At 29.7% G+C, this 105,899-nt stretch overlaps 4 protein-coding genes across 8 annotated transcripts; 2 read left to right on the top strand and 2 right to left on the bottom strand.

Annotated features, from left to right (window-relative positions):
• Positions 1–1,723: 1,723 nt before the first annotated feature.
• LOC119608612 (thioredoxin domain-containing protein 9) lies at positions 1,724–4,520 on the bottom strand. The gene is made up of 3 exons (XM_037963089.1): positions 4,394–4,520; positions 3,719–4,000; positions 1,724–2,894 (listed from the first exon to the last, which is right to left on the bottom strand). Exons 2-3 carry the CDS (start codon positions 3,893–3,895, stop codon positions 2,421–2,423), a joined length of 651 nt encoding a protein of 216 aa, XP_037819017.1. The 5' UTR covers positions 3,896–4,000; positions 4,394–4,520; the 3' UTR covers positions 1,724–2,420.
• Positions 4,521–5,364: 844 nt separating this feature from the next.
• On the top strand, positions 5,365–13,558 carry LOC119608609 (cylicin-1). Of its 2 annotated transcripts, none has more exons than XM_037963086.1 (2): positions 5,365–5,544; positions 11,539–13,558. In XM_037963086.1, exon 2 carries the CDS (start codon positions 11,604–11,606, stop codon positions 13,491–13,493), a length of 1,890 nt encoding a protein of 629 aa, XP_037819014.1. In that variant the 5' UTR covers positions 5,365–5,544; positions 11,539–11,603; the 3' UTR covers positions 13,494–13,558. The 2 variants fall into 2 exon arrangements, with proteins under 2 accessions (XP_037819014.1, XP_037819015.1); XM_037963087.1 differs by having other exon boundaries at positions 5,404–5,668.
• Positions 13,559–15,323: 1,765 nt separating this feature from the next.
• On the top strand, positions 15,324–76,478 carry LOC119608615 (transcription factor IIIB 90 kDa subunit). Its single transcript, XM_037963096.1, has 8 exons — positions 15,324–15,546; positions 15,617–15,985; positions 16,058–16,162; positions 72,534–72,683; positions 74,665–74,891; positions 74,954–75,735; positions 75,803–75,918; positions 75,982–76,478. Exons 1-8 carry the CDS (start codon positions 15,474–15,476, stop codon positions 76,125–76,127), a joined length of 1,968 nt encoding a protein of 655 aa, XP_037819024.1. The 5' UTR covers positions 15,324–15,473; the 3' UTR covers positions 76,128–76,478.
• On the bottom strand, positions 19,711–48,014 carry LOC119608614 (BTB/POZ domain-containing protein 3). 4 transcript variants are annotated; one of them, XM_037963092.1, is made up of 6 exons: positions 47,238–48,014; positions 34,467–34,964; positions 23,348–23,887; positions 23,108–23,255; positions 22,367–23,041; positions 19,711–21,935 (listed from the first exon to the last, which is right to left on the bottom strand). In XM_037963092.1, exons 2-6 carry the CDS (start codon positions 34,864–34,866, stop codon positions 21,377–21,379), a joined length of 2,322 nt encoding a protein of 773 aa, XP_037819020.1. In that variant the 5' UTR covers positions 34,867–34,964; positions 47,238–48,014; the 3' UTR covers positions 19,711–21,376. The 4 variants fall into 4 exon arrangements, with proteins under 4 accessions (XP_037819020.1, XP_037819023.1, XP_037819021.1 ...); XM_037963095.1 differs by lacking the exons at positions 34,467–34,964; positions 47,238–48,014 and adding exons at positions 25,546–25,563; positions 25,645–25,855 and having other exon boundaries at positions 21,146–21,935; XM_037963093.1 differs by lacking the exons at positions 34,467–34,964; positions 47,238–48,014 and adding an exon at positions 28,012–28,303 and having other exon boundaries at positions 21,146–21,935.
• Positions 76,479–105,899: the final 29,421 nt, after the last annotated feature.

Genomic DNA, 105,899 nt, shown 5'->3' with positions numbered 1-105,899 from the left:
GATTTCGTAGTAAATTCTCATATGGTTTATAATAAGAATCTACTATAAACTTTTTTAAGAAATTGGGAAAGATTTCTTGGTGAGAGCTGGCTTTAGCAACCGCCGCAATACTCGTAGGATCTAGCTTACCCCCAATAATTCATTAAAAGCGTGCTATTTCAATTAAAAAGTTTGTTTCTATCAGCGCGATTTATTTTTATTCAATAAACAAATTTTTTAATAGTGAAACCTATATAAAAATTTGACTTTTTACCTTAATACTTACATGGTTTTGTAGATAGTGCCTTTATTTCTGTCTAAAGATGTCAAAAAAGACATTTTAGAACCAAAAAGCATAGTATGGAACAAAGCAGGATCTCCATAATAATAATATTATTTAAAAATATATTTCTTTCTAAAAAGTGTATTTTTGAGTATTAGATTTTGATCAGTACATCTTCGTTCTAGGGCCAATGAGAATGTAGATTCGACCAATCCGAAGTTTCTATCCAATCTCTACTTACATTTACACATAGATGATTTATTTTTGCTCAGATAATTATTCAAAGCCAATTGGTAAGGTAAGGTGTAGAACAAATATTTTCTTTGAATTACAAATAGGCAAAAGCGCGCTGCAGCGATTGTGAATAGGATCGAAGTAATACTAAGCTGAATCGGATACTATTTATATGTTCATCACCAATGTTTCTTATTGACATATTAATACACTCAAACCTCGTTTTATGCTTATTTAAATTAGTGCGGTTTCAAAATTCTAAAATTTTTCTTTGCAAAAATGATTTTGTGGAAAATTTTGGTCCACATACATCCAAAAAAAGTATTCAACAAAGTACAACTACTGATTTTTTATCAATTCCGGTTCGGATATGTAGAGTATTGTTCAAATCCTTTGTACACTGAAGAAATATTAAGTTTTATTTTTAAGAAATGTTGTATATTTTCTTCATTATTTGGAATTGGTATTGTTTTATTGTTTGCTTCCTTTATTTTATATGGTTTCAGTAAAGTATTAAATTTTTGTTGATTTTTTATATGCGATTTAGTTTGACTTTTAAGGGAATAATTTGAAAATGTGCGCTTTTTTATTTAAAACCCAATTAGTGAATTTTGTATGGAGCTAGTGTATCGTTTTGTGCGAATTTGAACTATGCACTTTTTTGCGAAACGAATTAATCGCATGAAACGAGGTTTGAGTGTATACAATTTGTTATAACTTGCGGACTACTTGGAGAAGAAACTGTCCCCCATATTTTAATAATAAAATGAGGACAGAACTTGTTGTACAACTTTACATTCTGAATTGAAAATTGTAAATTCTGCATATCTGTTAAACGAAATAAATTGTTCTTCTAAGTAGTTTAAAAACACAAAATATTTGTTTTAAACATAAAAAACTTATACATGCATTTTTTATTTTAATTTAAAAAAATATTACATTTTAAAATTATAAAAATAAATTAAGATTATTATTATTTTTTTTATTTTATTAATAAGAGAACGAGACAAAATATATAGAGATTTTGTTGGTTTGTTAAGTCAAATTTGATTTGTGAATGAATATCGTATGTTTTGCTTGATTTCTTTGACACTATAAAAATAGGAATTTTTGTATTTTATAATTATGTATGCACTATTGTTTAAATGAAAATATAACTACTATTTCATTAGGACATGCTATAATCGAACTCATACACTATGATGAGTCTATGAATACACACATACATTTTCAATTCCCATTTGCATGGTTATACGAAAATATGTCTTTATTATTAAAATCCTCTGAATAGTTGTATATATATTATTAGTTAGTCCATATATATATATGAACATTTATGTATGTTTACGTTTAACTATTTGATGTTGCTAATCTTGCTTATTATAATGTATATTACTTTTATTTTGCATTAAGAAAATATGTTTCATTCTAAATTCTACGAAAAGTTGTCTTTTTTAGTTTTAATCCTATTAAAAATGTTTTTATTATAATTTTGTGCTACTTTTTATAAAAGACATTTTGCAAAAAAGAAAAAATAAACAATACTTATTTTTGTAGTAATAAAACTAGGAATTTTTTAATTTAATTAAAAAGACAAGAAAAAATACTTCAAGTCTAAAATCAAGAGAATGTTAATAGTAAGAAATTATTATAAAAAGAGTATCATGTTGTTGTAGGTTTTTTTCTTGCAATTAAACAAACAAATTTTGTTGAATACATTTTGATTTCTAAGCATTAAGTTAATGAAATAAAGTTTGAATATTAAACTTTCAAACCAGAGCTTAAAAAAAGAAGACACTTGGGGAAAACAGCAAAAAGAAAAGGCAGGCAGGCAATACAACAGACTAATGTATGAAAACAAATAAAATGAGTAGTTTCTAACACTAGCTTCTTTTTAAACTATTTTAATAAGTGTGCAAACAGGTTAATCATCAAAATCAATATCGGAATCATCTGAATCATAACCACCACGTATAGTCTTTCTAGGACGATTTATATATGTTTTCTTTTTAACATCTGGCGGTGTCATCAGATCACCCTTGTAATCTATGGCACCAGATTGTGCTATTCTCCATTCGAGCATGTCAGTTGAGAAATCATCACAATTGCCCAAGTCGGTAAAGCCGACAATGAAATCCTTTGTTTTACTATCCTTAATCAAAGCTATGGTGGGAATTACTTTGATGCGTAGACGTTGTGTAAGAAATGGTGATTTTTCAGCATTTACTTTGCAAAATTTAGCTTCAATATGTTTGCCAGCCAAAATTTTCAAATGCATGTCGACAATACGACAACGTTCTGTACAATCCCGATAGAAATGACAAACAATATTGGGAGATTTTTTCGAGACTTCAAAGAATTCCTTTTCGTCGGCCAATTCTGTGTAATTGCCGTGACCCTGAAAAGAGAGAAGATACATTTATTATTATTTTTATTCATCTCTAGGTATACATATTGTTCATTGTTTATTGAGTTTATTGTTTTATGGGTTATTAAATTGCGTAGTCAAATATATACATTGAAAATAGTCCAAGCTTAACGAAAAAAAATGTTGTAACTATTTTTTTCGTAATATTTACGAAAAATTCGTGTATAATACGATATTTTTCCAAATATGTATAGTATTCTCTGAATGGAACAGATTGACGAAATTATTTTTTAAGTTCGTACTCCTATTTTTACAAAATCTATACCACTCTGAAGGCGTACAAATGTCACATACATACCATTCGTCCCATTATTACTAAAAATGTATTTTATTTTAGAATGGAATAGCAAACGGACGTTGTAAAGGACGGATTGTACATTGTTGTACCACCCACTTCTCAACCACTCGATTATGATAGCTCCCTATTTTTTACAGATTAAATAGGAAAACTACTTTTAATAGATTTAAAAATAGAAGCACAAAAATCAAAATATTCTTAGAATTAGAGTGTCGGGTCGAAAAGGTTAACAGAGGCAGACGGACATTATAGATAAAAATTTATGGGTGTTGCAAATACCAGCATAACTTTACCACTATATTAGCTTATATGTACATAAAATATTAATTTAATTATTATAAATTAATATAATAGTCTAATAGTTTTCCAATTTCTATATATTTTAATATACCCAAACCCTCATCAGTGTCTATGTATGAATCACAAATACATGCAGTTTTAATCGGAATTAATTACCATAATAATAAACCTTAATTCATTGTTTTATTAAACTTACGTTCTTTAACCATTCTTGCTTCTTTGTATTCAATTCCTTCATCTCTCTGATACGTTGTTCTCTTAAAGTTTTAAGATCATCCTTATCTAGATTATCGAAACGTTCCAATTGTTCATCCAATTGTTTTTCAATAACTTGCGTTAGACCAGCCAATTGATTTTCCAAAATGTTGGCCATTATATCGCTGTTGTTGATTGTTTTTGTATACTTTTGTAATTAATTTTTCTTTTTTGATTTTGAGACAGAAATTGACAAAAGTGCGTAGGTTGTTGATTAAAATGACTGTTAGATGGAACGGTAAACAAATTTAGAAATGAGACAGACGACATAAAAAACATGCAGCAGCAGCAACATAACGCCCAAACAAACACATAAGTAGTAGTCATAGAAAGATTTAACCCGGTTTTTAATAATTACCAACAACAACAATTACATGAGTGGTAGTTGTAGTAGTGGCAACAGCAGCAGACGTTTATGTATATTTACCACCCGGTAAATTTGTAAAAAAGTAGAGTCGTAAGACGTCATTTATGAAGAAGGCGAGGCAATTTTTTCCCAAAAATGCAGGTGCCAATGTTTTGAAGAGAAATTTAATGAAATTAAGGAAAATATGAATTAATTTAATTTGTTAATGCTAAAATAGTCAATCAACTATTGAAACAAATATAAATTTACCTTAATAACTATATTTTATTTTGATATTTGTTAAAAAATCTATTTTATTAAGAACTTATCCCACACGAATACTAGAAAATATAAAATTAGTTTAAACAACTCTGTTATATTCTTATTTGACATTTTGCATGATTCATAGCATAAGTTTGAAAACCATTGCTTTAAAAATGCAACCCTGTAAATAGTGTAAAAACGCTTTACCCCCAGAATTCACATAATACGGTCGACGTTGTTTAATACAAACGTTTTGTATCTAAACATATTACTGTTTGATATCATGAACATTTTTTATATATCGTTATAAAGATTTTTTCAAAAAAATTATTTAGAATAGATTGAATTTAATGATAAGGTTCAACCACTTTCTTTTATTTTTTTTAAAGAAGTTTTGCGGACTTACATTACGTTTTCGGCAAGTTACCATAATGGAACCCCTGCATGGCCTTTCATCGTCGTATTTCAAACTTAATTTCGTTTATAAGTAAATTTTCCTTTGAAATAGGAAAATCTGAATGAAAGTACATTTTTAAAATATCCAAAAACTTAAATCGTTTCGACGATATACTATTGAAAATCTGCACAATTCAATTGTCCAAACATGATGAGTTTTTGAATTACATTATTATGTTTGAATTAATTTTCATTTAAAACATTATGCATTAAAAGCGAACACATTAACACTTATTTTACATATATCCAGTTTATTCTTGAAGTTATTTAAAAAATAGTATTAAAGTATTAAACGAAGTAGCAAATGAGCGATAGTATAATATTAACTGACAATTTAAAATTTAATTTTGTATATTCATACAATTTTTTTCTTTGACTTTATATTTATATTAAACCAGAATTAAAAATTTTAATTAACCATAAAATATAAATACGGCGGCTAAATAATAGCTGAAAAGCTGTTATCATGGATGACGGCTGAAAATCTAAAATATAGCGACGGCGGCGCCTTGCCGCCTTTGAGGCACTCGAATTGGACCTCTGCATTCGTCTCTATTCGTTACTTTTTTGTTGTGCTCTATTCGTTTCGTGTGTGTTTGCAATTGTAATTGTGTCTGCAATAATAATAAATTTAATTAATTTGAATTAAACAAATATTGTTTTCCACAAAAAATTTAAAGAAACAAACTATAATTTAAAAGGTTGGTGCTAGTTATTAAAAGATAAAAACATTTTTAATTAAAGAAAATATTGTGTAAAATTTCTCATTTATGTTCGCGGCGTTTGGCGTCGGTTTTTCCAACTGCAATTGGTATTATTATTGGGGTAGGAATTGTTATACAGAAATTTTAAATAAGTTATTGGTGGTAGTGTTTTAGCGGTTTATTTTTAAATAAAATGCAATTATAAATTGCGCATATTACATAAAATATATTTTATTAAATGCTTATTTTTTCTTTTATGATTGACTCTTGCATACAAATACAAAAGCCAACGACCGCCATTTTTGAAAATAAATAATATCACACATACATTCATATAAACAATGTTATTCCTTCGTTTATCGCTTAGCATGGGTACAGTGTTTGGCATGGATAATGATTACATTGAAAAGTTGTTTATCTTTGAAAATTTTCTAAAAACGATCAAACGATTTAAATTTTTTTGTATGCTTATACAAATAAATGAACAGTCCGAAAAAAATAAAAGTAAGAATATTGTGTAAAAAATATAAAATCAAAAACAGGATTATTTTTTAATGAAAATTCCGTAAAAAGTAAACTTATTAGAAGATTATAACAAGATTTTATTTATCATGAATGTTAAAAAACTATTTTAAAACTCAGGCACACAATCCATTCTTTAAAATCTGTCAAAAAATATAAAATGGAATTTCTTTCTATCCAAAATGAGAAAGACTGAAGGTTTAAATTCGGGTTTGAATAACGTTGTATAATGATAAAAATCGGTGACCATTTACGATTTTCGCGAAAATTATATATAAAAGGAAATTTTGAACTTTAACGCGATTTGTGAACTTCTTCAACAGCGAAATAAAAAAATATTTTTTCTCCATAGTTATTAGTAGCCTATTCGGATATGGATATTTTGATATTTGCAAAAATATGAAAAAAAGTTATGACCTAATGTAATTCCTATTTTGAAAGTTTTGCCTCTACCACCCAATAGTTCAGATCCTGTCCAGTTCTTGTTATTCAATGACGTACGCTTCACTTCACAACAGAAGATACTATTCGTCCTTGTCCTAAAAAATAGTTCTGTACATTGAAAAAATTATTACCTATTGTACTAATGTTTCACATTGACCTTTTTTTCAAAAGGCCATATTTTTTAATTTTACACCCAATACCAACATTAGATTATGTATCACCAAATATTTTATTCATTTATTTTTTAATATTAAGCCTTTACGGCCAAAATATCAATATTACATAGTAATAATAAAAACCTGAGATCAATAAGTAGTAATATAAATAAATATAATTCAGTACTAATCAAATATTTCAAATCAAATATTTTATATCAAGATATAGAATATAACGCGTAATCGTCTAATTTGAACTTCGTAATACACATAAGATCAGTTCTATTATTTTTATTTAATTTATTACTTTGTAATAGACTTCTCCACATACCTATTTATTATCAAATTTTTATTTTATAAAATGTTTATAAAAATTAACATGTCCACACAAAATTTGTGGTATGTAAAAATATTTTTTAAATAATTTAATTTAAATAAAAATCTTTTGAACGTTAAAAAATTTTGTCATTACTACTAAAATGCTCATACACATTTCCTAATGTTCCTGGCCTTGACTGTATACGTTTTTTTGCAATTTTAAATTTGTATCTGTGCCTACTAATAAGTGTTTAAGTATATGTAAGACGAAGCAAAATAAGAAAACATTCTGAAAAATAATATAAAATAAAAACAAAGAATTTTTCATAATTACATAAAGGGATTGGCTTACTTGAGCATTTTGTGCATATTAAAAGAAAAAATAAACAAAATTTAAATGGGAAGCTAACGGCTAGACAGACAGTTGCATCGTTGGAAGACCGACTAACCGTCAGTAGTGTTATTGCTATGACAATTTAACAAATGTTTACTGGAGGCTTTCTGTAGATACATATAAATGAATAAATAAGTATGAATATTAGACTGACTCACACAAATAGTGATTGTGTTATATAATATCTTCCAATGTCATATAATGTTACCCGTTAGCTCGACCGTTTTATTAATATTTTAGGAATATCCTCAGAAATCAAATCAAGGAGATGAGTAACGAAATCACTATTTTACCTTCCATACAAAAGTGTCCGTCTAATGTACATTTATACATAGATAGTATGTACATTGTATTTAATTAAAAGCGAAATTTAGATTTTTATCAATTTATAATGAAAAAAAAAATGAAATTTAAAATGAATTACACATTTATTATTACACATTTACATTTACACTAATTTCGTGTAAACATTGTACATAATATAAACAAATAATACATAATATTGATGTTTGCTATGCATCAATGGTTCCCCTATAGTAAAAATGTATTTTGTTTGATAAAATAATACGATGTATTTAAAGTTTAAATTTTAAACATTTCCGTTTTTGAATTGTATAGTAAAATATAAAAAAAAAACTAAATGCATTTTGTAAAAATACGGGAGAGTTTTGTTCGTTTTTTTATAAACTAAATGCTTGTTGCCATTTAAATAAAGAGAAAGTATGAATTTTTAAGTTGAGGTGAAAGCTTTTAACTTTGCAACAATTTGTTGCAAATACACACACCTAAGATGCAAAATTATAAAACAAGTTTTTCATATACAGTGTTATACACTAAAGTAGAAAAATCTTATTTTTCAACCTACTTGGGGAATTTCATTACAACAGTTTTCGATACACATTAATAATTTTCGATTACTATTTCAACATATAAGTATTGTAAAGAATAAATAATCAAATACTGTGCTAATTAAGTGACCAAATATTTACACATATTTTGCAATATCATCAAATCAAAATGTTTGCATTTAAAACAAAAACATTGTACATATGTACATAAAACGAAATAGACCCATTGCATAAAAATAGATACAGAAATACAAACATTGGCACTGCAAGCAAGTGCATCCAACAACATTTTTCATTGTGTTCTATTTTGTTTTCATTTTGTTGGTAGCAATATGAACTTTATGTGCATTTCGTTAAACATGACTAGTTTTGGGTGGCATTTATTGTGTTTTCAGAACAATACGGCTTAAAATAGAATTTTTTGCTTATTTTTATATACAAATATCCTTTGATACATTTTATTCAATCTCGCGATCTATACCACTATTTTTCCTTTAAATAAAGAAAAATAAAAAAGAATTCAAAGAACAAATATAAAAAACTATAATTATATGTACCAAAAACCGAATGATCAGATTAATTTCATTATTTTACATTTATGAAATTAATCTCACTGATCATTATATTTTTTATTATACATGTATTCATATAAATACTGCAAATTGCACTCTATAAACTACATATGTACATACATGTATGTATGTATCTATTTACAAGTTCTGCATAAATTACAGCACCTTTATATTATGGAAGTCATAAACATTTTTAGCTTAAAAGCAATAAATGAGAATGACTTTAAATATAATACAAACGATTTATAAAAAAATTCTAGGTATTAGAAATTTAGTTAGTATTAAATAATACGAAGATTTAACTAAAATTCTAAGATTATGTCTTAACACCTCTTACTAGGAAAGCATAAGTGCAGGTAAAAGTTCTACCTGCATCAAAGATAGGCAAATTTCACTTATAAAGGAGCTAAGCATCAAAGGATACTGCAACAGTAGTACTTTAGTCCCGTTTAAAGTAACAACGAGTTTAAATCTATTTTTTGATTTATAAAATCGGAAGTGTTTAACACAAACGTTTTAAAAAAAACTGTTTAACAGTTGAAACATATTAACAATATTAAATGAAATATTAAAAAAGCTGTAAGTTTTTGGTAAAGTTAGAAGATATAATTGATTTACAAAATTATTTAAGTTGCATTTTTTATTTTGATTTGCCTCTTGAATAGATCTTAGATTACAAACATACAAATGTATTTGATATGTTGTGGTTATTTGTTCATTTTACGAAAATGTCAATTGCGTTCTACATACAATAAAAGTTTATTTTTACAACTACAAAATGCATTTTTGTATGTGTGTAACAATGATTTAACGTGATACATGATAAGTGTTAGACATGCATTATTTATTTTGTTATCTGCATGCTTTTTTATTTGAAAGTACATACAACTGTACATACATACAGTGTCTCACATAAATATTCGAATTTATTATTTTTTATGAATTACTGTGTTATTGTATGATGCTACTTTAAAAATAATAATAGTATTTAAATTTTTTTGATGAAATTTTATTAATTTATATTATTTCTACGAAATACAAGAAAAAAAGTAATAAAAACTCATTAATGGTTTCCAAGAAAATGGGAAAAAACCCAAAAAGGGTCATTTCAGGTACTGCGCAAAAATATTCGAATTTTTTCTAAGAACTTTTTTAGAATCCTTGAACACGTGTTTTATTGTCCATTAATTAACCCATTATGCAGGTAGTGGTTATATGGAATATTTAACATTATATTTTTTGGAAATTTGCATAATTATTTTTTAAATCCTTCCTGTGTAAGCGCTTAAAATGTTCAAAGAAAAAGAGTTGATCAATTCAAATTAAAAAATTAATTTATATCTGTATAATCAAGGCCGATCAATTAAATACATATAGGAATTGTTTGATAGATTCCCACCGACAATATATTTTGTCATTACACGCATGGAACAAAGAATTCCATCGAGTATTTACCATTATCAAGTCGTCCAAAACTGCTGTCAATACAGGACGACAGAGAAATACTGAGGAAATACCGAAGGAACCTTCATCTCTCAGCTCCAAAAATTAACAACGAACTCATGACAGACCTGTGAATAAAAATTAGTGTCGAAATTGTGCGCAAAGTACTAGGGAGCAATAATTTGCATGGTCAAGTACCAAGGTGGAAACCGCTCATATCGAAGTTAATCGATGTTAAGTGTCTTGACTCCGCAAATAGACTCATAAGTAAGAATATTGGATCCTGGAAGGAGGTTATCTTGGACGATTAGAACAAATATAATATTTTTGGCTCAGATGGTCGTCAAATGATATGGCGAAAGCTTGTAGATGCCTTGGAATTATCTAACTTAAAGCCAACTGTAAAGGACCCAAGTTGCTCTGCCATATTTTGGGGTTCTGTGTCCGTCTACGGTGTTCGACTGCTAAAATTTATTATTGTAATTATAGACTAGAAGGTTCACTTGTCAATTTTAGAGCAGAATTTGCATGCTAGTACCACCAAAATGGGGCTAAAACCCATTCAATTTATTTTTCAACAGAAAAACGATCCAAAATACACGACCTGGTACGTGAAAATGTTGATCATTAACGACACTAAGTATCTTCTTTCACCAAATTTTCAATGGAATTAATGTCTGGACTTAAACTCCATTGAAAATTTGTGGTTATATTTACAAGAACAACTTTTAAATCACTCATTATCCTCTAAAACCACTATAGGGTTGCTTTGCATGAAGAATGGGACATAATAACGCCAGAACTATTCCATAAATTGGTAGAAACGGTCCCACGACGCTTGGAAGTTGTTTTTAAAAACAAAGGCTATTATACAAAACATTAATTTCATTTTAATTATTTATTTTTACTTCATAATGCTAATCTAAATATGATTTATACAAAAAATTCGAATATTTTTGTGAAGCTATTTTTTGCACTTTTTTAAAAAAAAGTTAAATTAGTTTATGTAAATTATTTTTTTTTTTAATTTTTAAAATGTGGTATAAAATTTAAGGACTGTCTGGACAACATAATAAATTTATTTATTTATTTTTCCCACAAAATCTATTATAAAATGATGTCTGTTCTGTTTTCATAATACATTAAACTCGAATACTTATGAGAGACACTGTACATATTTACAAAATTGTTAGGAGTTATGTGATATTAAAAATGGAAAGTGAATTTTGATGTAATTTTCTACAGATTTGTAAAATTATAAAAATTTATGATTTTTACATTTTATATCTTTATAGCTTCGATCTTCCAGAGAAAACCTTCTTCAGAGAAAACCTACGTTAATAAGTTCTCCTTTTGAAAAATGTCAGCCAAGACTTCAACACAGCCGGGTCGTCGTACACCATTGTCATTGAGTGGGACCGTCACTAAACCCCATCAAAATAAAGGTGGCAGTAATGCTGCTGGCAACAATGCCAATTGTCACACTTCATCCAATACCAATAAGCAAGACAATAAATTGCAACATACGAAGTCTGAGCAACAACAGCAGACAGTTAATAATGCAGATACTAAAGAAAATCCAAATAAAAAACAACAACAGGCTGATAAAAAACAACAGCAACTAAATGAAAATAATAAAAAATCGAATGAAAAAAATCAGAATGGTGTAAACAGTAATAAACAGCAGGCTAATGAAAGCAAACAACAACAGAATAAGGATAAACAGCAAAATGGCAATGAAAACAAATTAAATGAAAAAGAGAAAAAAGAAAAGGCGGAAAAGCTGAATAAACCAGATAAATTGGAAAAACAACAGGATAAAGTGGAAAAAATCGAAAAAGTAGACACTAAAATAAAGGAGAATAAAGTAGAAGAGGATAAAAAACAGGAACAAGAAAAATCTGACAATAAAAGAGAAGAAAAACAGCCTAAGGAGGTGAAGGAAGACAAGGAGGATAAAAAGGAAGCGGTTGCTGAAATCAATGAGAAAGTCGAACCACAACAAATTAAATATGATGATAAAAAATCAAAAGATGAAAACCAAGTTAAAAATGCCGATCAAAAACCTAAGGAAATTGTTGAAAATATGGAGGTTGTAGATGAACAAACACCATCACAGCAAAAATCTCCACCGGTCACACCTAAAACCAACACTAAGGCCAACAAAACTTCGACTCCTGTCAATAAAACTCCAACAAAAGCCACCGAAAAGACTCCACAGAAGTCGACGCCATCTAAAAATTCAGTGAAAACTACTCCCATCACTAAACGGGAAGTAACCACAACTATAGATGATAATGATGACATTGAAATGGAACCTTTGGCTATAGAAAGTTCACCCGTAAAATCATTGGAAACACAAGATGTGGCCCATATCAATATTGCTCCTTCGGCTACATCAACTCCCGGCAAAGCGCTTTTGCCAAAGCGTAACACAGCTGCTCCAAAATCCGAAGTGCAACTTGCTATACAATCTGGTATTTCGCCTGAACGCCCTCGAGCATTTTCACAAATTTCGGGACGTAAGAGTATACGCCCTATTTCGGATTATACACCTTCTAAATTTCAATGCAATCCACAATTTCGTGAATCTTATAGACGTATCAATACCGAATTGGATGTCACAAATACCAGTATGAATGTTACAGTCGGTTCTGAAGTGCCCAATAATTTGTCATTCTCTTTCTTTGGCCGTGGACGCAAACGTGATCGTACACCACCACAACATTCTCAATCAGCCATTGGCGAATTGCAAACTGATATGGAGATTTCACCACCCAAGAGAGCACGCCTAGACATGCATGGCTTTTTCAGTGCTGTCTCTTCGCCTCTTTCACTGTTACGCAATCGTTTCTCCAAGGCCACATTACAAAGCAGTACTCCCGTTAAGTTACAAGAAAAACTTAACGCAGCAGAGGATGAAATCGAAGTTCAAAATGTATCTGGTGTATCTGTTCATGAAGAAATTGGCAAGTCAGATAAAGAAACTACAGAAACCAATACAACAGTTAATGATGATAATAACGCAACTTTGGGTGAGGAAGCCAAGGAGACAAAACTCAAGACAGGTACTGAAACACCGACATCTGCTCAAGGAGATTCTGAAGGCAAAGAATTTACAGATGTTTCGTTGAAAACCTGCGGTATGGAACAATCATGCGAACAGTCGGACATCAAAATCACAGAGACTCCTTTGCAGCCTGTTGTCGGAGATCCGATGGCCAAAAATAAAAGATGTATTGTTATGTAAACCATTTTAATTTGTATAACACTTAGAGTTAATTTTTAATGTATAATCATCAAAATCTTACATATCCCCCTATACCTTCCCTGTCCCTTCCCCCTTCAATTAAAATGTGTTATTTTATGTCGTCTGTAATTAAGAGAGCTCTAATCTAAACTTTGAACGGAAATTTTATGAAAAAATCAAAGTACATTGTATAAAAATGTATTTACAGCATTTTTTATAATTTAGTTAATAAGTAATTATTTAAAAAAATGTTTCAATTTCTTGACGTTAAAAGAAATTGCTAACAACCAGAGCTCATTGTCTACAACATTTTTTTTGCTATGAACTATTTCTTTTTACATGTCTTTTAAGGTAGACATGCAATTACAAATAGTTTCAAACTTTTGTAAGAGGAAAAAAGTTTTATTTTTAAAGAATTTCAAAATAATTCTTTAATTGTAAGCCTTTTTTAATATAAATATAAAACTCGAAAAATTGAGTTTTGTTTAAATTTAAAATTTATTAAAATAAATATGTGTCAATTTATAATTTTTTACGATAAACCTTTTTTACATAACCTCTTTTTTGCAAATCTGTATTTCATTTGTCTTGCACATCTTAATTAAAAGGAATCAATTGCTATAATATTAAAAACATTAATTTTAAAGAAATCGTAATAAATATAACATAAAATTTTTAAATAAAAGTGATTTTTATAACAAAAAAAGTCGAAATCATGTTTCAATTTCGAATTTTAATTGTTGAATAACACAGGCCGACAAAATTCGAAAAAAGTCGAAACCCTCACTTAACAGAGAACTATTTTTTTAAATTTACTTTAGGGTATAATTTTTGGGTACACAAGACCAATTTGAGCAAAAATTTATAATGATTTCTGAACAAATCAAAAGTCAGGCGTGGCCGACTGTATGGTGAAATGTATGTATTTTTATATGGGGCTTTGGCAAATATGGACCGATCCCGATAACATTTTCAGAATAGATTTATATAATATTTATTTGTTATATATTAGTATTTATATATGAATTTTGGACATTCAAGTCATTTTCTGAATGGGAATTTGTATGGGAGCTAGGGTCAAATAAGGCCCGATCTTTATGAAATTTGGTAAGGTCATCAATGCTTGTATAAAACTTATTTGTGCTGATTTTTATCGAGATACAGGTATATTTAACAAAATTTTGTGTTCAAATGCCCTTTTCGTGGGGTTCTGTTGTACGGGGGTTAGGTGAATAATGGGCCGATATTGAAAATAGGTAATATTTTCAATAGGACAAAAAGCGCGTGTACCAATTTCATGGAATTATATTGAAAATTACTTAATCAACTCAGCTTAGAAATGATATCAAGCCGATTTGTATACTTTAAGGTGGGTATAGGACGAATATTTTTGCGTGTTACAAAGATCAGCACAAACCCAATATACATCCCCACTAAAGTGTTGTAGGGTATAAAAACACAATGTATTACAGACGGCATGACAGAATCATATACCACCATTTTTTATTTTGGCTATAAAAATATTCAAACTGAGGGATTTAAATAAATGATTAATGAATTAATAATTGATAAAAATTACAAATAGCATTGATTCATTAATCTGTCATTAAACCATTTACATTAAGTTGGAAATTGTTCTCAATCGTATTAAAAAAAGAGAACAATTTCAAAATTAACGGTTATAAATTTTCACATCACAATGTGTGGTGAGTGGTGAATTAATATTTGGCAAATTAAAATACAACTCTGCTTGTTGGAAAAACAAAAACACAAAAAACAGCTGAAAATCGCCGGATTATTGTTTACATTGTGAATGACAGCCATATGTTTTTACATTCTCTTTTGTGGTGCAGTGTGTGGATTTTTTAACCGTGTGTAGTAAACGAAATTTTTAAGATATTCAATTCAAAAACTTTAAGTTTAAACAAATATTTATTAAAGTAATTTTAAAATATCTAATAGATATAAATCTACTTAAAAATGTCGTCCGGTATAAAATGCCGAAATTGTGGTTCTACGGACATTGAAGAAGATAATGCACGTGGTGATCGAGGTAATTTATGCAAAAAAGAAGTGTTTATTTTTTATCCTTGTCAATAAAAATCCATATACAAATACTATAGTTTGCACCAACTGTGGTTCGGTACTCGAGGATTCGTTAATTGTATCTGAAATACAATTTGAAGAAGTAGGCCATGGTGCAGCTGCTATCGGTCAATTTGTTTCCGCTGAATCATCAGGTGGTGCCACCAATTATGGCTATGGCAAATTTCAAGTTGGTTCTGGTACTGAATCGCGTGAGGTTACTCTGAAAAAGGCCAAAAAAGAAATAACACATTTGTGCCAGCAATTGCAGTTGACCCAGCATTATATCGATACTGCATTGAATTTCTTTAAAATGGCCCTAATGCGTCATTTGACCCGTGGTCGTAAAAGTACACATATTTATGCTGCATGCGTTTATATTACATGCCGTACAGAGGGGACATCGCGTAAGTTAATTATAAAAACTATTTATATTTTTAATGCAATATTTTAATTTACATTTTGTATTGTTTCTTTAGATTTATTGATTGATATTAGTGATGTACAGCAAATTTGTTCATATGAGCTTGGAAGAACTTATTTGAAATTATCAAATGCTTTATGTATAAACATACCATCAGTGGGTAAGTGCTAAGTATTAAGTTAAATTCGAATCAAAATAAAATTATTTTTTGAAATGGTTAGATTTAGAATTTATACAGTGAGTATTTAGATTCAGCTTGGCCGGTAAATACCGGCCACCAAGAGAAAATTATCCGTTGTAATCAATTTTAGGTTTTTTCAATAAAATATTATAGTTTTAATTTTAAAGCCGATTAAACTAGCCCAATAATTGATTATTTTTCGGTCGAAATGCCCAAAAAAACTTAAACCATTCTTTGCAAGGATATGAATGTACATATACAGCTGTGGTCAGCTAATTGGAAACGCTCTCTTTATATTACAGCTTGACATGATTTGTATAATATTATGAAAATATTATGTTAGATTTTCAGTTCGAAACTCATGTATTTTATAAATTGATGTTGTTATAATAAAATGAAATGCATTTTGTTGTGGAACATTTCTTAATTCCTTTTCAATTTTGAATTTGGTGAAAATCGCCCAAAGATACATCAAAGAAATTGCGACAACTAATTGGAAACGACCATTTTTTATTAAACTTTTTTTTAAGTTAAATCTAATTTTGATAAAAAATTTAATTGTACTTTGGTAAATATTATTATTAATTTAATTTATAAGAAATTTTACATCATTATTTTTAGGACTAATAATGAAAATTGAACAAAAAAATATTCCTTCCCTGGGTAGATCCATTTTTGAACTTCATAAAGCTTGTAAATCGTAAAAAGATATAGGAGAACAGCCCTTTTGTTCAAAAACATATATTTTTGATCGTTTATAGCATTTTAAGAAATATGACACTGATACTAACGCTCTACGTCAAAAATTTTCCAGAAAAACATCAGCCCACCCCCAAACCGGATGATAATACGAATCTCTAAAGCTGGCCCAAAGGAATCATCCACGGGCATCCAGCGGTAAATTTGAGAAAAATTAGATATAACGTTATCTTAGCCAACTATTTCACGATGTTTGGTGGAATCGGGGCATATTGAAAGAGAATCGCGAAGGAAACCTTTAGCAGCTAAAGTTTAAAGAATTTGCCATATCTCATTCGAAAATCTGCCACACCTTTTACCATTTATTGTACCTTGTATATTGAGGTATAATACGATTAATCTCTGTTTCAAAGCTCCGAAGTAAATAATTCCACTGATTAACCGTCTAATTTTGATAAGATCAGGTCAATTCAACACGATATTTCATATACAAGAGATATTGCAAATTCTTTGAATTTTAGTTGGAAAAGGTTTCTTCCGCCCTTTCTCAAGATGCCCCGATTCCGTCAAAAATCGCGAAATAGTTGGCTTAGATAACGTTATATCTAATTTTTCTCAAATTTACCGCTGGATGCCCGTGGATGATTCCTTTGGGCCAGCTTTAGAGATTTGTCTTATTATCCGGTTTGGGATGGGCTGATATTTTTTCGGAAAATTTTTCACGTGGAGCGTTAGTATTAGTGTCATATTTCTTAAAATGCTATAATCGATTAAAAATATATTTTTTTGAACAATAGGGCTCTTCTCCTATATCCTTTTAAGATTTACAAGCTTTATGATGTTCAAAAATAGATCTACCCAAGGAAAGAGAATTTCTTTGGCCTATTTTCATTCTTAGCCTAAAAATAATGATGTAAAATTTCTTATAAATTAGAAACAATATATACCCAAATGCAATTACATTTTTTATCAAAATTAGATTTAACTTTAAAAAAATTTTAATAAAATATGGCCGTTTCCAATTAGTTGTCGCAATTTCTTTGATTTAGCTTTGGGCGATTTTCACCAAAATTGAAAATTGAAAAGTAAATAAGAAATGTTCCACAACAAAATGCATTCCATTTTATTATAACAACATCAATTTATAAAATACATGTGTTTCGAACAAAAAATCTAACGTAATATTTTCATAATTTTATACAAATCACGTCAAGCAGTAATATAACGAGAGCGTTTAAAATTAGCTGACCACAGCTGTATATAATTTAAAACTTTACAGGGACACTTCACGATTCCTGAAACATATATATATTTGAAATTTGGTCCTATCAGGTACCGTTCCTAAGTTTATCGATTACGACCAAACATAACTCTTTTCTAGATATATAGATATATAAATAGGTAGGTAGATAGATAGATAGATAGATAGATAGATAGATAAATAGATAGATAGATAGATAGATAGATAGATAGATAGATAGATAGATAGATAGATAGATAGATAGATAGATAGATAGATAGATAGATAGATAGATAGATAGATAGATAGATAGATAGATAGATAGATAGATAGATAGATAGATTTTTCACACCAATTTGTATAACATCGGCTGCCACGTCATTCAAAGCCAGGCACCTTTGTACTTTCAATTTGTTCTTAAATAGCACCATAATTGAAAAAAGTAGCGAAAATCATTAACCATAAAATTTTCTAACCATTTTTATATGAGAAACCTAAAATTATTACACCGTGCAACAGGCATTTTCACACATGAAAAAATCTATATGTACAAGAAACTGTGGACCATTAGTATTAACTCTGTGTACCCAGTTTTTAATAATCAGCTCTTATGGCCCCGTAAAATGGCCTTAAAGTTTAAAGGACAAACGATTTCAAAAGATGTATTTCTAAATTTATATGAAAAATTCAAAATAATGTTATTTATTTAAATCCATCAGGTTAAGATATGGAAGCTTAAGAAAATTTGTTACAAAAAAGTATTTTTAAATTTATTTTTTTTTGGTCTAAATGAGTTCAATAAATAATATAGATAGTATCTAAAGATTCCCAGCTTTCATATGATACTAATATTAGTGTCATACATATAAATATTTAAAATATCCGTTTGAAATTGTCCTTTAAACTTTGAAGTCCTTTATAAGGACATAAGAGCTAATTATAAAAATCGGATTATGCAGAATTGCTCTAAATGGACTCACGTGCATATCAATTTTTCTATGTCTGAAAGCTTTTTTCCCAAATTGTAAAAGGCTGTTATTTATAATGTAAAATAATGTAAAATATAAAACTATCTGAATTAGGTTTAATTTTTCAAATCCCTTGATTTGTTTAAAAGTTAGGTAAAAAATAGTAAAAAATCCATAAAAATGTTTTTTATATGGAAAATGTAATATCCAACAGCTGTATAAATCTTCAAAATAATACACCAATTGAGATTATAGATTCTCGATCGGTTATAACTTTCTTCCAAAATTGATTTATAATGAGAAAATAAGAAATAGCTTTTATTTATAGAATAATTTTTATTAAAAAAAAAAATTTTCAAATATGTACTAATTTTTGGCAAATATTAAAATGGTGAAATTTTAATGTTATGATATGGGATGGGATGTAATGGGATGATTGATCTACATTTGGCATAGATATGTATAATTCTAATTCCGAAAAATTCCATATACAATAAATTCATAAACTATATCAACTTTGAAAAATATGACATTTTTGCAAAAATTTAAAAATGAAATCACCATAAACTCTTACCATTCCGACTTTACAAAACTTTTAAATAAAACACAAATTTTAAAAATTTCTAAAATTTTTTCTCAATTATTTATTATTGAATAAAATAGGTTATTGTAATTAAATTCAATTCATTATCCAACTATATAATTATACTTAAACAAAAAAATAGGAAAAAAATCTTAAAAAAAAATCAGTACCAGAGGCATTGATCGATCGTCTCTCAGTATTTGTAGCATAAGAAAAACATCCTTTGTGAAACAATATATAAAATTCAGGGTAAACAAAACACACATACTTAACTAAGAAACTAAAACTACAAATAAACGCCTTAATTCTTACTTTAAAATCTAATGGATAAAAAATTAAAAAAAAAAAAAATATTGAGACAAAACAAATTGGCTTGTACTGAAATCCTACAAAAGGGCTAATAATCTTACTTCTTTTAGCATTATTATTAGTAAATAATGAAATAAAAAAGAAATACATTTAACTTCAACAGAAGTGAAATAAATGCAAAATTATTGTATAATTATATTTATGTAACGTTGAATTTTGTTGCAATTACGTTTTTTCGTAATCGTTATAATGCAATATAATAATGCTGTTAATAAGTTTGTTAGTATATATTTGAAATTCTTTAATGGAATAATGTTAATATTTTAGTTTTCACTTAGGCTTCATTATATTAGAGATTTATTAGATAAATTAAATTAGAAACTCTAGTTTAGAAAAACAATTTCCAATTAAATTCAACTATTTTAAATAATTACGTTATATCTCCCTAATATAACTTAGTCCAAGTGTGTATAATATATTGTTTTTGAGTAAATATGTTTTGTTTTACTAAATTGTCCAAAAGGTATTTTAATTAATTTTGTTAACTGGTCAAAAATGTTTAAACTACTTTAACGTTTTTATAATGTATGTATATTGTTTGTAGGTTTATTTTGTTCATAATGAAAAAGGTTTTTCTTTGTCTTGTTTTTTATTCTTTATAATATATAGATATATTTGTATGTTTGTATATTATAAGTATATGAGTTGTTGCTATTTTTGAAGGTATATAATTTTGCTTTTTCGTTTAGATTTTTGTTTTGTAAGATCCCAGTTGTTTTTTCTTTTAGTTTTTAATATTTAAAAATATTTTGAATTATGTGTCTTTAATACGTTTTAAACTAGAATAATTGATTGCCTTTGTATGTATGTAAGTATTTAATTCATTTATTGCAATAATGTATTACTTAATGACTTGTTTGTTTGTTTTTTTATGTTGCTGTTAAGATGAAAAAATTCAAGCATATGTATGTTTCCAAATATTGCTTTCAAGTATCATTAGTATTATTTTTCTATTAGTAAATTCAATATATAGTTTTGGAATTAAACAGACTTAAATGTTCCCACAATATAAATAGGTCGTTTTGTATCTTTTCTAACAAAAGTATGTCTTTTTTCTATGCATTTTCTTCGCTTCATTGCTAGGTTTATTATAAACTTTATCATTTCATCTTCTATTATATGATATTCCAAAAATAATGTAAAAAATGTAATATATTTTTGTTTTTATATTAATGTTTGGTTTTCAGATTAATTATTTTCTATATATATATATGTATATGTGTAACTTATATAATGTATATTATACTAATGAGAGAAAAAAACCATTATGTTGCAAATTTGTTTCCATTGTTTTTGTAGTATGTGTGTATGTGTGCATATATTTAACTTATTATTTAATTACTTGAAGCACCAACTGCTCCAACTCCATCTGAACTAGAACTTGCTGCTAATAAATCATCACAATTTACTGTTAAATCACTAGAATTACGATTACTTTTCGCTTGTCCCGAGCCTGAACCACTAGTACCTTCTAATTCACCTACTGGACTGGCGCACATCGATTGTGTGGGAGAATTCATTGATGTCATTGTTGTTGGACCATAAAATATTAGTTCTGGTATTTGACCACCCTGTACTCCTGTGCCATTGGTACTTTCCGATGAACATTGAAATTGAAATGTTACATTACCCATGCATACCTCTGACATACCCTCTTGTCCGAAAAATGACAGTTCAATGCCATCTAGTATAACCGAAGCTGTATAATAGCATTCGGGTTCAATTTGTATGGGATTTTCAAAGAAAACATGAAATGTATTACTGGAACCATCAGAAAAGAATTTTGTATCATTTTCAGCTAAAGTACGTCCCAATCGTTTCAATTCGATCTTAACATTATAGGTGGCAGCACCAGTTGATGAACCATATAAACCAAAACCAACAATGAAAATTCTATAAAGGAAAATAGATTTTTTTATTAATATTTCGGCAAACACTTTTTATATGAAAACATTTATATTCATCTATAGATTTATTGAAAATATAGTCTACAACTTTTAGAAAATTGTTTCCAACAAAATTAACAAGAACAATTTTAATTCTGTCTTAAACAGAATATTTTGTGGGATTTCTTTTTGAAATAAAACTTGTAAAAAATCTAAAACAAACAATTTAATGAGACAGGTGTAAATTTAAATGAGACGGTGTTGCTGATTTTACAATCCTTGGTAGTTTTTCTTTGAACTCCGAATCGTTCCAGTGGAAGAAACGATTGTAATGGGAACTACAAATTCTCTTTGAAATTTCTTTATGGCTTTATTGAAAAATTACTACATTTCTCGGAAGTAAAATTGTTCAAAAAACCTAAATCATATTAAACTTACCTTCGGTCAACTGAAAATTGTATACTATCACAGCGTCCACGATAACGCCACTGATTCGAACGATACGCACACGACTGAAAACGATGACAGACTTGTGTTTTTAAACCAGCTCGTGCTTTGGTTGGGAAATTTAATGTTGGTTTTGATTTAGCAGTAAAATGCAAAAACATATCAATTGTCTCTTGTGACGTTAGGATACCAGTCTGAGCTACACCATTGGCGAACTCATCCAATGACATGGTGGGTATGCGTATTAAATGCAAAGCTTGTCCCAAAACTTTACGCATATTTTGGGGAGTATTATCGATAGGCATTTTCTGACAACAATTTTGAGCCCAATTTAAAGCCGCCTCAAAGAGATGAATCTCTTTGCAATTTAATGTTTCACGCCATAGAATCGATTCGAATGTTTTTAAATCGATATCAACGAAATCTTCGGATTTAATGGCCATTTCGGCTTGAGCATCGATTACTTCCCAGCAACGTTGCATCAGTTCGGGCTCTTCGAAAAGACGTGATTGACTGAGAAGTAGACAGGCGTTTTTTGCAGTCAATTTTACTTCTAAATAATTCACACAGGCTCTTGCCAAATGGGGTACAATATATTTTTTGGCTGCATATAAAGTGGCTAATATATTATCAGGTTCCAATTGTATTTCATCACAATATAAGTATCTGTAAAGGTTACAAATGTAAATATTAAATACCAAATGAATATTAAATGTTCAGAATAAAACAAACCTTAATAGTGTTAAAAAGGCTGAAGGTTCTACATCTGGCACTTTAATTTCCTGTTTGTTTTCAGCCAAACCACCATAAAACATGGCATAGAATACCGAGCTGCCAGTAGCTAATATATACTTATGAGCTGGTATGGTTTGAACAGTATCTATTATAGAAAATAAAGAAAAATTAAATATGTATAAACATATGAATACAGTTTGTGTATAGATATAACACTTTGTAAATTGCAAAACTCACCAAAATCATCACCCACTACAAATGTAACATCGGACATTAATTCATTATTAAACATGGCCGCATTACGTTCTAATACCGTTGCCTTTGTAGCCTGCCAATTAGGATCTGCTGTATCATTTGCATTCGATGCTCCTACACTTGCATATGACATGTTACCAGCATTAGCACCGTTTGGACACACATATGAACCGCTACCATTTGATGTTGCCACAGCAGCTGCCGTTGAACTAGATGGCAAGCAAAATGATGTTGGACTTATAGCTCCTGGTGAGGCTAACGGTGACGATGGCGCACTAATTGGCTGTGTTATTTGTAAATTATTTTCTCCTGCTGAAGCAGACGCAGCAGCTGCACTACTGCTACTAACACTTCTTTCATTTCCGCCAGCTGTAGCCACACTGGCCGTTGCTGCTGCTGTAGCTGTTGCCGAAGCTCCACCGCCACCACGTGTTGATTGTTGCTGCTGTTGTTGTTGTTGATGGCCTGAATTATTGTGTGGTGGGGAGAGTAGCATACCATTGCCATTATTCAAAGTTTCCACTATTTACAAATAACAAAAAAAAAAAAGCAAACGGGGAAAAGCAAGGGAAATGGCATTAGTTTAATAGCATATTATATTTCTTTTTTTATTATTTATAATATAAACATTGTTTATATTAAAGTTTATATTATAAAAATACACATTTACTATTTATATGCAAACTCACATACACATAAATATATACATATATGCATATAGGGAAGGAAGGCTTGGAACGGTCGTTTATGTACGTAGATATGTATGTTAGTTAACATGACCTTCAATTATAATTCATTTATTTACTATGTCGTCTGGTAGTAAGAGCACATACAGTATTCCTATGTAGTGAGTTATTGTTGTATTGTTTATAAACGTATAGTTTTTGATGAATGAATGTTATTATTATTAATTTAAAATAAGAGTAATAGGACAGCAGTCTCATTAAAATTATTCTAAATGCTAAAGGTTATAACCTTAGATTATATACACACATATTTATATGCATGTATGCCTTATTCTATATACATTTTGACATGTGAATAATTTACAAGTCGATTTCCTGGCAAAAACAAAAGTTCAGCGAATTAAAAAAAAGTTAATCAGTTAGTGCAGTCAGAAATTTCTGGCTCAATGGTTCCAGTGCGAAATGAGTGTAGATTCTGTCAATTCAATTGTAAATGGTTTTGAATTTTGTTTGCAAATACTTTTATAAATACTTAGAGATTATTTTAGCAGCCTTAAAAATTTTAGAACTTAACTTCGATTTTTTTAAATCTAGATATGGTTTTATTAAATTCAGCTTGTAAAAAAGTAAAAATTTAATAAATTATATAATTTTGTTTTCAAGAAAATACCAAAGTGCGAAAGTTTTATTTGAAATGGCCAATCATGTCGCATTTTACACCAACTATGAGCATATTAAAGCTATCATAAGAAGCCAACGGCTTATTATGAACTGATTCTCATGAAATTATATTTGGGAATTCAAAATTTTAGATCCTTTGGTCACAAACGACATGCTTATCAAATTTCAACACATAATTTTCAAATTTCATTCTGCAATTTTAAAGGACATGTGTTCATCAATTCAAAATGTAAATCCCAATCCCATTGTTAACATCAGATTAGGATAATATTTTCCTTTTTCACTTTTTAATTATATTTCAAACAACTTTTTCTTGCAACATAGCAACATAACATAGCTGATACATTAACAATTGTATTTCTAACAAGTAATTGTAGATGTCACATCAAATATAAATGAATCAATAAATTTAATAAATTTTTTAGTAGAAAAGCACTTAATTTCGCACGATTTTAAACATCGATGACAATTTCAACATTAATACACTTTACAGTAATTTCTGTAATTTCATTTATTTTTTTAATTTTCATATTTTTATTTTGACACGTTTTAAATAAGAACCCATTAAATATTTAAGATTAAATCAAAATATTTTCCTGGAATATCACCATAACTATAAATTTTGCTTTGATTGTAATTTTCTCTGTCAGCAAAGTTGATAATTCGTAACGATTTTTCATTTATTTCGAGCACAATTTTCATTTTTAACTAGAACATTTTTGGTGTTTTGGTTTTGCAATATTTAAGTTTTCTACACTAAATATTTACAGAGCAATCATATAATAATATTTATATTTTTATAATATATCATACCTATTGCATCAAAAATATCTATAAAACGATACAAAACCATGAAAATTATGTTAAATTATTAATATTAAATGAAAACAAAAAAAAAACTAATGCACGTACAAGTTCAGATTGATTTCGGTTGTTTTCAATTTAAAATTTATTTTTGGTTTGCTTTTCTAATGAATAATGACGATACTGAGGCTGCAACTGTTTATAACGCGTGCCATCACTTCAACCAACAACACCTCAATAATATTGAATTTATACAGAAAAGAACACAAACACAGCAACAACAACAAAAATAATAATGATAATCATATATGAACAAAAAAACTGCACGTCGTATTTTGTATGTTAAAGTTGAATCGTCTCCCCTCTTTTTTATATACATATTTTTTTTTATTTTTCTGTTGTTCGAATATGATGAAGAATTAGTAAAAGAACAGAAAATAATAAAAAACTGAAATTATTTCATTTCGTGAGTGTGTTACGAAAAAAACAACAACAACAAAAATAATGCAGTTTTAAAAATAAAAATTGTATCTTTTATAAATTCAAAATTTTGAACTGTAACCATGTCACAACAACTGTAAAATACCATTTAATATTTCCCTCTCCCCCTGTTCAGCAACCCCCTCACTCTATGCAATCGACCAAAATATAACAAATATAAAATAAAATAACACATTGCAAAGTTTAACAAAAATAACAAACATCGGTGTTGTTGTGTATTTTGTGCTTATTTACCACCACCTCCCTAAAAAAACTTTATTTTTTGTGCAGAACTTACAGGAGTGTTTTGTTAATAACAAGATATGTATATTTTACTCTATTTCAAATATATTCTTTTGTATCATTCTATAAATAGTAATTTATCGAACATTTTCTTTAATAAGAAAATTTATTAAATATACTTTATATAAAAAATTGTCGCAATTTTTTTGTCAATTAGACAAAATACCGTAAATTTTGTTTTTAAAAATTTTAATTTTGAACTTAGGAAAGAACTCGGCTTTAAATTTAGGGATTATTTTCGAAATTGTTAAGAATTTAATTAGCAGCTTTAAATAAATTTGTTATATTACTTCGAATTTTCGAACATAAATATGTTAATCAATGTTATGCAAAATAGTATATACCTACAATGACTCCCCAAATTTTAATTAATTTTTAAAAATAATAATTAACAAAATAAACGTATTTCAGTGTATTTTAGTTTAAAGTCGAACTTTATTAAGTTCCAATTAAATCAAAAAGCGGTCTTATCCCTGACTTAGGTATAATAATAAAAGTCTTTGCAAGATCTGGTTCATGTTCCATATAGAAAACACACAGCTAAAACAGAAACAAAAACAACAATAATAATATTAATATGTCTAGATTTGTGGCAATGCATTTGTCATCTCTTTCCCTGTCTTACTTAATTTTATATGAAAATACAGACAACACAAAAAAGTATTATTTTATTTCTTCTGCTTTTATTCACATGTTTGACTTTAAGTTGACTACCGTTGTCGTCGTCATCGTAGTCTGATTGTTTTTGTTCAGAAAATAAAAAGAAAAATATGAAAAGCATGTGACCAAAATAAACTTTAAATGTGGCATCTTCCCATTCATATCTTCCTTAGTTGTAAGAGTGTTGTCTTCCTATGTTCATCATCGCCGTTGTACAAGTACAAAGCATATGTGTATTTGTTTTGTCTTTTGGCTTTGTATGCCCGTCAGTCTGTCTATCTATATGCCTATCTCGTGTGTTTTTTAAGAATCTTTTTACGTACTACGTAAATATACATGTTGTTTTGTCAATTGAGGCAGTCTAGCAGGCAGTTGTTAGTCAACCAGCGCTCCACCAGACAATCAACCATTCAAACATAATCTTACCCCTAAAATAAAACAGAAACAAAAAAGTTTTTATCGTCTTAAAGCCATATACATACATACATATTACATATTAAAAACACAAAATTTGCACACACCAAATTGTTAAAAGTTAAGTAAGTAAAAAAGTAGCAAGCTGCAGCTGCCTTCCTGGCAGCCTTATTTGTTATTAGGAGTGCAGAAGCAAGTATAGGGGGGAAAATCAATAAAATTATAAATAAAGCAAACATAAACGTAGAAATAAACAGCACCACTTTTTGTAAGTGTTTCCGAAACAAAAACATTAAAGAAAGAAATGCAGTAGGTATCTTTGGGAAGGTTCGTTTACCCCTTTCCTAACTATGTTACAAATATGTATGCATGCATTTGTATGTAAGTAGGTATGCAATGTATGACGTAGCTTTGTTAATTTGTTGGATTTTGCAGCCAACCAGTCAGGCAGCCACTTTACTTATTACACTTTGTTAAGTGTTTTGTTTGACGTCGTCGTCTGCAAATTCTCAAGTGATAATTTTGTTTTTTCACTTCTAATTTTTTAACATTTTTAACGGTTTTTCCAATTCCCTGTTTCACACTCCAAATTTTATGAGTGCTGCCTCCAAAACTTACCATTTATCCAGGCATTCATTTGTGACATGGCCTCTTGATTTCTTTTTCCCATAATCATAGGCCATTGAGCCATTTTTTCACTTGTGTTTTTTTCTTTTATTTTAATGCTTTTCGTTTATATATTTTAATGTTTTTGTTAAATTATTATTTTCTTTATTATTTACAATATTTTCTAGGCATTTTTTGAAATAATAACTCAGTTTTTTTACTGGTCTTTCAACAATTTAAGAAAATTTTCTGTGTTTTGTGTTCTATTGACTAATTTTTTCATTTCATCTTCTTCTTCTTCTTCTTGGCGTTTCGTTTTCATGTTTTTTGTCTGTATTTGTTCGTTTTATTAATTTCTTTATTTCGTTTTGCTATTCTACGTTGCATTTTGAATTGAATGTTTTTCCGTAGTTTGTTTACATCATTTTCTTTAAATACAGACCTGCCAGATGTTTTAAGATGATATATGAAAAAAAATTAAATATTTTTTTATCAAAGTATTGTTAAAATAAACTTTTCAAATACCAGTTTTAAAATGTTTTCATAGTTTTTATTTATAAAAATTTTTAAAAATTGCTATGTTTATAAAAAAAAATTTTAAAATTACAACTTTTAATTTTCATAATTCTAATAATAATTCGGCAGCTCTATATATTTTCCTATGATATGGCATTACCCTTTGCTGCGAATAAATGTTTAAAACAAACGTCAAAATTATTATGGTTCAAGAATTGGATAAATATTTGTATAAAATAAATTTACCAACACCACCATTCAAAATATTTAGTTGCCCTAAACTATCGATAGATGGAGGCAGTTATGATAAAAAACGTTACAATTAAATGTGGTGTTTAAATTAAAAAACTAATTTAAAGATTATTGGTTATATTTAAAACTACCTTTTAAATAAAGTTAATTGTTAACGTATTCTGTGAATGTATTTTGTGTATGAAAATTAAATTCGTAAAACCCTACTCTGAAATGAAATAAAACGATATAGTCCAATTTGAAACATCCATAAAATAATAAAATACCATAAACATATTAATATAAAAATTTTCAAATTAACAATAAATATAATTAAATTTTTCCATTAAACCTTAAACTTATGCATTATTACTGGTCAACACCCATTTTTGACAACATTTCCTTCCCTAATAATAAAAATAGAATGCAATCAACAACCTTTTAATTTAAATTTTAAAACTATTTATTTTAAATTCATCAATATATGTGTTGTAGGAACAAAACTACACAATAGAATGTCTGATTCGCAAAAATCTATTCCATACAAGTCTCGTAATTGTCTGTCATCGGCGTTGCAATAATCTACCATGTTATTATGCAAATCTCAAAAACAATTTTTTTTTATATTTAAGTATTATTGTTAATGTACTTAAGTTTTGTGTTTTTATTTTATTTTCTTTTATACTATTTTTTAAATTTTATTTCGCCTGTTCGCCATAGTCATCTTAAATTTTTATTAACAATTCATCATAGTATTTTATAAAAGTTTTATAAACTTTTAAATAAAATTCCAACTTTCGTGCATACAAATTTGAAATGAATACGCGTTATGCATACATTATCTGCTATCTATCTATCGCTGCGTGTTAAATGGTACTCGAATATGAGTATTTTATCGTATTGTTTTTTTATTTTTATATTTTGCGTAATTTTCTTTAAATTAAACTGATTAATACCGATTTAGTTAAATGTTTTGTTGTATTCGTTTTTAAATTAATAATGAATTTTGTTTTAGGTATTGTGTACTTTTAAGAATATCATTTGTCAGTTGCCTATTCTGTGTCAACGACCATTTAGTCGAGTGTTTGTTGTATATAGACCATTTGAACTTGAAATCGGTTTAATTAAATTTTTGGCGAGTAATCAGGAAACATAATTTATTTATGGTTTATTTTTCTTATATAGGTCGATTATAGAAACCATTCACGTCTTGTGTGTAAATTGTTGAACTATTAATCTGTTTTTAAAATCATTTCTAAATGTATTATATTATATAGGAAGTATTTATTGTATATCAGATATAATAATGAATTTGGAATAATAAATTTTGAATAGTAGGTAGGTAGTTTTCCAACAAGGTTTTTATACTAAAAACAATTCATTAAAATATTGTTTCCATAATATTGTAGTTATCACATCTGTGTATCTATTAATTCTCGATTATAATTTTTATTTTTTCGAATATGAAGTTCCTTTCGCTCTTTATTACCATGGTTTAATAAACCTTTAATAGGGGCTAGGGCCTATGGACTGAGATTTGCAGAATTTTGAAAGAGTGATTAATTTCTTAGAACAAATTATGTTTGTAGAATTTTATCTTAATACAACATTTTTTAACCATTTGTTGACATTAAACAGATTTTCTATAATAGGGGTAGGGTCAATTATGGACTGAAATTTTGGTTCTTATACAACTTATAAATACCGCCTGTTTTTTTTAATCAATATAGATATCTTCTTAATGTAAGTTTTTATCACGTTAACAACATATTAAGTGCTTAACATTTGTAAAATCGTGAACTGATATGGCCCATTTTCGATACCAAGTAAACCTTATTAATAGAGAATAATTTGGATTTTCATATAAAAATGATTGAAAATTAGAAATTATATTCGAAATCTCCAAATTTTGTTAGTTTGTTAATATGGTTGAAAATTTGTAACTTAATTTTGAGCCAACTTTCTTCCGTAGTACAAAATGGGTGAATTTTGGCAAATAATTAGATATTTGATGACAATGCATTATTATATTCGAACATTTTTAAAACCTCTGAAATAACCTGTAGATCATGACGTAAATTCGATCTTATTTTCAAAAAAAAAAAAAAAAAATAACTTCAAGATTTAAGCTCTGTTATATTATATTCCTAGAGCTTGGAACTATCGATCTTCCCGTTGTTATAGCGTTTCAAATAAGGCCAAAAACGATCTTATTTCGAACTTCATGACACTATATCGTGTCCTAGAGACCATGGTCTCTATATTTTTAAAAATTTGTTGGCCTGTGTAATTTTTAAATTTACGTGAATTTTAAAATATTTTTAGTTTGGAAATTGTTTAAAACTTGATAAATAAATTTTAATAAACCTACTTTGAGTAAAAATATTGTTACAATAACAAAATACATATATGTAAAACTTTTACTCAATGTATTCGCACGTTATCTAGAAACAACACATTATTCCCTATAAACCGAAAGTAAACTCAGTATTGCAATCGCCATATAATTGGACTTATTTTTGACTCATTCCGAAACATACTGTTGTACATATGTAAATCATCTTAATTTCTAATTGGCTAAAGCTTAATATCAATTATCTGAGCAAATTCCGATTACTGGCTACAAATTTGTCATTTCAAATATATAATACATATTTTATAAGAATATTAAAATTGACATTAACAAAAACTGATGTATCATCAAAATGTGAAGTCATATATTTATGGCCATAAAAACTCACATTTTTATAAGTTTTATCAGAACAATAATGTTGACTTCATAGAACTGAAAACGAATACTCAACAAAAAAAAAAAACTAAACCAATTTCAAGTACCAATTTTTATTTTAACCTTCACCTAAATTTTTCTAGAAAAAAAAAAGAAAAACCTCTGTATTTAAATTAAAAATAATGCTAATTAAATCATTATTTATTTTGTACCTCAGCTAACTTTTAATTAATACGTCTGTATGTCGTTAACAAAAAAACAAGAATAAGATTTTTTCTCAGCATTATATCAAATCTTTATATTGTTTTTGCGTTGTAATTAATGGCCAAGTTTAAACCAATTTGTATTCAATTACCAAAATATTGTAGTTTTGTACTCTCAAAGATTTGCATTGACGTTCCATATCTTTAGCAGTTGATCTGCATATTTTACTTAATTATATCTCAAATGTTAAAGTAATTTTATTTAGCAGTTTTTATTAACGGAAAAATAACACCATTTACCATGAGTTTTTGAAAATATTTTTATTGTATTTAGATTTTATACCCCATATAGTGAAATCGGCCTATTAATTCACTTAGACTGTACCCCTAGAATAGGGCTGTTGAGCTCATAGCTATATTCTAGTATCTCTACAAAAACACAACTTAGTTTTGTATAAGTCTAAATGTGTCTATGTATTTTCTTAACGGCCGGACATCATTCTGCATAAATAATTTTAATATAAACGTAAATCTCCCTATAAAAATTTATAAGGTTAGACCCATATTTACCATTGCCCCCGTATAACGTGGAGTTGAATTGCAACCGGGTGCCGTGACCCATAGATCGGTAGGAGTTTAGATAGTCTGCGTCTCAAATCAAGGGGGAGGTCATGTCCAAATGCCTTGTACGGGTTGTGTAGGAGGGCACTGGTCGACGTATTGTATTCACCCGGTCTTAAGAGCTTAGACCATGAAAGTAGGCGCTCACGTTAATCACTGATAAATCTGCCCGCTCTCTTTCAGAAAATCACTTTTTATGTCAACGAATTGTCAAAATATTTCAGAATTTAGACAAAAAACTACTTAAATACTTTATTATTAAAAATTATCCATATTTTTAACATGTAGGATATCATAAGGTCGGCCATGTCCGACTATAAAATCTTACTTGTTTTCTTTTCTTGTACTTATGCGTTTCCCCGAATGTCGGGATTAATTTTGAAATTTGCCAATATTCTGGGAATTCCAAATTATGAGATATTGAACAAAAATTACTTCTTTGATAAATTTTCCCATATGGGCCCTATTATGCTTTTAACATACAGACAAATTAAACCTTATAAGTTATAATCTTCTTCGATGAATTATGAAATTCAAATAATTTCATTAAAAAATATGCTGTAAAACTACTAATTTCGTAACCACAACCAACATTGTTGATTCTGATAAAATTAAATTAAATAAAAACTAATTAATAATTTCAAGCTTCTATTTGCGATATTTTACTAAACTTTAGTTGCCACAAATAAAAAATTATTAGGCGCTATAAAATCATTTGATAGCTGCCACTAAAACTGTAACCCTTTCGATTATTAAACATCAGATTAAACAGCACTTTTTCAATTGCTAATGGAAATGGTTTCGCACATTATGATCGTTGATTTTATAGTATTTTGATGTTTTATCGAATAAATTTAACTTCTGTTTGTTGTCTTTAACTCTCTTTTTTCTGGTTATCAACATAAATTTTTTGCGTGTGTTTTCAGACTGTCTTCTCTTTGCTTCTACTTTTTTTCTTCGTTCAATTTTTATTAGTTCCTCATCTTTATTTGTAGTTTGAACTTGAATTTATATTTTTTTTTTATTTTTTACAAATATTTTGATTATTTTTGTTGTTTTCTGCTTATTTGAAGGTTTTATTTATTATCTTCGTGGTTTTGACCATTTGTTTAATGGTTGTTGATATTATTCGATGTTTTTATGTTGTTGTTGTTTTTGCTAAGAAACTAGTTACGGTTAATATGAGAGGTGCATTGATTTTTTTTTTTTGGTTAAGCCGATGGTTGTCTTGCCTACTCATGGTCGGTCTCCCCGTGTTCGATCTATTGTATTCATTAAATACATGTGTGTAGAGTAAAATCAGAGATGTGATTGGAAGGGGGAATCTAGGGGTATTAGCGGGGATTTTATTCATTCAATTCGTATAAATTTATAATTTTTAACTAATTTATCTATTCATAAAAAACATCAAAACGTGCAATGCTTTAGACATGTTGGTTTTTTATTATAGAATTTTTTTGACCAGTTTTATTTGATAAAAATCTTTTAATAATCTATTCTTAATACCAACACAAAGCCCATAGATTTTTTTAATGTTTTACTTAAATAGATAATTAATTTGTTAAATTTAATGGAGTTCAATGGAATATTGGGTTTCTCTTAAAAGCAAAATTCGGGTTTTAATCACATATTAAGTACATATTTATAAATGAAATAATAAATTTGGTTTATTCTTTAGTCAACTACATCTAGTAAGATTGTTTCTAATTCCAATTCAAAATGGTATAATATTTTGTGGACTTTTCGAAATTTTGTCTATCCATGAATCACTCCTTAAACATTCTATTTATTTTACTCAAGTCGCCATTAAAGCACCTCTTAGGAAAATCTTATTATAATCATAATATTATAGTTTTATGATAATCTTAAAATTATTAGCTACATATACATATGTATATAAGTTTCTTATTCCCCCTACTAAAACTACCTCAAACTTACGCTCCTGATAAATGAGTTGTTTGACCTTTACTAACAAAAGCAAACAAAAACAATAAAATAGCTATTGATTTCCTATAAACCACCAAATTTGTTTAATTTCTCGTTAATAGTTTTGTTTTTTTGTTCAAAATTTAGAGAGACAAAAGTCAACGCATGTTCATATTACTTATTTTAAAATACTTTAAAATTTAACAATATAATCAGTTAATTAATTATATTAAACAACTTACTATTTCCTCTTGCAATATTTTGCTGATGTATTATACCGCCATTATTGTTATTGTTGCCATTATAATATAAAACTTCTTGATTACCACCATCTACTCTCCCGCCAGTATTATATTGTTCTTCCCGCCTACCCAATATTTCCGGTTCATAATTGTGTATGTATGCAGAGCCCCAGTGATCATTGAAATCTTCCTCTTCCAATGTTAACAGATGATCGAGTATCTGTACGCCACGTTCCAGTGGTCCATGGAATTTATTGATTAAATTTGAGATGCGCAGTTTGAGGCCGTAATCCGTTTCCGTATCCAAAGAATTGTGATCAGTTGGAGCTGTTGTGGTGGCCCAGTAAAATAAATGTCTGCCTATATGACTGCCCAAGTGATTAGCAAATGCTTCGATCATCTTTCCAGAACACCTATCGCCTTCATTATAAGGCTGACCGTTTTAACCGTTTTTCTTTAGATATTGTGATTTTAGTTGTTGTTGTTGTTTTTGAAAGCCTGAGAAATGTAAAGTAATAAAAAAATATTTATTAGATACAAATGTTTTTGAAATTCACATTGAATCTAAACAAAAAGAAATGAAAGAGTTTTGTAATAATCACAACAATTGTTGTAGTCTTAAAACAAACCCACTATAAACTTCACCTTGATCATTGTCCCCCTTTACTATGTAATTCACATTTTTTGGTTTATACATAATTTATTTTAATGTACAAATTGTTTTGTCCGTCTGTCTGTCTATGTCTATCTAGTTGGCTACTTGTATTTTTGTAGCTTGAGAGTTTTATTTTTGGTTTGTTCACTTTCACTTTAAAATGTTTTCTGTTTCTTTAAATGTTGCAGGAAGTCTTCTCAGCCACTATTAATATCGCGTTTTTAATACACAATGATTGAAACTGTGGTTTAGTGTATGTATGTACATTTATCTAGTGTCAAGTTTATTTTTTTTTTATAATTTTTTAAAATTTTTTTTTTAACATTACACAATATCAAATTTAACAAGTAATACCACTAGAGGAGAGAGAGAACTGTCACAAAACTAGTGGCATAATTCGATCTTTTGATGTACATTCCCGTTTACCTGAGAGGACTTAAATATTGACCAGTTCAATTCCCTTTTTATACCCACCAACAAAAAAGATGAGGGAGATATATTGATTTTGTCATTCCGTTTGTAACACATGGAAATATTGGTCATAGACACAAAAGTATATATATTCTGGGTCCTTATTAAATTCTAAGACGATCTAGCCATGTCCGTCCGTCTGTCTGTTGAAAGCACGATAGAGTCCGAATGGAATGAGCTAGATAATTGAAATTTTCCACAAATTTTCTCTATAAGTAAGATTTGTTTAGTATTGCAAATGGGCGATATGGCTCAATTTTTTCGGAGAATCCCCATGCAAGTGGACCCCTGATTTAAAAATTCGAATATAGCGATGAAATTCAACACAAAAAAGTTTCATATGAGCAAAAATCCCCTTGCCAAATTTTATGAGTATCGGTCCATAATTGACCCTGCCCCTCATATAAGGTCCCCTTCAAGAAATTACTTTAACGTTCATTACTGACGTAAAAATACGAGTATAGCAAAGACATAATCAAGTTACTTACGAGCCAAAACCTCTCTACTAAATTTTATGTTGATGGGTCCATAATTGACCCTATCCCCCAGAAAATTATTTTAACATTACTAGCTTACAAATACGAACACAGCGATGAAATTCGAGACGCATAAGTTTCATATGAGCCAAAATCTCTCTACCAAATTTGATGTGGATCTGTCCATAATTGACCCTACCTCTCATAAAAGGTCCCTCAAGAAAATTACTTTAAATTACTTTGGCTCTTCGACGAGCCAAAACCTCTCTACCAAATTTTAAGTGGATCGGTCCATAATTGACCCTACCTCCCATATAAGGTCCCCTTCAGAAAATTGTTTTAACACTCATTACTAGTAAGTTTCTAACAAGCCAAAACCTCTCTACCAAATTTTATGTGTATCGGTTCATAATTGACCCTACCCATCATATAAGCTCCCCTTTAGAAAATTACTTTAGCACTCATTACTGGCTTAAAATTACGAGTATAGCGATGAAATTTGTCTCAAGTATGTTCCTTGCAAGCCAAAATCTCTTAACCAAATTTATGTAGATCGGTCCATAATTGACTTAAGATATTTTCCAAATATCAACCTAATGTTTATAGGGGAGCATTCCTTTTACGGCATACGGCTTGATGATGGGTATATGAGATTCGGCACAGCCGAATATAACACTCTCATTTGTTCACTATGATCTAGGTAAAAAATTGTATTTTCGCTCTTAGCGATCATCTGGAATGTTCTCACAAAGACTTTAAAGGCTTTACTGGAAAAAAACTATTTAAGTGCATTAGTCTCTGCAGTTCAAATATTACCGGTTTTTGTTATTTAAAATTTAAATAAAACAAATTAAAAAAAATCCTCACGTTTAACAGTTAAAACAGTAGAGAGTACATATGAGTTAAAAAAGTGGCCCTAAGTATTTGTAAATTATAAAGCTACTCAATTAAGGAGAGAATTTCATTGAGATTTTTTTCAAATCTCATTTCGTCAAATGTTTATACGGAACTTAAGGCGGGCGAAGGACCATTTTTAGGGTTACAAACATCTCTATAAATGCACCACTATAATTGTATTGAGTTTAAAAAGTTCCGAATGACGTAAAGGGTTTAAATTGAAAAGCAATTAATTAATTAATTTCAGAAAATAATCACATTAACGGAAATAATTGCAGAATCTAAAACAGAAGAAAAACTTTAATAAGTTACATCAAATCAAACAATTATTGACAGTCGTCGTCAACGTAATCATTTTTTTATCATTTTAATGTGTGTTTAAAATACACGATTAGGAGGTGAATTTGATTGAGATAGCGATGTGATTAGTATGTGAATTTATTTGTATTTTTATTGTCTACTTAACAATGTTTTTTTTTCCAACTATACAGTTCGTTTTGTAGTGTAAAAAAAATGTTCCTCATCTTCTTTCAACTCACGCTTTTATAACACTAACACACATCTTAATAATATAACCGAAATAACAAATAAATAATAAAACTAAAAAATAATAAAAAAAACTACGGTAATAATATTGCATAATATTTTGTTTATTTTCGTTTTTTGTTTTTGTAGTTTTTTTCTATTATTACATTTAAATTTCATATTAGCGACAAAGTCACCGGTGTCTCCAAATCTCACAAAAAAAGCACTCACAATATCAATTAGTAAAACAATAGTTGTATTATCTTTTCTCTAGTGCATACTACATATAGATTTAATTATTTATTATAATAATAAAAGGTGGGAAATTTGTTGAAGACAGAAAAAAAAAAACAAATATTTCAAATGTGTTTTTATAAGATGCGAATTTGAAACACACAAGTAAAAAAAAAACAAGTAAGAGTGTTATATTCGGCTATGCCGAATCTTATATACCCACCATCAAACCTCGTTTGACTAGAATGAAACTTACTTATGTCGAATTTCATCTATATACTCGTATTTTTTAGGCCAGTTATAAGCGTTAAAGTAATTTTCTGAAGGGGACCTTATATAGGGGGTAGGGTCAATTATGGGTCGATCCTAATATAATTTGGTAGACAGAATTTGGTTCGTATTAAATTTATTTGTGTCGAATTTCATCGCTATACTCGTATTTTTAAGCCATTAATGAGCGTTGCAGTCATTTTCTAAAAGGGACCTTATATGGGGGGTAGGGTCAATCATGGACCGATACTTATGTCGAATGTCATCTATATACTAGTATTTTTAAGCCAGTAATGAGCGTTAAAGTCATTTTCTGAAGGGGACCTTATATGGGGGGTAGGGTCAATTATGGACCGATCCTCATAAACTTTTGCATAATGATTTTGGATCATAAGAAACTTACTTATGTCAATTTTATCGCTATATTCGTATTTTTAAACAAGTTATGGCTGTTAAAGCTGCTTTTCGAGGGGCCACTTGTATGGGGGCTATCAGAAAATGTGGACCGATATTGCCCATTTCCAATACCAAACAAACCTTACCTGTAAGAAATATTTATGTGAAATTTCAACCCTCTAGCTCTTTCCATTGGGACTCTATCGTGCTTTCAACAGACAGACAGACGGATGGACAGACATGGCTAGATCGACTTAGAATTTAATGAGGACCCAGAATATATATACTTTTGTGGGTCTATGACCAATATTTCGATGTGTTACAAACGGAATGACAAAATCAATATACCCCTCATCTTTTTTGATGGTGGGTATAATAAAACTAATAATAAAATATTAATAATTTTGTTTGGCATGCTTGATGGCGTAAAGTAATTAATTTAATTTAATAAACATAAAGTGTAGCTTGTTAACTTAACAAATGATTTTAAAGTTTATGTTCAAGCTGTGAAGTGTAAAGGGAAGTATTTTTTTTTGATAGATATCTCACTCGCATCTTATTAAGAGACTATAAAGCCCTTAAAGGAAATTGTATAACCTTTCTTTTGATCAAAAAAAGGACCCATTTTGAAAAAAAAAATTATTTAAAAATATTTTGGAAACATTGAAGAAATACCTCTTTAAAGTCCTTAGGATAATTTTTGCTAGGACCAATAGGTGAAAAGTTACACCCATTTGAAAAAAAAACCCTGAATGCAAAAAATGTCCAACTTTGACTCCCTCTAACTCCAACAGTTTTTGACCGATGAGCTATGTCTGGCCTACTATCCAATAGTGCTAAACTTTGGTGCAAAATTTCATCCAAATTGATTTTTTAAGTAGGGTCACTTGACCCGCAATTGTCAATATATATAATTTTTGTATAATCCCCAATAGATTAAATCAAAATCAATTAAATTTTTTTATTATAACTAAATAACCAAGTATCTTGGAAGTGATGTTATTCCGGAAATAACATTCCTGACTAACACTGATTGGAAGATTCTTAGGAATTACGTTCAGGAAACTGAGTTTCTGATCACTGAAAAATAATTCTTTTTTTCATGATAATGCCCGATTCTTCGGATTTGATGTAGTATACATTAGGGTTCTATAGTTGAAACGAAAAGTCCACTTTTCGACATTTTGCATTTAGTTAAAAGTCGACTTTTCGACCTTTCGACTTTTTCCATTTTATGAAAAGTCGATTTTTCGACTTTTCGACCTTTATTTATTTATTTAAAAGTCGACTTTTAGACTTTTCGACTTTTAGTATTTTATAAATGGTCTTTTTCCGACTTTTCGACTTTTTCCGACTTTTTTCGACTTTTCGACTTTTTCCGACTTTTTTCGACTTTTCGACTTTTTTCGACTTTTCGACTTTTTTCGACTTTTCGACTTTTCGACTTTTCGACTTTTTTCGACTTTTTCCGACTTTTTTCAACTTTTCGACTTTTTCCGACTTTTCGACTTTTCGATTTTTTACGACTTTTTGACTATTTTCGACTTATTTCGACTTTTTTTCGACTTTTTTCGACTATTTTTTACTTTTTTCGAGTTTTTCCGACTATTTTAGAGTTTTTGACCCCTTTTCCACTTTTTTAAAATTTGCGACTATTTTCGACTTTTCGACTTTTTTCGACTTTTTCCGACTTTTCGACTTTTTCCGACTTTTCGACTTTTTTCGACTTATCGACTTTTTTCGACTTTCCGACTTTTCGATTTTTTTCGACTTTTATTTACAAAGTCGACTTTTCGACTTTTTTCATAGACGATAGTCGAGTTATCGACTTTTTTGGAACAAAATTGTCGACTTCGACTTTTCGACTTTTTTCGACAAAAAGTCGATTGTTCGATTATTCGAAAGTCGATTTATAGAACCCTAGTATACATCCTCCTATCGACCTACCTACCTAAATAACCGACAACTTTATTGCCATAAGCATTTCATTGAATTTATTCCCAAAATATTTTCTATAACTTCTCTCTGATTACAACAAACAAATGGTTATTTCAATATACAGTTATACTCCCCAAAACAGGTGGCATAATAACTTAACACATTTAACTTTTATTCCACTTATTCATCATTATATGCTGTTAGCCTTTCTTAACCTAGTGATCTACATAATCATAATGAATAGTACTTGCTAGTGTATTTATACTTGTGTTGTTATCTTAGTACAAGACCTATTCAGTAATTCTTTTGCAGACATCTTTGCATCTATGTTCCTTTCAAACTTTATATCTTTGAGTAATTATTACTTACTAAATGAACCGTGAACAAATCTATGAAACTAAATTATGATTTACATCTTAACACTTTATTATATTAATGGAAATAATGTATGGAAAAACTACTAACTGCACCTTTCTACACAATGTTTTTAGTTATACAATGGGTTCATTCATATGTGCTCATATATTTTTCTAGATACTTGTACAATATGTATGTATACCGGCAAACATTGTAAGAAAAAGTGCATGACAACAAAGTTACAACAACAAGTGCCCTTAAGATTTTCAAATTTTTCGTCATCATCAACATTATTGAAACAAAATTATATTTCTTAGTTGAGTTGCATACATACAGTTATTAGAAAATTTAAACGTGCTAAAATGCAAGCATAATTTATTAAAATATTTGAACAATATTTATAAACATATACATAGATAATTATTCGAAAATTTACCCATATTTACCTTCGATGCAGTAGAGAGTTGAATGAAATATTGTAAAAATATTGCATAGCGTACCATAATTATTAAAAATAAGCTAAATTCTAACAAATTAAGCTTAAATGTGGTAAAGTAAGTCTAAAATTAATGTATACAGTATAACGGTGTATACAAATGTTATTATAGCCCAATTCTGATTTAAATTATTCTTCAGTAACTCGAAAAAAAAACAATATTTTAAAAGTATAAAAAAATAATTAAAATATTGATATTTATAGAAGTCATTATTATGGAATAAATCGTGCTTTGTTTCGCCTAATGAATGTAATGAATTTTGATTAAATCTGATATGTTGGTTATCAATGGTATGAATTCATTTGCATAGATTTTGTTTGTTTTAAAGTTTTTCTAATAACTTTAAAACTGCTGAACAAAAGAAAACTTATTTCTCCATTATTCATTCTGTCTACTGGAATATCAGTTACTCCAATATTCATCATCCATTTCAATACCAAACAAAACATTTGCGAAAAAAAATATATATATCTACCTAGCTTCTCCAATTTAGGACATATCAAGATTTTAACAGTCAGATGAATGGATTAAGCCAGATCGGAAAGTCAGAGCTAAATATGCTATATCTTTTTTATGATTTATTTTATAAATACTATAATAACAACTAGATAGATAGAGTAGATAGATAGAGATAGAGATAGATAGATACTAGATAGATAGATAGATAGATAGAGATAGATATAGATAGATAGATAGATAGAGATAGATAGATAGATAGATAGATAGATAGATGATAGATAGGATCTAGTAGATAGATAGATAGATGTAGATAGATAGTAGATCGCTAGCTCGATAGTAGAGATAGATAGATAGATAGTAGCATCGATACTAGATCGATAGATAGTATATATCTAGATCGAATAGCTGCTAGATCGATCGAGCTCGCTAGTCTAGCTAGCTAGCTCGTCGATAGCTAGCTCGCTCGATCGTCGAGCTCGCGTCGTCGCTCGATAGCTCGTCGCTGCTGCTCCTCCGTCGATAGATCGCTCCTCGCTCGCTCTCTCGCTCGCTCGTCGCTAGCTAGATCTAGTCGTAGATCTCGCTCGCTCGCGTTTTTCTTCGTACTCCTTTTCAATACAACACCATGTGGATATTTGGGAAAATCTTCAGCTCCTCCTTCCCTATCTGATTAAAGTAATTCAAAGTGTCGTGAGAACTTGGCATTAATTAAATTTTGTAAAAATAGTAATTTAAAAACAATTTTACAAAATAATATTTTTTATACCCACCCATCAAAAATGATGGGGGTATATTGATTTTTAATTCCGTATGTAACACATAGAAATATTGATCGTAGACCCACAAAAGTATATATATTCTGGGTCATTATTAAATTCAAAGCTGATCTAGTCATGTCTGTCCGTCCGTTTGTCTGTCTGTTGAAAGTACGATAGAGTCCGAAAGGAAAGAGCTAGAGAGTTGAAATTTTCCACATGCTTCTTATAAGGTTTGTTTGGTATTGAAAATGGACAATATCGGTCCACGTTTTCGCATAGCCCCCATACGAATGGCCCCCCGAAAACAGCTTTAACAGTCATAACTGTTTTAAAAATGCGAGTATAGCGATGAATGATTCGACATAAATAAGTTTTATATGAGTTAAATTCTGTCTACCATATTTTATGAGGATCGGTCCATAATTGACATTGATGGTGGGTATATAAGATTCGGCATAGTCGAATATAACACTCTTACTTGTTGTTTTTAAATTTGTGAATTTTGAGGGAAACTTTTTGATAAAAATTTTCAATGATTTTTTATTTCCTTGAAAATTAATTATCTAATGTTATATATCTTGCAACAATTTTTGGGGCACAATTTAATTTATCATTCTAAGTTTTTTATTGTTTTTGTTACGACAAAACATCACCTATTAATTTAATTTTTTTTCTTAAATTTTCGCAATAATGTGCTTTTAGGAATTTAGTTATTTGTTTAATATGATTTTATTGCAAATCATTTTTTAATAATTATTTTTAAAGAAAAACACAAAAAGACTCTAATGACTTGTAGAAAAAAAGTAAAAACGTTTCAAATAATAATTCAAATGCAGTTTTTTTTTATATTTACGATTGCATTGTACTCTTAAGTTTTATTCTGCAATTCATGTTAGTACATTATGAATTTGTAATTTGGTTACTAATTGAAGGGTTTTTTTTATACATTTTTATATTTTTTTAAAATTGTATAATGGTGTTAGAGTGTAACACATATAAATTTGTAATATTTTTTTTCAAAACTGTTGACAAGTAATTAATGGGTTGTTTTGAGGTGTTTATTAGTTGCTGCAAAAAAGTTTGTGGAAATAAATATAAGAATTTAAAAATAATTTACTTTTTTTAATAAAAAAAATTCTAAACTTGAAGAAGTAAAAATATATTAATTTTAAAACTACATTTTGTCAATGTCAAAAAATCCTTTGTTAAGTAAAACAAATGAGGATGAGCAAATTCAAAACTTGAAAGCATTATATATTAAAGATGTTTAAAATGTTAATTATTTGAACAAATAAATCAAGAATATCCATAAAATTATTATATTTTTGAAATTATATAAATTAATTAAATAAATACATAATCATATTGATAATTAATCGCCTGAATTAATTGTTTGACAATATGAGTATTTAATAAAAATTAAAAAACAGTAAAAAATTAAACAACTGGAAATAAGTACTTAAATATTTACTTATTGTATTTTTTCATTTCGATATAATATATATATTTTTGGTTTTTTTTCTATTGTACAAAGTTCTTGTCAACAAATTAATGAAAAGAATAAATTATTCAGTGATTTGAAAACAGAAATTTTATTTAAAATAAAACAAAAAAAGAAATAATAGAACTAAATATATTTGTTTATGGCATAAATTGTAAATTTAATGTAAATATTTACACACTACATAATTGTAAAAGGGCGGGTATATAGGGCTTATATTAATAGTTGCAATGCTTAGATCATTGGTCCTATAACCAAGTATACCAAGTATATAATTAAGTTATTTAAGACATGTCCGTTCTTGTTATCAAACTAGCATACCCTGGGTGCTTCGCTACCCTAACCAAAATTAAATACATACAAAATTCGAAAGTACTATAAAATACCTCTTATAGATTCTTATTTAATCAACAATTTTATGTTTCTGTGTTCTATATTATATATAAATATTTATAATTTTACGAATGAAAAAGTACCAAAAGTCGCTTTCAGTAGATTCTGATTCACTAAGGCCCCCACGTTTTAAATTTTATATTTCTATGTTCAATATCGTAAAAATATCAAAAAATACCATCGGAAAAAGGAAAAAGTACAAAAATCTCTCTCAATAAATTCTCATTTAATAAAGACCGTATGTCATGTGTTCCGGTAACCATTATAGAAAATCCAGAAGAATGAAAAAGTTCCAGAGTTCCCACTTACAGAATATTATTCAGTCAAGACCATGTATGTTAAAATTTATGTTCCCAAGTTGAATATTTTACAAAATTCAAAAAGTACAATTTCTGAGATAAAAAGTACTAAAAAGTTCTCTCTTAATGAATCTTATTCAATGAGGACCGTGTGTGTTTAATAGTCATGTGTTTTGAATTAATTATGTAGAACATACAAAAAGAAAAAGTACCAAAAGTGGAATAAATTCTACCTTAGTGGAAAGTACTAATAAAAAGAGTACAATTTTTCCCCTTTTCGCTTAGAAATATACTATTTCGAGAATTAAGTTTACAAAATGTTCCGTGTTTAAATTTATATATCACAACAAACGATTCAAATCTGTATTCCTTCGTGCTTTCAAAAAGTACCAAACAATTTATTCGGATTTGGTCCTATATAGCCCTTAGTACTCGAATTCCAAAATAATATACCAATAGCTTAAATAAACTACTTTTTCAATGAGTTTGAATAAAGTAAATTTTCCCGTTTTTCTCCTTTTTGGTACCTTTTTTCCCCAGTGAAATAGCAAAAATTCAGTTTCAATAAATATTACAGAGTTACTCCGTAATTCACATTAGCTAAAAAAGTACGAAAAATACATTTTTTTCCCGTTACGCCCAAAAAAGACTGAATTTTAAAAAAGTACGAAACAGGTGTCTCATAACTTTGGGAGATATATTCAAAATATGTATTTACGAAAATGTTATTTCGTAAAGTACCAGACACCCTGATTTGATCATTTTAAGAGTAGATACAGGTGCATTTAAAATTTTTCTTGTATCACTAATATTGGGTAAGATAATTAAGAAAACCAGTTTTACCCTTTTTTCCCCTAAATGTACAAATTTCCAAAAAAAAAATTGGCGGGCTAACAATAGGGGCCAAGGCACTTCATATGAATTATATTCTAAAATTCGTTTATCTGGAAAACTTCTAAGGGGGGCTTGGCACCTACCATATGAATTAAATACATATATTCATTTATCTCAGAAACTATTAGAGATAAAATTTTACAATTTTGCACGAACATTGCGGGCTAGCAATAGGAGCCATTGCAACTCATAGGAATTATATTCTAAAATTCGTTTATCTGGGAAACTATTGGAGTTAGAATCTAAAAATTTTGTAAGAAGATCTTTAACATCCATGTGAATATTTGGGAGAGAAATGGGCGGACTTTCTAAGGGGGGCTTGGCACCTACCATATGAATTAAATACAAATATTTATTTATCTCAGAAACTATTAGAGATAAAATTTTAAAATTTTGCACGAACAACTTTGACATCCATGTCAACATTTGTTTAATAAATTAGCGGACTTGATTTTAGGGGCGGGTACCTCCCATATGAATTAAATTAAAAAATTCGTTTTTCTATGAAACTATTGTAGCTAGAATCTTCAAATATTGTACAAAGAACTTTAACATCCATGTGAACATTTGGGATAAAAATGGGCGGACTTTCATTAGGAAGGATTGGCACCTCCCATATGAATTAAGTACAAAAATTCGTATATCTGGGAAACTGTTAGAGCTAGAATCATAAAATTTTGCACGAAGAACTCCGAATATTTGGGTAATAAATTGATTAACTATCAATAGGGGGCTCCCACCATATGAATTACAAAAATTGGTATATCTGGGAAACTGCAATAATCTGTTTATACCCTACAGCACTTTAGTGGGGAGGGTATATTGGGTTTGTGCTGATGTTTGTAACGCACAATAATATTGGTCCTATACCCACCTTAAAGTAAACTAATCGGCTTAGAATAATTTTCTGAGTCGATTTAGCTATGTCCGTCCGTCTGTCCGTCCATGTAAACCTTGTAATCAAACTACAGGTCGCAATTTTGAAGATAATTCAATGAAATTTGGCACATGATCTTCTATGGTATCGGAGACAAAGCCTATTGAAAATGGTTAACATCGGTTCATTTTCTCACCTAGCCCCCATACAACTGAACCCCCGAATAGGGCTTGTAAACTTTGTGATCAAACTACAGGTCGCAATTTTGAAGATAATTCAATGAAATTTAGCAGATGATCTTCTATGGTAACGGAGACGAAGCCTATTGAACGAATAGGGATTTTAAGTTTATAATTATGTTTAATATACTTGTATCTCGACAAAAAGCTGCAAAACCAAGTTCTATACTAGCCTTGATGACTTTCATGAATTTTATAATTATAGGGTCTCATTTGACCATGGCTCCTATACACATCCCCCTTCAAAATTAACTTAAATGTCCACAATTTTGTTCAACAATAAATGGCTTAAGTATCAGATTCGGTTTCAGAAGCTAAAAATATATTAAAATCAGTTGAATTGGTTTCAGAAGTTTTCACAAACCTTCTTTTCGTTGGCCGGTGTTATTAGAACATTTTCTATAATTTTATTCAAAATTCTAATCGATAAATAAAATACATAGTAAATATTTTAGATCTTTTATCAATTTATAAAAAACGTTAAATAACTCTTATTTCATGTTTTCCCAAAACTTACACACATCGAATATTAAAAATAGATTTTGACAAAAAAAAAAACCTAACCGGTCTTAAACTAGTAGTTTAAATAACTAGTTTATTTAAATTCTAAGTTATTATTTTATCTATTAACTAACCTTGTTATTTGTTTGAAAAATTTTATAAATAATTCCTTTGATGCTTTAAATGGTGCAAGAAAATAATAGAAATTCTTTTATAAGTAAATATTTTTGTTTATTTAAATATTTTTTATAAACAGATATTGTAATATTTTTTACACACAATTATTTCAATTCTTTTATACATAAATATTTTGTTTTGTTTAAATATTTTTTATAAACAGCAATTGAAATATATTACACACATTTCAACGAATTCAAAAATTTTTTTGTTGTTGTTTTTAACCGGCTGGCAATTTTACAAATTTATTTGTGTAATTTTATATATGTATGTAATTTTTGCAATTTAATTGAACACACTTGAAATAAAAACACTTAAACTTTGTGTTATTTTGTTTGTTGTTAAAACAAAAAATTATCTTTAATTTTTACTTATTTGTTTCGTATATATATGTATATTTTATTTTCATTCAATTTGTTTTGTTAACATATGATTTTTTGTTTACTATTTTCAATATTATATTTGTATTGTTTGTTTCTATATTTAACTCCGCGCCGACGCGTCTGCTTTTGTCAAATAATTTCTTAGGGGAAATTTTTATTTGAAATTTTAAACACTTGTTTTGTTAACCCGTAAAATCTTTTGCTTTAAAAATCGTCTTTTAATTTAAGTTTTAGCGTAATTTTTGTGTTATTAAGTACCAGCAGTAGTTTACAACGCAACGTTCGATTTCGTTATGATCGCCAACATTAAAATGTTGCTGATATTAATTTTAACTTTAGGCTCAGCTGCAGCAGCACCTTATTTTACTCTCAGTTTTTATGTGAATTTTTGTTGCTGCTTCTCTTATTGTTGGCGTTGTTGTTATTAATTTGAGCTTAGTTTAGATTTTGTTGGTTAAAAGTTTATTTTTTGGTTTTAAAGCTGGCAACAATATTTTTATTTGATTTTGAGAGCGTTATCGAGCAGACGTCATTATTTGACTTTATTTTTGTTGTAATATTTTGGCATGAGTATTTGTATTGTTTTTTTTGTATGTTCATATATACATATTGAATGTTATTGTTTTCCCACCTATTTTAAATTTTTTGTTTTTTTATTTATTTGTATTTGTTTTGCTTTTGGGTTCTTGCGGTTTAGCCAAGAGTTTAAGGTGTCATCTGTTTGCATTGGAAATACCGGGTGTTAAGGGAACAACTTGTTTTGAGATTCGAAATTAAAGTTAATAGTTTTTGGAAATTTAGATATAATTGGTGATTATTCAATTGAAATTACAAATAATTGTTAATAATTTAATTAAAATTACAAATAACTATAATTGGTAATACATTACCAGTACTACAAGCACTGATTGACTCTATAATGCAATAATTACCCCCAAGCCTGCCTGGATAATAATATAGACAGTATTATAGTAAATCGACCTTAATCAAATCAATATGAAGATTTCATATGATTGTAACTTGGAATTTTTATGCATTACTTAAATAATCACTTATTTCAAATTAGTTCGTTTAATTTTCTTCTAATTACCAAATTATAAATGACCTAGTTAAGTTAAATAACATTACCAATCAAATCTATTAAAAAGCATTCCATAAAAAAGTTTTTTTTTTTTAAGTTCTTTTCAAAGTAAACTTTCTAATTTAGCATTTATAATTAACAATTATAAGAAATTCTTGAAACATTTAAGAAAACTTTTATTTGTGCTTTTTCATCAGAACATAAATTGTAATTAATAATACATGTTGAACTTTAGTACAAGAGTTTAACTGCAGCAAGTGGCATTCGTTGTAGAATGACATGGAAGCAGTTGGTAGAGTTGATTTAAGCGAATTGTTTGTAACTGAAATTTTAGAATTGAACGATATATGTATGAAGTTGAAGTTCAAGTTGTCAAAAGTCAAAATTGTGTTGAAAATGATGATAACCCCAAAAGACATTTAGGACATGAAAATATTGATCAGAGGATACCTCTTAAGTTCAGTTATAGCTTTTTAAACTTCAACCTGAAGAGAGAAGGGATTCTAAAATTCGTATAGTTTAAGTGTAATAATTTTATTTGTTTTTCTTGCTAATCTCGTCATTATCTTCAGTTAAATTGCTGTTTGTTGCTCCTACTTTTTGAACAAACTGCATAAGTACCATATATATGAATACATACAAACATACATACATACTATGAGTCAGTATTATCCTTAGAACTTAAGAAACGTAAACTATTAACTAAATGTTTGTTCTTTACGAGAAGAATTATACGAGGGCAGTTAAAGAGTAACATTTCGCTTTATACTGATATATTTCGTTTCAATAATGAACATTCATTGCTCAGCCAAACTAATTTAAATGATATTATGTCATTCAGTCAGCAGGAAGGTCTACATAGTAACGTGTTGAATCACCCAGGCACCAGAAGTACAAATCAATATTTCGAATATTTGTAGATTAGAAAACTACATTTTATTCCCTGAGTTTTGACTTGACAATAGACCAGATTGTAGTCTATAGACTATAATCTGGACTAGAGACTAGACATACGAGACTCTGGACTATACATAGACTAAATTAGAGTCTGGACTATATACTAGATTATAGATTAGACTATAGTCTGGAATATAGAGTAGACTATAGTCTGGACAATAGACTAGAATATAGACTGGACGATAGACTAGTCTGGATGATAGACTAGACTATAGTCTGGATGATAGTCTAGACTCTAGACTATAGACTGAACTATAGTCTGGAATATAGACGAGATTATAGTCTGGACGATGGACGATAGACTAGACTATAGTCTGTACTATAAACTAGACTATTGTCTCGACTATAGACTAGACTATAATCTGGACTATAGTCTGGACGATAGAATAGACTATAGTCTGGACGATAGAATAGACTATTGTCTGGACGATAGACTAAACTGAACGATAGACTAGACTATAGTCTGAACGATAGACTAGGCTACAGTCTGGACGATAGAATAGACTATTGTCAGGACGATAGACTCGACTATAGTCTGGACGATCTTAACGATAAACTAGACTATAGTCTGAACGATAGATAGACTATAGTCTGAACGATAGACTAGGCTATAGTCCGGACTATAAACTAGAATATATTCTGTACTATAAACGAGACTATTGTTTCGACGATAGACTAGACTATAGTCTGAACGATAGACAATAGTCTGGACGATAGACTAGACTGTAGTCTGGACGATAGACTAGGCTATAGTCTGGACAATAGACTAGGTAATATTCTGGACGATAGACTAGACTATAGTCTGGACGATAGACTAGACCATAGTCTGGACGATAGACTAGACTATAGTCTGGACGATAGACTAGACTATAGTCTGGACGATAGACTAGACTATAGTCTGGACGATAGACTAGACTACAGTCTGGACGATAGACTGGACTATAGACTAGACCATAGTCTGGACGATAGACTAGGCTATAGTCTGGACGATAGACTAAACTATAGTCTAGCCGATAGACTAGACTATAGTATGGACTAGAGATTAAACTCCTGGCTGGACTATAACCCACTTTATTTATAAGGAAAAACAAATTCATATTTAAAATGTTTCCTTTTGGATGTTCCAATTTGACTTAGGGCTCTATAAACAACTTTTCACAACTTATAGTTTTTCTCACAAACATCCCTCGTACATATTATATTTTGCAAGTACAGTACTTTTTTTTCTAGATTTAGTTTATGAAAAAGCTTTTAAAATTTAAAATTTATGCATTTATTTCCTTAGTTTATCAACAACAACATCTATGGATGGATGACTGACTGAATGCATATATCAAAGAATAGTTATATGTATAGAAAGACATATAAAAAATATTGCTACTGCACAAAATGTTGTTTGTTATCATTCTGCATGCATATTTCATATACAATTCTGGCAAAATTAAGAGTTTATAAAGATGAAAAAAAAAAAAAAAACATTGAGATAATTTTGTAGCATTAAATAACCATTAGTAAAAGTGTTTAAAATAACATTTCAAATGTCATCATTCATACGTATAAAAACAAGTAGATGTGTATATACTTTCTAGATAAATTCTTACATATTTACTTCTATTTCTATTTGCACAGAATTTGAAGATATTACAGTGGTTTTAAATGGGCGATGAAATTTCTCTATTGAACTATAATAGATCAATAGATAAGTGAACTATTTTAGATCAAATTCTGATTGGGATCTATCGAAGTCGCCACATTTAACAGAGCTCAGACGGTTGTCTTTGAAGGGCGCTTGATAGATCACCTAACCTATGTTAATTTCAAAAACTATTAAAACATTTCGAAATCCCCATGAAATTTTGCTTCCGCCTAAGCCACTGTACCAAAAACTTTATCTAACATCAACATTATCATCATTTTTCAAGTGCATTTGTTTCATAAACGTTTTTTTTGCATCTCATTTTTGTTGTATTTTTGTAACATAAAATACAACAATAATGGTAAAATGCAGAATTTAAAATACTGTGCAAGTACCTAAATGAAAAAACTACTGCAAAATTATATAGAAACACACATACTCTTTCATTGCTTAATAACTAAAACAAATTTTTTCTGTGAAACAAATTATTTGCTATTCATTTAAGTTTAATAAATACTGAGCTGTAAATAGAAAAAAAAACTGTTTTATACACACAAACACTACTTGCAACAAACAAGCAACACCCTCTGGAAAAAAAATCTTTGAAAATAATTTTTTATTTAATTTTATTTCACAACTAACTAATGCAACATTTACAATTTTAGTTTATTTTTACTTCATCATCATCATCGTATAGTGTGTGTGTGTGTTTTTGCCATATAAATTTTATGCAGGAAAAAAGGATGCATCTGCGTAAGAAGTTCCAGCATCATCTGAGTTGGACAGCTTTTAGTTGTATAAATGAAAAAACGTATATTCTAAAAGGTTCTTTTTTCTGACATTTTTTTTGATGCTCTATTTGAAAAACATTAAATTTACTGCTTAAAAGATTATCAAATTAATGTTAAGTGTTAGAATTTTCTTGCTCTATTCAATGTTGTTTTTTTTTCATAATGTTGATATTGCAAGTTGGTAAAATAAATAAAAAAAAAATATGTTCGCAAAACAAACAGCAAACTAAGTTGTATCTTGAAGGTGTTGCTAAATATGTAAAACAGAACTATAGAAAAGTTTTATTACAATTTTTTGCTGTTAGATTTTTTTTGTCATTTTGTGTTTGTATAAGAGGACCTTGAAAATATATGTATGTAAATAAACTAAGAAAGTTTGCGAAATAAATTTGGGATTTTTTTGTCTTCTTTTTTTTTTTTTGTTTTAGACCACAATTTGAACGGTGGAAGTATTGAAACTGCTATCTTTCTTTTCAATTAAATTCAAAATTGAATTTTAGTAAAAAGTTTAAATTTATTCATCATTTGGGATAGGTTCCACCATACCAACAAAAAAATTAAAATTTTGGTAATGAGTAGTAGTTATTTTAGACATTACTTGGTAATGAGTTGTCATTATCAATCACAATATATAGTATACAGAAAGTAGTTTGATATTGTCTGTAACTCTATTTAATATCAATTATCTTCTCTTGAAGATGAAGGATATAAAATATAATTTTCCTACCCCATAAAGTATACTATAGTATCCCAGCAAAAACTTACATTGAAAAGTTAGGAGTTAAAATGTCAATATCAGATTATTGTCTAGTCAATAGCATTTTAAGGCATTACTTTAACAAGGGGATGACATTGGAGGCAAGTACTTACCACGCTCGCTTATAAATAGGGATTTAGATAAGTACTTACTACGATCCTCTCTAAATTAGTTAGTAGTTTTGTTTCTAAGAAAAAAACAAAAAAATAGCATACGAGGATACGTACACTGCCTCTACTATTAGTTTTCACAAAAAAATATTTTTTTCGTTTATGCTAAAAAGTAAGTACATACTTACATAATGTATTATTTGTAAGTCATTACTAGACTTATTTTATGTAATGCAGATGGTATGTAGTAGTCATTTAAAAGTAAGTTGTTGAGCAAGTACAACTCCTTACCATGCTTTTGCTGGGATATTCTGGATCCTTGAATATAGCGGAGTAGATAAAGATATGCCCATCTATCTATCCGTCCGTCTGTTTGTTGAAATAAATTTTCTGAACATATCAGATATCTTCGGGATCCAAACCTTCAATAATTATATTATTAGATAAAGATATGTCCGTCTATCTATCCGTCCGTCTGTTTGTTGAAATAAATTTTCTGAACATCTCAGATATCTTCGGGATCCAAACCTTCAACAATTATAATAGACATGGTTTCGAGAATATCGCTAGTTATAACCGCAAAATTGGCCCATAAACAATGGAGATATGTGCAAAAATCCGAAACAATCTTGAAAAATTAAATATGCTAATGGGTGTTATTAGTAACCCTGGTACCAAGGATTACTTTTTTGGTACTTTATCGTTCTTAATTGGTACTTTTTGAGTTTTCTATAATATTGAAACTAGAAACAAAAATTAAGCATGGACAGAAAAAGCACGATTAAATATCATGTTAATGGTTCAAAAAGAAGAAACAGAGAAAACATTCGGGTTCAAATCCTATCTAAAGAATTTGGCTCATGTGGTACAAATCGTTCTAGAAAACTGTTTACCCGAGTTTTATACTTTTATTCATACATACTTGCGTAATAATATGTAAAAATATTGGAGGAAATAGGATGTTAGTTTATTCTTCGAACAAGAAAAAACAATAGAATTTAATAAAATTCGGCATTCCAAAATAAAATTATAAAACGTGATTTGTTAAAAAAAGATAAAGAAATATTTAGTTAAACAAGCTCTAATGTGCATGTCAATTTTAAACAAGTCTACAAAATATCAAGCATATGCGGATGTGTTATAATTAATTTCAAACCTAAGTTCAAAGTTAGTTGTTATACCAAATATGTTTGCATTAATATTTATTTTACCAAAAAAATACCAAATTAAGTGTCATATAATAAATAATAACTGCTTGGAATATTAATTATTGTAATAATAAATTAACCAAAATCAAAATCGAATTATCTATTAATACAGCCTTCAATATAGAAAAGGGCTTTAACCGATGTACATTACATTAAATTTAAATTTTGACAAACGTAAATATGTTAATTTTATACTATTCATGAAATTTGGTTCTTTCAGTGTCATTTGATTTTTGTGTAAGAAATATCAATCATATGCGGATGTGTTAGAATTAATTTCGAAACTTGATTTTAAGTCGAGAACCATAACAAATAAAAGTTAAATTTATTAAAAACACAACGACCATCCCACTATCAGATAATAATATTAGATAATAACTATTAATTTGAATTTTAATGATTGAATGGAATTTTACTGTCTTACTCATAGAAAAGATCTTCATCTTTTTTTGTAGACAAATTTGTTTTATTTTGTTTTAAATAAATGAAGTGTTTAGAATATAAATGATTGAGCAAAAAACACATTTTTTTGTTGGATTTCATATATACAAACATATGTATATTAGGGTGGGTCAAAAATATGGACCAAATTTAAACTGAACAGTTTTCTTTATATTGTAACATGTTCTTTGGTCGATGCACAGTGGTACAGAAATTTAAAAAGAGGCAAATAATTATGTAACTTCTAAAGGTATGTTGTTTTGAGATCGGAACTTAAACGAAGAAATAGAATCGTTTTAAAAATTTAACATACCAGAGGTATGCTACACAGAGGGAAAAAGAAATATACAAGTCTGGTACCAAATTGACCCCAAACTGTTTATAATTTTTCAATACCATCCGTTATCAAAGTATATACATACATACGTATGACAACACTATGTAATGTTGACAACATTGCAACAATTCGTTGTCGAAATCTAAATTTTATACACATCCGTTGTCTAAATGTTAACAAACGTGGTAAGCTCACTATTGACAAACAATCCGTCGTGAATCCCTAACCACGACCCTGGTGAAACCAAGAGGTCAAAATTCAAAACTTAAACTCGACAACACTTTACTCATGTAAAATTTTATTGGAATCGATGTAAATTTTATTTCTATGCTACTGTAGGATATAAAAATATTTTACATGTAGTCCTATTTAATGTCTTTAATGAATTAAATTTTGTTACACTCGATCTATAAGAACACGCCCCGTATGATGAACACATTTGAAAACAGTTTGCTAAGTCAATAAAGCTTAATAAAAGTGGCTGAATAAACAAATCAATAAATGAACTACTAAAGTAAAATACAAATTTTAATTAATTTTTACTCAATTCGAAACACCTCTTATTTAAATGCTAAATGTTCCTAAGAACAAAACAAATTTGAAAAACTTTATTAACACAACAAACAACTGTCTGAGAGATCAGTAAGAATGACCTTGAGGCATAACGTACAAACGCACTACAACTACTAGACGAATAAATCGCACGCTCGCACTACCAAATTTACAACTTTTAACAGAAATCAAAAAATAAAAAAACCTGCTAGAAAATCTTGAACCCGATCTTGGGCCATTCACAAAAATGCAATAAATACGAGAGAACATTTTCATACGCTACACTGCCAGCTACTCTCATCGATAATGATGCCGTTAACAAAATATTTACCAGCAGGCATGGAAAATTTTATGTTGGAATTGTTACCAAAAAGTACTTTTTTAGGAGGAAAAGTACTACATACTATATTATTTAAAACTCCTGTTAAAAACTCTTAATATAATACATATTCGATCTTTAAATGTTTATATAAATTTTTAACTATTTTAATAACAATTTCGATAGACTTTAAAGTACTTGGCTAGTCTTTGGGCTAGTATATTTTACAGACTAGTCTATGAACCAGTCTATGAACCAGTCTATGAACTAGTCTATGGACTGTTATATTAACTAACCAGTTAACTGGTATATTGATTCGTATATGACTAAACAAAAGTTTAGAATTTATAAAAAAGTACTTAATATGATTGACTGTTTTTTTTAATTGATTTGTTGACTAATCTAACTTATGTATTTACTAATATTAAGACTAGTTTATAGACTCGTAAGGTGTCTCGTGGATCACTTTTTTCTGGGAATACCTCTCAAATATGAGAAAAATAAAAAATATATTTTTGAAAAAGGCCTTCAGTTCCTTACCAGCTATTGAAAATCTTGATCTCAGTACAATACTAAATTCGGAGCGAATTTCATAACCGTATTTCATAACTCATATTTTTAAGCCAGTAATGATCGTTTAAGTAATTTTCTGAAGGGGACCGGGCTGTAAATTATGGATCGATCCTTCCTAAATTTGGTGGAGAGATTTTGGCACGCATTAAACTTATGTGCATCAATTTTCGTCACATTCATATTTTTAAGCCAGTAATGAGCATTGTAGATATTTGCAGAGGAGGACCTTATATGGGGGAAGGGTCATTTATGGGCCGATCCAAAAAAATTGGTACAGAAGTTTTGGCTCGTAAGAAACTTACGTGTGTAGCATTTCATCACTTTACTCGTATTTTTAAGACAGTAATGAACGTTTAAGCTATTTCCTGAAGTGGACCCAATAGGGGGAGTAGTTATTAAAAAGATTTTGCCTCGCGAGAAACTTAATTGTGTAAAATTTTATTGCTATATTCGTATTTTTTAGCCAGTAATGACCGTTAAAGTCATTTTCAGAGAGGGACCTTATATGGGGGATCTTAAAAAAAATTCGTAGAGCGATTTTGTTTCCTAAGAAACTTACTTATACCGAATTTCATCTCTATACTAGCATTTTTTGGACCAGTAATGAGTGTTAAAGTAATTTTCTAAAGAGGACCTTATATGGGGGGTAGGGTCAATTATGGACCGATCCTCAAAAAATTTGGTAGAAAGATTTTGGCTCACATAAAACTTATTTATGTCGAATTTCATCGCTATACTTGCATTTTGGGGCCAGTAATGAGTGTTAAAGTAATTTTCAGAAGGGGACCTTATATGGGGGGTAGGGTCATTTATGGGCCGATCCTTAAAGAATTTGGTAGAAAGATTTTGGCTCATATGAAACTTATTTATGTCGAATTTCATCGCTATACTTGTACTTCTAAAGCAGTTATGCCCGTTAAAGCTGTTTTTTGGAGGTCCACTTGTATGGGGGCTATTCGAAAAAGTGGATCGATATTGCCCATTTTCAATGCAAAACAAACCTTAACAATAGAGAATATTTATCCAAAATTTCAACTGTCTAGCTCCTCTCGTGTGGTCCCTATCGTGATTTCAACAGACAGACGGACGGACATGGCTAGATCGTCTTAGAATTTAATAAGGACCAGGAATATATATACTTTTATGGATCTATGACCAATATTTCGATGTGTTACAAACGGAATGACAAAATCAATATACCCCCCATCTTTTTTGATGGTGGGTATAAAAAAAATCTGCAATCTTTTCAAAATTGGTCTCAAAAATTTCGTAATCATCAGTACAGTACTCCTCGATTGATAGGTATTCCTACATGAAATTCTTAAAAAGCCTGTTTCTCGGTACCCTATAGTATATAGCCTACTGAAAAAATTACAAAAGTAGTGAATTTTCCATCCCCGTTTACTAGTATCGTCATGCGACTGTTGGGCCGTCTAACCGGCTAATTTTACATTAAAAACATGTTTATATGTTTTAAGAATTTTTTAAGATATAAAAATAAACATAAGACAGGTTTTTTCTCGCTGATCATTGTCTTGAGATGAGAGATAGAAAGAGAGATCATTTTCCCGTTCATTGCTCCTCGTCTGGTGTTTTCAAAAGATTTGTGCAAAAAGTTGGCAACAATTAATCAGAAAACCATTTTTTGTTTTTTTAAGGTATGAACTTTTTTTACGAAATTTATTTTCAATACAGGTTTAGTACATGTAGAATTTAATGAATGCACTCACTAGTTTTGAACTCTAGCAAAGTTCAAGAAATATTTAAGCGTACATTGAATTTATTGTTTGTTTTTGTTTTGATTATTTTTGTGTATTCTTCCCGACTTCATTGACTTTTGTCGTTTGAATATTTCTATACTAAAGAGTTTTCATTTTTTTGTTTGCATATAGTGCTGAAAGTGCATTGCAGAGTTACAGGCTGTCAAAGAATTAAACAGACTGAATAAATTTATAATAATTCATTTAATGGAGCTGAAGCTATCGAAAGGAATTTAGAAAATAATTTTAGTTCTCATATCCACAAGTTGTCCTTTCAATTAATCGTACAATTTTTAAAACAAATTTAAAAGTTTTCATACAGTTTTACTTATGTGTGTCATACATACATACATACGTTTGAACTCTATATAAACCTTGATTTAGTCTATACAATAGATTTGTTTAGTAAGTAGTAGTTTTTGTGATTTCATTTCAAATACTTTAAAACTAAAAATCACAGAAATTATTTGGTTAAATCATTGATTTATTATTTCAAGTATTTACAGCTGCTATTTCAACTACTACATGCTTAGATTGTTGTAACACAAAACGTTGCAAGCAGAAACATGCAACTAATGTAAAGAGTATTTCAACAAGATATAAAATATAAAGGATATTTTCTATTTCGTGTAACTTTCGTTGGATTAACAAAATAAATACAAAATTCAATCAAATAAAAGTGTCTATTTAAACGTATTTATCCGATGTTTGTAACGTTTAGAAATATTGGATCTACATACAGCTTAAAGTACACCAATCAGCTCAGGATCATTCTCTGAATCGATTTAGTGATGTTTGTTAGATGTGTCCGTCTATCTTTGATGCAAACCATGTATTCAAACTATAACTCGCAATCTTTTTTGGGCATACTTTAACTTTCTAACTTTAATTTCATACTTGTTTAATAAAATGTTATTTGAACACTGATCGATTTTATCTATTCGATGTATTGATCTTCGTGGACCATGGTTGCATCATTGGTTCATGATGAAGATATGGACTTAAATAATTTTGGGTCTCAATTCGGTGCCTCGGAGCTGCTACTTATACATTTTCTTGTTAAGTGACGTTTAGGACCAAAAACGATTCAAACATTTAATTCTAATATCGTCTGAGACATTAGTGCGATCAGTCGAGAAATTTTTTTTCGTTTCTGAAGTAGTCGTAATTAATGTACATTAGAGTGTCCCGAGGAACTGCCTTTTTAAGAATATCATGTAGGAATATCTCTCAATGGAAGCTTATTAATGTACTGATCTCGAGTAAAAGTGTTTGAAAATTTTGATCTCAGTCTTTTCAAAATTGGTCTCAAAAATTCCGTTATTTTCAGCTGATTTCAGAAAAAACAATTGTAAAATTGTTTTAGTGAATTTTTGGTCCAAAAATTTTGGAATTTGTATGACCCTTATAATGCACTTAAAGTCGTTTTGCGGGCCAGATACATTTTCATTATTTTTCTCGCGATAGCTCAAAATTACGGAATTTTCGAGACCCATTTCGAAAAAATTTCCGATTTTTTTTTTAACATATTGCACTGGTATCAAGATTTTCAAACGCTGGTCAACTGATGACCTTCTTAAAAAAAATATATTTTTTTTTCTCGTATTTAGTATGTACATTAATAGACCAACAGAGTAAAATAGAAGACCTGGTCAACAATAAGATAGTGGACCATGCAATAGCTTCAAAGGGCAAACAACCAATAGAGAGCGAGAGCTGCGAGTTCAGCATGGGCGTGATGTTGATGAGGTTGGCATCTCACCAATGTGTTAGCACCCTAAAGAACTTGGTGGAAAGTATCCCTCCTCCCTGGGACGGCGCTAGGCTGGGACTGGCAAAGAAGAGCGAGCTTCCGGTGCTCCTAAAGTCCACTGTCTACATAAAAGGATGGGGCAGTAAACTGGCTAATGAACGTATACTGGAAATTCTTGGAGGTCAAAATGCTGAGCTGGCCGTGGAAAAATGGGATGTCTTTTACAGGAAAGAAGAACCTGAGGGAACTTTATTTGTAATAGGTATCGACCAGAAATCCATGGCTAGTCTTGCCAAGAATAAAGGTAGGGCTTACTTCGCCTCTAAATCTGTCATATTCAAAATTGGGAAGGTGCCGATTGGAAGGGCTGTTACAACAAGCCTCGAAAAGGACACTAAAAAACCTAAGACCACAGTATCCACTACTGATAACGTTGAGGAGTCAAATCCTAAAATCGAGGAATTTACCATTAACTCGCCAGAAGAAAGTGTAGTTGCCCTTTCCAAAATTGGGAAGGCGCCGATTGAAAGGGCTGTCAAAACCGGCCCCGACAAGGACACTAAAACACCTAAGACAGTACCCAAAGCATCATTAGCAAGTACTAGCAATGTTGAGGAGTCAAATCCTAAAAGCGAGGAGGAAATCACTCACCCGCCAGAAGACAGAACAGCAATGCTCTCCAGAATTGGGAATGTGTCTATTAAAAATACTGCTATTCCTATGCCTGATAAGGACACCGCAGTGCCATCAACAGAACTCACTGCATTAATAGCCACTTCAGGCTATCCGGAGGAGTCAAATCCAAAGAGCGAGGAGGTGACCACCAACTCGCTGGAAGACAGTTTAATGGATGACCATGATTGAGGTTATCCAAATAAACCTCCATCGGAGCGAGACAGCTACCAACGCTCTGATGGCTAAAATCAACACAGGTAAAATACATATAGCTTTAATCCAGGAACCTTGGACGATTCGCAACAAGGTTTCTGGATTAAATCACGTAAATTTCCAACTTTTCTACGCTGTTACAGGATCTCGCCCGAGAACATGTATCTTATGTCACAAGAACTTATGTTTTCTCCTCTCAACAGGATTATCAACATCGGATGCAACGGTGCTGAAGCAAGGTCGAGGCAACATATACCTTGCATCTATTTACCTGCCTTTCGATTCTCCGACCCTACCACCAACGTCGGATCTGATGAAACTGGTTGAAGAGGCACAAAGGAAAAATAAGAAAATTGTAATAGGTTGTGATGCCAACTCGCATCATGTAGCTTGGGGTAGTACAAACACCAATCGCAGGGGACAAGCCCTCATGGATTTCTTTAATACTAAAGACTTGATAACATTGAACTTAGGTAATAAAGCTACCTTCGTCAATAGAATCAGAGAAGAAGTATTAGATATAACTATATGTTCAGAAGAGCTTATAAACGAAATTCAGGATTGGAGAGTTTCGGACGAGCACTCCTTTTCTGATCATCGGTACATAAGATTCAAAATACTAAGGCCACCACCAAAGCCGATAAAGTTTCGGAATAAGTCTAAAACTAATTGGACAATGTTCGGGGCCTTACTAAAGAACCGTTTAGGTCAGGACACTTTTCAATGTCGAAATAAAGAGGATATAGATGCCAAAGTGGAAACGTTCACAAGTGCCCTGGTTGAATCGTTCGAGGACAGCTGCCCTCTGCGAGAGCGGAGATCTGCCCAGGAAAAACCCTGGGTAACTGGGGAGATCCGGAACCTTGGGAAGACTCTTCGCAAACTATTTAACCGGGCACGGCGTAAAAAGACCGCAGTATACTGGGATGAGTATCGTAATAAACTTGGTGAATATAAGAAAATCGTTCGAAGAGCCAAACGAGACTCCTGGAAACTTTTCTGTGAACAGGTAGATAGCGTAAATGAGGTATCGAAGATAAAAAAATTCCTATCCAAAACTCATGTCCAACCGGAATCTATGATCGATGACACGGGCAGGAGGCTTGAGGATATGGAGGAGACAATGAAACTCCTAATGGATTCTCATTTCCCACCCGGTATATCGAATAACATAGATGAACCGATATTGGAGGAAGGGGAGGGTAACACGGAAATAGTTATTACAACTGACATGGTTAAAGGGGCAATCAAGAGCTTTGCTCCCTATAAAGCTGCAGGGCCGGATGGAATTTTCCCGGCACTTTTGCAGATGGAGGCGGGACTGGTTTCCGTACATCTGTCACAGATATTCACTGAATGCTTAAAATTGGCATATACCCCAGTTAAATGGCAGGATGCAAGGGTAATATTTATACCCAAACCAGGGAAACCTAGCTATGCGACACCTAAGTCCTATCGACCGATAAGTCTTACGTCCTTCCTACTTAAAACCTTGGAACGGATAGTCGATAGCATGGTTAAAAGCAGCATACCATACAATGACCTTAAATATAAGCAGCATGCTTATGTAAAGGGACGATCGGTGGAGACCGCTTTAAATGAAGTTGTCCACTACATAAGTGAATCTTTCGATAGCAAACTGTATACACTGGCAGTATGCATTGACATCGAAGGCGCTTTCAATAACGTGCACACTGATACCCTTATCCAATCCCTAGACCAGTTTTATGTTGACCGGGTGCTCCGTAACTGGATCAACTACATGCTAAGGAACAGATGGATAAGCTGCGAGATGTACGATATAACTATCAGGAAAAAGGTATTTCGCGGTATACCACAGGGTGGCATTTTGTCACCTTTACTCTGGGTCACCACGATTAATAGCCTCCTAAGGACCCTAACCGAGAAAGGACTTAGACCTGTCTGCTATGCAGACGATGTCGTAATACTTTTAAAGGGAAAGGATCCAAATTACTTGTGTAGAAGAGCTGAGGAGGCTCTGAATACGGCCTTGAGCTGGGCTCAACCGAGAGGCCTCAATGTTAACCCGGCGAAGACGGAAATCTGTCTTTTCACAAGAAAGACAAAAATTTCTACATATACTGAACCTTGCTTCTTGGGCAAGAAGATACCGGTGACAGACAAAGTTAAGTACTTAGGTGTAATACTTGACCGGAAATTAAAATGGAGACACCACATAGAGGATAGGATCAACAAGGCACATCGGTGCTGGGCGATATGTAGGAGAACCATAGGCATGAAATGGGGTCTTAGTCCTACTATGACAAATTGGCTTTATAAAAGTGTAATTAGACCAATTCTAGCTTATGCTTCAATAATCTGGTGGACTGCTTTGGACAAAAAGTGTAATATCAAACTACTACAGGGAGTTCAGCGTACATGCTGCTTGGGTATAAGTGGTGCCATGTGTACTACTTCAACCAAGGCTCTGGAAACGTTGCTAGATATTCCACCCATTGAAACATATATAAGATATGAGGCGGCGCTTACAGCCGAACGGCTCTTTACTTTAGGCGAACTGGCCAAAAACGGTTATAGGACACGTCATCAATGTATACTGGACACATTGGAAGGTTATACACATTCATCGGACGTGCCTGATCGCATACCAGACACTGAATATGTCGGAAACTTTGAAACGCTAATCCCAGATAGAATGTCTTGGTCAAGCGGAACATTAGAGCAAATACCAGTAGGAATCCGTTGCTACACGGATGGCTCTAAATTAGGGGACAAAGTGGGTCTGGGGTTCTATATTGAAGACCCAGAAACAGAAATATACCACCGTTTACCTAATCATAACACAAGCTTCCAGGCAGAAGTACGAGCAATAACGGAATGTGTAAATTGGATTAGAATAAATATGGCGCCCACAGGGCTTAATATATTTACCGACAGCCAGAAGGCAATTTGTGCGATATCAGGTGATAGAATTAAATCTAAGACCGTATTGGATTGTAAGAAAGCTTTAACTGAATACTCTCCCAGAGGTAAGGTTCACATCATATGGGTACCAGGCCACTCGGGAGTAATCGGCAACGAAAGGGCGAATGTAATAGCTTTAAAGGGAAGGGAGCTCGATGTAGTTAACCTGACAAACGCAAAACCATTCGACGCAACAAAAGCTGAATTAAAAATATGGATGAGAGAATCCCATAAGGCCTCTTGGAATAATGAAACGGTGGGTAGAACCACAAAGATTCTATGGGGTGACCCTGATGAGAGCAAGACGAGAAATCTTCTCAAAATGAGCAAGTCTGAGGTTAGTATGATGGTACGTATTCTCAGTGGACACACAGGATTACGAGCACATCTATACAAAATTGGACGTGCGAATTCAGACGAATGTAGAGCATGTGGAGAGGACAGTGAAACTCTGGAGCACTTTCTTTGCCATTGTCAGGCATTCGTCGAAGTTAGATCCAAGTATCTTGGAAGTGATGTTATTCCAGAAATAACATTCTTAACCAACACCGATTGGAAGATTCTTAGGAATTACGTCCAGGAAACTGAGTTTCTGAACATGGAAAAATAATACATTCAGTGAACAATTTTTTTTTTTTTTCTTGAATTGGAGCGCACAACAGGCCCGATAGTGGCCTAGGTGTATTTCTTCGGATTTGATGTAGTATACATCCTCCTATCAACCTACCTACCTACCTACCTAGTATGTACATTAATCATCGTTTAGGAGATATTCCTAAAAAAGTGGTCCACTGGATACCAAAATGTACATATGTACATGTACAGTACGTTTCAAATTGGAAAACTGACCAAGTTAGATTTAAAAACTAATAAGTAGTAATACCTAAATTTTAACAATCAAGATGTCCGGACCAAAACCCTAATAGGCCCTAATCATATTTCAAATAACACAACTTAAAGAAACACCATTTATTAACACAAGCATCAACAATGATAAGTAGAAATAGAAATCTAAAAAAAAGGAAGAATATCAGTCAAAAAATAAAAATTTCGAAAAAACAGCAAGAATATTTTCAAAGCAATTTACGCTTAAGATGTGTAGCAGCGTAAATTGTTCACTGAAGACATTTACTCACTTACTGACTCACTTCATTCACTCACTTGAGCAAATTTTTACGAATACAAAAATAAACAAAAACTTTTTTTCCGCTTCTTGTTTTTTTTTTTTCATTTTTCTACTGAGTGTGTCAAGTACTTTACCAAATTGCCATTTGATAGAGTTGAAGTACTAACAGATTTTTTTGAAGTATTTCTATTTTTTTTTGGGGGGTGGCGGTAGAGGTTGCAGTTGTTGAACAATAATTCACTTGGTTGATGCAACAAAATTTGCTTTATATAAATATTTAGGGGTTTGTGTGAAGAAAATAGGATTTAAAGGGAGAATAACTTAGAGGAGTTGGGGGGTGAGAGTAAAATTCGTGTGAAAGTAGAAGAAGAACAAGAAGAACATCCTAAAAATGACAATGATTTTTTAAGGAAATTGTCTGCAAATGAAATTAAAAGTGAAGATACTCACGCATACCGAGAAATAGAGAAATATAGCCCAGCAAACAAATTTTTTGGCAAAACTGACAAGTGTTTTGATTAATGGGAAAAGACTATTATAATATTTGAGAGTTTCATTCAAAACATTTGTTTTGAAATTAATCTCGAATGTAATGTAAAAGTAGAATTTTAATATTTGTTTAGGTTTGAAAAGCCTGTGTTCTAAATAGCGAAATCGATTTGACAACAATTTTCTAAAGGTCCCAGATATCTTTGGGATCAAAATCGTATATAATCCTTTTAGACATACTTTTGAAATCAACAAATTAGGTCCATATATAACGCTGATATGAGCAAAATCCGAAAAACATGATTTTTTACCAGAATTATTAATCACCCCTATCGACAATTAACATTTCACGTGAAATATGTTCTGTTTCCACTTTTTTCGATCACTAACTTTTTTGCCGTGAAAAAAATTCCCCAGTTGTGAAATTTGTTGATGGAATTTTATAAACATTGAACAGCTGTTGCATAGAAAATCAACTATTGTGAATGAATTGTTCACAACAAGTTCACGATAGCAATTTTCTCTTCGAGGGGAATGAACATTTTAAGGGAACAACAATTTCACTTCTATAGGCGATAGGGGTGAATATTATTTCGAATGCTATATTCGATATTTAAAGAAAACGTTCATTCGATATGCATTATGTCAGTATTATTGGTTGGAGCTATATCCTAACATAGTGTCAAACCAAAGTTTTGGGAAAAAAGAAAAAAATAAACAAGTTAGAGTGCTATATTCGGCTGAGCCGAATCTTAAATACCCTCCACCAGCTACTTTTATATTAATACTTTTCTAATTGATCAAATATTTGTAGAAATAAGTCTTCTCATGTCTTAAATAGAAAAATCCCAAGATTTAAACAGCTTAGATCTATTATAATTCCAAGATCTATTGAACATTATAAACGCCATTTTCTTTTATATTTTTATAGTGTTTAGCAATATTTAATAATGTGCATGTATGCATGTGTGTGAATGATTTAAGAATTTTGAAAATACATACATATATATAATTTTGTTCTACACAAATTGATAATGCAAATAGTTAAATAAGGTTAAAGCGCTTTTAGGGGCAGTTCCTAGTATGGGAGATAAGATCAATTATAGACCGATCGTAAAAAATTCTTTAAGCAAAATTTCTGTACATAAAAGCTATATTTCAGTCAAATTTTGTATCTATATCGTAATTTAGTATAGCTTTATTTGGTAATGAGTAATGTGCGTTTAAGAGATTTTCGTAAAAGGACCTTGTATGGGAGCTATGGCCAATTATGTATATAAAGACAAAATTTCAAAATTCTGTATCTATATCTTTATTTGGTAATGAATATTGTTCATCTAAGTGATTTTCTGGAGGGGACCTAGTATGAGAGCTATGACCAAATATGGACCGATCGGGAAAAAATTTCACAGTAATATTTCTGTGCATATGAGTAATACGTATATCAAATTTTATATGGATATCTTAATTTAGTAATGAGCTATGCTCATTTAAGTGATTTTCTGGAGGGGACCTAGTATGAGAGCTATGACCAAATATGGACCGATCGGGAAAAAATTTCACAGTAATATTTCTGTGCATATGAGTAATACGTATATCAAATTTTATATGGATATCTTAATTTAGTAATGAGCTATGCTCATTTAAGTGATTTTCGGGAGGGGACCTTGTATGGGAGCTATGTCCAATTATGGACCGATCCCGAAAATTTTTTCTCTGAATGAATTCTATTGACATAAGATTTTAATTTGTAAAATTTTGTGAAGGTATCAACATTCTGACGGAAGTTATTAACAAAAAACCCATTTTCCGGGAATATGTACTTTTGTATGGGAGGTATATGAAATTGTGGACCGATTCTGGCAATTTTCAGAAGGGATCAAGCTCTTGTGTAGAAACGAATGTATGGTGATTTTCATGGAATTATCTTGCATAATTTTCGAGAAAATTTCATCAGAATGTGTAAAAAATGCTTATTTTTTTCGAGGTTGTTTTAAATTTTGATTCATAACTTTTCCCGGTGTGAACCGATTTTGCCCATTTTCAATACCAAACAACTTAAGAAAATGAAGAAGATTTTGGGTGAATTTGGTTAAACTCTATTGCTTCGTTTTATCGTGAGCGTGTTTTACACAGACAGACGGACATAGCTAAATCGACTCAGAATTTGATAAGGATCCAGAATATATATACTTTGTTGGGTCTCAGATGAATATTTCTTGGTGTTACACACGGAATGACAAAGTTATATATACCCTCTATCACCACGGATGGTGGTGGAGGGTATAAAAATCCAAAAGATTACACAGATGAATATATCTTGAAGAAGAAAGAAGATACGTATGATAGATGTTAAAACTTTAAAAATGTCAAAAATAGCGTTTTTTAACTTCAGGACACGATATCTCGAATGTGATGGAGAAAATCTGAGGCCAGATTCGGATTCTGCGCAGCCAAAGCTTTAGAAAAGTATATTTTGGTCTATAAGATTCGTTATAGCAAAATTTAGGACTGTTCTTTATTAAAAATATATATTTTGAAAAGAACTCCATATTGAATGTTTAGAATTGATAAATCATTCAAAATATTTTGCTGGGATGTTCGGGCATTGCATTCCGAATAGAATACCATATAGTATTTAAGATGTTGCAAAACTATTTTATCGTGATTTGTTTAAATTCTCTTAGTTGTTCTTGCTATTGCTGATGTAGAAGTTTTTAAATTTTTTTTTGTTATAAATTTGAAATGATTCAATTATTTTCAAGTTTTTTTTTTTTTTTTTAGTTGTTGTTTTTTTGTTGCTTGTTGTGTTCAATGATTTTGTTGAAATTGCAATTTACTTGTAGCACGTAATTTTTTAGTTGTTTATTTTTTTTTCATTCTTAATTCTATCAAGTTTAACATTATCATCATCATCGTCATTCTCGTCATTACAATACTTAATCATTGTCGTGAAGATGTTTATATTGGGATTTGTATAAGTGTACTGCTGCTTACAGATTGTCCAGAGGTTTTCAGAGTATGCAAGTTTCAAGTGAGTTTTGGAAATCTATGTTTTCTTTGTGGGAAATTAGAAAACTTAATGAAAATTTTAACAATTCTCTTAAAAATATTATAAAGTTTGTTTAGTTCTAAATCAAATTTCGCCAGAATTTTATTTGGTATACCTATGTAAATTGTTTCCATTTAATGATTGTATTCATTTAAAGATTTCAGAACATTTTCGTTTAAGCAGAACATTTTCGTTTAATGCAGTCAGTCGATCTCTTAACAATTTAAAAAAAATCTTTGTATTTAACTTCTTTTATGAGCAAATTTTGTCCATAGTTTTTATTTAACTTTTTTTAATCCATTATTAAGTTATACGTGTTCAAGTATTGTCGATACATCATTTCAAGGTCATTTATTTGTTTGTAAAATAAAAAAAAAACTAAAGTAAAAACAAATTTACTTAAATACTGCTTAGATATGGCAAACATAAATAAAATGATAGAAAAAACAAAACACGATGTTGGTTCAAGACTTGGTTAGAGCGCACTTACAGACCGACTTACAGATATACTGAATGAAAATTAACTTGGTTTTTCTTATATTATTTGTCTCATTAGATTTTTTCCTTTTAGATGTTGCGTGTTATAATAAGATTTTGAGATGATTTCTTCACAGTCTTTATAAATTAATTTGCTGTGCCTGAGAAATGTCAAGATCTTGAGGTTAAATTTTATTGAACTTGCGTTTTTTTTTTTTAGTATTGATTTCAAATGTTTTTTTTTCATAAAAAGCACATGTGGTTATTTTAATCTTAAACTTAGTTATAGTAATTTTTTTATTGTTTTTCTATTTTTTAAATTAAATTGAAAACGCCTGTGTGACGTAAATGGTATTCAAAGTTTAGTAGCCAAGGGGTTGTTAGATCGTGAATTTTTTTATTTGTAAAAAAATTGTTCGATAAATTTTCTACTTTTGAGTAATGTTTGATAAATTTCTAGTTTATTAGAAATATTTGATAAATTCCATATTTTTTAAATCGATAAAATTTTCGATAATTTATTATTTAAAAAGAAATATTGTAAATATTCTAACAATCAATTCTTTTTTCTTCGAGAAATTCTCAAAAAAATTCAAATTTTCGATTTTCTTTATTCTTGATAAATAAATTCATGTTTTATTGACATTTCTCGATAAATTAACAATTTATAATCGATAAATATATATTTTCGATAACTTATCGATTTACAGAAAATTTCTGATAAATTTTCGTTTTATAGAAATTTTTAGATAAATTCTCGAATTATAAATCATACATTAAGATATAGATGTTTTTTAATCCAAGTTTTTGATAAATTCTCAATTTATGGAAATTTTCTATATAGTTTCGATAAGTTGTCGATTTATAAAACATTTTCAATATATTCTCGATTTATAAAAAATTTCGGATAAATTCTTGATTTATAGAAAATTTTCGATTTATAAAAATTTTTAGATAAATTCTCGATCTATAGAAAATTTTCGATAAATACTCGATTTATAAAAAATTTTCGATAAATCCTCGATTTATAGAAAATTTTTGAAATATTTACGTATAATTTTGGATAAATTTTAAATTCATAGAAAATTTTCGATAAATTATGGAAAATTTTTTATTAAAATTTTCAATTAATTCTCGATTTATAGAACATTTTCAATAAATACTTAACATTTGCTATAAACTCTCAGTTGACAGACAATTTTCTATAAATTCTCGATTTATAGACAATTTTCAATGAATTTTCGATTTATAGAAAATGTTCATTAAATTTTCGATTTAAAGAAGGTTTCTATAATTCAAAAATTTTCGAACAGGGTTTGTACCTTTTTTACAGAAAATTTCTGATAAATTTTCGATTTATAGACATTTTTAGATAAATTCTCGAATTATCAATTTATATTCCATATATCATGCATTATTAATCGAAATTTTTGATAAATTTTCCAATTATGGAAATATTCTATATAGTTTCGATAAGTTGTCGATTTATAAAAAATTTTCAATATATTCTCGATTTATAAAAAATTTCCGATAAATTCTTGATTTATAGAAAATTTTCGATTTATAAAAATTTTTAGATAAATTCGTAATCTATAGAAAATTTTCTATAAATACTCGATTTATAAAAAATTGTAGATAAATTCTCGATTTATAGAAAATTTTCCAAATATTTACGTATAATTTTCGATAAATTTTAAATTTTTAGAAAATTTTTGATAAATTATGGAAAATTTTTGATTAAAATTTTCAATTAATTCTCGATTTATAGAAAATTTTCAATAAATACTTAACATTTTCTATAAACTCTCAGTTGATAGACAATTTTCTATAAATTCTCGATTTAAAGAAAATGTTTAATGAATTTTAGTTTTATAGAAAATGTTCATTAAATTTTCAATTTAAAGAAGGTTTCTATAATTCAAAAATTTTCGAACAGGGTTTGTACCTTAACATTTCTGATTTTGATGAAACTTGGTACACACATTCTTTGTATAAATATGAAGTTTATAGTTCAAAGTTCACATTTTTTTAAGATTTTTTTCCAGTTTGACTATATTTATACCCTACACTACTTTAGTTGGGGTTGTTTATTGTGTTTGTGCTGATGTTTGTAACGCACAATAATATTTGTCCTATACCTTAAAGTATACCAATCGGCTTAGAATCATTTTCTGAGTCGATTTAGCTATGCCCGTCCGTCTGTAACCTTGTAATCAAACTACAGGTCGCAATTTTGAAGATAATTCAATGAAATTTGGTACATGATCTTCTATTCTCCCTTTTGAAAATGGTTAAGATCGGCATTTTATTTCACCTAGCCCCCATACAACTGAAGCCCCGAATAGGGCTTGTAAACCTTGTAATCAAACTACCGGTCGCAATTTTGAAGATAATTTAATGATCTTGATAACACATGATCTTCCGGAGACGAAAATGGTTAAAATCGATCCTAGCTCCTATACATCTGAACCCGCCGAATACATAATTATGTTTAATATACTCGTATCTCGACAAAAATTTATGAATTTTATAATTATATGGCCTCATTTGACTCTAGCCCCTATAAAAAGCCCCCTTCAAAATTTGACTTAAATGTCCACAATTTTATTCAACAATAAATGGCTTAAGTATATCTGATGAAAGGTACAACTCAACTTAAATGCTTTATTATGAAAACTAAATCACATTTTATTTCTGCAACAGGTGTAGGGTATTATAAATATGGTCGGTCTCGTCCGACTATAATTTCTTACTTGTTTTTAAAATATTATAGTATTAAAATAAGGATAATGATATCGAAACCTTTAGTCAAGGATATCTCAAAAAAGGTATCTTCCTTCACCAAAAAAGCTTATAGTGTTCTCAACAAAATGTTACAATTTCTGAATGGGATCATGGGATCTTAAGTAAATCAACTTTTAATAAAATAATCCTACAAAAAGTCAATTACTCGATTCGTTTAAAGTTGATAGAATTTATAGAAAATGTTTTCAATAGATAAAAAGTTTTTGATAATTTCTCGATGTAGAGAAAATGTTCTATCAATTCTAATTCTATAGAAAATGCTCAATAAAATTTTAGTTTATAAAAAACTTGCGAGTAGTTGGTTTTAGTGTTAAGCTTACGTTCAATTTTCAATATTTTTCATTTTATTTTTAATTATTTTCTCTTAAAAAGAATATTTTGGACTATATTGTGATATTAATTATTATTTTCTCCCTATTTGGTATTTTATTAATTTTTCCGTATAAAAAAATACTTTGAATATCATCATTTGATTAAATATATATCAATATTTTTCCACTCTAATTTATTTATTATTTACAAATTTCCGTTTAAATTTTTTATTGATTTAATGGTACTAAATATTTTTTTTCGAAAAAAGTCTTTGATTCTTTGTATGTCGAAGCCACGTTTTGATTTGTTATTTATTTATTAACATACATATTTGTTTTTATAAATGAAAGTTCTTTTGTATATTTATTAAACATAGTTTTTGTACAAACATTGCATTTTGTAAAAGGAATATATATTTACTATCAATAAATATGTTCCTGTTCTCGTAAACACATTGTTTCATTAAAAATTCTTTTATTGCTTTTTTTGTTCTTTTACAGATCCTTGTTTATATATAATGCGTTTTGCAAATAAATTGCAATTTGGAGCAAAAACACATGAAGTATCAATGACTGCATTGCGTATTGTTCAACGTATGAAAAAGGATTCGATACATTCAGGAAGAAGGCCAACTGGTTTGTGTGGAGCTGGTGAGTGTTTTTAATATAATATTTTTTCGATTTATTTATTCATTTATCGAAGCTCTCAAAAAACAAAAGTTTTTATACCCTCCACCACCATCAGTGGTGATAGAGGGTATATATAAGTTTGTCGTTCCGTGTGTAACACCAAGAAATATTCATCTAAGACCCAACATAGTATATATATTCTGGGTCCTTATCAAATTCTGAGTCGATTTAGCTATGTCCGTCTGTCCGTCTGTCCGTCTGTCTGTCTGTCTGTCTGTCTGTCTGTGTAAAACACGCTTACGTTCAAACTAACTAAAGGAAATAAACCAAATTCACCATAAATATTTATTATTATCCTAAGCAGTTTGGTATTGAAAATCAGCAAAATCGGTTCACAACGTAAAAAGTTATGAGTAAAAATTTCAGACTACCTCGAAAAAAATACGTTTTTTTCATAATTCTTTTGAAGTTTTCTCAGAAACTACCAAAGATATTGCGATGAATTTTGTCACACTTTATGTATACATACAAATCTTTACAATACAAAATTTTTTACGGATCGGTCCATTATTGGTCATAGATCCCATATAAGGCCAACTTCCGAAAATCACTTATAAGCACATATTTCAATGTCAAGTAAATCTATCTTGATAAAATTCGACACAAATATGTTTTGCCTAAACATAAATCACTCTACGAAATTTTTTCTGGATAGGCCCATAATTGGTCATAGCTCCCATATAAGGTCCACTTCCAAAAATCACTGAAACGCATATATTTCATTGAATTCTAAAGCTATCGGGATAAAATTCGACTTGATGTATGTTTTGTGTACGTACAAATCATTTTACAAAATTTTTTACGGATCGGTCCATTATTGGTCATAACTCCCATATAAGCCCCACTTACGAAAATCACTTAAAAGTACATATTTCATTATCAAATAAAGCTATCTCGATAAAATTCGACACAAATATGTTTTTCCCAAATATGAATCACTCTGCGAAATTTTTCCCGAATAGGCCCTTAATTGGTCGTAGTTTCCATATAAGGCCCACTTCCGAAAATCACTTACACGCATATACATATTTCATTGAATTCTAAAGCTATAGGAATAAAATTCGACTTGAATAAGTTTTGTGTACATGCAAATCATTTTTCCACTTTTTTCTCAGATCGGTCCATTATTGGTCATAGCTCCCATATAAGGTCCACTTCTGAGAATCACTTAAAGGCACATATTTCATTGTTAAATAAAGTTATCTTGAGAAAATTCGACACTTATATGTTTTGTCTTTACATAAATCACTCTACGAAATAGGAGATCATAGCTCCTATATAAAGTCCACTTCCTAAAATCACCTAAACGCACATATTTCATTGAATAATAAAGCTATTGGAGTAAAATTAGACTTGATCTTTTTCTGCATATAAATCATTATACGAAATTGTTTCCTGATCGGTGCATAATTGGTCACAACTCCCATATAAGGACCATTTCTGAAAATTACTTAAACGCACATTTTATACATATGTAGTTATAAAATTTGACATACGGAATTTTTTCCGGACTGTTCCATAAGTTGCCTTAGCTCCCATATAAGGTTAACTTTTGAAAATCACTTAATACCACATAATTTGTTATTAAATTATTATATCCGGATAAAATTCGACATAAGTATGTTCTGTGTATAAATAGATCATTCTAAATTTTTCTGAACCTAATCAAAATTAGTTCGACAAAAATTTTGGCGAGTTATCTAAAAATTAGATAGTTAGATGGGTTTCAATAAAAAGTAGCTTACTGGTGGAGGGTATTTAAAATTCGGCATAGCCGAATATAGCACTCTAACTTGTTTGCTATAATTTTGTAGTTGGCTATACAGTATTAAGGTTGTTTTAATGTTTAATATGGAAATTTTGCAGATTTCTCAGTAAATCGTTTATGTAGTTAACATTTTAATTATTTTAAACATTACATTTTTTTCTCCTCTCATTTTAGCCCTTCTTATTGCTGCCCGAATGCATGAGTTTAGCCGCACTATAGTGGACATTGTGCGCATTGTCAAGATCCATGAATCCACTTTGCGCAAAAGGCTAACAGAATTTGCAGATACACCTTCCAGTGCACTGACTCTAGATGAATTTATGTCTGTCGATTTGGAAGCTGAACAAGATCCACCAGCCTTTAAGGCAGCCAGGAAAAAGGATAGGGATCGTATAAAAGATGTAAACACTTCAAGGATATAAATTATTAAACCCTTAAATTTTAACGTTAAATTAACTTTCAGATTGCAGAAATTGAACTGACAGAATTACAAATGGAAATTGACATACAGTTGGAACAGGATATTAAACGAATACAACGCAATGCGATTAAACGTTTAACTGGTAAAGATGATTTCGAAGATGCCGAAACAGCAGCATTTATAGAAAAATCGAATATGGAAGCTATACAAGAGTGTTTATCGGAAAATCCCGATTTGGCACCGGCCGTTCCAAAAACACAAAAACTAGTAATTGAAGGTCTCAAGCCGGACATTGAATCGATGTGTCGTCCCACAGCAAGTGAATTGCAAGAATTAGAAAAATCAAAAAATGCTACGGTAGATGATGACTTAGATCTTGAGGGTTTAGATGACGAAGAAATCAATAATTATATACTTACACATGAGGAGGCAGATCGTAAAAATGCCATGTGGAAGGCACTGAATGCTGAATATCTCAAAGAAATGAAGGAGAAAGAAGAAAGACTGGCCAAAGAACGCGAAGAGGGAAAACCGGAGAAAAAGAAACGTAAGCCCAGGAAAAAGGTGATAGGTCCTTCGACAACTGCGGGTGAAGCCATTGAAAAAATGCTGCAAGAAAAGAAAATTTCCACAAAAATTAATTATGATATTTTGAGGTCTCTAAATGAGGGTGGACCCAGCACTAGTGCCACAGCAGATGTTAAAATAAAAAGTGAAAATGCTATAGATAAAATAGGCAATGATGAAACTGCCGTTAAACTTAAATTAGAGACTAAAGACTTGCCTGTCATAGTCGAAACAGGGCCCATAAAAACAAAAAATAGGTATGTTCAATTTAACAAATTTTTGTTGTTGTAATAAATAATATATTTGTATAATTTCTCATTTAAGTCGTGGCAAACCAGCTTATACCATAGGCGGACCTAGTGCTAAAATTCCAAAACTTGAAATGGGTTTACCAGTGGCAGAACAAGAGGAAAAACCGGATGATGTTATAATAGAAAATGGTTTGTTAATTATAATAATCTTTTCAAAACATTTTTATAGTTTTAAATTTTTTAAATTCCCAGACGATTTGGATGATGAAGATGTCAATGCCGATGATGACATTGAACCCGAAGCAGAACCCGAAAAAGAATACTCCTCTCTTAAAGATATGCTAAATGATGGCGGTGATGAAGATGATTATTACGGTTATGACGAAGACCATTATTAATTTGGTTAATTAGAGAATCTGAAGTAAATGTTTCTAAATACATACATACATTCAATTTAATTTTATAGTCTAGCTGTATTAAGCTAATACCAATTTTTTATTGTGATTATTTTCGATATTGTTATAGGTTCATTTCAAATTTTTATTAACTTTAAAATTATTTACTCAATTTAACATTTTTTTAGTAGTATTTAATTTCTTTTTAGTATATTGTATTTTATTTACCTTCTATAGTCCTTTAAATTAAGTTTTGTATTATCATAATTATTATAAATTAATAAACATTATAATGTGACAAAGTTTATATTTAATATCAAAATAAGATGACAAGATATTAATATATCACGCAAAGATTTTTATCTTTTGAATATTTCTTTAATTCCGGGATATGAAAATTTTTCGTTCAAAATGTCTTTAAAGAATAACAATATTTTGGTTATGGTGCAGATTTATGCAAATGTATGAAATATTTGTGCAGTACGTATAATTTCAACTTCCGAAGCGCAACCTATATCAGTTCGAATGTTTTTCGGTAAATAATTTATTTATCGTAGAACTTCGACAAAATTTAATTTCGAGGTTTGGGATATCGAAGGATGCTATTATGCTATAGGGATTTTGATGGGATCCTTGCATAAAAAGGGTTTTGTAGATAGATAGATGATAGATAGATAGATAGATAGATAGATAGATAGATAGATAGATAGATAGATAGATAGATAGATAGATAGATAGATAGTAGATAGATAGAATAGATAGATAGATAGATAGATAGATAGAGATAGATAGATAGATAGATAGATAGATAGATAGATAGATAGATAGAATAGATAGATAGATAGATAGGATAGATAGATAGATAGATAGATAGATAGATAGATAGATAGATAGATAGATAGATAGATAGATAGATAGATAGATAGATAGATAGATAGATAGATAGATAGATAGATAGATAGATAGATAGATAGATAGATAGATAGATAGATAGATAGATAGATAGATAGATAGATAGATAGATAGATAGATAGATAGATAGATAGATAGATAGATAGATAGATAGATAGATAGATAGATAGATAGATAGATAGATAGATAGATAGATAGATAGATAGATAGATAGATAGATAGATAGATAGATAGATAGATAGATAGATAGATAGATAGATAGATAGATAGATAGATAGATAGATAGATAGATAGATAGATAGATAGATAGATAGATAGATAGATAGATAGATAGATAGATAGATAGATAGATAGATAGATAGATAGATAGATAGATAGATAGATAGATAGATAGATAGATAGATAGATAGATAGATAGATAGATAGATAGATAGATAGATAGATAGATAGATAGATAGATAGATAGATAGATAGATAGATAGATAGATAGATAGATAGATAGATAGATAGATAGATAGATAGATAGATAGATAGATAGATAGATAGATAGATAGATAGATAGATAGATAGATAGATAGATAGATAGATAGATAGATAGATAGATAGATAGATAGATAGATAGATAGATAGATAGATAGATAGATAGATAGATAGATAGATAGATAGATAGATAGATAGATAGATAGATAGATAGATAGATAGATAGATAGATAGATAGATAGATAGATAGATAGATAGATAGATAGATAGATAGATAGATAGATAGATAGATAGATAGATAGATAGATAGATAGATAGATAGATAGATAGATAGATAGATAGATAGATAGATAGATAGATAGATAGATAGATAGATAGATAGATAGATAGATAGATAGATAGATAGATAGATAGATAGATAGATAGATAGATAGATAGATAGATAGATAGATAGATAGATAGATAGATAGATAGATAGATAGATAGATAGATAGATAGATAGATAGATAGATAGATAGATAGATAGCTAGATAGATAGATAGATAGATAGATAGATAGATAGATAGATAGATAGATAGATAGATAGATAGATAGATAGATAGATAGATAGATAGATAGATAGATAGATAGATAGATAGATAGATAGATAGATAGATAGATAGATAGATAGATAGATAGATAGATAGATAGATAGATAGATAGATAGATAGATAGATAGATAGATAGATAGATAGATAGATAGATAGATAGATAGATAGATAGATAGATAGATAGATAGATAGATAGATAGATAGATAGATAGATAGATAGATAGATAGATAGATAGATAGATAGATAGATAGATAGATAGATAGATAGATAGATAGATAGATAGATAGATAGATAGATAGATAGATAGATAGATAGATAGATAGAGATAGATAGATAGATAGATAGATAGATAGATAGATAGATAGATAGATAGATAGATAGATAGATAGATAGATAGATAGATAGATAGATAGATAGATAGATAGATAGATAGATAGATAGATAGATAGATAGATAGATAGATAGATAGATAGATAGATAGATAGATATTGGGTAAATACATAACACCTAAAAGTATGCCTTTACAACAATCTAGTCGATATTAAAACTAATTTTAATTTTATTTTTCACGCCCTGTTCAATTAACTCCCAAATACTGTTGCCTACTTATTGGAGAACCATACATACAAATGTCACAAAATTACAAACAATTTCACACTGGTCATTTGAACTGCATACAAATATCCTGCAACTCGATATAAAACCGCTACTGCGAAACCGGTGCTTGTTTGTTTACATTTTTAATGTCACTTTAAGCGGTAAAGTTTTAGTATTATTTTAATGTGCGGAGTGAAATGACGTGAAAAATATTAAATTAAGAAAAAATTTCGTTAAATAATAAAAATGAAGCAAAAATTAACACAAGTATAGTTTAATAAAGTGTTATGTTAAAAAATAAATAAATGTGAAAAAGGTTGTTTCCGTTGGGTCACCCACTTGTTATTTGTTTGCGTATTGACTAATGTTTAGCCACAATTTGTTCGTTTTTGTTAAGTTACTTATCTGGTCCAGGAGCACAGAATTATTTGGTCTGTGATAATCACAACGCCAACTCCCATACCAGCTAGTACGACTATGCCATAATGGAAGTGACGCACGATGGTCTTTATCCAGAGCAGAATTCCGAATGTTTTCACAATTTGTTCCGTGTGAGTGCTTAATTTATTATTTACATTAACATATATTGCATATGTATGTATATTATTTATATCTATGTACCTACATACATATGTATATTATTTATTCAACTTACTGGAGGAATCTACTATAATAACCTTATAATATTTATTACTGAATGTTCTCTATCATTTTACATTTTATATCTTTGTTTGGGAGAGTAACATTGTTACTTGGATAAAAAAGCAATAACTGTCTGTTCCTCTATATGCGAACGATATTTCTTCCTCATTTTATTTTGAAAATTAAATTTTTTAATTTGTATTTTCAATATAAAATTAGAAAAAAATGTTCGTTCGCATTTAGAGGAACTGGTCCTGTGTCAAAAACATTGTGTTTGGTGTCTTATGAACATTCTTTATATTTTGATGTATGCACATTAGGGTGTTCCGTGGAACCCTTTTTAGGGGAAATACCTCCAAAACGATGCGTTTCAATGTACTAAATACGAGAAAAATAAAAAACAATTTTTTTAAAAGGTCCTCAGTTTCCTCCCTCTATAGTCTAGTCAATAGTCTAGTCTATAGACTAGACTATAGACTAGACTATAGACTAGACTATATATATTATTATATATTATATATATTATTATATATAGTCTAGTCTATAGTCTAGTCTATAGTCTAGTCTATAGTCTAGTCTATAGTCTAGTCTATAGTCTAGTCTATAGTCTAGTCTATGGTCTAGTCTATGGTCTAGTCTATAGTCTAGTCTATAGTCTAGTCTATAGTCTAGTCTATGGTCTAGTCTATAGTCTAGTCTATAGTCTAGTCTATAGTCTAGTCTATAGTCTAGTCTATGGTCTAGTCTATAGTCTAGTCTATAGTCTAGTCTATAGTCTAGCGGTTCCCACCGTTTTTTACTTCGCGGACCCCTTGAGGAATTTATTTAATTTCACGGACCCCCATACATATTTTGATATCTTATTGTTATAAATAATTGTTCATCTGAAAATTGTCTTAGTCCTGGTCCATAAACCCTATAAAATATTCCCGTACATTGAGAATATTTAGTATTTCGGAGATGTTTTCAATTGCATGGTTTTAAATATAGAATGACTTCTAACATGATGTTTAATTTTATGATCGTGAGAGCTTTCATGTTCATTTCTCGTCAAGGCAGCGAAAAGGTTTCTTTATCAAGTATTGTCGACATGTGCTTAAAGAGTCATGTTTCTAAATTTTTTTGCGATTGCATAGGAGTGAGCTGAGTATGTAAGCTAAGTTTTCGGAAAAATATGTGAAAGTTAGACTTCTTCGATGTTGTTGCGGAATGCGTTACCCACATAAAATATGACCTGAACTCTTTGCGAATGTACTGTGAATTTGGATCTTAAATTTGAATTTTAAAATACCTACGAATTATTTTACTGCGTGGTTTTGACTATTTACGTAAAACGCTATGAATTTTCTGATGTTGATTTAATAATATTGGACAACAAAATGAAGTTAAAATCTGTGTATCTCGTCGGATGGGAATATTTATATTTAAAATTAACTAAATTAAAAAAGTATTATGAAGTGTGACCTAACTTCATATTCCGGGATACCAGTAACAGTATTTAATTCTAAGGCAAATCATTATCCGTCTGATATAAAAACATTTTTTTCGATACATATACATTTATAAAAATTACAAATCACGTAATACTTTACTTTATAAAAGTGAAACAATAAATTTGTAGGGCCTAGCTTCATCCTGATAAACGACCGAAACAATAAAATTCAAAAAGTCACCAACAAATCTGGGATTATTGAATAAAAATTGTGTATTTTAATACTTATGAAAAATTTGGAGATATTTTTAATATTTTCTAACATATCGAGGGACTATATTCAATAGTCTCTATATAAAATAACACAAGTTTTCAGGAGAGCAAAAAAACTGTTTATTTAGCTAGTTCGTGAAGATTTTTGATTTTTTTCTTTTACAATATATTTTTAAGACCATATTCTAAATTGTTATATAAAAAGAATTTAAAATTTTGCATTATTTGCAGAATTATTCACAACTTTATATCAGATAGAGCTTTTTTTCTACGAAATTTTTTTTTACAACCTTCAGATAGACAGTTTTTCATAGAAATATAAATTTTTTTATTTGATTTAATATCAATTAATATTATATTTTATGCAATTTAATGAAGTAATATAAACCAAATTGTTGAAAAAGCAGCAGATTATAAGGTTTTGGTCCAAAATCAATGTTATATGGTTAAACACGGAATAAAATTGATCAAATTAGTATTATAATGTGCGATATCTCGAAAACTATTAAACCGATTTCAAATATTTTTGCGGATTTGTGTCCAGCATGTCCAAATTAGTAAAAGCACTTGTTTTGCAATAGAAAATTATCCAAAATAATAGAATTTGAAGCAATTTTTGGATAAGATAGAGAGTTTTGCATTCAGAATTTTTCTTTTTATAAGATAGAGAAATTTAAAAATTGCTATAAAATTGCCAAAAAATATTTTTTTCTTTTGAAATTTATGCCACTGATGCGGGATAGTTTGCTGGATATTTTGCCATCAAAATCTTATTTTCATAAAAATGACAGATAGAGACTATTGAATATAGTCCCTCGATATGGAGAATATTTTTTATTCATGATTTTTTTCGTTCGTCTTCGCGGACCCCCTAGGATTTTGCTACGGACCACTAGGGGTCCGCGGACCTCCTTTTGGGAACCGTTGGTCTAGTCTAGTCTATAGTCTAGTCTGTAGTCTAGTCTATAGTCTAGTCTATAGTCTAGTCTATAGCCTAGTCTATAGTCTAGTCTATAGTCTAGTCTATAGTCTAGTCTATAGTCTAGTCAATAGTCTAGTCAATAGTCTAGTCTATGGTCTAGTCTATAGTCTAGTCTATAGTCTAGTCTATAGTCTAGTCTATAGTCTAGTCTATAGTCTAGTCTATAGTCTAGTCTATAGTCTAGTCTATAGTCTAGTCTATAGTCTAGTCTATAGTCTAGTCTATAGTCTAGTCTATAGTCTAGTCTATAGTCTAGTCTATAGTCTAGTCTATAGTCTAGTCTATAGTCTAGTCTATAGTCTAGTCTATAGTCTAGTCTATAGTCTAGTCCAGCGGTTCCCACCGGTTTTTACTACGCGGACCCCTTGAGGAACTTATTTAATTTCGCGGACCTCCATACATATTTTGATATCTTATTGTTCTAAATAATTGTTCGTCCGAAAATTGACCTAGTCCATAAATCCCTAGGTCAAATAAATGTAGAGATGTCATATCTATAAAATATTCCCAATAGGTTTTTAATTGCATGGTTTTGGACTTCTTCCATGTTGTTGGACTTCTTCCATGTTGTTGCGGAATGCGTTATCCGCATAATATATGACATGAACTCTTTTACTGCATGGTTTTGCCTACATATTTAAGCGAAACGCTATGGATTTTCTGATGTTAATTTAATAATATTGGTCGATAAAATCAAGTAAAAATCTTTGTATCACGTCGGAAGGGAATATTTATATTTGAAATTAACTAAATTAACGTATTGAAGATGCATAAAGAGTCACCTCAGTTTTTAAAATATATAATTTAAGTCCTTACAAACAAGAACACTTTTGCTTACAATTTGACAAACTTAAATCTGGTATAAGCTTGTCTTTGAATTATGAAAAGTGGCCTAACTTCATACTCCGGAATACCAGTATCCCTTATTTAATTGTAAGACAGATCATTATCCGTCTGAAATAAAAAAACATTGTTTCACTACATATACAGGATATAAAAATTACATATCAGGCAATATCTTACTTTATAAAAGTGATACAATATTGTTTATTCATGGCTTTTTTCGTTTGTCTTCGCGGACCCCCTAGGATTTTACTACGGACCACTAGGGGTCCACGGACCCCCATTTGGGAACCGTTGGTCTAGTCTATAGTCTAGTCTATAGTCTAGTCTATAGTCTAGTCTATAGTCTAGTCTATAGTCTAGTCTATAGTCTAGTCTATAGTCTAGTCTATAGTCTAGTCTATAGTCTAGTCTATAGTCTAGTCTATAGTCTAGTCTATAGTCTAGTCTATAGTCTAGTCTATAGTCTAGTCTATAGTCTAGTCTATAGTCTAGTCTATAGTCTAGTCTATAGTCTAGTCTATAGTCTAGTCTATAGTCTAGTCTATAGTCTAGTCTATAGTCTAGTCTATAGTCTAGTCTATAGTCTAGTCTATAGTCTAGTCTATAGTCTAGTCTATAGTCTAGTCTATAGTCTAGTCTATAGTCTAGTCTATAGTCTAGTCTATAGTCTAGTCTATAGTCTAGTCTATAGTCTAGTCTATAGTCTAGTCTATAGTCTAGTCTATAGTCTAGTCTATAGTCTAGTCTATAGTCTAGTCTATAGTCTAGTCTATAGTCTAGTCTATAGTCTAGTCTATAGTCTAGTCTATAGTCTCTATAGTCTAGTCTATAGTCTAGTCTATAGTCTAGTCTATAGTCTAGTCTATAGTCTAGTCTATAGTCTAGTCTATAGTCTAGTCTATAGTCTAGTCTATAGTCTAGTCTATAGTCTAGTCTATAGTCTAGTCTATAGTCTAGTCTATAGTCTAGTCTATAGTCTAGTCTATAGTCTAGTCTATAGTCTAGTCTATAGTCTAGTCTATAGTCTAGTCTATAGTCTAGTCTATAGTCTAGTCTATAGTCTAGTCTATAGTCTAGTCTATAGTCTAGTCTATAGTCTAGTCTATAGTCTAGTCTATAGTCTAGTCTATAGTCTAGTCTAGTATAGTCTATAGTCAGTCTATAGTCTAGTCTATAGTCTATAGTCTAGTCTATAGTCTAGTCTATAGTCTAGTCTATAGTCTAGTCTATAGTCTAGTCTATAGTCTAGTCTATAGTCTAGTCTATAGTCTAGTCTATAGTCTAGTCTATAGTCTAGTCTATAGTCTAGTCTATAGTCTAGTCTATAGTCTAGTCTATAGTCTAGTCTATAGTCTAGTCTATAGTCTAGTCTATAGTCTAGTCTATAGTCTAGTCTATAGTCTAGTCTATAGTCTAATCTATAGTCTAGTCTATAGTCTAGTCTATAGTCTAGTCTATAGTCTAGTCTATAGTCTAGTCTATAGTCTAGTCTATAGTCTGGTCTATAGTCTCGTCTACAGTCTAGTCTATAGTCTAGTCTATAGTCTAGTCTATAGTCTAGTCTATAGTCTAGTCTATAGTCTAGTCTTTTTTTTTTTTTTTTTTTTTTTTTTTTGTATATACGAGGAAAAAATCATCGAAAGACTCTGGTTGTCCGATGATACCAGAAGTGCGAGACTTTAACACGCTAAACAACCTCGTTTTCTCTGACCCCCAGTTCCTGCGGGACCACCGCAAAAGTATAGTCTAGTCTATAGTCTAGTCTATAGTCTAGTCTACAGTAGTCTAGTCTATAGTCTAGTCTATAGTCTAGTCTATAGTCTAGTCTATAGTCTAGTCTATAGTCTAGTCTATAGTCTAGTCTATAGTCTAGTCTATAGTCTAGTCTATAGTCTAGTCTATAGTCTAGTCTATAGTCTAGTCTATAGTCTAGTCTATAGTCTAGTCTATAGTCTAGTCTATAGTCTAGTCTATAGTCTAGTCTATAGTCTAGTCTATAGTCTAGTCTATAGTCTAGTCTATAGTCTAGTCTATAGTCTAACAAATGATTAGTTTAGTACTTTGAAACCTAAAAAAGTACTGATTTTGTTACAGCTTAGTACTATTTTAAAATTTAAAATTTCCAGGCTTGTTTAGGACTACCTTCCGAAAATCACTTAAAATTTATGGCACATGCTTTGTTGGTGGGTATAAGATTCAGAATAGCCAAATATACATAACACTATTACTTGTTTTTCCATACAAACGGAGCCACCACATATATTTAGGTTTTTAAATTATGATTAAACAATTCAATATTATTACAAAACTATTTAAGAGAAACTCTATGGAATTTCGATGTATTGCCCAGAGAATGCTATAAATCATTAGTTTGGTGTGGATATCTAGTTTATGTAAAAATAAATTGAACATCAAATATGTATTTAACTTAAATAATATTTAACCCTTAATTTAATCATCATAAAACTATTTTCCTCAATAAAGTGTGTACAGTGAAAACTGTTCATATGTATGTATGTTTGTAGACATATAATTGATATCAATCGAAAATATAACAACAATATAATAACAATAGTCTATATCATCAGGTTTATTTAAGCATATACATAAAACAATAAAAAAATTATAATCAACGTCAACAATAACAAGAACAACAACAAGAGTAATAAAACTCATACGCATTGGATGCCAAGCAAACAAACAGACAGACAACCAACCAGCTATCTATCCGTCCTGCCCAGTCAGTCACCCATTCACCTAGAGCCGATGGGTCATCTGGTCAGCCATTAAACCAGATATTTGGAATATGGAAGGATGTATTCGTTTCGATTGTGTTGTTATGCATGCATTTAAGTACAGTATAAATGAAAGTATATGTGTATTTATGTTCTATTAAGTGACTGCGTTCGCGTTCCATGTTGTGGCAGTATTTACTCTTATGGTTTATTTGTTTCATGTTGCCTGTACAGGAAATATATTGTTATATACATACATATGTTGAAACTTATTCGTATTTTTTGGGAAAATATTAAATTAATTTCTTTGTTTTTTACTTCTGCTGGTTTTTATTGTTCTGTTTGTTGGTTACAATTGCAACTTTATAAGCGGCCACCCGCTTTTATTTGTTTTTGAAATCTATAAGTAAATGAAGAAAATATTTATTTTTAAGTTAAAATATGGCAATCGGTAATAGTCGATATTGAAATATAGTAATAAAGTATTATTTTTTTTTTGGTTTGAAAATAAACTTGAGTTTTTTAACAAATCTGATATGTACCTTAATTTACCAGTATATATTGTCACACATTTTTAACAAAAATCGGTCCGACAATCATAAAATTTGTGTGAGTCATTGTAATAAATTTCATTAGAATAGGTGAGCAATGTAACTGTCGTGCTGATGACCGAAAGTTTTTTTCATATGATCTGCAAAATTTTCATATAACATGACTTAATATATTGCTAAAGCATTCTGTAGCGTTTCATCATCTTTGAAGTCAATATGAAAAATTGTTATTTGTTTGTTCATTATGAATGGAATGCATTTGTATTTATGTCTATTTTTTATGAAAGCTTCCATTAAATATTTATTTATACATTAATAATATAAGTAATAAATGGTTACTTTAATGTAATGACATTTTAATTTAAACATGGGACAGAATTGACGAAGTATTAATTAATTAAATGAAATATTTGGTATGAGACGACTTCGTTGAAAAGAAATTTAACAAAAATTAATTAATTTAAAAGGAACGAATTATTCATAAGGATTTTTATTTCCTCTTCAATAAAATTCTTTGGATTTACACAATTGCTTTAAAGTAAATACGTAGTTGAGTTCAACTAAATGTTTGTATATATTTAGTCAGATTGAAAAGTAAGTCCAAAAAATAAAGTTCTAAAAGTTACTAATAAAGGGGAAGCAAGACTCTGGATTATATATTTCAGTTTGAACTCGTTGTTGTAATCTCTGACAAGCAAATATTGCAGTTATCTGGCATTGGAAATTAAGGAGACATATTAAGATTTTTATACCCTACACCACTTCAGTGGGGAGGGTATATTGGATTTGTGCTGATGTTTGTAACATACAAAAAATCGTCCTAGACCCACCTTAAAGTATACCAATCGACTTAGAATCGTTTTCTGAGTCGATTAAGCTATGTCCGTCCGTCTGGCTGGCTGGCTGTCCATGTAAACTTGTGCGCAAGGTACAGGTCGCAATTTTCAAGATAATTGGATGAAATTTGGCACGCACGTTTTATTTGACCCAGGGACGAAGCCTATTGAAAATAGTTAAAATCGGTCCATTATTTCACCTAGCCCCCATAGAGCAGAACCCCCCGAAAAGGGCTTCTGAGCTCATAATTATGTTAAATATACACATATATCGATAAAATACGGCACAACTAAGTTTTATAGAAGAAATTCAGCACAATAAAATATTATGTAAATATAAATATATTCACAAAATTTTATCGGGCTTGGTCCATATTTGCCCCTAGCCCCCATATAAAGCCTCTTTCAGAAAATTAGTTTTTCATCCATAAATTGCTTAAATGTATCGGAACAAGGGAATATTGAAGATAAATGCTTTATTATGAAAAATAAATCACATTTAATATTCATAACTGGGGTAGGGTATCATATGGTCGGCCACGCCCGACTATACTTCCTTGCTTGTTTTATTTAAATATGATTTTCAAAACCTCATCGTTATTATAGGAAACGATATATAAAATGAATAAGGGTTTTCCTATAAACATTCAAAACCCTCGTAAACTGTGCATTTCGATTTTACATTGAATTTGTTACAAATTGGGATTTTACTTTCACAACATTGATAAATTTGATCGCCTATTTGAACTGATAATTTTAAACTAAATTTTATCTTCTAAATAATACAGATAACCATTTGTACAAGTTTGCACACGTGTTTCATGAATACCCTTAATTTGTATTTGTATGTTTATATGCTTGGACTTTATAGACTGCTAAATATCTGAACTGATTTTCCTGACAGAAAATCTTAAATTAGTATATCTGAGAAAATATAACTGATATAGTTCTCAGATTTTTTCGGGGCCACTTTAGTATCGACCTGAATATTTAGGGTAATGGACGGACTTGCAATAGGGGGCGTGACACCTCTTTTTGGAATTAAATACTAAAATTCACTTATCTGGGAAACTATTGGAGTTAGAATCGATGTGAATATTTATAAGTAAAATGGGCGGACTTTCTTGGCACCTCCTATATGAATTAAATACAAAAATTCATTTGTATGAGAAACTATTAGAGGTAATATTCTAAAATTTTGCCCAAACAACTTTGACATGCATGTGAATATATGGGTAATAAATTGGCGGACTTGATTTTAGGTGCGTGGTACCTCCCATATGAATTAAGTACAAAAATTCGTTTATCTAGGAAACTATTGCAGTAAGAATCTGAAAACTGTGTACGAAGAACTTTAACATCCATGTGAACATTTGGGAGCAAATGGGCGGACTATCATTAGGGCGGCTTGGCATCTCCTATATGAATTAAAAAATTCGTTTATCTGAGAAACTATTAGAGATAAAATTCTAAAATTTTGAAAAAGTATGGCGGGCTTTCAATAGAAAAGTCAAAAAAAATTTTAGAATATATTTTCAAAATTGGCGATCGATACTTATTTATAATATGATGAAAAAAGTTAAAAAATTAACAGTAGGGTGTAGACAAAAAGCAAATCATATAGATTTTTAGGTCTTTTCAGATTGTTTTCGTTTTTGTGTTGATGTAAATAAAAAAGGTATTTTATGTTTACATAATGGCAAGACTTTTGGTTCTTATATTCGTGTATGTGTTTATTTTAATAAATGACTATATACGCTTACTTACATCCCTGCAGTTTTAAAGGCAAAATTATTTATATAAACCCTGACAGGACTTCTAGTTTCATTTTCGACGATTATTATTATATTTCGATAATTTTCTTCAATCTATGTTGAAAGTGTATATAGGTTTTATCAAATTACTATTATGAATAAACAGTCTATACACTCGGAACTAGTTCCAGGACCTGCTGGGACATTATATCATATGCATACATATGTACATGTGTATGTATTTATGTATATGTAAATCGCATATTCATCTGTTTATTTTTATCTGCATCTTTATACATATATTTGCATGTGTATAAGTATGAATTACGTGTTCATTCATGTGATCATATCAGTTGCGATTCTTGTGTTTTAACAATTGAATGGCATGTGGTCAAAATATTATCACTGTTGTAGTCCGACTGTATATCTGTTGAAGTTGTTTTTTTTTGTTTGTTTTAATTTTATTGCATTTAAGTTCATATTTTTTGCAAAAGTATTTTTCCATTTATTTTGGCCTTAAGTAGTGTTATTTGGATTACACTGCATATTATGAAAGATTTAAATATTCAATTAAGTTCGAATTAAATTGTGAAAAAAATAAAAAATAAATATAAGTATAAAAATGCACAATCTGAGAATTCTTATGTGCAAGTATACAGCAGGTAGGTAGGTAGGTTGATAGGAGGATGTATACTACATCAAATCCGAAGAAATACACCTAGGCCACTATCGGGCCTGTTGTGCGCTCCAATTCAAGAAAAAAAAAAAAAAAAAAAAAAAAAAAAAAAATTGTTCACTGAATGTATTATTTTTCCATGTTCAGAAACTCAGTTTCCTGGACGTAATTCCTAAGAATCTTCCAATCGGTGTTGGTTAAGAATGTTATTTCTGGAATAACATCACTTCCAAGATACTTGGATCTAACTTCGACGAATGCCTGACAATGGCAAAGAAAGTGCTCCAGAGTTTCACTGTCCTCTCCACATGCTCTACATTCGTCTGAATTCGCACGTCCAATTTTGTATAGATGTGCTCGTAATCCTGTGTGTCCACTGAGAATACGTACCATCATACTAACCTCAGACTTGCTCATTTTGAGAAGATTTCTCGTCTTGCTCTCATCAGGGTCACCCCATAGAATCTTTGTGGTTCTACCCACCGTTTCATTATTCCAAGAGGCCTTATGGGATTCTCTCATCCATATTTTTAATTCAGCTTTTGTTGCGTCGAATGGTTTTGCGTTTGTCAGGTTAACTACATCGAGCTCCCTTCCCTTTAAAGCTATTACATTCGCCCTTTCGTTGCCGGCTACTCCCGAGTGGCCTGGTACCCATATGATGTGAACCTTACCTCTGGGAGAGTATTCAGTTAAAGCTTTCTTACAATCCAATACGGTCTTAGATTTAATTCTATCACCTGATATCGCACAAATTGCCTTCTGGCTGTCGGTAAATATATTAAGCCCTGTGGGCGCCATATTTATTCTAATCCAATTTACACATTCCGTTATTGCTCGTACTTCTGCCTGGAAGCTTGTGTTATGATTAGGTAAACGGTGGTATATTTCTGTTTCTGGGTCTTCAATATAGAACCCCAGACCCACTTTGTCCCCTAATTTAGAGCCATCCGTGTAGCAACGGATACAGCAGGTAAATATCAGCAGGTAAATATCAAGGAAGGAATTATAGTTGAATACAATTTACTTGTTAATTTAAATTAAAAATTTTGCTTGAATTAATTGGGATTATACATATTTGCACTTAAATAAGGTATTAAACAAGTATTGTTTTAAAGAGCCTAAGGTGAGCAAAAACTTTCAATATAATTTAATTGAAAAAGAAAATGTGATGTTAAAAAATATTTCTAGGGAATCGCTGAGCAAAAACTTGGTAATGGCTTACGCTTGCACAACAACTTACTTTTTAATAAGTATTACTTGTAATACTGAGTTACATTATTTTGAGTTTCTCCATTGTATTTGTATTAAATTATATGCCTAGCAGTTCGACAAAGAGTCAATGCATCCGAAAAAGACTGTGATTTCCACTAACGTCTAACCACCTGGTTGGCTCTAAGTCGTCCTTCGTCACTGCTTGGATTAACCTTTAAAAATATTGTAAAATTTTTATACCCTCCACCACCATCAGTGAGATAGAGGGTATATATAACTTTGTCATCCCGTGTGTAACACCAAGAAATATTCATCTGAGACCCAACAAAGTATATATATTCTGGGTCCTTATCAAATTCTGAGTCGATTTAGCTATGTCCGTCTGTCTGTGTAAAACACGCTCACGATAAAACGAAGCAATAGAGCTTAACCAAATTCACCCAAAATGTTCTTCATTTTTCTAAGTTGTTTGGTATTGAAAATGGGCAAAATCGGTTCACACCGGGAAAAGTTATGAATCAAAATTTAAAAAAACCTCGAAAAAAATAAGCATTTTTACACATTCTGATGTAATTTTTTCGAAAACTATGCAAGGTAATTCCATGAAAATCACCATACATTCGTTTCTACACAAGAGCTTGATCCCTGCTGAAAATTCCCAGAATCGGTCCACAATTTCATATACCTCCCATACAAAAGTACATATTCCCGGAAAATTTGTTTTTTGTTAATAACTTCCATCAGAATGTTGATATCTTCACAAAATTTTACAAATTAAAATCTCATGTCCATAGAAATCATCAAGAGAAAAAATTTTCTGGATCGGTTCATAATTGGACATAGCTCCCATACAAGGTCTCCTCCCGTGATTTTCGGGATTAAACGCGCATAACTCATTACTTAATTAAGATATCCACATAAACTTTGGTAGAAGTATTGCCCATATGCACAGAAATATTAATGTGAAATTTTTTCCCGTTCGGTCTATAATTGGTCATAGCTCCCATACAAGGTCATTACTAAATTAAGACATCCATGTAAAATTTGGTACAAATATTATTCATATGCACAGAAATATTACTGTAAAATAATTGGTCATAGCTCCCATACAAGGTACCCTCCCGAAAATCACTTAAACGCGCATAGCTCATTACTAAATTAAGATATCCATATAAAATTTGTTATAAGTATTACTCATATGCACAGAAATATTAATGTGAATTTTTTTCCCGTTCGGTCTATAATTGGTCATAGCTCCCATACAAGGTCCCCTCCCGAAAATCACTTAAACGCGCATAACTCATTACTAAATTAAGATATCCATGTCAAATTTGGTACAAATATGCACTGAAATATTACTGTGAAAGTTTTTTTTTGGATCGGTCCATAATTGGTCATAGCTCGCATACAAGGTACCCTCCCGAAAATCACTTAAACGCGCATAACTCATTACTTAATTCAGATATCCATATAAAATTTGGTACAAGTATTGCTTATATGCACAGAACTATTACTGAGAAATTTTCGGTACATAACTGGTCATAGCTCCCATACAAGATCCCCTCCCGAAAATCACTTAAACGCACATAACTCATTACTAAACTAAGATATCCATATAGAGTTTGGCAGAAGTATTGCTCATATACAGAGAAATATTACTGTGAAATTGTTTTCCTATCGGTCCAAAATTGATCATAGCTGCTATACAAGGTCCCTTTCAGAAAAACACTTAAAGGCACATAACTCATTCTTGGTCATAGATCGGTCTATATTTGGTCATATCTCCCATGCTAGGTCCTTCCCCTAAAAGCGCTTTAACCGTATTTAACTACTTGCATTATCAATTTGTGTAGAACAAAATTATATACATATATATGTATTTTGAAAATCCTTAAATCTTTCACACACATGCATACATGCAAATTACTAAATTTCGCAAAGTGCTATAAAAATATAAAGAAAATGGCGTTTGTAATGTTCAATAAATCTTGGAATTGTAATAGATTTAAGCTGTAAATCTTGGGATTTTTCTATTTAAGACATAAGAAAACTTATTTCTACAAATATTTGATCAATTAGAAAGTATTAATATAAAAGTAGCTGGTGGAGGGTATTTAAGATTCGGCAAAGCCGAATATAGCACTCTAACTTGTTTTCTTCTAAAAACATTTTACTTTGAGATAGCTCATTTATACCAAACGTGGAGAAGGCAAATGATTCAATCCGCCAAAAACTGACTTTGGCCCAAGATTAAGTTAGCACTTTTTGAATATAGAGTGTTAAAATAAAAATTGGATAAATTTGAATGATGTTACGTAAATCTCATCTATAGTTTACGATTTAAAATTTTACAATCATATTAATAGACCAACTATAAAATACTTTTTACCAATTAATAATAAATTCAAATAATGTATTTATCTCTTTTAGCCAATAAAGTCCATGTTCAATGTCCACATTGAATAAAATTACAAACTGAAGTGAATAAGTGACATTATTTAAAATATTTTTAAAGAAACGAAATAAATGTCATTCGTACAAAATGTTTTTTAACATATTGCTGGCATACGAATATTTACTGCTAGCAAAAGGAACGAAAAAAATATATATTAAATTGTAATACAATTTTTATTTCGAAGCCATTTGTATGAAATTGTATTACGTATTTGGGATTTTTTTTCTCTTCATCTTTAGTTAGAACATAGTACATACTTAGTTATATTTTACATATTTTTAGTATTTTTTTTTGCCGTTGCAAATACTTTGGTTTATACACTAAATCAAATTTGTAGATTTTATTCGTATTGCTGGTATTTGTAGTATATCGTTTTTTTCCTATTTTCTTCTCTAGTTCTTTTAAGCTGACATCTCAACATGATTATACTTACACAAGTGTCACGTGCTTAATAACAAGTACGCTTTCAAGCTGTTGTTGTATTACAAATACACTTGTCGTAATCTACTACTACAACACTGTGTTGCACAGTGGTGTAATTTTGACTATCTCTACTGTGCTGCAATATATCGAATTTCTAAGAGAACTAAATAATTAATAAATTATTTGCCTGTTAGCTAAATTCAGAGCGTTTTGATTACTATATGTAAGTGTAAATTAGTGCAATCGTCCAACGATGACCCGTTGGACTTCAGTTGTAAAACTACAGTTTGCCAAACATTTTAGCATTAAGATCCTATAATTAATATGAAATTTATACATGGACTTGAGTTATTTATAAATCAAATAGTAATGATTACACAAAGTAATTCATTACATGGTCAATTACAATTACTTGTAATGTGTAATTGAGCAATAGCCAGTTACAATTACTTGTAAGTGTAATTGAAGCTTTTACAATTACTTTTAATGTATAACTGGCCAATAACCAATTACAATTACTTGTAATCGAAGTTTTGCCAATTACAATTATTTGTAATTGTAATTTATGTATTACTAATTACAAATTACATGTAATTATAAGGAACAAAATTCACACTTACATGTAATTGTAATTAACAGAACATCAATTACAATTACAAATAATTGTAATTGGCAAAACATATATTACAATTACAAGTAATTGTAATTGCTAAAGCTTCAATTACAATTACTTCAAATGTAATGGTAATTGAAAATGTAGTCATTGCCCCCAAGCCTGCTATTCTTAAAATTTTATTTCTTTGGAAGACTTATAAAGGTTCTATATCGGTTGATTGTAGTAATTTTAACAAATATTTTTCAGTTTATTTAGAGCTTTCTTTGTAACGCATTATAAAAAGAATTACAAATGTTCTAGATTCTAAAATAAACTTATGTAAAATTATTTTTATTAAAATCACTGTAAGAAAAGCAACTGCTTTACTTGACCATGGGTTAAAGTTTAGTTCATACTAATGCTAAAATCTGTCGCTGCTGCTTATGAAAAACAACAAGATGTTTCCTACCATTTGGAAAATTTGCATACAATTGACTTACTTCTTAATAATCCTTAGAAATGCTAGTAGTGTTTCCGCTTAGCTCAATTTTTATGTATTCATTCAGTTTATCATTTCTTTCGAATAAATTTTAACAACAGTAACATCACTATACTATCTTATTGTTGCTGTTGATTAACTTTAAATACAATATTTCTAGTAAAGATTTGTTGTGTCTTAAAACGTGTCCGGTGTCACTTATATATGCTACAGAAAATAAGTTCAAATGTCAAAAAACAAAACAAGTATCGTATTATCGAGAGATTTGAATGTTGGCTAAAATGACAAATTATTAAATTCACAAAAAAATTCTAAATACTTTGTTTACCATCAAAAGACTTTTAAATTATTGCTGACATTTACACATTAAGTGTGTAGTATTAAATTACACAGTAGTAGTTGTCATATTTCTTAGGATTTAACTGTCAAAGGTTGGCTGATATTCTAATGGACACATTTAAAATGCACATGAAAACACTTACAAAGTTATACACACAAATGCACTTATAACTTAAATGCAACTGTTTGACGCATATTCAAGTGGCGGAAGTTGCATAAGGATACGTGCACCTTAAGGCAGTTAGTTATGAGCTCCTAATTTATACTCTACATATACAGGTACATTTTCAGATAAATGTAAATATACTTATGTATATGGTAAACACATACAGTACATTTTAAGTGTATCTGTCAGTCGAGAATCAACATTGAAGTCAACTATAATAAATAATCTAAAAGTGATTGACAAAAGCCTGTGACACCTCTAAAAGCCACAATTTAATGATAGCTAATGGCAGATAGTGAAAATGTCTAAAAACCGGTAGTTCATGCATGTGTATGTGTTTAGTTTAATGTAGACATTATTTACAATAGTTACTCGTATGAAAAAGGCGTAGGTGAAATTTTTGGTTTGTAACAATAATGGATTTATTGAAAAAAAAAAAAAAAATCACAACATTTGAAATTTGTTCATGGGCTGTTTTGGAATTTTATTTATATTTTCGTAATTGCTAATTTAAAATAGGAAACTTCTTAATAAGATGATCTAAGATTCGGATCTCCAAGATATCTGGAAGTATTGTTTTACTTCTTTAATTAAAAACGAAAAGGTTTATGTATTGAATATATTCGATATAAATTTGTGAGGAATGGTTTGTGCGGTATAGACGAATTGAGAGACAAACATATATTTTAACTTTGATTGAAAGTTTCAACATCAAAGCTTTATGTATATGTATTTCGAAAATGTTGATTTTTTCCCTAAAAAACATTATTTACGGAAAGTTTTGCTTTACCTTTTTAATTAGAAAACAATTAAGAAAGTACAGTAGGTCATAGACGACCACATGGTACCTACACCAGTTTTAAAAATTGTTTATTTTTTTATAATAAAAACATTTATGTTGAATTTTATTGTCGATGTTGATGCATTAAAGAAATTTATTGATGAAAAGCTTATTTTCTAAAAGTGGCTTTATATGGGAGTTAGGGTCAAATGATATATCTTTCTAAAATTTGGAGAATGGCTTTAATCCATATATATAAAACTTAGTTGTGCCGATTTCTGAAAATGTCCTAGTATATTTGTAGTTTGTCACATTTTTATGTCAGTAATATGCGTTAAAGTCATTTTCTGAAGGGGACCTTATATGGGGTGTAGGGCAAATTACGGACCAGTCCTCATAAAATTCCGTAGAGATATTTTTGCTCGTAAGAAACTTACTTATGTCGAATTTCAGCGCAAGATTCGTATTTTTAAGCATGTAATAGGCGTTAAAGCAATTTTTAGAGGGGACCTTATATGAGGTGTAGGCCCAGTTATGGACCGAACCTCATAAAATTTAGTAGAAAGAATTTGGCTTATTTATTTCTTATTTTTTCTTATAGGGGGGCTATGCGAAAATGTGGACCCGATATCTTCAATACCAAACAAACCTTATCTTTAGGAAATATTTGTGGAAAATTTCAGCTCTCTTTCCGTTCGGACTCTATCGTACATTCAACAGACAGGCAGACGAAAGGACAGACAAACATGGCTAAATCTTCTTAGAATTTAATAAGGATCCAGAATATATACACTTTTGTGGATCTATGACCCACAAACGATCATCTTTTTTGATGGTGGGTATTAAAAACCAAAATCGTGAAATAATGTACAGATTTCAACCATTTTCAATTGGCTTCGTGTATTTATCAATATATATTGAATATTGAATATTTAGGTCTGTAACTTGCTTACAAGGTTAACATGGAGAGCCAGCAAGCCGGACGGACAGACGTGATGACATGTCTTAATCGGATCGATCGATAGGACCAATATTTTGTGCTTTATAAATCTCAATTTGCGAGATATGGTATGTGTGATTCAGAAATGGTGATTCTAAAACGAACGATAAAGTAAAAAAAAATCGAAAGCGAGAAATGGATAATTGAAATCGGATCAGATGACAACTGAAAACCAGTTTGATCGAAAAATGGACGGACGGATATGACAACACTCGACTATATGTTATAAGATCAACTAAAACTGCTTAGAAAGGAAGTTATAGATGCAGTATGCTCTCAATGGAATACGCTTTACTTTAGAACTCAGAAATTCTCTTGATTCGTTCTTAGCCTCAAAAAATGTGATTTTAGCAAGTAAAATTTCGTAATTGCAACTGCATATACTATTTTACATAATAATTTTATTTCGCCACGCCTCTTTTACTATATAAATATACCCAAAAGTATCTTTAAACATTTACATATCCATATATACTCTAAACTTTTGAATGTTAAGTTAATGCATATTACATGAAGATGAAGACATCTGTGATAACAGTTTAAAACAGACAGGCGCCAGAAATCATTAACATTATTGCTGTAGTAAAATGTTTTAAATTACCAAAATTAGTAGGCGGTTGGTGGTCAATACGAAAATATACTACTATATGTTACCAGTATAAATGTGCTGGTAAATGTGAACGAATAAGTTAGTAAATGCATGCATGCAATAATGTCGATCTTTGGCAAAACTTCTTAGATTTAAATTCAAGCCAATAAACGATTTACATATATTTGAACGTATGTATGTATCAACAATAGAGTGACTAACAGAAAATAGTGTTCAAGTTATCCTTTTCACAAAATATACCGTTTATTTCGTATCCTAATACGGTTTTAATTTAATTTAAATTAATAATAAAAAAGTACCTTACAGGGCCAATTGGTGCTGCTCACGAACGCCAATCGCTAGACTCAAAATAATTTGGGTAACAGAAAGACAATTTTGCTTTTCCCTACAGACTAAGTCAGTCTAATGTGCATGCATACATACACAATGTTTGTATTGTTTGTGTTTGGAAATGAATCTCGTAAATGTTATCAAAATGTTAAACATACTCTTTCTCTCACAGAAACATTTGCCACAGTTGCTACACACAAACACACTTGTTAAAGTGTGATTGCTTGTTGCAAGTTAACATTCAGTGTCTGGAACTAATTTAACAAATTTGCATAAGGACTCTTTAATATTATAAAGGCGTTTTGACCACACAAAACTTCTTTGCATTTACATGCATGCTTGATATTTGAAAATGGGGTTTTAGGTCTAAACTAAACAAAATGAAAGTTAAGTTAAATGAAAATGACCTAAAAGGGACTTAAATGATTTTGTTTTGCATTACATTATAATTTGTTTTTTTACATACTTTAGTTTAGAAACAAATGTATGCATTGCAAGTAATGGTAATGCTCCTCACCACTTTAAGAAATTCAAGTTTAGAAATTGTTACAAGGATGCAATTTTATTTTAGTTATTACGCATACATAGTATAAATTAGTTGCAAACAAACTTACTGTAATATAAATGTTTGTTTGTTAATGTTAGTTTTAAAATACATATTTAGTTTTTAAATTTGTTTTAAACTAAACTCATTTTTGGCTTTTTTAATTGTTAAAAAAAAATTAGTAGTATTTAATTTTCGCTTTTTAATATTTTTGCAAAATACATTAATAACATCACATTTTTATGACTTGTTATGCGATATATACTTTAAAATAGCATTTTCTGTAAATTTATCACTAGCACATGTTATATATTTTTAACCCTTTGAATTTTTGACATATGTTTTAATCCTTCGTATTCGACAAATAAACATTTTTAAACAAATGTTTAAAGAGTATATTTTTTATTTATTTATTCGAGTTAGTTAGTTAGTTAGTTAGTTAGTAAGTTAGTAAGTTAGTTAGTTAGTTAGTTAGGTAGTTAGTTAGGTAGTTAGGTAGTTAGGTAGTTAGTTAGTTAGTTAGTTAGTTAGTTAGTTAGTTAGTTAGTTAGTTAGTTAGTTAGTTAGTTAGTTAGTTAGTTAGTTAGTTAGTTAGTTAGTTAGTTAGTTAGTTAGTAGTTAGTTAGTTAGTTAGTTAGTTAGTTAGTTAGTTAGTAGTTAGTTAGTTAGTTAGTTAGTTAGGTAGTTAGTTAGTTAGTTAGTTAGGTAGGTAGTTAGTTAGTTAGTTAGTTAGTTAGGTAGTTAGTTAGTTAGTTAGTTAGTTAGTTAGTTAGTTAGTTAGTTAGTTAGTTAGTTAGTTAGTAGTTAGTTAGTTAGTTAGTTAGTTAGTAGTTAGTTAGTTAGTTAGTTAGTTAGTAGTTAGTTAGTAGTTAGTTAGTTAGTTAGTTAGTTAGTAGTTAGTTAGTTAGTTAGTAGTTAGTTAGTAGTTAGTTAGTTTCAAAAATGTTCCAGACACCCATCTGCTCATAGAGTATACAGGTGCATTTCAAATTTGTCTTGTATCACAAATATTGTTAAAAATAATTAAGAATACCTGTTTTACCCGTTTCTTCATTTTTTATCCCTAAATGTACAAATTTCCAAAAATCCCTCCTTTTTGAATCTACATAATAAAAAACACATCTACAGTTAAAATTTCATGATTCTAGGTTCAGTCGTTTGGATTGTACGATGATGAATCAGTCAGTCAGTAACGCGACTCTTGCATATGCATATAAGCATATAATCACAGGTTAGAATGATGTGTGTGAATGTATGCAATATTAAATACTTTTAACAACATTCTAATGTTAATATATATATATATATATATATATATATATATATATATATATATATATATATATATATATATATATACATGCAAATAGTAACACAAGTTAGTCGTTGTGCCTTGTACAAAATATATAAATGTGTTTTGTTTTATATGACTTTTTTGTGGATAACTTTAACAAGGGATCTAATATGACTTATGACCACTGCGTACATCATGTAAACAAGGCAAACATCAAACTACAGAGATAATTTGCCCAGTTTAAAATATAATGTACTAGTGTTTATCAATATTGGCATTCATATCTAATTTGTGCAATGTCATTAGAATGTTGTTAAAAGTATTTAAGATTGTATACATTCACACACATCATTCTAACCTGTGATTATTGGCTTATATGCATATAGTATTTGTCATATCACCAACACTATTACTATATTAACTGTTATATAACAGTTAATCCTAAGTAAGCTTCAAAGCATTATTTAACTTTAAAATTTATCTTATGCAACATACACAAATGGGTTAAGCTGCAATGTGAATGTTGTAACACCGATAATTCTTTGTGTGAGTATTATAAAACAAAATCTGTTTGTCACTAATTAATTTCACATAAATTAAAAACTTTTTTTTAAATAAAAACTTCTATATTTTTTACGTCATCATACTGTAGCTATTTAATGATACTTGGTTAATATGAACGTTGTTATCAGTTAACATAACGCTTCATTAATCTTCGTTGAAGTTGATTTTTTTCCTATAGAAAAGTGAAGGCTTTTTATATATACGTTTTAATTTATTAATTTGCTTTTATTTTTTAGTTGTTTTAAAGTTTGGACTATTATAATAAAAAATATTTAATGATTAAAGTAGCTTCATTTTTAAAGGAGGCGTATGAGTGTTATGAGATTTTAAAATTTTGTTATATTAGTCATACGTATTGGTGTAAAGGTATTTGAAATATTTTGTTTAAGTTTTAAATTTTTGTGCATATTGAAATTTGTTTTTATTTGAATGATTTTATGATTTCAATATTTCAATGTAATTTTGGCCATGACATTTTCTACAATTTTTGTAGTAATTTAAAAGCGCGTCGAACGTTGACTTTCTGAGGTTCAAATGATTTCTAGCGTATGAAAGCTTCTTCTTTAAGGTGGATGTAGGACCAATATTTTGTGCATTACTAACATCAGGACAAACCCACTATGATGGTGTAGGGTATTAATATCCCTTATAACATATGAACTTACATGTGTTTTATAAACAAACTTTATCGTTTAATCATATTGAATGTCAATTTTATTAAAATAAATATAATATTGAAACAAAAAAACTAACCAAAAGTTTTCACTTATTAAAAATAAATGGTCCACTTTTTTAAAGCAGTTTATTTATATTTATTATAAAAGATGAACGTTTTCCATGCTAAAGAAAATTTCCTATTATATTATAGTTTACTAACTAAAAATAAGTGAAATCTTCGAATATTCGCAGATGTGGACAAGTTACTTTTGGACTCTACTTAAAGGTAGATGAGTGTATGTGTGTGTTTTTAATTCTTTTGCGTGTGTAAGAACACATGTTTAAAAACTTCTGCTTGTAGAATATAACAAAGAAGATTACTTCTGTAGCATATATATACTATCTTATATAAAATATATTTCATCTCTCTTTTTTTTTGAGGAATATAAAATACTGATAAGAATTATTTGTGTATATTAAAATTTGTTTGTAGATATACACTTGTATCAATACATTTAAACACATATAAACTGAGTTTTTGCAGGTTATTTATTTTTTTTTTTTACTTTTTTGTTTTTATAAAGATGAAATGAAATATATAGATATCCCTGGGGTATCATACATCATTATTTATGGTGATTATGTATATGATTTTTTTTATAATCAACATTTTTGAATTTAAAAAGGTGTGTGTTGGTCAAGTTATAAGCATGTGTTTAGAAATTATATGAAATATTTTATTATTAAATAAATACTTGTTTTGTAAACTATATCGAATATGTATTTATGTATGTAAATTTATGAAAAATGTTTGTTTAAATATCGTAAAAAAATGTTGATAGCATTATTGATATTTAAGTCTACAGCTACTTAACTAACTTAGGTTAGGTTACTAGGAGGATGTATACTACATCATATCCAAAGAAATACACCTAGACGTCCATTGGTCCTGTTGTGCGCTCCATTTCATAAAAAAAAAATTCACTGAACGTATTATTTTTCAATGTTCAGAATCTCAGTTTCTTGAACGAAATTCCTAAGAATTTTCCAATCAGTGTTAGTCAGGAATGTTATTTCCGGAATAACATCACTTCTAAGATACTTGGCTCAAATTTCGAATCGACGAATGCCTGACAGTGGCAAAGAAAGTGCTCCAGAGTTTCACAGTCTTCTCCACATGCTCTACATTCGTCAGAATCCGCACGTCCGATTTTGTGTAGATGTGCGAGTAATCCTGTGTGTCCACTCAGAATACCCACCATCATATTAACCTCAGACTTGCTCATTTTGAGGAGATTTCTCGTCTTGCTCTCATCAGGGTCACCCCATAGAATCTTTGTGGTTCTACCCACCGTTTCATTATTCCAAGAGGCCTTATGGAATTCTCTCACCCATATTTTTAATACAGCTTTTGTTGCGTCGAAAGGTTTTGCGTTCGTCAGGTTAACTACCTCGAGCTCCCTTCCCATTATAGCTATTACATTCGCCCTTTTGTTGCCGACTACTCCTAGTATGGCCTAGTACACTTATAATGTAAACCTTACCTCTTGGAGAATAATCAGTTAAAGCTTTCTTACAAGCCAATATGATTTTAAATTAAATTCTATCACCCGATATCGCCCTAATTGCCTTCTGGCTGTCGGTAAATATATTAAGTCCTGTGGGCGCCATTTTTATTCCAATCCAATTAACACATTCCGTTAATGCTCGGACTTCTGCCTAGATGCTTGTGTCATGATTAGGTAAACCTAACTTAACTAAAATCAAATAGAAACAGCCTTTCAAATTTTGTAATATAGCAATTCAACCTAAAAGTATATTTGTATTATGACTACTAATAACGAAATGTCTAAAAGCATATCAAATAGAATAATCCACGATTTGGATTCCGAAAGTATCAGGGGCCTCCAAGAAACTGATTTTAATAAACAGATGTACAGACATACATATAGAGTCCGAAATGTTTCTTTTTTGCTAAAATAACTAGCAAACACTAACACTTTACTAAAGTAAAATTAATTACCTTAGTGTGAAGTATAAAACCGACCCTAAGTCTACACAAAAATTACTAAAAAACAAACAAGAAAGAAATAAAACAAAATTAAAAGACACATTAAAAAAATCTTGACTAAATTATCTTTTAATAAATAATCTTATAATCACTGGTAATTTTCTAAAGATTAAGGGGTTTAACTTGCTTCGCTATTTCAATCTCCTTCATTTCTAAATTTTCCTCTTCTCACTTCTTTTTTTGTTATATTTCAAAATTGCTGCTCGACTAGTTAAATCCTTTGCTGTGGATGAGGGCGAGGAGTTGGCTGTCTGTCTTTATCTATAATCATCCATAAATATGTACCACAAATAATTAATCAAATCAAATTAACCCAAAAGAACGTGCCTCCAAGGTGTTCAATTTTCTGTGTATTAGTTGGATATTTTCTTTCCACATTCTTTCCTTTACTGTTAATTTCTGTTTTTGTTTTGTTGCTTTTTGTTGTTGTTGTTTGTTTTTTTTGAATGTGGCTAGAAGTTTATTATTTATAAATTTATTTTTGTTATTAAAAGAACTCCGTAAAAGAGAATGCGTTAGTTGCTGAGTGTGAATAGTTAATGATTAAGTTGAACTAATTAATTGACTGATAATCATTTAATTTATTAAATAAATAATCCCTTCGGAATCTCAATATAATTATTGTTGTGTATGCATGCGATTTTTTTTAATACATATAAATATAATAATTTATTATTAACAATTAAATGATAAAGATGTTAAAGTATGATAAAACAAAATATTAGCAAGATAAATTACGATAATGTATTAAAATGTGTGTTACATACATATGTATTTAAATATTTAATAGCAATTTATTATTGTTAAGGACATATAAAAATATGGCAATTTAATTGGAAATTTTAAAAGATTAATGTATAATTAAAAACTCTTTCATATGAAGTTTTTATAGCTAAGGTTTTTATTTTTTGGGAATGAAGCGTTTGAATGTTTGATGGATTATATGGTCACCTACTTTTTATAACATGTAGAGAATATAAAAGCTTGTCATTCCGTTTGTAATTTCTACATTTTAATATCCCAAATGTCTTCGGGGTACAAATACTATGAATGGATGCTCTTTTTCAATTTATTAATGGATTTTCCTATAACTGAAAGGAGACACAAGTTAATTTTTATGCCAAAATTTCATCAATTGTTGTATAGACAACTTTAAAAACTTCATATGGATGAATATTTGGGTACAAAATGGCAGAACAGGATAAAGTGGGTGTGGCACATCTCATATAAACAAATAATATATTAACATATCAGAGAAAATACATCAGTTTGGTTGGTTAAACTTTATTATCAATATGAATGCTTAAGACGAAAATGGGTGGACTAGCAATAATGGGTGTGTTACTGGAGACTCATTCTGAAATAATGAAAACATTTAACTTCAAATGTAATTCGTGAAATTGCAGTTTTTTGATCTTCTGTAAAACTAACAGAAACACATATGTAACTGCTTTGGAAGGCGCAAAGACCATATATTGGTTTTAGTTAACGAAAACTAATATTTTAACAGCCTTATTCATAAAAATTTATCAAAAGTTTATAGAACAAATTTTATATGAACATTTTATTATAAACCTTTAATAAAAGTTTATGAATAAGACCCTAAATGTTTTCCGATTTTTTACTCAAAATCTTCACTGTGATTTTGGGTGTAAAAAACTGATTCGTTTTATATATATATAGAAAGACGGATATGATAAACCTGAAACATCAGCTCAATTACATAATATCCACTATAAAACAACAGATAATACTAACTATACTGAATACAACACAACACTCACCTTTTATTGAAATATGTATAAATCCCCCCTAGAGATTAAAATCATAAAATACTTAAACAATAATTGAAACTAAAAGTTGCAAACAAACACTAAAACACAAGAAGAAAAAACATCAGAAACAATAAACATGTCGTTAATTAAAACAATGACACTATTAAATAAAACTTAACTCAAACTTAGGGAAAATGTGACATAATTTAGCGTAGAAAAGCTGTGTGCCAAATAATAAATTATTAAAAGAAATTGTAACAGCTAGAAAAACAGCATAAAAGCACACACTCAGAAAAAAAAACGTCAAACTTTTTCTTTCGTATTGTCGTAAATTAAAATTAAAGAAAAAACAAAAAACAGAAATAATAAAACAAAGTAGCAAAATGAAAATGTCTTGGTTGTTTTTTTTCTTCCATTCTTACATACATATACATAAATTTTAAGAAAAAAAGGGGAGATTTGAAGAAGGAGGAATCCCAAAAAAAGTAACAACAAAATGATAGATAGAATGAAAGAAAGAAAGTAAAGGAAACAAAATGAAATGCAAAAGTTTAAGCGAAAAAATGCAGTAAAAATGGACCTGATTGTATATGACTACAATGTACGAATGTTACATCAAGTATTTATGTTTAAAGACGACTTACCAGATATGGAAAACTAATGTGTGAAAAAGTTTGTTTTAGCGTAAAAAAACATTTAAGTGTTGCATAAATCACATTTTAGGTACATATTTACACTCGTTTACATACATATACATATATGTATGAATGTATGTATGTACTTGGTTGCAAGTACACTAACATTTATGTAGAATTATATATTATAAAAATAAAACTAAAAGGAGAGTAGGCTATTAAAATGAAATAGGAGCGGAATAAAGTGTGAAGAAAAAGTAAAATAAACTAAAATTGAAATGTTTGTTTAAGAGAGAGTTTTTTAATATAAATTTCATTTATTTAAAATGCATTAAAGAATAATGGGGAGAATTGTTGTGAGTTAAAAAAAGTGTTAGTCGAAGACGAATAAGTTGTTTAGTAATATTATGTTTGGCTGCGTTGCTGCTTTTTTCCATCTTTCTGAAACCATATGGCTTCCGCGTTAAATCAAGCTTCTTTCGGATACTCTGTTATGGTGATTCCTCACAGAACGT

This window comes from Lucilia sericata, unplaced genomic scaffold (genome assembly GCF_015586225.1).
Source record: "Lucilia sericata isolate MDLA Ls3-8-SP2 unplaced genomic scaffold, ASM1558622v1 Contig000856F_arrow, whole genome shotgun sequence".
Taxonomy (NCBI): domain Eukaryota; kingdom Metazoa; phylum Arthropoda; class Insecta; order Diptera; family Calliphoridae; genus Lucilia; species Lucilia sericata.
The sequence above is the reverse complement of the archived record's forward strand: the minus strand, read 5'-3'. Positions and strand labels throughout refer to the sequence as shown.

Bases quoted from the DNA above. Each gene is read 5' to 3' on its own strand.
- LOC119608609 (XM_037963086.1), top strand. From the start codon at position 11,604: ATGTCAGCCAAGACTTCAACACAGCCGGGTCGTCGTACACCATTGTCA.
- LOC119608614 (XM_037963092.1), bottom strand. From the start codon at position 34,866: ATGATCGAAGCATTTGCTAATCACTTGGGCAGTCATATAGGCAGACAT. The intron at 23,888-34,466 runs GTAAGTTGTTTA...ATTTGTAAATAG, and splicing joins AAATATTGCAAGAGGAAATA to TGGAAACTTTGAATAATGGC. The intron at 21,936-22,366 runs GTAAGTTTAATA...TTTCCTTTATAG, and splicing joins CAATTTTCAGTTGACCGAAG to AATTTTCATTGTTGGTTTTG.
- LOC119608612 (XM_037963089.1), bottom strand. From the start codon at position 3,895: ATGGCCAACATTTTGGAAAATCAATTGGCTGGTCTAACGCAAGTTATT. The intron at 2,895-3,718 runs GTAAGTTTAATA...CTCTCTTTTCAG, and splicing joins AGCAAGAATGGTTAAAGAAC to GGTCACGGCAATTACACAGA.
- LOC119608615 (XM_037963096.1), top strand. From the start codon at position 15,474: ATGTCGTCCGGTATAAAATGCCGAAATTGTGGTTCTACGGACATTGAA. The intron at 15,986-16,057 runs GTAAGTTAATTA...TTGTTTCTTTAG, and splicing joins CCGTACAGAGGGGACATCGC to ATTTATTGATTGATATTAGT. The intron at 72,684-74,664 runs GTGAGTGTTTTT...CTCTCATTTTAG, and splicing joins AACTGGTTTGTGTGGAGCTG to CCCTTCTTATTGCTGCCCGA.